This window comes from Onychostruthus taczanowskii, unplaced genomic scaffold (assembly GCF_017590055.1).
Source record: "Onychostruthus taczanowskii isolate IOZ18803 unplaced genomic scaffold, ASM1759005v1 scaffold42, whole genome shotgun sequence".
Classification (NCBI taxonomy): Eukaryota; Metazoa; Chordata; class Aves; order Passeriformes; family Passeridae; genus Onychostruthus; species Onychostruthus taczanowskii.
The window spans coordinates 586,551-730,729 of record NW_024501682.1 but is presented as its reverse complement, the minus strand read 5'-3'; the positions used below and the strand labels follow the sequence as shown (position 1 = coordinate 730,729).

The following is a 144,179-nucleotide window of genomic DNA, read 5'->3' as shown; positions in this document are numbered from 1 at the left end:
GGCCAAAATGCAACTCAGGAACAGATACATTTTCTTATGTATCACTAAAGCAGCTTCTCCTTTCTGAAGTTCAAGCAAATCTTTTTCCATCCCAATTTATTGCTGTGGTCCCTGTTTCCACAGTACATTCTACAGCCACTCGGAGCTCTGCAGAGTGCTGAAGTACTTGTTAGTGGCAAGTGACCTGCTACCAACATTGTCTCGTTACCTCCACTTTTTATGAACTGACACTTCCTCTCTTTTTAGCTGATATTAAAGAAAAATAATATGTTAGCAAAAATTGGACAGGTTTTTGGAAATTAAGTTTATTTCTATGTTCTGTGGATTAGAAACAAGGACATAGAATAAGTAAATAGTTCATTAAATGTTTATCAGGAGAATTAATTATTTAATTTGAAAATATTCTTAATAATATTAAAAAATACTTGCATTTGAACTTTAAAGCATAGAAATATTTCTGTAACCTAGAGGAACTTTAAAACCTTCATCATCATCGAAATAAGACAGATCTGTTAAAACATAGCTGGTTTCAGTAGTTGCAGACGCACTGCACTGCATTAACCTCAAATTTGCAGTTTAAGGTTAAGGTTTAGAGATAAAGGGGAAGGGGAAGATGGCAGCAGTCCATCCTTGTTTATCTTGTTTAATTTTTGTCCTAGCCCAGACCAATGACTTTTTCTCTCCAAACCACTGTTTCGAAAGGGGAACTCTCATGTTGCATAAGAACCCTCCATATCTGACTTTACCTTAAGTCATTTGGAGAAATACTGCACTTTCAGGATTTTAGCCACTGCCGGCAACAAACCCCATGCAAAGACATTTTTTTTTTCCCAGCTGCAGTCTCTTGCAGAGAGAGGCTACTCCTCATATGCTCGGGTGTGAAACTAAACTGCTGTTACCTGATTTTCTGCACCATTTCTCTAGCAGTGAGCTAAGCTTGGTACTTCACACTAACCTTTCCTGATGGAACAGCTGAGCCTGTGCTGGCTACCTTCTGTCTCAGAAAGATTAAGGTCTCAGCTTCAGCTGTGATCTGTTTAAACATGTTTTTCCATGTCTTTCACTAACTTGGATTTCCATGCACTCCAGGTGTAGGTCCCTCGGTAACAAGCTGTTAAGCACTGCAGAGCTATAGAGGAAAACGAAATAAAACCGTTACCCTCATTACAGCAGCTGCAGGAGGGGAAAAATATAACCACTCCAAAATCAAAACCCACACGCACTCCATTGCTCATCTTTGTCCATCCATACCATAATTTCATTTGCTTCCTACTAACCAGAGAGACCACTGTGGGAGAGGTGACTTGCCTTTTTGATACTATCAGAGATGAAAGAAGTTTTGTCAAAAATCTCATAGATCACATTTTCTATTATTAAAGAATAAATCTAAAGAACTCCAGTGTCTGCCCTACTGTTTTTCCATGCTACATTAATTATTGCATGCATATGCAATAATAGTAACTCAGATTACTCTCTGGGCAGAGGACAGCAATAAGAGCATCACAGAAAGCTACTGCTTGAGTAGCTTCAGTATCTCCCCAGCTTTCGGTAGAGAAACACTGTTTTGACATCACCTTGTTTTTGTAGATACTTTTAGGAAGGGCACACCAAGTGCAGTAGAGTTCAAACTCTGGGTTGAATGACACCATTTTTTCAGAGCAGCACACAGTGTTGCAAGGCAGTTGAGCTACACACACTCCCCTTAGCTGTGTGGCTAAACTTCTCAGCATTAAGGGAATGGGAAAAGGAATAAAAAACCCCATGTAAGTTTTCAATAAATGCTACTGAGGTTTTCAATCACACATAGAGTTTGGGTGATGCTCTGGGCTTTTCATATACAGCCTGTGATGTCACGCTGCGGCTGTGACGTCAGCACAGCTCTGACACAAGAGCTCTGCCCACGCAGCTTGACTCAATATTTAGTTCTGCAGTTTTCCTACTCCTTCAGAAAAAGATAACTGGGACATTATAGTGCCAAGTGTCATTCCACTTCCAAGCTCAAACATATGTACCAAACACCTCCTTTTTAGCAATAACTTGCCGACTAACTTGTCAGTGTCTCTACTGTGCTGCTGCTGCATGGAGGGAGGTTTTCAACAAAATGGAAACACAACTACCAAGGCTGGGTTATAATTCTTGTGATAATTAAACAATATTCTTTCCTTTTTTTCTCTTGGAACAGCCATGTGAAGAGAAAATCACTTCAAACTATCCAGACCTCTGCCAGTATGGATATTTAGGATGAATTACTTGAGCCTAGATTTTACCTAGTACTTAAGCCCAACTCTTCCTAACGCTTAGCTGGAAGCATGCAGAATCAGCCCCATCCATTTGGGTCAGAACCTTCTCACATGCCCACAAAAATACAATTGAAAATCGTCACCCGAATTTTGCCAATTCACATAATCCCTTTCTCAAGGAAAAATGTGCTTGTCTGCAACTGACTGGGGGAGAGCCCATGGCAGCACAGGATAAAACAATGGACTGAGTCTGCAGTCAGTGCTGCCTCATGAAAAAATCTTGAGGGTATAGCAATATGTGCAGCATTTATCTGTGGGAGTGTTGTTCACTCCTGAACTAGGGTATGAGCACCTAGCTCAGGTAAGCAGCAGTGACCCAGTTACCTGCAGACTCCCTGTGCTGTACTCTGCACCCTCAGCTGCAGGGATCACACGGTAACATCAAACCAAGCAGTGAAGCTTGAATCCAGGTCTGCAGCAGGCCAGCAGCATCCACTTACACTCAGCAGACACGCTCTGAAGCACAGAACACTGGCAGCAAGTGAATATCTCCCTCGGCTGAGGTCTTGCCTATACTGCAGAATGCAGTTGCCTATAGCACAGAATATGGGCAACTGGAACACATGTGGGCCAACCCACAGCAAACCTAATCCAATAAATGAAATCTAACAAATTCACCCAGTGAGTCCAGGGGAAGATGAGGACAGGCTTCAGCCCAGGCCAGCAACATGAGCACAAATGCAGGAAGCCCAGCAGGTTGCACATCCTGTTCCACAGCATCACCAGGGCTATTCTTAGCTGCAGGAGCTGGTGCAGGAGGAAAATGCTGGGAAGCCAACCAATGCTGTAACTAGAAACAGAGCTTGGGTGATGGGGGGTGGGGATTGCCATTTGGTCTCAGCAATACTTTAAGGTTTGTGTTGATAGTCAAAAAAACCCCAAAAACAAAAACAAAAAAAAAAAACAAAAAAAAAACAAAAAAAAAAAACCCAAAAAAAACCCAAACCAAACCACAAATATATATAAATGCTAGCCAAAGTGTCAGTGGCAAGACTTTCATGCCAGGACCGGGATGCTAGCACAGATCAGCCTGAGAAGATGCATGCTGAAAGTGCTTGTCTGCCTGGAGTCAGGTGCTCCCATCCCACCCTTCTCCTGTGGCACTAGTTCTTCCAATGGAAAAGCAGCAAGGAGTTGTTCTGGGAGCTGGATCTGGTGATCCTTGTGGTCAGGCAACTATCTGTGGTAGGAGGTCTAGGAATGACATGGAGGAAGGTATGTGTGGCAAAAGTAAACTACAGAGGCTTCCCTTCCTGCTAATTTAAAATTCCCACACCAGCATGTCTCAAAGGATGTTCATAGTAAGTTCAAATCACATAATTCCATGGAGAGGTAGAAGCAGCTCTGGAAAATGGCAAAACTCAAGCTCACATGCAGTATTTACAGCACATACCCTCCTGCACACATAACTAACAATGTGGAATCACTTTTCCCTCTTGAAGCAGAAAAAGGAGCTGCTGAAGCACTCCAAAATGAACTCACCACTACAAGCTTATTAACAGCTCAAAGCAGGCATGGGTCACCATCCTGCCCTCCTCAGTACTAGTGCTGGCATCTACAGTCAGTCCTTTTCTCCCAAAAAACTGTGCAAACTGTAGTTTTTCTGAATTGAAACAAATTAAACTGAAAAGCACCAAAGCATCTTCTGCTCTAAAGCAGATTTCTTCCAAAGACATTGGAAGAGCAGTATAGAGTCCTATTAGGAAGCCTGTCTTATTGACCCTGATGTCAGATATTTAACCATGGCAAATTAACAGGTCAAGATGATTTTTTTTTATTATTTTCAAAAGCTGTTTTCATTTGAGATAAAAAAATACCTTTTGCATAATTAACTCTTCACAATACTAGAACTGAGCAACTATTCTTTTAATTGCACCTGGAACCCAGACAGTTGGAAGCCAGGACTTTAAAACCCATTTACTAACCTCCACCTCCTCTATTTGTGCTCTTTTCATCTCTTTTTGATGTTCTGGGAGATAGTGAATGTGTAATTCTACTAGTTAGATTCCTTCCTGGGAGCTGATCTGAGAAAGAAATCCCAACTAAATGTATTTGATAGTCAAGAGCTCCATTTATTTTCTCAGCACTTTAATACTTAAAAACAACAACAAAAAAAACCCCAAACAAACAAAAACAAAACAAACAAACAATAAAAAAAGAAAGAAAAATAAATTGTTCTTTATTTTAAAAGAAGGCAAAAAGAAATATCATCAGTGAACAAGCTATGCCAATTATATTTTAACATTTTTCAGAAGCAGGATCCAGGACATGAAAAAAAAATAGAAGCCAAATTAATCCCATGTGCTTTATGGAGACATACAGATGAAAGATATTTTTCAGCTTTGTGGTTTTGCTTTTCAACTAGTTAGACAACACAGTGAGTGCAAAAAATATAAATGTGAGCCTGCTAAAACATGGTGCTGTACCTGACAGGCAGCTAACCACACAAAGCAAAGGTCAAAAGGAATAATCAGACCTTCTGTTATCAGCAAAGCTACGTTTGATTTGGAAAATTGTCAACTCTGGCTTTAGCTCAGGCAAATGGAGCATCCACCTCTTTCTGCCTAGCAGAGAAAGGAAAAGCCAAAGATACTGTGGACCTGAACCACTTAAATGCATACCTAAAAAGGGTGTAACTGATGCTATGCTATGGAGCTAAAATAGTCAGAGCATATTTATATGCTTTTAAATATAGTTAGCAGTATTTCCCATTCCCTCCACGTGGAACTTGGAACATCTAGTTACAAAATTCACCCCCTCCATCCCTCCCGGTCTCTCCATAGCTGAAGAGATTAGAAAGTGCAGTCAAAGCAGGGGGCAGGGGAAGGAGAATGGCAAGAATCTTTATCCCTCCTCCCCAAACTCCACCAGGCAGTGTTTAATAAATTCAGATGGCCCGATTTCAGAAGCTAACAATGTCAGTTTAGCTAAACTTGCTAACAAGTCTTAGGACACTCAGTGGGCTTTTTTCTCTTTCTTTTTAGAGAATAGGGAAAAGGAATAAATTCTGGAATTACACCAAACTGACAGTATTTCTCCAGCAAATTCAGAAACACCACAGCAGTCCTGATTTTAAACATCCACAAAATCTACGTACTTTTTTCTTTAAAACTAGACTATACTGGCAGAAGCTTTGGACTCACTCCCACAAGTAATACCTGGTGTGCAAGTAAGTACTCGTCAGCCTGATGAAAGTATTTAAGAATACAGAAATTTTCAGGACTGAGCCCTTGCCATGACTTTTGGGGAGTCACAAGCTGGGGCTGGTTCTCTTACATAACTCTGTGTATGTCCATACCGCACACTGCGATGTGGCAACTGCAGATATTAACAAAGCCCACGCTGGGTGTTGAAAGCAAATGAGTTACAATTATTAGGAGTTCCACAGAAACAATTTACTCTGCTAAAAAGGAAGACTGATGGTACTGTGGCTGGCCCGCTGAGTGTCTGAATTAGTTCTGCACCTCACCTTAGGTGCAGATATAATCTAGGAAGTGATTCTAAAATAGCATGTTCCTGGATGAGACGTAGTAAAATATTTCATCCAGTGATGTTTGGTGCATCTCTGACACATTTAATCAGAAGCCTAAGCAATCCAGACACTGAAATATAAACTTATGTTTCCTTAAAATCAGTGTTCCATAATTGTTTTTATTTTAAAAATTCAGGAATGTGATACACAATACAATTAGCTCCCCACCACTGCAGTGTTCACTTACATGAGATTCACTAGTTTCATGCTTTGTGGAAAAAAAAATAAAATAAAGAGACTGTGCAGTGCTTTTGAATACTGTCAGTATTCTTAAACTGCGATCCTCAGAACAAATCAAGTCTGTATAACCCCAGACAGATCAAGTTTAAAAAAAACCGAGCTATTTCACAAGCTAGTGGGCTACAGTCAGGTCTCCTACAGCCAGAACGGAGAAATTGTGTTCCTGCAACTGCACAGCCACCACGTTGACCTCACTCTATGCTTTCAGGGAGTTTATCATCAAGGGCTAAGGAGACTAAAGGGCCCTGGTAACACCAGCTGGTGCTGCACGTGCAACAGGGCACATGACAGAGGCCACGCAACTCCCTCTCCTGCCCCATCATCATCACCATCATCACTGTCACCTCTGCATCCTGTCCTGATACTTAAAATAACGAGGGGGAGAGCTTTTTGTCTTTTTAGTTAGCCATTGCCTGCAATGGACACAGAAATAGAAAAATATGACTTCTGGCACAAAAAAAAGAGATTAAGTAGTTTAAAATGGAATTAGTGACTACAACTCCCTCTATTCAGATGCATTTACTGAGACTATTAACTAATGACGGTAACTTTTATGCCTTACCAGTTGCCCTCTTTTTATAAGAGCAACAGGAAAGAAGTTAATCAGACTTCTCAGTGCTACCATGGTCAAATTTGTTGGTATTTTTTAAAATAAAGAATGGTAGTTCTATGGTGTGCTACTGATATACGGCAGAACTTCAGAAATTCATACTAACGATTGACACAAATTTTAAACTAGCGATGAAAAAAATTAGTGAAAGTTTACCATAGAAAGCAAAGATACACATTTTAAAAAATAGTACTTTGTTCATTTCAAAATTTACTTGGTTAATACTCTGTAGTATAGTAGCAGTGGTAGCATACTCAGCAAATGTAGTCTCATACAAGATCTCATTTAACAGTCAACTCTAGATCATATACAGGTAACAGAAAAAAGAGCTAAGATACTTCAGAAAAAACAAAAACATTCAGAAAAAACAAAAACATATATAAATACTATATTAACACATTTAAGTTAGTTTATGAGACTATACAACAAGCATAAACACGGAAAAAGGTGAGCAATGCTGGTGGCTGCGAAGCACCAACATCCCAAGCCAGCACAAAGCCGAGCCCACCCATCCACAGCCCACAGCTTCCTGCAGATGCATCTGAGCAGCCAAGAAGTAAAACCCCAGGCAGTGCTGTGCTGCAACCCAGCAATGCAGCCTGTGAAGGGGTTCCCTGGAAGCAGAGCCAGCACCTCCAGCTGTCCCGTGCTTTGGCACACAGCGCTTGGCCAGAGCGTGGCATGAGACGGAGGGCTGGTGTTGGCTCTGCAGACTGCACAGGTAATGCACAGCACTGGTAATCCACCCATGGATAATCGAGAGTTGACTGCAATGCTCTGCTGAGAGCTTGGGTAAGACCACTGACACGACTCGGCCAATCCTGGTCCGATGAGCAGCAGGACTATTTTTTGTACTATTTAGGAGCAATTCTGATGCAAGACATAAATTAAAAATGCTAACTAGGGAGGTGTTCTGTATCTGGAGGCAAAGCTACATTCCCTTCACTAACAAAACATTCTTTTAAAAAAAATCTATATTTAAATACTGTTGAAAACCTGAAAACCACAGCATCAAAGAATTTCATAAGGCCAAAACTATCCTCAGTTCCCTCTGGTTGTGCCTAGGTATTGCAATACATTTGTAGAAGTAGTAAATGCCAGGTAATCTAGTATCTTATCCTCTTTCCAGTGCCTTCCAGTAACAGATCTCAGAGCTCTTCACACAATAGTTAAGCCTCACAACACCCCTGTGAGGTAGGTATTATCCCCATTTGAAGACAGGGAATCTGAGGCAAAGTGTTTATCTTGCCCAGAGTCATAGAGCAAAGAATGGAAGATCTGAGTTGTTTTCCAGTTTTTCACACAGGAGCAATCACAAGACATTAGTTCCCATACATAACATGAGAGTGGATCAAAAGGGCCAGGGTTTTAGATTAGATTTCTTGTATGTTTTATCTTTCAACTCTCATCTCATCTCTGCCAAATTCAGAGTCCACAGAGCAGTCTCTCCTTTCCTAAGGTGGAAGTTGGCAGCACACTGTAACAGCTTCTTTAGAGCCAGTTGTCAATTAACTGAGTCAAGATTTCAAACCATAGATTCAGATACTAAGTGAAATTATGTGATACATAAGCATCTTGAAGTGTGAAATACAGTGATACTTGCACCACTTCCTCAAAAGTCAGTGGAGGGCTCCTGAGGACATGGTGGGAGACCAGGACTGAAGTCACTGCAAGTGTTTTACAGACACTCAGCTAGAAGCAAAATGCACCATTATTTTTGGGGAGCTGCTGTCTGTGCTTGAAAGCAGGAGTTAGACTGTCAGTGCTTGGCAGACCTTTGCCAAGAGAGCACTTATTGGCAGAACTAATTATTTTATCTTAGTAAACTCAGCATCAGCTAAATATTTATTCATAGCACTGTTGAGTCAAGGGTTCTTCAAATCTCAAATACTTTCATGACCAGACACAACTTAGAAGTAAGGGAAAACAGCAGAAAATCCATAAAACATAGAAGTCTGTGTTACTTTATCAACCAGTCTCATGTCTGGATCACAGAGCAGTATACAGTAGCTTGAACTGCCATTCTGACAGAAAAAAAAAAACCCTTTCACATCTGTTGTTTTCAATTACCTAGCTACCTTACCAGAAGAAGAGGGGACAATTTCTGACAATCACATGATGTTGTCTTTAAAATATGCTGTGCAATAAATTCACTAGAAAAGCCTTCACAATTTTTATTATTCCATAGCTTTAAGAAAAATATGTGAAACTGCAAAGTGGTTTCCAGTTTTTAGTAGTTATATCTTTAAAAATGTTCTATGAACTTTGGTTTTCTTAGGGCTTCTAAATAAACAATATATTAAGATATCTACAAATCAAATATTAAAGGAAAAAGTAGGTCCAAGACATCTGTAACACAAACTGAGTTCCTACATGCTTATCCCTCAAATACCTTTTCATTGGAAAAAAGTATCTTAATTTGAAGCACAGCAAAAAGTGTCTCTGCTGAAATGTTGAATCTGGTTTTCTGAAGTGTTACAGCATGGATGCACTTTCTGTCTGTCTCAGTCAAACAAAGTCAACACAAACGCATTGTATCATGACAGTGACATTATATTCTTTAAAACAAGCATTCTATATTTAGCAATATGACAAGAACAAGGACTTCAGCAATTACACTATTTGGCAAAATTGCATCTCAAACGTCTGTCTCTTCCTCTTGCAACACAGCTGTTGACAAAGTCTCCACAACTCAGGTAGCACCCTTCAGGGAGTTACAAAGATGACTCAAACTGCTCATTTTGATCGGTGTTCGAAGCCTCCAGCTTCACTGAAGGGATGCTCTCCGACTTAGTCCTCCTCGTTTTCGGAAATTCAATGACAACTTCTGAACAAGAAATACTAAGCGACGAGGATTTTTCTGTCTTCTTTGCAGTACTATCTTCTCCTGCTCCGCAACACTGCTTCAAAGCACACTGAGTCCTGCAAGGAAACTCGCATTTCCCTCTCCCCGACTCAGAGCCAACGCTGGCAAACTCAGGCTGAATGGTAGTTGCATGAATCCCTTCGTCATGAAAGATCTCTTTGATGCGCTTGGCCACCATCATGTACGTGGACGGGTCAGGGCACTTGATGTGAGCAGTGCCAATGATCCTACTCCCTGCTAGCTGCCAAATGTGTAATTCATGGATTGCTTCGACTCCTTCGAGGGTACGTAACTTTGAGTTCAAAGAATGGACGTCTATTTGTTTGGGAACAGTTTGTAGCAGGATGAGGGCTGACTCCCTAAGTAACGGGTAGGTTGTGTAAAGGAGTATACAGACCATAATCAGACAGAGGACAGGATCTAAATATAGCAACCAGCAAGGACCAGCCACCGTAATGCTCTCTTGCTCTGACTTGTTAGCTCTGCCAAGTACTCGGGATAAAGTAGCATTTTCCATGCAATGATTATTGACACATGGATTAAAGCAAGGCCCATCTTCAGGGCATGGATTCCACAAGCCATAAAAGAGCAAGGCATTCACTACCACAATTACTGAACCTAAGGCATCTCCAAAAACATGCAGAAAAACTCCACGCATGTTAAGTTGTGCACTAGAGTCTTCTTCAACTTCCTCTTCATCCAGAGGATAATGGCCAGCATTCCCATTCACTTGCACGTCACTCATGTCATCTTTCATATCACCTGACAAGAAAACAATAAAACAATTAGGCATGAGATATAATACAACATGGTACTGTAATTCCTTTTAAAATCATATCCAACTGGAAGCAGGGCACACTGAGTATGAAACTGAAAAGCAACTCAACCCACACACTTAGCAACATCTTCTCTGGCTGAGGAAAATTCAGTTTTCCCAATGACTGATCTAAATAATCTAGAAGGCAACTGTTTCTACACGGAGATTAAAGATGTAGAGTGGCAAAGAATGAAGATGACCACATTTTAATTACTGCACTGAAAAACTACTTTCACCTTTCCAGCCGTATAACCATTTGCCTATTCCCTGCTTGTTTCCTAAACAAAATGCAGAGCTACAGAGGATATGTAAAAAAGCTGGTTTAAGTAGCTTAGTTAGGTACACTTGTTCCTTCTTTTGAAACACTGATAGACTGATCACATTGCTAAAATCCATCTTTAACCACAGGATTGCATTGCTATTTCCTATTAAAATTTGAAGCTAGAAGCTCAAAAGCTGTATGATACAGCTGTGTAGTAGATTCTTTTCACGTTTACCAATGCCTTTTCAAGAGGTTTCTGAATTCAAGGAAAAGGAAGTTCTTCCAAGATAGTGCATGGAGCTAGCAGGACCATGAGATACAATCAGCTGAAATTTTACATCTAAAACACAGAATTTACCAGCAGAATTGACTATAGGACAGTGTAAATTATCATTGAAACTCTGAGGATATAAACTACTGTTATTTATATTTCAGAATAAATAAATAAATAGTAAAATTCTATTTTTTATGCAAGTGACATATAGCTGTTGAGTGACGCACAGCTTCTGATGTCCAAAGTCATATGTCATGGACTGTTCATAAATGAACATTTTAGTGCCCTCCTTTGTTACAACTGTGTGCAATGTTTATCACTCCAACACAGCTAACCAGCTACATGGGAATAAACACACACATCATTACAAAGAAGAATCCTTTCTGAAAGAAAACAATTTTCCAATGTTCAGATTGGAGAGAACTGTACATGATTAACCTCCTGCTTTTCTTCAGAAGTTCTTCTTTGGCTATTTCCAGTGGTAAAGAAAAGCAACAGGCACTGGGCCTTGGCCCGACAGACTGAAACAAGGAGCTCTTACTGCTTCTGAGGTTACTGAGTTCAGAGCTTTGTAAACATTAACACGTTAACAAGACGTGCAGCTTCTGCTGTTCTGCCCTTGTGGCTGCGATTCTGCAATTGTAGAGTGCCCTCAAGTCCTCTCCTCTCTGAAGAGGGAGTGGGCTCCTACCAAGGCTGAGTTCCAAGCCCCAGCTCATTACCTCATCCAGTACGCTTCTGCCCTGAAGCTCCAGCTACATTTTCCACACTACCCCTAGGAGTTATGGAACATGGAACCTGTAACTTTCCAGAGAAGTAAATACATTAGAGGGAAATATCTCAGGTTACAGAGTTCAGACCTCAAGGTCCACAATGAGAGCAAGGAAAGAGGAACGCTCTACTTTGTACAAGTACTTGGAATAACGGAGATCTGAAAAGCCAGTACAGCTATCTATACGAGTGGGTAACGGGACACATAGTTCCAGAAAACTCCTTAACTTTTTTTTAATGGCAAATGGTTAAAACATGTCCAATTGAAATGTGTTCATTGTAACAAAAAACTGATTATTTTGCATAAAGTGCATCCACAGAAATGCCTGTGCAGGTCTAGCCCCTAAGGCTATGCCTACTTTTTACTTCCACCTTAGGAAATCAGGACTACCCCATTCTGTGACTTCCAGTGAAGGCACAGGACGACCTTTGCCGTCATCTCTACATTTTATATCTTCTCCCAAGCCTCCAATCACCTCTGCCTGCAACTTTTTCATAGGCAAACTATGAGTAGGTCCATCCATTACATAATCATGACAGGGTAATGAAGGAAATATAAACTTATTTCAAAGTTTCACTGTGACCAAAATTATGTCCTATTACCACCTAAACACCCACAACAAATTATTTGTTATTGCCAGAAGCACATCCATGAGACATTACAGACAAGTTAGCTCACAACAATATGCATTTTAATCCATGCTATAACTTTTTTCTCTAACTAGTCCAAAACTTGGCTAAAAGCACAACTTTTCACCATTAAAGTATAATTCCCAAGCCAAGATATGTTTGAGACTAAGGGTTACGAGAATTTTACATTGTTTGAAACTAATTATTAGGATACCTTCGCTGGAACTAAACATTAAGAGCTTATTATGTGGTCAAGAAGATGGTGTAGTGTATTCAGAAGAACTTTCCTATCCTCTTGAAAAACCTGTCTTTCCAAAGCCAACATGAAGTCAGAGAAACAGAAACTAATTTTCTCAAATGTGTATTGGAACCTCTGATCACAGAAAACCTGAAACTGTAGCAAAGTTCACTCCGATCAATTAAAGCTCCCTTTAAGCTACAACAATGGTCTGCTGATGTCACCCTGAAACTGAAGGAGAGAAATTGGTTCCAAAGCCTGAAGTCCATTCCTGCTGGTGACAAGGATGCCCTAGGAACAGAGAAGTGGCAATCACACACACCTTTCACTCGCCAGCACGCAATACTTGGCTTCGACCAAGCAGCTTCAAAATCAACTATCCAGGCTTCTGGATCCACTAAAAAATAACCCTAGAAATTCCTACCCATGATACTGTTTAACCACAGCTGGAAAGGGAAGATTTTAAACGTATGCCTGTGTGCAGGTCAGTGGGAATACACATGCTTTAGAAAGCTAAACAAAAATTATTCCAAGACACCACATGTGCCCTGACACCAGCATGCTACACATTCCGGTTTCCACAGTTCTGACTGGCAATTTCCAATACTTCTTCCTATTAATACCGATGCTATGAAGAAGCACAACGTTATTGCAGTGGAATACACTTATGTATGTTTGGTATAGATGGAGAGTAGCTTCCCAGGTAGCCGGTAACTGACCCAAAGGAGCAATCCAGCTGCTGGGAGCGAGGCACTGAGCTCCATTTGATGTGTAGCCAGTTCGGATGGCATTAAGAGAGCGTCTTGTGACAGCTCGTCTCACTAGGCAAGAAACACTTGTCATGTGCCTTCCCTTGCAGAACCAACTTTTTTTCCCAGGGCAAACTGCTTTATCCTAAGACTCTTTTACACTCTGACCTGTCCGCAAGACAAACATACAGCTTAGAGCATCCGAAGGAAAGACGTGAGGAAGAGATGGGACAGCCATGTGCCCCAAGAGCTGCTAAGAAAGTTTCTCGCCTCTTTCCCAGGAGTGGGGACAGATGGTCCTCACAGAGTCCTGACAGACCAGGCACCAGGTGGGACCAGGACGGCCACCGCCCTACTCGGGGAAAGGACCCTTCCCGCTTTTCCACGCGTGGATGGGGCAGCGGCGCTTCCCCGCGGGGCTTACCCAGCTTCTCCTGGCTGACTCCGTTGGAGCTGCTGGAGTTCTCCACCAAGGTGCTGGTCTCGTCGCGGTTCAGTGCAGCCTCCCCGTCCCCGGGCGGCTGCTCGGGCTTGGGGCCGCCGCGGGGGTGCTGCTGCCGGCCGCCGTGCGAGTGCCCGTGGCCGTGGGCGTGCCCGTGGCCCCCGACGCCGTGGTGGTTGAAGAGGCAGAGCCCCAGCAGGTTGATGATGAGCCCCGCCACCCCCACGGCGATGACCACCAGCGGCTGCTGGATCTCGTGGGGCTCCGTGAAGCGCTCGATGGCCTCCAGCAGGATGGTGAAGCAGAGGGCGGTGAGGAACACGGCGTTGACGAGGGCGCCCATCACCTCGGCCCGCACCCACCCGAACGTGTTCTTCTTAGTGGCGCGGGTGCGCTGGGCGAAGCGCACGGCCACCAGCGCCACGACCAAGGCCATCACGTCGGAAAGCATGTGGAAGGAGTCGGAGAGCATGGCCAGCGACGACGTGACGCGGCTCACCGCCACCTCCACCACGAAGAACAGGAAGGTGAGCGCCAGCATGCACAGCAGCCGCGCCCGCCGGTTCTGCCAGCACCGCGGCCCGCCCGGACCGTGCGCCGCCATCCCCCCGCACATCGCGGCTGCCCCGGCGGGGGCGCGAGGAGCGCGGCGGGCGGTCGGAGCCCCGAGCGCTCGGGCGGCCGCTCCGCTCCGCTCCCCCCGCGCCGCCGCCGCCGCCGCTCCCTCCGCAGGCGCCGGGCGAGCAAACTTTGCACCCGAGCCCCCTCACTCTTTTCACACGGAACCCGAGCGCCGCCTCGGCCACGCCCCCGCCCGAGCCCCATTGGCCGGCGCGCCCCGCCCGCCCGGCCGTGCCCTCCCGCCCCCGCGCCCGGCTCCGCTCGCCATTGGCCCGCGCGCCCTCGCGACAGCGGGGCCCCGCCCCCTGCCCGGTAACGCCCAGCGAGCCGCGGCCTCCCCGTTCCGCCCGCCCGCGCCTGAAACGGGGAGAGGGCGGTGCCACGCGTGACGCTCCAGAGAACGACGGATCCCCATTGGCTCACGCCGCCGGCTTTCCCCTCCTGCCCCGCCCCCGCAGGCCCCGCCCGCGGCGAGCGGGACTCGTGCAAAAGGTGCGCTTCACACGGCCCCGGCCCGGCGCGCGCTCGGGGGCGGGGCTCCCTCTGCGGGCCGCGGGGGCGGAGCCTGGCGTGAGGGGCGCTGTGACGTCACGCGTCCTGAGCGGGGATTTCGGGTGGGATTTGCGCTTTTCCGGAGACTTTTTGCGGGATGGGGGTTCTCTGTTTAATTCTTTTCCTGCTCGTGCCACTGAGGGCAGGAAGATAAGTGCGGACGCGATCACTCATAACTGATGGGAGGCTAAAAAAATTGGAAAAGAAGAAAAGAAGTTTTGCTTGAAGTTTTGAAAGGCTGTATAGTGTAATATAATAACGTATTAATAAAGTAAATATAGAATAATTGCTATAATGTTAAATACTAATTATTACGTTTTATAATAATTGTTCTATAATAATATAGGGAGAAGTATGTAAATGCTAAAAGGCCAGTCCCCGGACGCTGTTTGGTTTGTTACACTCGTAGTTAGGAAAGGGAAAGCAAGTGTTTTGAGACATCCAAAAAAACCACAGAAGCGTAACCACAACATTAAAAAAGGGGAAAAAAGCCACCAAAGTTACAAAAAGGCAGAGCTGACCTCTTACTTTGCCCACTGTTTTCTAGGGAACCAACAAACACGGCGGCAAGAGAAAGAGTGTGAAAGACTATTCCATGAGGGGAACGTGCAGAGGAGACAGCAATTGTGGAGGTGTGGCTGAGTGTGTGGACCCATAGAGGCAGGAACAGAACTGGTGCCCTGAGGAGGAAGACCTAGCCAGAATACAAAATGTTGTTCCTATACTTGGAGATTTCAAAGGGATTGTGATTTAGGGTCCCTGCAAAGGTTCCTGACTTCATTTTGGTAGTAAAATGACAGAAGGTGCTCACGTGTCCACAAGGAAAGCATTATCAATGAGAATAACTGAGAGCAGTGATTCAGGACAGGCTTCCCCTGTGCTCAGCAGCATCCCCATGAGCCCGCACCTGGATACCACAGTTATCCATGTGTGCCATTCCCTAACCTTTGCGTAACCTTCCTCATATGGCAGAACTGCCTTGGGCACTGCTGTGCTGACCTGTGACCCTGAACCCTGTTTTCTATGAGAGTAAAAATCTGTTTCTTGTGTCAAAATCTAGGTGTGCTACGCGCTGGACGTAGCGGTCACAGCCCCCACAGAATTCTTTGATGACCATTGTAAAGGCAGTCAGCAATTAGATTGCAATAAAATTCTCCTCACCTGCCTGGCTTCCCGTATGCCCTTACGTCACTTGCTAAGAAGTAAATTACTGGGAAGGTGAAGGGCAATTACATGGAGATGGAACATGCCCATGTTGTGTCGTCCTCGCTCCCACACAAGGCCATTAGTTAACAAGGAAGAATTGCCCAAATTTAGGATATATGGGTCAAAGAAACTGGTACAGATCAAACCTCTTTTAATTCCTGCAGGTGAAGTGGGTCATCATTTTACAGGGATTGCTGTTAATTCAATGGAATTTAGCTAGGAAGGAAGGGAGGACAACAAGTTTGGTGTCTCTCATTGGCTCAGATCCAGGAATTAGTGAAATTGGGTTTTAGTTCCTTGCCACTGGGGTGTCATCATAGTTTTCTTGATTAAAAGTACTCAGTCCCCTCCTGAGAGAAATAAACAGAATATCATTATCAGTAGAACCCTGATGAATAAAACTTCATTATGAACTTGTCAAGACCGTTGCCTGATTTAAGGAGGGGAGTTAGGGCTTTTTGGACTCCTTTCTTGGTATGCAAACGATGTCCAGATCAATTTGTGATCCTTTTACCATCTCTTCACCATGAGGCCTCCTGATCTGCTCCACACCACTGGCCATGTACTGCAGCCTTCCTTTTACAGGATGGCATCTTGTTGATCCTTAGCCATATCCAGGGATAGCTTTTTGTCCTGCTATACCATGCTGAATGCTTAATTCTACTTGGGGCCAAAAGCCACAAGACATGGACCATATACCCCGGGAGAATGGGAGGGTGTGGTTTCTTCCCAGGCAGAGAAGAAAAATGGTTCCTGAGGCCTTCCACTGCTCCCTGATGAATAGGGCTGAGTACAGTTTTGACCCAGCCACTGTTGTCTTGATGGGCTTCAAACACAGTAACTTTGATGAATGATCCCCTGTGGCAGCCCAGTCCTGTTGCTGGATGTGCCAGACGTGGACTGGCAGCTGGACCACACAGGCATTCACACTGCTACCTCTTCCCCACACTCTTTCTTGTAAACCAGTGGGCTGTACGCTGCTGTTTCCAGGCTTTTCTATTGTATTACCGTACACCAGCAGCCAAAAGGAACAGGGGTAGTTCCTAAACTTAGGACTGTCCATCTGGCAGCGTCATCAATTTTGAGATTAATGGGAAAGTGACTGATACAGGTACCTAATGAAACCATAAATGGTGTTTTACCGGAGACACAATGTTCCTGCTTATGCTTTTAGGGAGAATACTTTGTCTTCAGTGTAGGGAGGGCTCTGGATTCTTTTATTTGTTTGGTTTTGGTTTTTTGGTTTTTTTTTAGGCTTCCAGGCATTGTTCATGACTCAAAGAATTCTTTCTCAGCTCAGCTTCCGGTCCACAGATGTGGAAGGATCCATCTAAAATCTGTTTACTTACCATAAAAGCTCTGTGTTCCAAGGGGAGAAGTAGCTGTGGATGTCTGACACACAGCTTCTTCCCCCCCAGAGCCAGGTGACAAGTCTGAACAGAGAGCTGCTGCTTGTCATCTGTCCTGCAGCAAAACGTTTTATACCGAGTCCTGCTGGGCTCTCCTGAGCCAGCCGAGCCCTGTGTGAGGAGCAGGACTTTGGCTGGGAGTTTTGCTGTTACTCAGCATGTTTGCTGAATAAATAAAGTCCCTGCTTTTTCCCCTTTGAATTTCTGCGCTGGGTTGCAAGTGGAGAGATCTCCACCACGGAGGGCTCTTCATCACTCTGTGCCTTGGAAAATGGAAAGGGTGAAACCCTGCCTAGAAGCCACCGATGCAGTCACATATTACAGAGCACACTGCCTCCTTTTAACCCCTAACTCTTCCCCTTTCTGTTCAGTCATCAGACCTGTCGGCTTTTAATGAGGGCTTTGTGGGACTGTGGCAAACATGTCTCCATCTGTCTGTTCCACTTCAAGGCTGTCAGCGTTCTTTTTAGGCTGCGTTTCTCACAGGCAGTGAGTGTCTATCTCTCTGCTAGCTGTCCTTACAAGGTTTCTTCAAATTAAATGCACTCGGCATCACCAAAGACAACAGAAGCCCTCATTGTCCGGTTACCTGCATAAAAAAGGTTATTCCTTGTAATGAAAAACAACACAAATGAAAAGTGAGTGTTGCTGTTCATGTAGCTCTAGGTTGGATTCGCTGTTATGCACTGATTCAGGAAAGCAGCTTTATTAAGGAAAGGACTTAGACATGTGTTTTCAGTTAATTAAAAGGTTTTGGTTGAACAGAGGCAAGTTAAGCAGTTAAGCGTGTGCTTACATGCTTTTGTTTGTGACCTGTGAAGAAAGACTATAGCAGTAATTGGCACTGAGATAGGAAATGAAGGACACCTTGCTCTACAAAGAGATTTCTTCTTCTACCTGATTACTGTGTCTGTGAAATCTGGGCTCTTTGGATGTCCGTGGCAGAACTCCAGGCAAGTTGAGGTGATCAGTATGTCATCCACTATACTTCTTCTGAACGTTGCAAAGCAGATTAAAACCCCTTTTTTTTCCCTTCTGAAACATTTTCTCCCTAATGAAAAAACAGCTGATATTTAAAATATGCCTCTCTTATGTCCAGTTTTGATCTTTCCTTTATTTTGCATTTTTACTTTCAAGTTGCTCACTTGATTCAATGACATTCAGTATGCTATAAATGTTCCAGAACTTCGGGCACATTTAACTGCATGGCCAATCTGTAATTGTTTCTAATGAGCAGGCGTGCCCTTTTTAGTGGACTGAAGAGCATTTCCTGGCTGCTTTGATTACCAATTTGTCTGCTTATGATACAAATAGTATTTTCCTAAAACCCACAAGTAGGCAGGCGAAATAGTTGCTCAAATCAGCTGTGAAATTAATACTGATATTAACTAACTTACTGATATTAGCTAACTAACAGCTCTATTAGTTAGAGCTAATGTCTTATTCAGCCAGTGCTTGAGTGGATCCAAATAGAAAAATCACCACTATATTAATCATTAAAGGAAAAAAAGGCAGGAGAACTTGTGGTGTTACTCACTTTTGCACAGTGTGGCTCTCTGGTGGAAAGAGTAACAATGACTCAAGAGGGATCGGAAAATTCTGTAAATATGGAATTCTGGAATTGAAATATATCTTTGCATCTGATTGGTTCGTAACATTTTTAATTATTACTGAAATAAATTACTATCCTTCTTATGGCATTTTTAATAAATCATTCTGTTAAGCTCTGCCTTTTGTTATCTTTAGAAAGAACATGAGAACAAGCCAATTCTCTTGGAGCCGTGGTAATGAGTATCAATGAATCAATGGGTAATTGCTGAGGACAGGGAGAGATATGTGCTAATCACAGTGGTGCCTGCTACACCTATTTACAGTATCAGGCCCTTTCAGAGAGCTCACAGTACTTTCTGGTGCCTGAGCTGGTTAATTTGGGGCAGGAATTTCCTTTGTCACGGTAGGATGCTGGGTTTCATTGGTGAAGGATCTCTAGATGGTCTCTTGTTGGAGACTCAGGTCCTTTGAGGTAAGTCACTGCAGGAACAGTTAATGCTGTAGGAACTCATAAACGTGCATGTACTGGCATTGGAAAAGGCAGTTCAAAACTAGTTCAACAAGTGCAGCTCTGAGTTGTGGGAGGCTGCAGAGCACCTCCATGTAGTGCTGCAAAGAAGCAATGCCCTTTGGTGGCACATTTTGCCCTGAGGAATGGAGCTATGTTGGTTTATCTCCCTGACTCCTGGGAGCTCAGTGACATCAAGGGCACACTGTGGAAAGACCTCAGCCCCAGCAGCTGAGCTAGGCTGTGTAAGAACATGGTCCCAGAAGAGGAAGATCCCCAGGCAGATTGGAAAGGAAGCCATCCCCCTGGCTGAGTATATGCAGAGTTTACAGGCTGCTTCCTGGAACAGCCATGAGCACAGGATGCGGCACATCCTATCATTGCTGCTGTGCGAGGCAGGCCTGCCTGCAGCATGGCAAAGAGCCTGGTGGCACAGGATGTGCAGGGCATGCTCAGGCTCGGGGCCCCTGTGCAGCACCCTCGACAGGCTCCTGCTCTGACCCAGTGCCGGCAGGTCTGATCTGGAGGGCAGCCTCGGGCTCGCCTTGCCCGGCAGCTCAGGTACTGCTGGTGTTTCCAGCCAGCTCACCTACCCACACACTGCTCCTGCTGCCACAGCACACACCAGGCAAGAGCTGCAGCCTTCTGTCCTACACAAAACGTGTAAAGTCATTCAAGTGGTTGAACTATAGCATACTCATCATTTTATCATTTATGTATTAGGTATTTACCGTGTCAGATTTAGGTGGATGAATTTGCCTTTATTACACAATAAATACTGATGCTTTGAATTGGAAAGTGCTGCAATCCCAACTCTGAGACCTGCTGGACACTGCTGCTTTTCCCAAACACCACATGGCCTTCACATAAGGATGAGACGTGAAGGCCCTCTTTCTTTTTAAGGATCAATTATATTTGATGTTTGTCAAATCATATCCCAAGGCAGTAAATATAGACATGTTAACTTTATGTTCTGTAACTGCATCTATTAATTTTCCAGACTGCCTTCTACAGGCCATTTTGTTCTCATCTTAAGCTGGTTCAACTAAAAGCTAGTGCCAAAAGGGGCCACTGCACATCCCTTTCAGAAGTTATATTCCTGCTCCCAACCAGGCCTCAGATCTTACGCAATTAGGGCATGTGATGCCATGAGGGGCATCAGTTTTGCCTTCCAGTGCAACCAAAAACCAAATTCCTTTTCATCTCCATTGCTCAGCAAGCTAATCCTATTTACCTAGGGCAGCAGGATTGCTAGAGCTGACACACAGGACCATGTGATTGGGGCAAGGAAAAGTGTGTGACCATATACTGGCATCCACTGATGCTGGTCATGAAACCACAGCCTCAACTGGACAAGAAGGGAGGGATTCATGTTTGGGAATTGGTAGCTGATGCACAAACATCTTGTGATCACAAGTCTCCCTTTAGAGTCAGCAGAGATCTAATCAGCTTTGTCAGTGGAGTCTGCAACATGGTTTATCTCCTCCTACAATGCTATGTACTTGGTCAGAAGAATGCCATCCTTAGAGTGCGCATTCTGCCCTGGATTATAAAGAAGGCCTGGTGTGAATTGCTTGGAGATTAGGTCAATGTTAATGAAGTGACTCCTGCCCCCACCATTAGTTTTGCCCACTGTAAAACAAGGATTTTCCTTATTCTTGCATTAAAGAACATGAGTTAAATAAGTTCTTTAATGACACAAACTGAGTAATGCCAGCAGGAAGAGTAGAATCCAGTGGCCTGCCTACCAATACCAATGGTTATACCAATATGCTAGAAATGTCATGTTCAAGACTGGGTCTCCAAATTAAAATGCACAGGCACAGTGGAGGTGTTTTGATTTAATCAGTCCTGGGCAGCTGACAGTTCCCTCAGAAGGAAACATAGGGGTGGATGCTTTTGGAAAGCAGGTCATTTATGTAGGTGATTAAACATGGAGGAGCCTCACTTGGGGCATGAGTTTTCAAAACACCTTCATCCAGATCTTACAAGCTAATTCTATAGGGTTTATTATCAGTGGCTATTTGCATAGCAAAATAGTGACTGTGAGCATTGCTTCTTGCAAGATTTATTTGTGTTAACCTGCTTTATACCTAGCCAGATGTTTCTGCTTTAATAATGTTTGGGGAAATAAGGGTTCAGATTGTCATGGGTGGATTAAATGATGTTTCTGCAGTAGCTGCAGAGCCAATGGAGGGAACCCATTTCCATCACTGCTAAGATGACAAAGCAGTTATTAAATCCAGCAGTTGCAGTGGCTGTCCCAGGAAGGACCTGTCAGTCAAGTTGCTAAGTAATCTGTTTGTGAAATACATGTTCCATCTCCCTTATTGACTAACAATGTATATTATCTGGTTAGTTAACTGTGGGCTAAAGGTCTTTTTTCCTGTCATTTGTCAAGCTCTTGTGTAAAAAGCTGCAGTTAAACTGTGTACAACCTTAGGATCCTGAAGAGTGCAAACTAAAGCTCTAGGAATATGCTTATTCAGTTTTTTATTAGCCACATAAAATAGACAAACTTTGTGCTTTTGCCAATTAAATAAACCAGGACCTATCTCTTTCTTGGAAATTCTGCTACAGAAAGATATTCTCCTTGTAAAAAGGGAAATGTACAAATAAGCAAAATATGTATTTGAGGAGCAGTAGCATAGCATGCCAGTGTTGTTAGAGCTCCAGCGCATGCATTTTATAGCACTGTAGTGATATAAAATCACCATAGGCATTATCAAACTAACTGTTAAAAATCAATAAATTAGGAGATCTTTTTCAAATTGATCTTTGAACTTCTGTATTGTTGATAATTATATCAAACACCTTTGTATGTAATCCTAAGTAGGAAAAATGTTTCATGGAGACTTGATTACAGCCTATAAACATACAAAAAGTCAGCCAATAGTGTTTGTGTGTTCGCATATTCCCAAGGAGCTGTAACAGGCTGGGCTGACACAGTCCTCCATGGGAGACAGCCATTCCAGTCGATTGCCCTCTAGGACACTGCGTGGGTGAACAAAGATTTGGGTGTGCACAAGTGGCTGCTCCTGAGATCTTCTGTATGGCAACATACAGGTATTGTGTAGGCTGGAAGTGTTACAGGAGGGAGAGGAGGAGCTGCTTGATCTCTGTCATTAAAATTTGCCATCGTCCTATATGATTGCTCTGGCCTGATCCAGCAGTCGGGGCAGCAAGAGCCCAGCACTTCCTACCAGGGTGTGTAGCATGAGTGAGCCTTCCCTCTGCTGAGGTGATTCATCCCAGCCCCAGATACCACAGCGTCCTCCTGACCTTCTCAGTCCTCCTGTCCTCCTTAGTCTCTCTCTGACCTGCTGTAAGTGTGTCACACAGCCTGCTTGTGCTGCTCGGGATGGTGACACAGATCCCAGCGTATGGATGTGGATCTCTGGCAGCCAAATCCCAGTGCTCAGCCTCCCCATGGCAGAGAACAACCAGTTACAGGAGCTGTGCTGTACCCTCTGACTGACAGGCCCCAGTGTAACCCCAGACTTGGAGGCAGCCCAGTTTCATGTTTCTGTCTTATCTGCTTCACGCAGCGAGGGCACCCTCTGTGTCTGCAGGATAGCACATCTGCCTGGGGACCCTCCCACCTGCAGCACTGCTGCAGCTCTCCCTCCTCACTCCTGCACGAGTGTTTATCTGGGACAGCTGGAGCCTTTCAAAGGGAATGGTCACCTCCAGCTGTTCCTTGCAAGGCTGCCTGCACAGCCTTTGGGTGTGCCTGAGGGCCATGATCTGCAAGGGCTCTACGCAGCCTTTTGAAGCCACCAAGGTGCAAACCAGCTAATGATTAAACCTGCTTTCTCAGTTTTACTGCTGGAGAAATGCTTCTGCGGCAAAGCACCGAGGAGAGTACAATACTCCTTTCACATCAAAAGAATATGCAGACACCCAAGGTAAATACTGGCCTGCACTGAGCACACTTATTTCTGTGTTGCTATCTATTTACCCTGATGATTTCGGTGAACTGAGTTCCTCAGCCCTCTAAAGAGTTCTCAGCACAGTGGTCAAGCAAACAATGTAATTTTCTGGGGTTTTTTTGTTTCAGTAAAAAAAAAAAAAAAAAAAAAAAAAAAAAAAAAAAAAAAAAAAAAAAAAGCAACAGTGTGACTGAAAAATACAAAGGAAATGGAGCAGACAGTCAAGAAAGAGCAAAGACAGCAAGAGGGAAAAGAAAATCAAAAGCAGGTAATTGGCAGAGTCAGAATTAGTTATTTCTATTAATTTCAAAGTTCTTGCTTCCTTCTGCCAGCCTCATTTGATTGCTGGGCAACAGGGGCAGTTTCTACAGGTTTCCCTTTAGTTAAAATGATTTGTTTATAAGACCTATTATTTATAATAAACATAAGGGTATCACTTTGTAAAAACATTCTTCTTCAGGAAGTAATAAAGCACTTGCTCAGTTTAAAGTGTGTCCTCCAGTGTTTTTGCTGGATGGGTGTTATACTCATGTGGTTTTACTCCACTGAATCATCCCCAGAGAGAGTAGAAATGAGGCATGGTGGGGAAAGAGATTTGGAAACAAATAAACACTCTAAATCAAAAGGGGAGGACTTTGTGCACAGCCCAGGCCACAACAGCATCAACAGCTCCCACAGGACCAGAATTCCTCCTGCATTTACCAGCCAAGGACAAAACCTCATAATCTTGTCCTCGTTTTTGCTGCGCAGCAACTTTCCTTGGTAGTTTGCAAGCCTCAGTTCATCAGAGTCTGATGCATGGCAGATGTCTCCCAGAGCTGTGGAGCCCCCACACTGTCATTCTTCTGATGTCACTCATGCCTCAGACTTAAAGGACTTACCAGCAGGGGATGGGGGAAATGCATTTGTCAACAGCTTTTACTACAATAGTTCTTAGTAGGATTTATGTTTTGTGAAAACTGACAGGTTTTCTTAGGAATTCTCCATCCTTTGCAGATGCTTTAAGGGAGATGAACAAAAATTTACAGAAATCCTTGAGGGCAGGCTCTGAAATTATTGCTCAAAGGCTGATCATTAGGAGCTGTGACTTTGACATAACTTTAAACCCTGACTCAGAGATTCTCACATCAGGAACTCCTGCTTAAATTGTGTACTGTCTTCTTGAAATCTATCCAGCAGTGATGGAAAGGTTTCAGGTTGTGGGGAAGCCATCTCATTCCTCAGTATCTCAGCCCTGCAGTCTGTCTACCCCCTGGCTGCTGGTGTCTTCTGGCAAGAGCAGACCAAATCACTCAGGTCCACACCCTGGAAATGTTTCAGAAGTAGATAAATAAAACATTAATGAGGATCAATATAAGAGAAAATCCAGAAAAAATACACTGCAAAGAGATGACTCTAATAAACAACTGAAGGGTTCAATGGACTTTTTTTTTTAATGATGTTAAGCCAAAATTTTTATAAAAAGTTTCTCTGTAACTCACAGAGGAAGATGTAATAGTGAAATGGGTACTAAATTAGAATTCCCAGTTATAACACATGGCTTGAAAAGGCAGTTACGTGGAAATCCTTTGCTTCCAATTATGCTGAATTAGGATTAATGTTTCTATCATTGCAGGGAAATTACAGTGGAACCCCAAGTACCTGCAAATAAACTACCATTGTTTTAACAACCACTCTCCATCCCATGCCAAGGGACAAGACTTTAAAAATGGAAAACATATCAAATATAGTCTTTTGATACTTCCTCCATAATTTAGGTAAAATTACCTAAAATCATCCTTCCTCTTTCTTGAAGTAGTAACCACTTAATGAATCTCATAAAACTCAGTAATCTATGTAAAATTACCTAAAATTATCCTTCCTCTATCTTGAAGAAGTAATCACTTCATGAAATGCATAAGCAAGAGCGACGCTACTCTGGGCAACCTAGGTGAGGAAGCAGAGCACTGAGTGCACATACAGACAGGCTCATCCTCTTAATTCAGGGTGAATTTCCTCTCATCAGTTACTGGGCTTAATTTAAGTAATAAAATCAGAAGGTTGGATGTTGCCACAAAGACATTTTCAGTTTACCTTGTAGCCTCTGTTGGTGTGTTGAGAGGGACCCAATGGCTGTGCAAAGACAACATATCAGCATGGGGTTGTTTGTTCTGGCTACATGCTTAAAACAGACCAAAAACTCACTACCAGGTAATGCAAGGCCTAAATTGGAATTTCCTTGGAATAACTCCCAAGCTGAGAAATGTCTACTACATGCATTTGTTAAATTTTTTATTTTATTATATATTTACATTATATACATGTATCTATTATATCTATTATATATTATATTTTGTGTTTTAATATTTGCATGTAAATGTTATATATTTATACACGAAGTATAATATTATGTATTATATATTATGTTCATGCTTATTTCATGCAGTTATTATTACTTGCCAAGGACAGGAAAGGACCCCACTTCGTGGGTGTGAATGCTGCCGGGGACATGAGGTATGAGGCTGGGTTTATGTCCCATTCCTCAGCACTGCTGGAGCTGGCACAGCACAGGAGGATTTACAGCACTGGAAGGAGTCCTCCTGGCATTAAAGTGAGCAGCTCCTATTCCAGGCTGAGCCACCAGGGAGAGAGCATGAGCCTGTAAATGGGGGAAGACCATTGTTCTGTGTTTGGTTACTAGCAAGGAGAGTAGGAGACAATTCTATGTTTGCATATACTGAAAACTGTCCTCTGTCATTTTTATTCAGTGCTTTCCTTGTCGATGCTTCTGATTTTCTTTAAGAGAACAATTGGTGATTCCACTGTAAGATCACTAAAAAATGTTAATTCACAGCCCGATATTGTGGGATACTGAATTAGGACTGAAGCTGGCAGCATATTTGGTAGTACATGTTTTTATAATAATAACAATAATAAATCCATGCAAAACATGCAGTTTTTCTCCAACTTTGTACCAGTTTTTTACATACAGGGCATCTTATCCACTACAAACTAGGAGGAATTAAATAGCATTATTTGGTATGTACAGGTCTCAAAGCACTTCACTGCAGCATAGTAATTTCTTCAATCCTACTTTCTAAAGGTGAGGGGTTTGAGGGTGGAGGGAGGTGGCTCCTTTTTGGTTGATTGGGTTTTTTGGTTTAGGTTTGGGTTGGTTTTGTTTATTTGGTTGGTTGGTTGGTTTGTGGGTTTTTGGTTGGGAGGTTTTGGGGTTTTTTTGAGAAAGTTGTGAATTTTCCCAAACTGAAGATGTGGAGAAACAGCTCGGTAAGAGATGCAGGAGCAGAACCTGCAGAAAGGCTTTAGAATAAATTTCCCTGACAGTGAGTCTTGCATGCAACTGAGGCAATGCAAATATGGCAGGCCACGTGCAAACGCTGCAAATCACGGCACTAATGCTGAGCTTGGAACTGACCTCGGCAGCAAGTGCTACTTCACTTCCAGGAAAGTGGAATATAAACAGAATATTAACAGAAAAAAACAAGATGTTTTTAGAAAAGCAAGTGACCAATAGAGCATCTGCAGCTTCATGGGCAGGAGCAGTGACTCTCTCGAGCGGTTTTCTGCCTCCTCTCCTCTCACAATCCCTGCCGGGCCCTCCCCGCCGCCGGGCTCCCCCCGGGACGCTGCGGGGTGTGGGGTCACCGGGAGCATCCGGGCCCGGGGAATGCCGAGCACTGGCGGGGCCGGGCAGGGGGACACCGGGGGCATCCCCTTTGGAGGGTGGGGGATGGATCCGGACCCCAGGGGCAGCATCAGCCCCGCTGATGGCATCGCGGTCCCCCCCTCCCCTGGAACCGGTGCTGCTCCTCACGGTGTCCTTCTGTGACTTCCGCGGCCGTCGTGAGGCTCCTGGGCAGGTTCGAGCTCCCCGAGGGCTTTGTGCTTGCGATGGAACATCCAGAGTGCACTCAGGACTTCTGGGATGTCCTGGAGGAGCCGGATTCCATTTTTGTTTTCAGTTGCAAAAGGATTTGGGCTGTTCTACTGCTTTTTTTCATCTTTGGCCTGTGATATTTTTCTTGGCCAACACAGGTGTAGGGGGTAAGGGGAGGGATTTCCCTGCTAAGGGTTTTCCCTACTCAGCTGTCCTCTTCCAGCACCACAAGCTTTCTTTCACAACCCGGAGTTTGTAAACAAGAGTCAGGCGCTGGTGAGAAGGCAGTGGGTGTGCCTTGTGCCCAGTGCAGCCCTCACACCCTCAGGGATGTCTAAACAAAGGAGGGTCTGAGAGAGAGCAGCATACACTTGATGACCTGCAGGAATGCCAAAGTACAGCCCTCCAGAGTGGATCTGCTTCCACTGCTACCATGGCCATTCGGGGCTGATCCAGTCCCTGGACATCCTGCTCTATGACATGGTCTGTGGGGACCTTGCTGTCACAGCAATGAGGGCATCATCCAGGGCTGGCTGTTCTTCACACCACAGGAGTCTCGGGGTGGGTACCTGGCTTCATGGCACAGAGCAAATTACAGTGTTGGGAGGGTGCAAGGTGGCACACAAGCATCCCACTCTTGCATCTCTGGAGAAGGTGGCACATATCCCTCCATCTTGCTCTTCTCTAAAATGTAGAACTGATTAGGATGCTTGGGTGCAGCTCTGAGCAGCCCCAGTGTGGCCTGAGCACTAAGGACAGTGGGAGAGAGTGAACAGGAGTTCTCTCCCCCTGACCAGCAGTTTCTGTCTTCTCCCCCTGTCCCCAGAGTGCCAGCACCTCACCATATCAAAACATCAAAACTCAACCTGTGAGTTTGAAGGATGCTGCTCCTCCTGGCTAGCTGATGACAGGAAAGGCGGCGGAAGATCCCCCCTTGAGCCCCGTTGAATCCCAGCTACCAGTGTCGGCGCAGTATGAAACACAGAGCAGCATACGGATCCCGGGGTAACTTTATTTGATGGTAAAACTTCCCCTCTTCTTCATCCCGGGACCTCAAACTGGGGGCAGACAGTAATTTATATACAGGGGCAGAGCCCAAAGGGAGGATGCAATCTTTAACAAATCAGGAGAATTGGGAGTAAAAAACAAGGCGGGAAATACAATGTATAAACCAATAAAGAATCCCAAGGGAGGAGAACAGTTTCAGTGAACTAATAGAGTCTGGCGAAATACAAAACTGTCAGGGAAGTTTTTTGAAAGAAGGCAGGTTCGGAGAAAGACTGGCATTTGATAAAAAAAGGAATTATGAAAGTTCTAATAAAAGGGCAGGGACAAAAAGGCAACATAAGGAAACTACAAAATTACAAATCAAACAATAAACCTGCTAATAAAACAAAAACACACCACAACAGAAGGAAGGGTGTTAGAAGAAAAGACTTTTTATGCAAACAAAACACTTAATTCAGGATCAAAATTAAACTCTATGCTTTTGGTCCCCTTCCTCCAAGGCAATCTCTTTGTGTCCTTGCTCACCAGCTTTTAGGAGCGGGTTAGGCAACCCAAAGAATGAAACAACAGCCCCTGTTTCAAACTGCAGCAGTCACTTCACTGACCCTGAACTGCCACCCAGGCCATGTATGAATGTGGAAAGCAAGTGGGTTGCAGGTACAGAGGTCTCACCCCCTGTGAAAGCTGAGAGGAAATCAGAAGTGGCAAAATGCCATTTCAGCTTGACCCCTGACCAAATTGTTCACCTTCCACCTGTAGGCCCCTACAAAATGGCCAGGCAGAGCTGGACTCTAGCAAGGTTCAGTTTGGAGTGCTTTGTGCCCCCTGGCATGAAGGTGATCAAATAAGCTATAGTGTGTGTTGATTGGAAAATGGATACTAAAGGAATAAAGGGATTGTGGGAGATAGGGAAGTCTCTTCTTGCCTCTCCTTTCTATCCCCAGGAACTCCTCATGAAGAGAAATGCCTACCCTGGGTTTACACCTGACACCACCCCACCCATCCACCCCTTCCTTCACCCGTGTCTGATTAATTCTGTGGACTTCATTGGCTAAACTAAGAGGAGTCCCAGTATCAATCAACACAGACCACAGAGAGATAGACCCTGTACAATGAAGAAAGACAATTACAAATCTTTCTTCAGGGATAGAATTTGAGAATTGCATCTTTCAGAAGTTTATAATTTACTCTAGTAAACCACAAAACACAGGCTATGAATCTTAAACAAACAAACAAACAAAACAAAAAACAAAAAAAAACCAAACAAAAAACAAAAAAACAAAAAAAAAAAAAACAAAAAAAAAAAAGAAAGAAAGCAGGAGGTGTCAGAGCACAGGGATCAATAAACCATGGCCTTGGACCACAGGGATACCCTGTAAGCTATAAACTCCTAACAATCTGTGGCAAATACTGAAGGCTAAACCATCAACCCTAAGCAATAACCACTAAAGCTGGGTGAAAACCTGGAAATGCTGCTGGTGGTGTTTTACAACTTTCTTTGGAGGTGGAGAACACAACAGAGAACAGTGTGTTCTGGCTGTCAGATCGTGGTTTTGACAAGTTTTATATGCTATTACACCTAGACTCTCTTAACATCCTGTGTAGGGGGTACTGGTTCTCTGGCACAGCATCAGCTCCACTGATGGCATCATGGTCCCCCCACATATTTTCCACATCCCTTTGTTGAAATGGGTGATAAGCAACAGCCAAAGGTCTGTCACAGCCAGAGAGATGCAGATTTACCACTGCAGAGAAGAACCTTCTGGGGTGCAGGGGCCACATTTGCCACAGGGACCAAAGACACAGGGACTCAGAAGTGGCATCTCCCACTTTTACGAAGAAGCTTGATGGTCCTCTATATTTATGTCTGATTTTTGTTAACTTTCTTAACTGCCCAGCTGGCCAGCACTTTCACACTGTTTAAGTGCTGTTCAACTGGCTGCAGAGGAGACAGGGCATAACTGAAAAGTTGAAAGTCAGGAGACTGGACTGTATTTTTCAAAGATGATGCAACTTCCCCTCCCGGCTATCTTTGATGTTCCTATGCCTATCAAACTTCTGCAATTTCAGAGGTGCTCACAACTAATCATATTATTAAATTTCTTGACATCTGTATTAAACAGTAATTAATTTTTCTCACAACATTCCACAGTGTACACCATTATCATCTTGTAAGGCTTGAGCTGTACCATATCCATGTGTACACACTTCCCTAAGACATTAGTATATCCATCAGCATGATGGCAATGTTTTGGAAGCACTCCATAAGTAGTCACCATTTCCATAGATGTTCTATTTGTGAATGTTCTATTTCCTGAATATGTTTGAAAATTGCATCCTGAGTGTGATTTCAATGCTACACACGTTCTATTGGAAAAACAATTGCTCCCTTGTAGGAAAAGTGAATTTCAGTATTCCAAAGCAAAAATCCTGAGGGAGAATGAAGACCATCTCCAGGATGCCTTTTACTATGTTTGACACGTACTGGTAGGAAGTTCTTATTTCAAAAACTTCAAGAAATACTGCATTTATCATATTAGGGCGATAATACTTCAAGAAGCTGTAAGTAACACAGTTAAACAGCTTAATGCTACAGTTGTAACCTAAGCTGTTCTCATTTATTACTGCCATTGTGATTGATACAGTTTGCACACTCTGTAGCTTTTCAGATTCATAACAGTGTACTTGTTAACCAGGACTTTGTTTCAGCTATTTTTATAATGCATGCATGAAAGATGCAAAATGGCAAATCGGAGATAATTATAATTAATTACTTCAGCAAGTACTAAAGCATCCATAGCCAAAGAAGTCAGCATCTTGCAGCAACGTGCTTAGAACAAAACAGGTAAAAATAAATGTAAATAAGGTATTAGATTTTGGATTAATAGATAATAGAGGAAGTTCTTAAAAATGACAAGGCAACAGTGCCATCTTGAGGTAACTAGAGAATTAAAGGAAGAGGAAAGCCACAGACAGTGCTCTCTCAAATAATTTTACTTTTAAATACAGAAATGTATGTTCCAAGAGGGAAAAAAAAAAATACTCTAAAGCCATTTTCTTACCTTGGTCGTTTTAAAAACAAAGCATTTGTAAATGCCAGCCCTTTCACAAGATGGTTAGAGGGATGGAGCATCACCCCTATGAGGAAAGGTTAAGACAATTGAGATTGTTCAGCCTCGAGAAGGCTTTGGGGAGACCTAACTGTGGCCTTCCCATACCTGGACAAAGTCTACAAGAAAGATGACAGTCTGTTTACAAGGGCATGTTGTGACAAGACAAGGGGGAATGCCTTTTAACCGAGAGTAGGTTTAGACTAGATTCTAGGAAGAAGTTCTTTGCTGTGGGGGTGGTGAGGCACCGGAACAGATTGCCCAGAGAAGTCATGGATGTTTCTTGGATGGTCCCTGGCAGTGTTCAAGGCCAGGCTGGATGGAGTCCTGAACAACCTGGTCTAGTGAAGTGCCCTTGTCCATGGCAGTGTAGTGGGAACCAGATGATCTGCAAGGTCCCTTCCAACCCACACCATTCTATGACTCTATGAATATGGTCTTTCATTAATCAGTATTCATTTTCTTGGTTGCTTGGTTGTCCTCCTTTCACGGATACCTGGATTTTATAGACAAAACATTCTTAAATCCTTTGTCTTTTTTCCAATTGTACCGACACCAGTGTATCTTACCCTTTAATGTTGCATGGGTTAAGCCATAAAGATCCATACGAAGGCCAGAACTGCATTACAGTGATTCAGGCACAGAAAAGAGAAAAACCTGAGTGTGCAAACATGATGACAAAGCAGGGATTTACCCTCCACATACACGTGAGAAGCTTCAGAAATATGAAAGAACGCAGAGGAAAGCTGCACTGATCCACACAGCACATTCCTACACCTACAGCTAGGGAATGACCACCAAAATGTTCGTAGTTTAGATCAGTAAACAAAACAGTCTTGTTTAATTCTTTTAAGCAAAGGTTGTGGTGAAAACAGCAACCACTCTAAGCAAATGTTAAGTTCTGCTGGGTTGTTAAGAATCTGCTAGAGCAGATCTGTTGTTGGGTTACACAAGTACTTCTTTATCTGCAAATCATAGAACAATTTGGGTTGGAAGAGACCCTTAAAATTACCTAGTATGTCAAATTAGATGGATGTTTCAAAGAAGATTCTCTCTTATGAAATAAAAAACATCTAAAATACCTCCTCAGGAACATTCATAGCCCAATAAGGAAATAAATGTTTTGAAAACAAGTGGCTTTCTAAGAATGTATGTTTGATGGCATTTCAATCCAGGGAGAAAAAAAAATCTTCATATAAAACATATGCCAGACAGTTTCAAAGGATATTTTAAAATTCATGAGTCGAGTGCATGAAACTTACATCACCTTAAAGTGATCAACTCCTACACCAGCAGAGAATTGTTAAGGGTAAGATGGAGATACTTCCTAAGCTTCAAGAAAATAAGGATTTATTATTTAAAATACAACTGCCCCCCCACAAAATCCAGATGCTGGATGGTGTCCCATCCTGGACAGCAACCTCAGGGGATCAGTTTATAACAGTTTCAAGGCAAGGCAAAGAAGGTGTTATTTCAAATGCCCTGCCCTGACACAGGCCTTGTAGGAGGATGGACAAGGCACTCAGCTGCTCAGGCAGAAAGGAAAATAAACTCAGAAGTTATGTTATTCTGACCCATCCCACACATTAGTCAAAACATAACATTAAAGTAACCTGCTTTGACAGAGCACTTACTTGGAAGAGATGCATAAAATCTTTGTGCTCTTTTGTTAAAAAATATTTACAAGTGCGGAAAAGAAGGCACTGTTTTCCCACAGAAATCAGATACGGAATATCAACACTTCCTTTATCAACAACTGTGCATTATATACAGCATTTTAACCTACAGGCTGTGAATTTCTGTACATTTTTCACCTGAAATTTTTTTCACATCAGATTTTTAAACATCACATATATATCCATTCTTTATATTTTCAGAAGAGTGAACTATGGTAAACAGGAGGACCAAAATATTTTTCTTTAATAATACAATTAATTCAGTTTGTTTTATTTGGTATCAAAAGTACCTCTTTTCATCATATAGTATCTTATGCGTTTATCATAAACTACCTGTCATAAATGAAGACTTTGTACAACTGTTAAAATAATTTTTCAGTAGGTTCTAGCTTAAGAGAGGGAGGCACAAATATCTGCCTATACATTTAATCTTCTTTTCAAAGATAAATACATCTGTTGCAGTTTCAACGCATGCCCAAGATTTGTCTGCTCTTTAGTTGATAGTTTTTTTCCAGTTCAGCCAGTGCTTGAGCCCGTAGATTTGCAGCATAGAGACGCCTTTTGAGATCAGAGGTTTTCCCTTTGGAAAGGAAATAGTTTTCCATATTATGAGGTACAGCTTTCTCTTCAATTCCATCAGAGTGTGAGTTCTTCTTTGTTGTAGAAAAGGGAAGCAGGAGTGCGTTATCTTAAGAAATCAAAAAGTACTGCATTAGTGCATCTTCCAGCATTTATTGCTTTTAACCCTGGTGCCCATTTTGTCATCTACCTATGGCTTTAAGTGATCTAATTAAATGCATCTCCATTAATAGCAACAACTATATTCTATTTTTTGAGGAAAAAAAAAAATCAAAACCAAGCCTTTTAAATGACCATGGTAAAAGGATATATGCCATAGTAGTTTTCAGGGTGCACCTCCCAATACCTAAGGAAAGATTAGTGGATTAAGAAAAGAAGACATGTTTCTTCTGAAGGACAGAAATTAAATAAACAGTAACATAAGCCAGTTCAAAAAGAAAATGCAGAATGAATTTTCAGCTACTGAAAGAAACTTGTCTTTGCTTCACAGCAGGGGCAGATTCAACCTGTTCGGTAGTCTTTGTGCTTTACCCACATTGTTCCAACTCTATCCTTGTATTAAGTCACTGGGGTACAAATTAGGCTCTGAAATTAGGCTTGTATAAACACAAGCAAGCAACCTTAGTACCACTATTGGAGAAACACTTGGTCCATTTGCATGAGAATAGGCATAATTTTAGAAACTGTCACAAGAGCACCATGGAATGAACTGGAAGAGCAGCAAATCACATGCTCTACAGATATTGCAAAATTTGCTCAGTTTTGTGATAGCTATGTTCACTTTGCTGCATTATCGAGCTCGAGGTATTAACCACGCAAGCAGGTTTTGCCTATCCTCAAAAACTAATATGCCTGGCAAGGTCAAAATATCATGTAAAGGGATGGGAAATGCAGAAGAGAACAGAAGTAAGAGCTGAAGCTCATTTGCCTTCAGTCATCCAGTTTTAGATGCAACATCAGAAAGCCAAAAGCAAGTTTGTTCTCAAATTCTTTAATGTGTTGATGGCAGACAAGATGTTGAGAGACCGGTGGAATTCTCAAAGTTGACAGAAATGTTAGATACAGCTCAAGGAGCACTCACTTTCTAGGGGCATTTTACTTGTGTCCTTTTCTGCTCTGATAGGCACTTCTTGAAAAAAAAAAAAAGCTACTTCAGTTTTATTTGCTTCGGAGGCAGTGACATGCTTATCTTGCTTTATCAGACCAAAACTAAATGAAGGGAGTGTTACTGCATGTTACTGTCTTTGTTCTAGAGTACTACTTCTGACCCAGCCCTTGACTATCCCTACCACTATTTAAAAAGGCATTTAAATACTTGAATATTATTTTCAATAAAAGATGGGAGCAATTAACAGATGATACCCTTATGATAGCAAAGAATGAACAACCAAGGGCAAAGTGAGTATAAAATACTACTATAAAACGGATTAGACTAGAGGTAGTCAGGAAGTGTTTTAGTACATTGGCAAATATGAGTTTTTCTTTCTATAATAGCAGTGTGTATTCTTCACAGTTTATATGATGCACCCACTAGTCACAGCTGGGTGGGTCCCTTGCAACAAATAATATATCCATGTTGAAGCTTTTGGACATTTAATGAAAACTTAATTTATTAGACATGTGCAATTTTATTTAAATTAACTAAATCAAAGGTCTGTTAAAAGACATCCATACATAAGTGCAACTCTGAGAAAGGTTTGGGTTACAAGGAGGCACTTCCCTTAGCTCACCACAAGAACCTGATTTCCCAGACAGCACAAAACTGCAGTGCAAACAGTGCTAACTCAGGCTTATGGTTGAGCATTGCTCATTAAGTCCTTTTGCAAAGCAGAAAATCAAAAGTCGCTTCTCAACCTTGCAGCCATAACTGGGCTTTGCCTTGCCCCAAGGGGACTGTGCCGAGCACGCTGAGCACCAGAGACTTTCTTCTGCTCACACCAGACTACATCGACCCGTGCAAGTGCCTTCTTGAGTATTTGCATACCTGGACCTTCCGCGCACGTTACCTCCTGCTGCTGCTTCTGGAGACTGCACCTCTTCAGCAGGCTTTCAGCTCTGGTTTGGGAAGAGAAGATTAAGCTTTTTGTTGCAAGACTGTAGAGCTTCTAATATAGACTATTACAGGTTAGTAAGATACCTAGCAAGTTTGTCCTCTGCCAGTCTCTCCCGAACACAGAGCTCCCGTTCTCTCTCTGGAAGCAGAAATATGGTAGTATGCAGCGTGAACATGTAAACGTTAGAGTGACTGTGCATGGTGGGCTTCTCTTACAGGGAAAGCCAGCAGTGATAGCCAGTCAGGTGCACCCACACTTCTGATTCTATGGCTCTAAACGCAGGGTAACTGCTGCGTAGATACACCTTTATCAATGCACTAATAAAGCACTGACAACTACTCTGAAATGCCAGGCACGTTTCTGTCCCAAACTGACACGTCTGCAACAACAAAGCGATAGCAACTTTCTATTCTGTACATTAACTCATGGCACACATGACACCAGGTTTAAATATTTATATATCAGATATTATAACTCAGCTATGATTTAACACCCTGCTTACAACAGCAGCAGCTGTTATTCAGGCTCAGATTAAAAAATACTTATGGTTAAAAACTGTACTGCAGAGCCTACTGCATATGCCAAGAGATATTTCATGTTGGCAGGAAATGCCAACACCTGAGGACCAGCCACCTATAGATTCACAGGTAAGCTATGTGTGGGGAGCAGCTTTTATAAAAGCAGTTGACAGTTTACTCAAAGATTTTTTTTTTCCAGCATGAGGCTCACCTTAGGTTACATGTTAGAATAGGCAATGTTTACTTATACAGTAGGTGAAAAAGCAACCTACACTGCACAGTGCAGACCAGACCCTATGTTTCTATACACTTTCCTAACTGCCACTTATGTTTAATAATCTTCACAAACCAGATTTCCATATCCAAACTTCCAGTTCTATCTTAGTAACTTAAAAAAGAAGCTAGTATAGTGAAGTAAGCCCTGAGCATTCTTGGTCTGGTCTTTAGACACAATTCTAGTGGTGAATGCAGGACTACAGTATCCTAGTAAATTAAAATGGGGGTTGTGAAAACTGTCTACTTTTTCTTCCTCCAACTGAATCAGAATCCCATTGCCACGCCCCTCCCAAAATGGAATAGCATACGCTCCAGACGTTGTTCTCTCTCTTTAATGGCTTGCTCTCGCTCCTGTAATTGTTGCTCCTTTCGTTTCAGCTCACTCGCTACAACATCTGAGAACTGCAGCCTTTCTGGCTCCCATGATCTCAAGGCTCTTCTATCAGAAATCTGTTTTTGTTCTTCTGTCACCACATCTTCTATCAAGGGGTGCCGCAGAATATCTTCAACAGAAGGTCGGCAGTAATCCTAAAGGAAATTAGGAAGTAGAAAGGCATCACCAACAGGTTCCAGCTGTAAGAAGAAACATTGAGGCCAGAGATTTCCAAGCAAGACCAGCTGAGGGGCTGCAAAGTGAAGGAGAGATTCCTGAATTAGGAAGCTGAAGCACAGCAGGATGATAAAAGCTAAGGGAGGAGGCTGTTAGCAGCCTTCAGATTCAGAGCTGCAAGACTGTCTCCCAGCCCAGGACCCTCTCCCTGCAGAGTCACAAGGGGGTGGGTGAGCCTGCAGAGGCAGCTGTCAGCAGATTCCTCAGCTAACACTCTGTGAAGGCTTGGGTGCTTGTTACAGCTTTGTTGCCCCTGCCATGTTCTTCTCAGCTCCCCCACACCAGCTGTGAGGAAACAAACTAAGCATTAGCCATATAAAGCAAACCCCAAAATGAAGAAAAAACAGCCCCTTCCAGCTCCTAAACACACTGGAACCATTTTAACCCTGAAGTTACAAGGCCTCAATAAGCACGCAATGGGGAAATCCCATGTAAGCCAATACTGAGGCCACCTTTTGGCATCCTGTGACCCTGGCATGACACTTGAGCTGCTGCCTTTGTTTGATGGACTCAGAGCAAACTCCTCCCTCCTTTCTCTATGAGGGACACTGCCAGTGACAAGGTGATAACAACCACTACTTCAGGTAGGTTTGTTTCATAATTGAGAAGAAAAACTAGTATTTCAGTACTAGTTCAAATTATAGGTGGAAAATTAGTAATTGCTTCTTACCTTTACATTCAGCATCTGCTTGAGAAGGTCATTCAGCTCATCTGAGTAACGATAAGGTATTCGCCTGACCCTCCCTTCTCTTATCTTTTCTGCCAGCTCCTTTTGGTTGAAAGCTGTAAATGGAGGCCTGAAGGAGAAAATTTTTCTTGGATTCTTTCACTAGTTTTACAGGACTATTTTCAGGAAAAAAAAAAGTATCAGACTATGAAAAAAAAACTGCAGTCAAGGTTTGTTTTGACTATCTAATGTCAAGACCAATAGAGAAATAAAAATCTAGGACTAGTCTCTGAAACCTTTAAGCTTTCATCTATATAAAATATAATCACATCTACATTAGCAGTTATGTTTCCACATTTGTTATCACGCTGCCATACTTACGAGAGAGCACATAATTCATACACAATACATCCTAGGGACCAGATGTCAGATTTCTCATTGTATGACATGTAGTTCATTTGTTCCTAAAGAAAGAGAATAATCTTAGGTTTATTAACATAGTTCCACTATTGCAGGATAATCAGCTATTATTCAAACCTGAAATATATGGGAGTAACTTCTAATATTCCATCTTAATATATCTACTCTTACTAGAAGGATTTTAACTATTTGTGGCAGTACTACGCTGCAGAAGACTGAAGTGTTCCACCAATCTTGAATTGATGCAACTCTATTTCAGCCAACATTAGTCTTTCCCATATAAAGTGCTCTGTATCAGGGAAATTCCTGCTCATTTCCACTACAACTCAAAATCCTACCATTAGGAGCTTTAATAAGCTCTTGACCTCAACAGTATGAAGCATAAAAGCTCTCTAACTTCCCTGTTCCTTTTCAGGAACAATATACACCAACACCTCTAGTGTCCCAAGAATATAACAAAACTTATACAGAGAAGAGCAACGGTTATCAAAAGGAAATTCAAAAGGAAATTGATTGTGTGGGGAAGAAAGGAGATGAAAATAACTGCAAAATAACCTTGTCTCCAGAACACACATACTTTATGAAAAAAGTCACCTGCATTTAAGACCAATAAGGCTTCACTAAAAGCTCCCAAACATTCATGGACTCTGAGACCAACACAGCACACCTTGGAGGGGCAAAAGGGAAGATAACGTATAGAAGGGAGGTCTTACTGGAGACATGTAGTATGGAGTGCCAACAAAAGTTGTGGCAAAGCTGGTGTCATGGTGCAATATCCTAGCCAGTCCAAAGTCTCCAAGCTTCACATTCTGTTTGCCATCTAGAAAGACATTTGCTGGTTTCAGGTCACGGTGCACAGTGACTGCACCATCACTCCGTCTGTGACACTCCTTCAAGGCCAACGTTAGCTGAGTCAACACTCTGAGAACAAAGCTTTCATCCAAGAAATGCCTGAAAAATGAACACATTGTTTAATTGATTTTCTGAACACTCATCAGTTTGTTTAGTCACTGCCAGTTTTAATTCCATAACTTAATAGTACTATTATAAAACACCACTCAAATAAGCACTGTCAGCAACAGGCATCTACATATTCTACATTTAAAACTGACTTTTTTAAAAAAATCACTGCAAATGTGTTAGATGACATTGAGGCTTTCACTGCAGAATCCCTGCAGTATTTCCTTCCTCCCCCATACCACCTAACAAACACATAGCATTTTCACTGCTTACAAATATCAATTTGATGTTTTTGTGATGAGCTCTGTCCCTTTGATCACTTAAGATAACAATATGTTGTCACTTGCTAATAATGAGCAACATACAATAACAGCCAAGTCAGGGCTGATTTTTTAATACAAAACTCCTTAAATGAAAGCACTGATGCTGGCAGGCAGCTGCAGAACTGTTTTAGCCTATCCTCACAAAGTAAGAGGTGGTGTCATATCCTTGTTTGACCTAAGAATGTGAAAACTGACACTATACTTAAGTAGGATGCCAAGTCTAAGATTAGACCAAGGTGAAGACTTATGAACTTGATATTTCTCCAAGCTTTACATAAAGGCAGATGAAACAGCTTTTCACACTGCATTCAAAATCACTCCTCCCTTCCACACACTTTGGCGTTCTCATAAATCCCAGGGTCCCAGGAGTTTTACTCATGGGGAAGACCATGATGCCTGTCAAAAAGAGCTGTAACCTCCTGGTTTATGTTCTTAATCCCATCCATAGCCAGAAAGCCCCCAACAGCTTCTGCCTCACAGGAGAGCTCTGGGTTTCCTACTACTTCAGCACCAACATCCAATCCGGTGATGCAGTCAATGGCACAGCTCCCATCGCTATTGTAACTTTCACACTTGAGAAGAGTTGTTGGGTCCAAAGGGTTAAACCCGAAACTGCTCAGAGGTTACAAAGTAAGTTTCCTTTCTCTCTGGACTGCCCAAGACCCGTGCAAGACATTCCAAACACGCCACATGCACATTCCACGTGCCTTTCTTTCGCGCACTTGGCGATCAGGCTGGCCAGGTCTCCCCCATCGCAGTATTCCATGACGATGTACAGCGTGGTGCTGCTCCTGTCGATGATGCGATCGTAGTAGCGCACGATGTTCGGGTGCCGCAGCTCCCTCAGCAAGTTCACCTCCGATACGAGCATCTGCTTCTCCGACTCCGTCATCGCGCCATAGTCCAGCTCCTTCCATACCAAGATCTGCGGAGGCAGAAACACCCTGGGGAGTGACCGGGACAGCGGCCAGGGCCGCGCGGCTGCCACAGCCGCTCGCTCGCGTGTCGCGGAGAGCCGCCAGCACCGGGCAGGGGCGCACGGCAGCAGCAAAGCCGCGCTGCCCCCGCCGCTTCCGCCACCTCCTCACCTTGCCGTCGGCCTTGCGGCGCACCTTGCGGCACTTCCCGTAGGAGCCGGCGCCGATGGTGAGCAGCACCTCGTAGTCGTCGGGGCGACCGGGCATGGCGGGGAGCGCACGGACCGCGCCGGGCCGCGCGGGCCCCTGCGCTCGCGCCGCGCCGTTCAAACGCACCGCCCCGCCCGCCTATTGGCCGCGCCGCCCGTGCGCTCCGCCTGCCCATTGGCTGCGCCGCCGTAAACAGCGCCCGCGAGGCCCGGCGGGTACGGCCGTTACCACCGGGGGCGGGGCCTGTGCCCATCGCGAGACCGGGGCGGGGCCGGACCGCCCCTCGCCCCGCCCCCCGGCTGAGGGAGGCGCCCTCCGCTGCTTTGCCGGCTGCTTCCCCGACTTTTCCTTTTTCCATTTCTCTTCCCTTTCCTTTCTTTTCCTTCTCTTCTTCCTGATTAGACAAATCACCGGGCCTGCAGGTATCAATAAGTACATATTCATAGCTCCTCAGGAAGGGTCGGGTTTTTTCTATTAAAAATAACAGTAAATCATCACCTTTCCTAAAATGCTTACATCTGTTGGATAGATAATGATAGATAATTTCACTATTCAGAAATGTTCAAAAAAACCCTTATCTGTTTAAAATATTGTAAATCTAGGCTGGATTTATTGCAGTCTAGAGCTTCTTGGTGAGGGGAAGAGGAGGGGCAGGCACTGATCTCTCTCTGTGGTGACAGTGACAGGACCCGGGGAATGGCCTGAAGCTGTGTCAGGGCAGGCTTAGGCTGGGTATCAGGACAAGGTTCCTCCCCCAGAGGGTTCCAGTTGGCCACTGCAACAGGCTCCCTAGAGAAGTGGTCACAGCACCAGCCTGGTGGAGCCCAGGAAGTGTTTGGGCAAAGCTCTCAGGCACATGGTGTGACTTTTGGGTTGTCCTGTGGCAGGACCAGGAGTTGGACTCGATGGTCCTTGTGGGTCCCTTCCAACTCACATTTTCTGTAAAAATCATCCTTTAAAACCAGTGCAGAAAACTTTTCATAAGTCTTCAAAAATTTGCTTGTGAATAACTACCAATGTCATGGCAGCTTTCCTGTCCCACCACATATGAACACCCATGCTACATCATACACAAACCACCTGCTGAAAACAAACCAAAGAATGTAATGGCTTAAAATGTAATATTTGGAAAATGCAAACTGTGGGTCCACATCCAAACCAGCAAATACCGTGGTTACATTAAATGGCACTGAGTAACGACACAACGGCATTGCAAACATTTTAAGAAGAATGTGGTGTATTTTCTAGCATCATTTATGATACGGAATGATGCCAAGGTGCAGTTCAGGATTCAATTTAATCTCTATCCATGTGGCAGTAGCTGTGAGGAACAGGAGCTCCTTCAGCAAAGCATTGCAGCATATTTGTAGTAATATAGAATCATCATGGCCTGGGCTGGAAGGGATCCTGAAGCTCATCTTGTTCCAACTGCCTGCCATTGGCAGGGACACCTTTCCTGAATCAGGTGTGAAAGGGAGCAGTTGTATGTCCTGACCTAGAAATTCAGCAACAGGACAGAGTAGTTCCTCATTTTGCATCTCCACATGCTCTCAATTATCTCCCAATTTTGTTTCAGCTTTGAAATAGGTTTGAGTAGGTGTCATGCTATGACTGAATATTTATGAAATATTCTTCTATTAGTCTTTGGAAAAATCAAAACCTTTACTTTTATCATCAGGAGGCATAAAAACTCCTGCTGTCCATTATAAAATTGTATAGACTTCTATCTGTAGAGAATGTATGGTCATTATAGGGAAAAATAATCAAATGAATTCTACTGTGTAAAGATATTTTGGTTTTGTAATTAATGAGTAACAGGGTGATCTAAAGGGTTTGTGTTTATTACTGATTTCAATTACCTTGAAAGAAAATCCTCACATGCACCATTAGCATAGTGAATAAATGATGGCATTGCACAATAAAAATGACGAGCAGTACAGTATGTATTGTTCAGGCTGTAAGCTTCATTACTGGTTTCAAATACCTCAATTTCCAACTTCTGTATGTTCAAATTAGCAAAAGGTCATTGTGCATTCCCACTGTTATCAATGGGAGCCTTTCTATTTATATTTCAAAAGAAATAGAGTAGGATTTCAATACTGTGTTTTGTCTAGGCACTATCTTAAAAGTTTCTTTAGAAATGTTGGTTTGAATCAGAGAAGTGTCAAAATGTCATGCTTCAAAAGCCAGCAGCAGAGTCATTTTACTTTTTATTACACTTATTAAGGGCTGGCTAATTTTGAGAAAAATGCATTTCTAAAAGTGGTTATTAAAATTTTTGACAGGCACTCCATTTTCTTTCTTTCTTATTTTCGCACTTATAAAAATTGTAAGAATTTTTTTCCTTTTACATATGGACAAGTAAGCCCAGACACTAATAATTCCAAAACTATGTATCAAGTTTGAAATGGGGGCCTCTTATGTCATGTATTGTATTTTCAATTCTGGTCTCTAGTTCAGGAGCAACTCTCACATTTCTAGTCCTGAAAATACATGTGCTGACTTCAGGCCCTCAAAAGCCACCAAATAGTTCTCAATAACATATTTATAATGTTTCTTCTAATATTATATTCTGCTTTTAAATTTTTTTTTAACATCAAATTTCACAAATGGTTTCCCAAAACTTAAAAGTACTCTTTGGTAGTTGCCCACCAAAGTTTTTCAGTTTTGATGACATGTGTCCTTTGTGCTGTAAGGAGTACATTTTCTCTTATTCCAGGACCTAGTTATCTGACAAAATATTAAGTGCTGAAGATAGATAGTATGGTAGGCAGTTTGATATTTCTCTAAAGATACTTTCTTTTTTGCATGTGGAAATAGGGAAAAATAAATGTGTAACACTTTGCTGTGAAAGTCCACAAGACAAACACAATATTATTATACAGATTGATAGCAAAAAAAGTGTGGTAAAGTACTGAAGGAAATTAAGTTATGTTTCTGGCAGGTTTTTGTTTTTTGTTTGTTTGTTTTGTTTTCCAATCAGAGAAGATTGCACAGGTTCAGAACGTGAAAATAAGCTCAATAGGAAAAGTACTGAAAATGAAACCATAAAAATTATTAATAATGAAAAATAAATGCACTTTATAAAAGCAATTAGAAAAACAACTGAGAAAAATGTTGGTTTTTCTCTTTTCAAAGAGGTGAAAGACATGTAAAGATAGTCCAGGATCTCAAAAATGTGCCAAAGTCTTCTAGCAAAAAAAGGAGGAGTTGAGTATTCAATATTAGACAGGTAAGAGGTCTTAGAAATATTTTTACATGACAACAAGAGAACTTCTTATAAATACTGGAGTGACTGAGACAATGAGTGTTTTATTTGAGTCCATTTTCTCCACAGAAGTAGTTTGGGGTTTTTAACATTCAATTGCATTTGTCCTTGCATATCTTTATGCACATTGAGTTTTTCCCCCTCACTTTCTCTCATTTGGTCCACGCCCAGACATTTTACATTTACCCTGTCTTACACAGGGTACATTGTTATACATTTACATCTGTTGTACACAGATGACATAATATTTTGGTAATGTTTTGGTTATGTTTACTGACTTTAATGACAAAAATCATACACAGGCTCACCAAAAACATGTAAAATACTGGGATATTAGAGAGAAACACATTAAAAAGTACCAGAGGGTAAAATTTCTCTCTATTGCTTTGTGAGGGAAACAAAGAACGTGTTCATTGAAGAAATTCTGTACAACACAGCCGTGGACAGGACAGCAAAGGAACAAATTGAGCAGCATTAATTCTAGTACTTAAGACCATGCTATTTTTCATCTTCTGTACTGCTTGGATTCAAAGGCAACTGGACTCCAAGAGCAATGTGTGCAGCAAGGCAAGCTCCAGTGAGGGATTTTGTTGCACCAGCTGTACCTTGAAGGTTTTGCATGACAAACCATTCACATGAGGAAAACGTAAACTCCCATGAAATAAATTCAGCAGCAGGTCAAATCTTTACACAAAGGACTGTAAAATCGACAGGCTAAGAGGATAGGAATCAGAGGAGGAGACTGAGGAGAAAAGACACATTTTTGCATTCAGAAAGTAGAGCATATGAATTCTACTATCTCCAGGTTTTTTATTATCCATTCCTTATGTTCTGTAAAGTAATATTTAAATCTGGTGCACAGCTGGGCATTTTGAAAGTATGTAATTACTCTCTTTCTTGTAATTAAACTAATAGCCCTATATGTTATATTTGTCTTCATATATATGCTAATTTTCAAAATAGTATTCATTAACCTTAAGAATAGAAAGTGCTTGAATTGATCTTTAAGACCACTGTTTAAGCTGATTAAAAGACTGATTATTTGACATGTATAGAACTTCAAGAGAGAAATTATGGAGTGTCTTTAAATCCTTAATAAGTCAAAATATAAAGTATTGGGATTGTCTCTAAGGAAGGATTCTAGTATGATAATCCATGATTTCTGTTGGCTTGCTTACTAAGTCAAGGAAAGCAGACAAGTTTAGGATCTGTGCCTCAGTTTATCCTCTTTTGAAAGGGAAACTTTCCAGATTAAAATTCATATCTAGGAACTCTCAAAATGCTCAAAAAATGCTTTAAGTGATACAGTAAGTAAATATTTTGCTGTAAGTAAGTAAAGCTGCTTAATTTTTTTAAAAGTAATAGTAGAGTTTCTTGTGGAACAGCTGGTCTCAAATGTTTTATATTAATTTATTTGTACTTACAGTACCTGCAGATATATTGGGATAAAGTTTTCAATATATTTCAAAAAAGTTTTTCAACCATCACCAGAATTCCATTCCATATCTGTGACCATTATTGTCACAGATATTTTCATTATGAGGTCAGTCACTATTTTTCTAACTCCCAATGACTACAAACCCATGATATAATCCCAGTGATGAGATTCCTCCCTGCCTTGATTCTCCTGTGGGAGAAAAATGCACAGAATTCACATCAAGGTCACATCATGAGCAATGATGGCAGAATCTCTTCCAGGTTCTGTCCCAGGTCATCCCACCTGCAAAATGTGGTGAAGCTCCAGCCTTCTCCGGGTGCAGCACCTTTCTGTACACTTGGAAGGGATGGTGCCAAGGTGGTGTGGTAGTGTACAGAGCCTCTGGGAACAGGTGGCACACATAGGAGCTGATGGCAAATGTAGTCAGCTACCTTTGCTGGGAGCTCTAACAAGCATCCTGGGGGCAAGAGGCCTTCATTCTTTATCACATGATGATAAAGTTGAAAATACTGATATAAAAAACTATTGGGGAAAAAAAAAAGTGGCTTGAGATTGTGAAATATTTGTTGAAAGTTTGAAATGTTGTGCTGATTATCCTGTCACCAAAATTCTGAGATAGATTGTAGCCAGGGAAATTTAGGAATTTGACAGCTTGGGAAAATCACTGACATTTTATGCACTATGCACAGTATTTTGCCTTTTACATTTTAACAAAAATGTGTGCTTAGCTAAGGACTATTCTCCCTGCTTCCACAAGTGGCAGAGCAGAGTCGGGGAGACTGTCATCAGGGTTTTGTTTCCAGTAAACAAAGACTGATATTCATCCTTCTGTTACTCTCTTCTGCCTCTCAGAATCCTCCTGTTAAAGTGTCTTTTCCACTATGCTGTTTCTGTTATTAAGCTTTCAAATAAATTGTTGTATGCATCAGTGGAAGGCTTTATAAATAAAGGAGAGAATTACAAGAGTAGGAGGAACAAAAAATGAAAGAAAGCTTTCTAGCATTTTTATGTTGACAACCTATGTTTTCAGGAAAGTACATTATAAATTAAGCACTTACACTGCATAAAATCCACAAAAACTCTGTGGGTTTTCTAAACCAAAATGTTGTTAAATCAAAACGTTTTGTGTGCCTCAGTAGTGTGCAGAAAACCATGCTGTGAAAGGCCAGTGTCCACAAAGGAGATAGAGAAGCCCTGCAAGAATCTGCCTTGCCTTGCTTTGCACTGGGGAAAGGGTAAGCCACAGTTGTAACAATCAGATCATGAGACCACTTCAGATGGCAAAGATTTATATCCATGGACTCAAAGTCACAGGGGAATCTGGGCTGCTTATTTCTTAAGTCTGATGTTCTGTTTTGCAGTCAGTGAGTTTTGAGGTGGGAGAAAAAAGAAGGATTTCTTACAGATTTTTTTTTTTCAAGTCTATAAGTAAGGACATTTCAATGTATGTGAATATAGTCATTCTTTTTCCAGTTGTGTTGAAGACCTTGAGATCTGTGACACAAGGGATTCTCTCTTAAACTCAGGGACTGACAAAATATAGGGACAGGACAAGGGGAAGTGGCTTTAAACTGAAAGAAGTCAGGTTTAGATTAGCTGTTGGGAAGAAATTCTGTACTGTGGCATTGGTGAGGCACTGGCACAGGTTGCCCAGAGAAGCTGTGGATGCCCCATCCCTGGAAGTGTTCAAGGCCAGGATGGATGGAGCTCTGAGCGACCTGATCTAGTGAAAGGTGTCCCTGCACATGGCAGGGGGGCTGGAACTGGATGGTCATTAAGCCCCCTTCCTACTCAAACCGTTCTGTGATTCTGACAGGATTGCTTGGACGAATCACACTGAGCTCACAAGCCACAAGTTCAGCATCCTCAGCACAGGGACATTTGGTCAGAGCTCTCGGTTACATTCCCTGCTCTCTCAGGTGAAATCCCCAAAGGGCCTTGGCACCTCTGATGAACAGAGCAAAAAGTATGTCCTCTGAATGAGTTGGGGGCAGTGGCACCAAGTGTGCATCCCTGTGTCTGCAGGCAAGAGAAACTGAAGTGCTTTAACAGTGCTGATACTCACAAGGCTTCTAGTCACCTGCAAGAGGAATGGGGCAGTCTGCCCCTCTCTGAGCCACCTTCAATCTGTGTGAACTCGGGAAACCTTCCTACCACAGTGGCACAATAGTTCTGATTCTATTTTGCTGGTCTCTTTGTCAAAACATATATTTTAAAATGTTTTTGTGCTTTCTGTGGGAATTGTTTGACAATGACAGCTGTCTAGGAAGTCTTAAAGTGGTGCATAGGATCTTGGAGCAAAGTTGGAGACTATGGCAAATGAGCCACATCAGTACATCAGTAAGTTCAGAGCCTTCATGGAAGAGCTGTGGCTTCTGAGAATGAAGGAGACTTTCTCTTCTGCACCTATATTTGCTGCTTTTTAAGCTGGCTTCACGGTTAACCAGGATTTCTCTATCTCAAAACCTTTTTCTTGACCTTTTCATACCTTTTTTTTTTTTTTATTTCCATTTAATTGCAGTGTCTCTGGGTTTCTAAGACTTTCTGATTTTTAAGGTACTAAAAGACTTTCTGGGTCAGAAGACCAGTCCCAACTTTATCACACCACAATACTGGATGTGGAAAAAATCCCTAAAACCATATGTGAAAAAAACAAAACAAAAAATCCCCACTCATCAGATAAAGCAAATGAAAAAATTTGATTCACAATCTGCTTCTGCAGAAGGCCTCATTCATCCTATATGTACAATTAATTATTCAAATAACTTGTTGAAAATTAATATAATTATTTCTAATTATTCTTGGTTTGAGCCCTAGAATTGTGTGATTACATCTAGATGCATGCATCATAAATGAAGAAGGTACAGCCTAGATGAGGAGGAAACATAATTTTATTTTTCAATTTGTTCATTTTTACTAGATAAAAATATTCACAAAGTTTAATTTTCATTATCCTAAACAGAGGTTCACTGAACTTATCTTTATTACATTTCTTTTGGTAAGTTAAGTGGTAGAACCTCAGCCGTTATGGAGGCAAAATTCACTGTTTTTTAATATTTAGGAAGGTTAAAAAGCATCTTAGAGTTGAGTGATTGATGTGCAAGTAATGTGATTGTATGTTTCCTTTCTACAAAATCAAGCTATAGTGTTAAGTTGAGTAGGTTATTCCTAGGAGAATATAATCATTGGAGAAGCAGCAGTTAATTCAAAGTTAGTTTGTTTTTAATTCATCTCAGTTTTTGCCTTTCTCTCATGACGCACATTTGAATTTCATGTTTCCTTCTACAGTAAATTCAGCTATGTTCTTATGATTGTCTAGCACAGGTGCTTTGTAGGTTTCAGTATGTATCAGATAAGCATCTGAACTTGATTTATTTTTACATCTTTATTAAAAGCCATGACAAAGCTACTACGTCTTATTCTGTGACAGCAGAGAGTAGAATAGGCTAGGATTGACTGCGGAAGTGAAATCACTCTGCAAGCAAAGTGCAAAATTAATTGTAAAGGTCTTTAGTTAAGACCACATTTATTAAAAAATGTGCATTGAGTTTACTGGTGTTGCATCTAAGAAGATTCTGTCTTCTTATATGAGGGAGTGCTACATCTAAACAAAGTGGGTTGGGTCCACCAGCAGCCTGCACAACTAGGTAAATTCCTACTGAAGCAAGTAGAAACTCCCTGCTGGTTTAACTCCAGGATGGAAGTGTCTGTTTTGGAGATGGATACCAGTCCTACATATGCTCTGATGCCAGAGGATCACCAAATGAACAGTGAGGAAGATTTCAACATGCTGGAAAATAGGGGCTTGACATCTGGTGGCTGAGGAAAGTTCTCAGCAGGTTTAATGCTCAGAGTAATGAAACCTGGAAAGCACTTTCTGCATGAGGCTTTGCCCTAATTCATGCTAAGCAAGAGGACAGAGCATCCATTTGTTAAATCTCTCATCCACTTCAAGTTACTGAAGAACCTCAGACACAAATTTTAAAGCCTGATGTAGAGATACCACATCAAGACCAAATCGCATCAATACCATTATTCTTTTTCCCATCTAAACAACAGCAAGTACTGCTAGACACAGCAAAAAGTGTCTCTGAAGTAAGGCAAACTACAGAAACACAATCTGTAATTTATGTATGGCCATTAAATAACAATGGAAGAGAGTTCCAGCTCCTTTTGGCACAATTTTCCAAAATCTTTGATACAAAGCAGTCCGGACTTAACGAGACACTGTTCTAGTCCTGATGTACCTGAAGATGAGAAATGTTCCCGAATAGCCACTTTGAAATAGGCTGCACAAGAAGGGATAGACAGAAAGACAGCAAGATCCTCTCCTCTTATTTTAAAGTCATCTAACAGTGTGGTTTCAGAAATTTTGAAGTCACCAATAACAAGAATAAGGATTATAAGAATATGTTAATACTTTCACCTCTTAGTCTTATTGGAGAGCAACTGGAAATTCCTCTCTTTAAGGGAAGTGCTCTGATGTTCTTTAATAGTCAAGTCTACCTTCTATATGTAATGAGGCATGAAGATTTGTCAGCAGAAATGGAAATAGCTGGCCACCACATGTTGTTTATGAAGACCGTGGTGTGTCTCTTTCCATGTGGTAATCTAACATTATATCTAACTTTCAAAGTTCCACATCCACTGCTGTTAAGGGAGGATGCTGGGAAGCAGGACATAAAATGTCTTACAACCTGTACTACCTACACACACCAGAAGAAAACATCAAATGAAACATACTTCTCACAGGATGACTGCCATCTCTCAGCCCAAGAACTGGTCGTATATTTTTAAAAAACCAACTGCCAACAGAGACACAGTGTGACCCCTATTCCTATTGTTTGGACAACGGCACAGTTTAGTCCTCATCAGTCCTACCTTTTACTTACTTAGTAGCAAAAGGAGAAGAGAAAATGGTGCATATCTATTGTAGAATACCTGTTTCAGGTGTGGTTTAAACTTTATGAGCAAGGAAGAGGTGGGCAGGGAGGTTTGTGGGGACACTGCCATCAATGGAGATAACAGAAGGGAAATAACTTGGCTGCATATAACTCTTTAAGGAACTCACTGCCTCATCACATCCCTTCTGTAAGGCAGGACCCATCTATGCCTCTAGAAAATTTACACTTGACAGATACGTATTAGCAAGTTTTGCTTTCATGCTCATATATGTTTAAATATTTTAGCTGTCCTGATTTGAAACCATCAACAAACACTGTGAGTAAACGTAAGTATTTAAAGAGCAAGGTGGCCACCTTACTTCTTTTTTCTCACAATTTTTAAGCTTTATTTCTGTAGGAGGCTTCCAGGAAGACACTTAATGACATCAATGCCTCTTGCCTAGGCAGCACCAGCTTCTGAGGGGAACTCATTATGGAAAAGACAGACACAATACATTCAGGTTAATAGGAAAAAGCAGGGAGCCAGCAATTGCAGATCTGGTACAACCAATATGGTTATGAAAGCTTGTCCTTTGCTTCACATTTTGTTCATATAGAAATACCTTGAGAAGGGAATTTCAAGACCAAAAGTATATATATATACATACATACATACATACATATATATATATACTTCTTTTTTCTTTTTTTGGTGCAACCAAAAGTTTGTCTTTAGTGGGAGTCATTTAGACTGTTTCACTGTTTCTTAAATCTAGCACAGCCCTTTACTGAAAGATTCTCCAACAGTCACAGTGTATTTACCTTTTCTAGCACAGCCTGATTTATCCCCTCAGAGCCCACACTGATGTGCTGACTAGACACACATTACCTTCACTGCAGAGAAGAGATGTGAGGCTGGGACTGGGAAACCAGGCTCAGAACGCTTCAGTGAGTGAGCTAAGGACACCTATGATCAGAGATGGGGGAGCTTTTGCGGGTCCTGTGTAGCCACAGGCACCAGGCAGGTTCAGCACTCAGGTCACAGCACTGTGGCTCTTGGTACCTATCACAACGTGCCAAACACGGAGACTCCGCTGCTGGTGGCAGCACAGGAAGTTCAAGGCTGATCTTCCAAGTGGAAGAGAAGAAACAGATCGTGATTTTATAGGTCACTGAAGCTGTTCCTGTCATGTTCAAAGGGGAGTTACTCTGGCACTCAGCAAATCCAGCAACAGAAAATGTCAAAAGCTACCTGGAAATATCAGGGACCAGAGGGAGAACCTGCTGCATGGAAGATCTCCGCTCAGGATTTTCCAAGGGCACTACCTGTCAGTTGGATTATTTGCCCTCAGTCCTGTGACAGCCCAGAGGGGGTAAAAAAGTCACTGCAATAGAGGGTATTTCTATATTTGTATCTGGCTGTCTTTTGTCAGGCTTTCCTGGAAAGCGTGGACTGCACTATCAGAAATCAAAGGCACCTCAGAGTGCTTAAGGAAAGTGCCCAACAGGAAGAGAACTCAGTTACAGGTTATGGCTATGCTTCACTTGTCTGTACACAGAATGGACCCTCAAGCAAAGCAAGGCACCTATAAAATGAGCAGAACTGCCTGAAAAGGCTAAATGCATCAGGAATTATTCTGAATTTTGAGTGAGGATGAGCTCCTATCACAGCAGCCTAAGCCAACACCAGTCCTTGTAATTCAGGGCTTAATGTTTGAGAGAGCATTATGTCAGAAAAATATCTGATTGTTACACCACATTCCAAACCCTCTGCTAAGGATGACTGGGAAACATGAAAAACAGTTCTGGTGTGGCTGACTGTGCCTTGAGCCAGCAGCACTCTGGAGTATGAACAACCACTTGCTGATGGTTTTGGTCTCCTGGTGCTTGCCAAGCCTTTTCCTAAAGGACACCGCAGATGATCTTTCTGAGTCAGAAAAACTGCACTGTAGGTCCCTTCTGCAGTTTGCAGTGATACATGACTGGCATTCCATCAGAAATTGACTTGATGGGATCTGTGGCTATTGTCACAGCTCAAGCTCTTTCCCAAAGAAAGAGTGGGGCACAGCAAAATGCTTTTGCAAGACACCTAAGACATTTCTATTTCCAGAGTAAAATTTTCTGAAAGCTTCTGCAAAGCACAGTTTAAAATTGACTTCAAAAAGAGGGAAAGAGAAGGGAGGATGGAAGGAAGGATGGAGGGAGGGAAAGAGGGAGAGCAAGGAAAGAAGAAAGAAAAGAAAGAAAAGAAAGAAAAGAAAGAAAGAGAGGAAGGGAGGAAGGGAGGAAGGAAGGAAGGAAGGAAGGAAGGAAGGACCTGTCCTTGGGGGAATTTCTTCCCATTTAAGTAGTCTTATTGCTGGAAAGATTGATTAGTATTTCTTTTATCAGGATTATTTCATGTCCTGGCAGAGTGCCTTTAAATGCTAGCAGTATTTCTTCATTGCCCTTGCTGTCTGCCACCTCCAAAATACTCATCAGCAAGTGCAGCTACCTATCAGCTGTTACACAACCATCTGTGCAGCTTTTGATTATGTTTTTTTTTTTCTTCCAGATTGCTACCATCCTTCTGGAAAGAGACAAAGGGACAAAATGTTACAGTGATGCTACACAATAGGGTGATATGTTGTGAGTAGCTACAGTGTATGTGAGACAGTTTAGGGTAATGGCTGCTGACAGCTCAGGCAGTCCACAGCCCCCAAGTCTGCAAAAGTAGGGTGATAACTATTACTGTGGTATGTGACAAACAATTGCTTAAATCCATGGAAAACTGCTCTTTCTGAATACAAAATCTGATTTCTATGGTACTTAATTGAGTTTTGGAGGGGCTGAAGCTCAGAATCTGAGACTATTTTGCTTCCATCTTGGTGATTTCAGTATCATCTTGAATTTACCTTGAAGCCTGGAAATGTGTAATAAAAATCCAGATTTGAATAAATTTTATGGACCACATTGATCTGTAATTGCCCTCTCTTTTTCTATTTAAAAACAGAAAGAAAACATTGCTTGTATTGTTGGGTAAAACTAGTTTCAAACATCCTGATTACTTCTGTCTTATCTTTCTGTTAGAAGCTTACCTCATCAATAAAAAGGATGAAGAGACATAACAGGCTCTGAGAATCAAAATTCTCATTTTGAGAGCAGTCACATGGACCACTGAAGAGTTAAAGCAGAAGAAATAGGGGAATTTTGTAAAAAATAGATGCAGAGTTTCAGTGAGAAAAAGATGCAACCCTGATGTGGGTTTGCAGTGTCAGCGAAAAATAACATAACATTTTTGTGGTCAAATGCATATTTAGCTAATTAGATAATTTGATTCACAGAATATTAGTTTGAATAAATACAGGGCTCTAGAGCTCTCTGGAGCTCATTCCCTTTTGTCCTCAGGGAAGTACCCACATGGTGTAATTCTAGTGAAGACAGCAGCTTTGCCTGGATCCCTGGGGCATGGTGCTCATCCCTCAGTAGACATTGAGTGCATGAAGACCCTTACTGGTTGCCATCCTGAGAATCTGCTAATTCAATTTCTCAGTGACTTCCAGCATTCTCTCTGATCCTGTAAGTCCTGAGAGTTCAGGGAGTTAATGTGTTCTCTGCAAGAGGTGATTATTGTATTAATTAGTCATGCTCCAAAGCTTTATATGGATAAGACTGAAGCACTTAAAAGTCAAAAGTTACAACGGCACCTCCTAGAATTATGTCAAAGTGACCCCATAAATAAAATCTTCACTGGGATTGCTCAGGAAAAGCAATTCTCCCTCTGGCCACAGGGAGCCACACGGCCACCGCTGTGAGCCTAGGGAAGATAGCAAGGGAGAGGCAAAAATCTGTCGAGTCTGTAAAGTCCCTGCCAGAGGAGTTTGCAACAGGGGTTGTTCTCTCCTTGAAATTACTCCACCAGTTACACCTGCTTTCTCACCAGCACCTGCTGGGACCTTGCACTGTTGTTAGCCTGGCTCACAGAATTTGTATGGATAGCAAAATACTGGTACACAGTAATTAGTGCAGACTGTTGTTGTAATTTCTAAGTTCCTTTTTGACTGCAATTTTAAGGTCATTTTGCAAGATGAAGAACGGCCATTATCTGTGAAGCCCTAAGTAAAAACAGCAGTTGCTTGACCCCAGAGAATAATCCAGATTTTGTGTGATCAGCCCAAGTATTCGACTCTTAAACATTTAATTCTCTCTGTACCAGTAGCATTCTCATCAGTAACATCACAGATCAGAAGGCCTGGTCATTATTTCACACTCCATACATCTAGGATAGTTCTGGAATTAATGTACAGGTCTGGTAGCACTCAGCTTCATTGTGCTTCCTAGACAAGAGCGTCACATTCAGCTCCCTCAGCTTCTTTCTCAAGATCTCTACCTGGCTCACAGAGACAGACTTGCACTGCACCTTCCCAGTGTCTTCCTCAATGTGTTTCCACAAAATTTCAGTGTGGTAAGCCTGGAGATTCAAGAAAAGCTCCTGTAGGTCTTTTACTGTGAGGGAAGGAAAAAAACTTAACCAGCAACTCGACAGAAAAGCATCCAGGGAATTATTCAGGTCCACTGAGGGATCAGTTTCCCTTGTTTTCAGCCTGTCCTTATCTTTTCCTTTCTCTAGACACAGTACATGCACTAGAAATGTAGAAACCAATTTCTTTGGGGATTTAAAGTCTAACTAGGTATCTAAATAGATAATCTTTCATGTATTCAGGTCCTTTACACTCATTGTCATGCAATCTGTTACCAGAGTGTGTAAACATGTGGAGATATTGCCTAAGAGTCCAAATATTGAGAGAGTTGGTTTGGACCAGAAGGTCTGCTGCGCTGATTCTCACTGTGACAGATTAGAGGAGCAGTACTGATAATGCCGTGGACCTGCCTGGTGTCACATGCCAAGTTAATTGTTGATCCAGAGACTGAGCTTGCTAATGCTGAATATCAGTCTGGTTTTCCATCTACTGTTCTTTGCTGCTCTCAAGTCAGAAGTTTAGCTGCTTGGAGGTGCAGATTTGGCCTGTAAAATCAAATTACATTGTCTCAGTCCAAACGTAGCCTCAACTCCAAATATCCCCAGCTTTGTCTGAAAGCTGATACATCTTAAATGAAGAGCTCCCTCTGTTTCATATATCTAGTGGAGATAAAGTATATAGAACAAGGGCTCTTCCTTGGAGGACTTTAAAAATGTTCTCTGACCAAATGATATTTGACATTTCCTTTGCCACTTTGCAAGGCTCCTCAGAGGGCTGAGCTACTCTTATTATTTCTGCCATGGAGGCAAAGCCACCATTTCACTGCCTTCAAGCTAAACAGTGTATGATGGGCAACAATTCAGAATTAATTTGACAGTAATGGAGTTGACAATTATTACTGTGAGGTATTTCTGCTATGAACATTGTCATCCTGTCCTCATTTCACGCATACCCCACATTCCCCCCCCCCAAAATCCCCATTTTCCCCCCAACCCCCCCCCCCCCCCCAAGTTTTGGTGTTACAAGGAATCTCTGAGCAGCAGACAACCCTGTACACAATGTACACACATACACCCTGCTGTCCAGGCACAGCAGCAACTTTGGACTTGGCTTCTTTGGATACAGTAGCTGTAGCTTGGAAGTACAAAACAGCCCCATCAGCAAGGGGTTTCAAAGTACATAACACACAGGTCTATGGGAAGGGGCATTTCCTTTTAAACAGGAGTCAGGCCTAGAATCATAAACTAATTTGGTCTGAATGAATTTTTGGAGCTCATGTGGCCCAACACCTTGCTAAAATCATAGAATATCTTAGGCAAAAATGCTTAGTATTTTCTTTCTGGCTGTCCTTCTAATGCAAATCGCCAAAAGAAACTGGCGATGGAAGGATGCATTCTGTGTACATGACTAGAAAAAACAGTGCAGGTTTAATTTTAAATATGTGCAGTTCCTTTCTTTCTAACACAGGTGTCTGTGCAGAATGAATAGCACTGAGATCAATGTACTTATAAAAACAGACACAACTGGCTACAATCACTACATAATATCAGAGTGGTTCCTCTCCCTATCAGCAATGATTTGATCTATTAATACCCACATAGTAATTTGGGTCTTGCAACTCTGAGAATGAGGGCAATAAAATAATGAGTGGCGTAGGGTGAAAAAAAACTGAGCAGCAGTCTCTTTATACTGCACTCAAAACCACTTCACATCCCTTGGACTTCTCTTTCCATTTCTCAAATGAAATGTGATTCCAACCTGCCTTGTGGGAGCTTGGCTCCTGCCATGCCGGATATCCCAGCTCAGCAGAGAGCTGCATTCCCCCCAGGCTGCAGCACTTATCCACAGGAAGCACGGCACAGAGCTGCTCCAGGCTCACTGCCAGTGACTCAGACATGGTCTCTCCTTGATCCCAACCTGCTGGACATAATGAGTTTGTACCCTGCTTGTGGAGAGCCAGGCTAAAGACAGGTGCTGGAGCTGGTCACTGAAGAAACCCAAAAACGGCAAAAATGCCAAAATGTGTGAGGACAGGCTTTAAAAGCAAGGACAGATTCCTATCCAGCTGATGAAAGAAATTTCCTTAACTTTTAATGTCTCAGCAGCTAAATTTGTAAAATCAGAACTTAATGTTCTACTAAGGTATTAACAAGAAGTCTCAGCTCCATTCAAGTCAATAGAAGCCTCATCTCTGACTTCACTCTGAATAGCTGGTGTAGTTTTATTTTAGTAATTAGCCCTGTATCACAGCAACTATCATAATAAGATATCATGTATAACAATCAGTTTTGTGATTTTTATCAGTGTGATACTTGGAAAACTTCAGGAAACGAGATGATTCCAGGAGAGTTCTGTAAATGTAATTTCTACAGGAATAACAACAACACCACTGCCTACTTGGTATAATTTAATAATGTTTGCCAGTTCCGGGTAGCAAATATCTCATTAGAATCAAACAGAACACAGTCAAGTAAGCCCTCTCTTTGCTTTAAACACAGACAACAGGAACATCAGTTATCCCACATGCTGCAGATAAAAATGGGGTGGATTGTTTTTACTGAAACCCTCCCTGTTGGTTTCCTGTGTCGCCATGGGCAAGGCAGACACAGGGGGGCTATGTGTCATTTCTGCTTCTGTGGAATGAAATGAGCTCTGCTACCAACTTCTCAGGAGACAGGTAATGATCAAGATTTTGATCTTTTGATAAGCTGCAGCATAGAAGAGCAAGATGCTTTTATTATTAATATTCTCATACATTTATCTTGTAGTAATTTATTGCACAAGCCAAGAATTATTCCTCAAAGAAGTGTAGAAGATAAATCCTCTCAAGCTGTTCTGTGAGTGACAGAACCAGGTAATTCTGGATTCCTACAGATTTGAGTTCTTTTCTCCTGAGCTCTGCTTCCTCCCCCCGTAATGGCAGCTCTGCTGCTTTTTCCCTGCAACATCCACTGGGTATGGAGAGCACATGCTGCAGTCACCACAGCCATCACAGACTGGCCAGCTGATCGGGTTAAATAAAATGTCTATATTCTGCCCGCTTTTTTTCTCACATAGGGGTCATTAACATGGGGAGTCTGCCCTTTGTGTAGCTATTATTTTTTTTCAGTAAAAAGCCCTCTTAGGATCACACTTGCAGGATTTAAATGAAGCCAAGGATGGCCAGTATGCCTGAAATCTGTGAGGCAGAGTAACAACAAATGAATCAACCACAAACATCTTCTCCTTTTAGGAAACTGGGGATGTTTCTCCCACCCTTCATGTGTGGGATGGAAATGCAATATCAAAACTCCCAGACAACACTCTGTTTTATGACAATAAAGTGCAATACAATCAGCTTGGGGCATTTTCATGTTTTAAAGATAATTTCCATGTGTTGTCACAATAGGGTTAAATCCTTTTTCATGTTCTAAATAAGCATTTAACAATCTTGTATCTTAATACAATCATTATAGATTTTCAAACCTCTTGGTTTGGGGATAGTTCTTATAGCATATTTTATTGAAAACTGCTAATATGATGGAGTAGAGACTGTAATTTTGTCTAAAATTTCGTAAGAGAAAATGTCATATATGGATAAACGAATTTCAAATGCCTTGAAAATATAAAGCTTTGAACCTAATCCTGAAGCTGTCCTTTTTAGAGTGGAATTTAGCATTTTGGCCTTAAGATCAGTATTCAATTAAGTCACCGGCTGATGAAAGATGTGTAGGTAATAGGAGAAGCAGCAGCCTGTTCTTTGGCTTGGCTAACTGGAGACAGTCCAAATAGTTATTTTAATACATCTCACTCTGTTAGGAGTATTACAGTATCATGCATTTTGCTTACAGCACTAGCACTAGCAAGGTCATTGGTAAGCTCAGTTTTTTATTTGAGTGTGGTTTTACCTAAGCTAACAGAAGCACCCAGGAAAGCTCACAGCTGTAAGGACACCAACTATATTGCAACTGCATGACTCAACGAAGATTGGATGAGGAGACTATATCTTTTCTTATTCAGTCCAGAAAATACAGGTTTTTTCCCAAAAGTCCTTCCCTAATGTCTTTAATGAAAAAACATACTACATAATTATGTGACTCCTAATTAACAAGAGGTGTCTCTGAATTCTTGTTTAAGATATGCTGGCCTGCACAGTTCTAAACTGACAGCTTTAACTCAGTATCTTCAGTAAGGGTGTGACCATGTGCTCTGTGCTTCTCAGTGGTTCAGATCACTGACTTTGCACAGTCCCTGTGATACCCATCAATCCTGTCTCCTGGTGGCTCACACAGACAGCTTAGTCAGCTCCATGAAAGGTTTCATTTTTTAAATGAAAAATTCAGATGAAGATTGCTGCTGTCTGTGATTCAACTGCCTGTGAAAAATAGCAGTGTCCTCTCATATTCATTGTTTGAATAGTGCCGGTGTACTGGAGTGATAATCAAAGTAAAATCAATTGTCATTTTTGCTGCAAATAAGGTCTCTGTGATTAGATTATGCCGGTGTACTGGAGTGATAATCAAAGTAAAATCAATTGTCATTTTGCTGCAAATAAGGTCTCAACTGAGGACGCAGTTTGTTGCATGGGACATCCAGAAGAAAGGAGAAGAAGACATGCCACAAGGTGCAGAATCCCAATTTAAAACTCATTTGAAATTGAGTAGTTAGTTCTGTGTTTCTGAGGTAAAAGTCATGTTGGTCACATCCAGTGGGAAATGCTGACCCATTACCTAACCTCTGTAGTTTCACTTTAGACAGAATCACAGAATCTGGTGTCTCTTTGATCCCACCACAACCTAATTTAGCATATTGTGCTGACAGAAGATAGCTAGCTTTGGTTTGGGTGGGCATAAGGTTTGTGTCAGCGCTATTCAGTGCAGAACACAAAAGCACAGGGAGGCAAAGTGGTAGGCCAGAGAAGAATGCTTTCCAATGCTTTTCCAAGGCCAGTCCAGTAGAGTGACCACAAGGCTTCATGTGTTGTTTAAAATACCGAAATGGCCTCCAACACTTCGGTGTCGAAATCAATAGCATTCTGATGAATTGGGACATTCATTTTCTTCCCCCTCCCCCCTTCCCATATTTTTAATCTCTTTCTCTCTGCTGGTATACTAAATTTGTTTTGAGGTTTCAGACAAATTTGGAACATTTTAGCTTTTAATTTTAATTAGTAGACACAAGAGGACCTGACCCCTTTTATAATAACTGGAAGGGTTGAATAATCAAAGCCTGAGTAGTCAAGGTCAAAATACATTTCTTAATGTACATCTTACAGTTCTCTAATACCAACTCTATATACCACAGATGTTAATCTACAAAATCTTCAGAACCCAAATATTTGGGTTCCTTCTATGAACAAATTAAACAAGACACAGTTTTTAAAATGAAAATTATTAATGTCACAGTTGCCTAACATTGCATGTAGTAGCAGTGCATCTGCCCATGTTTAGGTCTGTTCACATCAGCAATAATACTTAGGATAAAGCTGCTTCTGTCTTTAATACAGGATCTGTAATGTCACGGGAGGTTCAATGTCTGCACCACAAGCACAATTACATAATGATGCATCACCCACAGCATCTACTGCTGTGCATTTGTCAACAAGGACGAGAGACATATGCTTAGAGGGATCAATGTTCCTGTTAACACATTGCATCAGAGGGATGAGCAGAAACCCCCATGGAAATGGATCCCAGGAGCAGGTAGCCTGGGTTTCTTAGAGAACTTATGCTTCCTGAAAGTAAGAATGAAATCATCTCTGCTTGGTTATGCTAATCTGTTTTCAAAGCTTGACACAATTTGTCAGAACAGGTTATTTCACCATTATAAAAGTTCTGAACTCGGGGTGCTACTCCTCCAGCAATGGATTTAGGAGAGAAAAGGGAGAAATTGGCCTACACACAGGGCTACACAGCAGCTCCAGTTCATGGCAGTGCTTACAACACTACAACTGGTGCACTTGGAGACCTAGGCGGAAGCTAAATAAATGTGCTTGCACATGCCTGAGCCAATTAACTAAACCATGGCAAGCTTGTACGTAAGTGCACGTGTATGTAAGATCTTTTCCAGCCTTAATGATTCTATGATAATTACCTCTACAAAGCTGCTTCCTATGTCCAACATTCAAAATAACTGCTTCAGCCAAGTAATTCTTCAGCTTTCTGGAAAGAACAATCTAGAAGTAAGGTGTTTATATCAGAAAAGAATAAAAGGCAGGAAGAGACAAATTGTAATAAAAATACCGAGTCCCCTAACAAGGAATGGTTCAAAAGAGGGCAGGGTGGGGCATTTAATTGCTGCTAAATGTACCACCAACCCACATCAGGGTGAATGCTGAGTACGTGTCCCATAAGTTCATCTTCAGTGGTGAGCTCACCAGACCCTCATCCTAAAGTCTGTTTCTTTCACTGAACTTTTTTTCCCCCTCCTCTGTTTGGAAACCTCCCGGAGCAGTGCCATGAGATCTAATGAGCACTATTAGTAAGCCCTCTGCTGCTTGGTTCTTGGCCTGGTGTGTTCACACAGACTGAAATCAAAGCCTGGCCAAACCAATAAGCCACACTCTGGATGGAACATCTGAAGGCAGAACACCAGCCTAAACTTTTTAATGTAGTGGTCTCCACTGGCAGAGAAACTGAGAGGTGTAGGAGGCAAGCTCTGCGTTTGCCACAAATAAATCAGGAAATTATCATGAATTAAGACCGCCAGTGCTCCCAAACTTTGGGATGCCTGGGAGAGCCAGTACTGCAGACAGGGGAGACACTGCTATGAGGAGGTAGCTCCAGAGGCTGCTTTTCATGGACTGCATGCAGCACTAGGAACTGACTGCAGGTTGTGTTTTGAACAGTACTCAGCAATGTTGATGTGACTGGGTTTGAGAGATTGTGCTTGAGCAGTTCTCTTCCACAGGGTATTTCACCTCAGTGGGGCAATCATCTGGTCCAGCTGCAGCCTCAGGGATTTACTTTGTAATTCATTCCTCCAATAAAAATATAAGAATCCATGTTTTATAAAGCTGGAAGAAAACACTTTCTAGTACAATGCAAAAAGTAGTGCATCCCTCTCATCATGTCTACTCATCATTATAAATGCCACTTCTCTTTGATTTTGGCACATATGCACTTACTGCCTTTTCTTTCCACTTTTGTCTAAATGTTAAAGCAATTTTCAATTTTTAAATACCTTTCTAAGTCTTTCTTGTAGGTCTGTAACTCAGCTGAATAGAAGCACCTTCCAGCCTCTTTATTTTTGTATTTTAGGGTGCAGTCCTGAGAGATAAGAAAGTGAGCTTTCTCATCATTTAAGGCTTAAGTGTGAGCCATTACTCAGCTAAAAATCCAGATGGAATGTTGTCAGCAGAGTTCTTACCCAGCTCGGGGCAACAGGTGAGCAGGGAGAAAGTAAGGCTGAGAAGAGAGCAGCATCTCACTGGCTACTTAGCTGAAACATTTATTGTAAAATATCTCAATCACTGCTCAAGCAGAAGCTCATGATTCCACAGATCTTGGCCTAAGAAATTCCTATTTGGGCCAGCACAGCCCAGCAAGTTTTACTACGGTTTGGAAGGACAGAAGAAAGAGTCACACTTTATTTACTTTTCTGAAGCCAATCCCGGACACTTGCAAGAGCAGATGCAAAGCTGACAAAGTGCAAATGCTGTGCCTACCCACTTAACCTGAGTGGGTTGCGGGTTGCAGGTTCCAGGCTAGGCTGCATTTAGAGAGAGCCCAGTGGGAGAAACAAGCTGGCTTTCTATCCCCATCCTTTTCCGATTTAATAATCCTTTAAATGCCCCGTGTCCCCTTTCCCATCTCCCGAGATGTAGAAAGTTTTGACTTTCCCAATGATTTGGTTTTGTTTGCCTCCAGCTTTGCAACAATGCAGATGTCTTCCTGGCAAGAAGGAGACCCCATCTTTGATGTTTAACTACCAGCAGCCAGTGCACAAGGCAGGAAAGAGAGTAAGCAAACCCCAGTGCAGAGACTTTGCATACAGAGAACGTGTATTTTACATATGCATGTAAGTAAACTCCTACTCCTTATGGAAACCCCACCCCAAGAGTTCCTTTTTGCCATTTTTTTTCCTTTTAACAGTTTTAGCCTTCTTAGCCTTCAATAGCAGATGATGCAGCAGTTAGAATAAATAAGTACAATTAACCGCTAGCAAAATGTATTTTCTCTCCCTCCTGACTTGCAGACACCGAGGTGTTAAAAAAACAACTAACAACTTTTGTTATACTAAATTCTGAGGTAGGTGCCATGCTTGTACTTTACCTTGTCACTGTAACACATACTTTTATTACCAAGTAAGGGTTATTGCCCTAACCAGGAGACTTCCATGCAGTTCTCTAAGTAAGGAATGTTTTGTTCCTGCAGTTTTGATAATTTAGCTGCAGCTCTGGCCTGTCTTACTGTGCAGCTTATTCCTGATTCATCTTCTGAGCTTACAAAATACCAGTTAAAAATAGATTATTGTTCTCTCTAAATTCCCATAATCCTTGTGCTCATTAAAAAGAAAGTCATGTAACTGTTCTTAGTCAGGATTGCACTAATTAGTACAACTAGCACTTCTGACCTTATGATTTCTACCCTTAATACACCCAGGTTGGCTGTGCTGCCTGCATTAACATACCCAGGATATATAATATCTCCTTACACAACAAAGTGCTGCAGAGAAAAATGCAAACAAGAAAATAAAGGTCAGGAGCCTGTATGGAGTTTCTCCACATCCTTATCCTTTGGCTTCATTGAATATTTTGTATTTATTTCCATATAACAAGTTAGAAATCCACAAATAAAAATCAGGGGCCAACTTTTCATAGATCCTTTAGGAGATAGGGCAGCTCCCCAAAGTGTTCTTGATCAGTGGCTCTGGTTCAGGTTAGCAGTTTTTTGGTTTCTGTAACAGCTCCTAGGATCTCAAAAATTTTGGGGAGATACCAGCACAAGCTTATTAAACTTGATCTCATTTGACTGGTTTTTTTTTTTTTTATTTTTAAAAGAAAGACAGATTAATATGACGGAAGCAACTTCCCTGTTCTCACTTCACCTTCGGGAACAGCTTTATCTTTTTAGTCTTCACTATGCAATAAAATTAAATGTAGGTATTTTTGTGTAGGAAATTAAAAACTGTTGGCAGCAAATTTTTGTTCTGTAGCTGCTGACTTGTGTATTGTTTGATTTATATGTGTCACTGGAGTCAGGAATCCATTAATCAATCTAATTGATTGCTAATCCATTAATCAATCTAATCCTCTCACCATCAAGCTGTATGGATAAGTATTTAAATAAATTATACCAATAGGACAATCAATTCTCTGAATGTTGTAATAAAAAGCAGAAGGAACTTAACTATGCAGATGATGGATCTACCACAATGAGAACAGAAATTTAAATAGTTCAGAGAAATACTCAGTCGTGGTAGACTGACAGAGGATATAAAAGCAGGAAAGACAGAGGGAAAAAGCTACATCAGGGTTTGGTTTTTTTTTTTTTTTTAAATCTCTCATAACACAAGAGGAAAGGAAGAACCAATGCAAACCCAGAAGATTTGTAAAGAATGAAACTTTTTGTGAAAAAAAATGGACTTCTGAAAGAGTTTCCAAGTGGCCTGCAAGTTCATTAACCTTCCCAAGATCAGAAATCATCAGGTCAACAACATGAAAACTAAACCAACAAACCCTGACAGCAAGGAGGTAAACTGAAAGTAAAAAACAGGGATGTAAATTTCAGTGGGCCAGGACATAAGCCAACTTCTAGTGGAAGGATTAGGAAGAAAATTTCTGTATATAGCAAGGTTATTTGATGCTTGTCCACTCCAGGGATCCTTACAATTTTCTCTGAGGCACTTGTCCTGACTATTCTGGGAATGAGGATAATGGCTCAGACGTATCTGGGGCCTGATCCTCTATGCGGCTCTCTATGCTCTCTATGCATCTGTGCTTATATAAGAAAGAAGGAAGACATTTTAAAAGTTACTCCAGAGATGCAAATTATTAATCTGAAAAATTAGCATTGTGTTTATTGCTATTTCTTGCAGAATGGGGGTTTATAAGCCTGGAGCAGAAAACAGAAATGTTGCATTGAGAAGGTAAAAGCATAAAGCAAGAATTTGCCATCTAGCTGCTAATGAAATTCTAAGCTTCACAGATGTTTGGGCCAAAGCCCATGAATTATTTAGTCTTGTTACCTGCATAATGTAGGTCACAACCTCCCTCTGTAATTAGGCTAAACAGTACCTACTTCTATTTCAGCTCTGTAATAAAACATTTAAGGCAACAGTTCTGATTTCAGGACTTGAAGGATGGAGAGCTGAAAACATGCCCAAACTGGGGCTTTCCCTCCCTTCCACATTTTGAGCTCAGCTCATTATATTCTGCATGGAACTGCTGCCTCCTCAGTCTTTTTTTTTTTTTTTCCAGCCTGGAGTTCATGACTGACAGCGCTTGCTGAGTACTTGTACATAGCAAAGTGGTATTTTACTTAACCCTTGGATAAGCTAAGTAGACAAGACTTCCTTCTTTCTCTAAGATTTTCCAGATTAACTTTGTAACTTTAATTATCTCTGCCTGGGGTCTTTTAGGGGTTGTGTTGGTACAGCTTCACTTCATGTGTGTAAGGCTTATTCAATGATTAATGCTAAACATCAATCTTGACCTAGATCCTCCTCTCAGCACAACAGAGAGACTTGGGTAAGGGTCTCACAGGAGCATGTGTTAGAGCAGCTTGTTCTGAACTTTAGGGATTAGTTGTGGTACAAACATGGAACATCAAACTGCATCTTGTGAGTATTTCCCTAGGGGAAGGGCTGGAGTAAGAAAACCCTTCAGTTACTGCCTTAAGTGACAGTGGAATCAAGTCTTAATATTGGAATAAACAGAAGTGGGAGAAAATTTTTTTACAGAAATTAATCCAGTGCTACCTAAGCAACATTGCTTCAGCAAATATTACTGGAGGCCTGTGGGCAATTAACAGAGCTTAGTTTTAAGACTCTACCAAATATTAAATATTATTCACATCTGGTTTTTTTCATCAGCTTTGGATAAGGAGTCTCCTGAAAAAGCAACCCCACCCACTTTATAGGATATAAGGTTCAGCTCTGAAGGTTCTTAAAATTGCTTGTCGGCAAGGGCCTGTAAATTATTTGGCCATGGTGTAACAGAGCAGAGCATTGCACATAAAATGTTCCACTGGTTTTGCCAGCTGCAAGAAAGTATTTAGTCAGAGTAGTGGCAAAAAACCAAAACAAAACCAAATCAAACCCAAAACCAAAAAGCAAACCAAATCATCAGTTCTGTTCTAACAGATTCTAAGTTTGGTATTTTCAGTGCAGGAAAGTTACTGTCTTATCCAGTGAAGGGAGCTTTTTCTCATCTCTTTTTGTCAGGCATCTTTCAGGATGCCTGACATCTTGTGCACTTCCACACAGAGGTGCAGGACAGTCCCTATCCAATAGCTCTAGGTTTCTCCCCTTCAAATGCTTGCTGATGAGGAAGACCCAGTGTGTCTGCCTAAGAGAAATGCAGAGAGAAGGGAACACAAGAACAGTATCAGAAGCATCTTCAGTGTTGCCAAAAGCAGAGAAAAAGTAGAAAATCCAACAGCTTCACTTTGGGGGAAAACACTGCCAGGTTCTTCCCTTCTGTATTGCCTTGCCTTGCCACTACTATTTGAGTCAATATTCAATATTTGGTCTCACTAACGTTGCAGAGGGAAATCCTACTACCCTCTACTCCTATTTGGTCTATCTGCTCAAAGGGTCAAATCTTCCCTTTTATTTACTTCTATATATTTACAGCAGAAATGCCGATGCAGTCCTCAGTTGCCAGAATTTCTTAAACTCTTGTGTTTTCTGGAAGACATCTTTTCCTAGTGGCTAGATGACCTTCTTTTGCTCAGCATCAAACATACCCTGCATTAAGTGACTCAGACCATTCAGTAACTTGTCCTCATTAATAAAAAGTGGCTTACTTAATATAATTGATGAAAATATTGTACACAGTTGAACAGATCTGCAGAATTATAATAGCTAACTGCAAATGAAAAAATCTACTCTTCAAAAGTAATTCAGTATAAATTGACCTTTTCGTTTTTCTCCTTCAGGTTCTCAAGTGAGATTACAAAACACCAACTCTATTGTGGCATATAATAATGAGCCACATTTGCCATCTGATTTAGTCTTGCTTTTTATTGAGCAAGACCAGTACTGCTTTTTCCCAAAGCCACACAGAAGAGCTCTACTGAGGTTACCTTATTATTTACTCTTTGTATAGGCCCAGAGTTTGATCTTATTGATCCCTTTTACAACATCCACTTTTTTGGAACTTCCAGTTTCCCAAGGTAAACTTAAAAATCTGCGTGCCACCATCCCATGAGCTGCTTGCCACCTTTCATCCAGTACCTATCTGTTCTTACCAGTCTTTAATACTTACACAATAATGCCATTTACAACAAACTTGATGATTTATTTTTAAGCAAAAATATAGGCAGCCTTTATTCAGCTGCACCAGATCCCAGCACCAGCTGCTCTGAAATTCCTGATGCACCACTTCTCCAAGCCCATGGGGATGTCTTAGTCAAACCTGGTACAAAACCGGATTGACATTAGAAAGGACAATCGACCCAAGAGAGCCCAAGGACATATGGGAAGTTTAAGTTAACAGATTCTAGCTATAGAAAGGTACTGACCAGAAAACCTCGTTTTTTCTCCCCCAGGAGATACCTATTCTTTGCCTTTGAGATCAAAGTAACTGCAGCATGTAACACTTGACCACCTCACGTGCCTGGTTTTTTACCTGTAGCCTTACATTATTTTTCACAGGATGATTTTTTTTTTTTTTTGGTTAAATCAAGACAAAAATGGGTTTTTTTGTAAACCAGAGTAAGCACACCTTTTTTATTCACACACCTTTTTTATTTGAAGTTTCAGCTGAAAGTAGTTGTCCTTAAAAATCAAGAGCATCCTTTCAGAAAAGCTGACAGTTACGAGAACAGCAAAAATGACAACAGAGTCCTGAGAGATAAAAATTTATTTATCTGATCAGCATGTCATGATATGGTCACAACTCATACAGCTGACATTCTTATAGCCAAGAGGGACATTTTTTCTTTTTAAAAATACATTTTTCTTTCCAGCAGGAAGGATTTTTTTAAAAACAAACATTTCATACTAGGCAGGAATTAAAAACAATGGCTTTTTCAATATGACAACACAGCTGGTAAGCACTGGATACCCCACCAGTGTCTTAATATTTAGATTTTGAGTTTTCCCTCCCGCTCCCCGATTCTCCCACCCCACACAGAAAAACACCACACAGAAAAACAGGACAAAACCCAGATGGGAAACAAAGAGGTAGACGTCACTACAACTATGGCGCTGTTTTGGAAATTGTGCGAGATGTCTCACAATGCTCCAAGGAGTTCCTTTTCCCTTTGTTAGACACTGCAGAACTGGGCCCCAGCAGTGAACTCAAGAGGGGCAAGAGCCAAGAGCCATCGCCACCAAGAGGTGCCAGGGCTGCAGAATGGGTGGGGCTGTCCCACCTGGCATTGCTCTGACCAGCTGGAGTTGCTCAAAAACAGATCCCTCTTGAAAACTATGGATCTCAATGACAACAGCCTTTCTCCCAACAAGGCTGGAGTCACATCAATCTAGGAGGCAAACCAGGGTCAAGGGGGCTCAGGTTCTGCTCTTGGCACACCCTCAGCTCTCAGAAATTTTAAGAAGACTCATGGCTACAGTGACTTGCAGAAGAACTCTGCAGCTGGGCACTGGCACAGCTTCTAGCGGGTGCTGCAGCGAGTGAGGGCTGCAGAAGCTGCTGTCCCCTCTCTCCCCTACTGATCCACTCCTCCTCTTGCCACTCCTGGCACTGAAACATTTGTCTCTGTGTCCTTCCTAATAAATAGTGTTATCTATCACAAATTAACACTGCAGCTGTACAGTGAACCAAAGAGTTATTTTACTATTTGTTGTGTTTATGGTAAGCACAGTAAAGGTTGTGTATCCATTAGTTAAAAGCACAATAAATACAACCATCAAATAACATCTTCTCATCTATTAAGGATCAGAAGCATATTAAATAGTCTCTAAAAAAAAAAAAAAAAAAACCCCTCTTTTTTTGCCACAGAAAATAAAACCACAAAAAAACAAAAAAAAAAAAAAAAAACCCAAAAAAAAACCAACAACAACCAAAAAAAAAAAAAAAAAAAAAAAACCCAGTCCAGGGAAAATAAAGAGAAATGCTGCTTCTGGTATCTGTCTACATTTCTGAAAGACATCTTGGCTGCTGGAAAGATTTTATTAAAAAAATACCCAATTAAATAAATTCAGCAAAATAATTCCAAACATCACCAGCTCTTCACAAAACCACTGACAGTCACTCCAGGCTTCCACATCCACTTCATCACACGAAACAAAAATGTAGGTAAGAGAGAAGGGAAGGAGAAAACTGGAGGTGAAGATAACTGCTATTAAAAAAAACCCTGTTCATCATACAATATGAACATCATGGAGGAGTAATTTTAAGTAACTAACTCATTTTAATAGGACAGTTGTTCAGTGAGTAATTACTTCATTATCTCATGATAAAATAAAAGGTCTAACTTTAAAATGCATAGAATCCTAGAATGGCAACTTCTATCACAGCCAGGCAGTCTACAGCTCTTAGAGAAAAAGCAGAGCTGCTCAGAAGCATTTCTAATGTATGCAGACATTTTAAACCAGAGTATGGTTTCCATTTTGCTCTTCCCACTGTTGCTTTGTATTTTTTAAAAGAAGTGTAAAAACTATCAAATATGCAATTTTGCAAAATAACCCTTTATTTCATATGGCTCCATTATTTCCAAAAAATACAGAACCCCAGATGTATAATTGTTTTGTGTGATTGTATCAGATCACCACAACATCTTCAGGTGACTGTCAAGAGAAAGCATCCAACCCTGGGCTCGTGGTTTGGAAATCCCAGTTTTAGGTACCTTTGGTCCCAAAATTTATGTCAAGGCAAAGTGGAGCAGCTGAATCCTGTCACACACAGTGATCGGTATCTGTTATTATCTTATCTTGTACAAACAGGTGAGAAAAGTTAACAGCACTTGATGGCAGTGTCACACAAAGAAAAGTTACATCATCTGCAAACCAAGTGAACAAGGAACAGTACCACAGTGATCGCTTTATTTTTACTGCAAGAAGATGCACCTTATTTGTGACGCTGGGGGAGGAGGGAGAGGGAAGCTTTTAATTTTCCAGGAAATCAAGGTAAACTGAAATTTCAGTTTCCAACATCTGGTGACAGCAACTTTAAAGGGGAATAAAAAAAAAACAAGAAGAAAAAGAGACGCCACTGTTGCAAGATTCAACAGAACCACACGTGGAACCCAAGTGAGACTGAAATGATGGCGCACTCACCCAAGGGCACTGAAGAAACTGCTTGGCGTGGATGGACAGGTGCTCTTCACATCATGGGATTCACAGAGCAGCAAAGCTAAACCGTGAGGCCTGACACAACTTCAACTGTAACAACTTCTTTATGAACAATTAAACATAGAAACGTGGAGATGTTTCGTGGGCAACCCTGGCAGAGAACCATCTTTATTCTTATTATTCTTATTTGCAATGCACTCAAATTGCTCTGTTCTCACTTCTGTGCAGCAGCTTTCAATTACATTTCTTTTCTGTGAATTTTTCATTTTTCATCATTTTACCATTATTTTTCCCCCAACAGAAATTCAATGTGTATTAATTTGTGATCAACTGTATGGTTCATTCATGTTTCTATCAAAACACATTTTGAACTCTCCAGAGGAGGCAACCCATGGATGGTGCAGCAAAATGCCCATTACATCCAGAACTGCAGCCAACTGCCAGAAGGTAGAACCGAACTGCAGCAGACAGGAATTCCTGTTTTACAGACTCGCCTGCTAAGCTCCAGATAGTCTGGACCAGCATGGTATTTTTAGCACTGAATTTCCTACACATTGTATCCATTTTACATTTTTCCCGTCATAGCAAAACTTATTTTATCCAATTTATTATCTTTCATGAAGCAGCATCCAGGATCATGCTGGGAGGCTCCTTTGCAGTTGTTTTCCAAGAGTTTCATTCCAGTGTTACGCACAGCAACTTGGCCATACGGAGCTGTGGTGTCAGGCGCTCTTCACGTTTCCAAGTGCAGGCAGGAGAGAAGCCTGGGACCTGACACTATTTCCACACCCTACTGAAACAACAATCAGTGCCTGGAAACAAATGTCTTGTAAGAGTAAGAACTACAGAGGAACAAAGTGAAAATGAACAGGACCAGATCAATCAAATGCTTGTCTGAAACATTACTGTGCAGTGCTAATTTCTTGAGGCAGCACGTGAACACTTGTTATTGACTGCAACCCACTGGAAAAAATACTGCATTTGACAAAACAAGATGCTCTTACATGGAGTTCAAAAGGTCTATAAGGAACAATCTTCTGATGTGAGTAACTGCTGTGCTTTCTGCTTATATAAAGTTCCCTTTTTGCATCAGTCCAGTCTGTCCTAGCTCAAAATAAAATGAGCTGTACTCTGGGCATCCCTGTGATTCTGATCAAACTACATGGGGGAGGACAGCAAGTGAGTAGCTTGCCACCTGCCTTTTGGAGTTAAAAGAGTCAGTCCGATGGGCAACAGAAATAACCACTTACTCATAACAGTGCTGGGCTGCCCCAACACCCCTTGTCAAACGCAGATTAAATACATTCATTCCATCAGCTGAACTTTAGCAAGAACAACATGAAACAACAAATACTCCACGGACTCCCTCCCTATCATAGCATATCTACCTCATTTTAATGGTTACACCAGAATTCAGGTGCAGAGATGGTATTTATAAACAGCATCTTGCCTCAAATATGAAGATATTGGCAACCACTGTACTTTGCCTCCAGCCTCCTGTGGAGTCAGGGAGGGAACACTCACTTCAGGGGACCTTACTGTGGTGTCACCTTGCATCCATCCCCACTGGGCAACCACTGCTGCATGAGGAGGGGCAGGGATGGCATATTTGACAAAGTATTTTTCCACAAAGCCAGGGAAATTGGCACTGCCTGGTGTTTTGGTATGCTCTTTGCACCGCCCCCCCCCCCAACGGGAACACTGGCAAGGTTTTGTATTCTGCACACCACCTCCTGTGATTCATGTAGCAGCAGAGGGAGACAGAAGGGGAATCAATATTGCTAGCTCAGAGCCAAAACCACTGAGGGCTTACTTTGTTCTCAACAAAATTACTCTGTAGAAGGCAGTATGCCAACATCTGAAGTTCTGGCTACCCTGCCTGTATTTAGAGAGATTAGTTTTATTTTAGGAACTGTTCTCGCAAATCTGTGCATAATCACATAAACACAATGCCAACCAGACCTGCCAGAAGTAAGGCTGTACATCACAGACGTCCTTTCAAAGGGATCCTGCACTACACATCTGAAAGTGTCTTCTGTTCCCATCTGCCCTTCAGTTCAAACCATCCTTATTCTAGTAAGAATTTAGCAGTAAGATTTTAGTGGTGAGCTAATTAATACTGCCCTTCATGTAGTTATTCAGAATATTTACCATACTTATTTTTTCAGTAGTATCTTCCTACAGATTTATGATAGCAATTATACCTATTTTTTCTTTTTATGAAACTAGTTTTTCTTCTATTACTTCTTAGCAAAACATTAAGATGGTTGGCATTTAATTATTTAAACTCTCCCACAAGTATATTTAGCACTGTTGCAACTAGCAGGGAGAAAAAGGCCTCTATAAACCACTCCAAGGTCACCTTGGTTGGACTGCAGTATACAAAATACAAAGGTGGCTAAAAATCACCAGCAGCACCAGCAGACCTTCAGAAACAGCTAGAATTGCTCTGCCTTACAACGCATAACAAACAAAGCTTCCCTCTGTTCCCTAAGTTTTATGTCTTTCCTTCACTGACTTCTCACCTTTGAAAGTGCATTTTCAAAACTGATGATGAGGGTTTAGCTGCATTCTGAACAAAAAGGGAATTTAACCGAGTGACTTTGTATTTTCCAAGTTTCCTTTTAACACGAGACACTGGTAGCACATGGAACTTGGAGAGCTGATGGCAAGACCACAGAAGGGATGGGCTGATTCATCCCACGTGGACAGCTTTTAATCACACTGTGATGCTGCAATGCTTGTTTGAGGACCAGTGCCTCAGAGGACAGACCTGACACCAGATCTTACTTGGGTGTTGGGTTTAGATCAATGTGTCTGCTACAACAACTGCTGACTGCGTAGCCACAAAGACACCTCCACCAGCTCTGCTGAGGATCTCTGACTCCAGCACAATGAGCTGCAATAAAGTACACGTTGTGCAAATGAGGAATCTCTACCACACCAATGCTGTACACACTACTGAAGAGACAAGTTGCTGAATTTTCTGAGCTCTAACTACAATGCCAAGAAATACTTGTGGTGACAAAGCTTTCTTGTCACAGACATTCTTCTACGGTGGTTGTACGATTGCACCTTTTGTCCAAATGCTGAATTTGCTTAAGTGTGGGTGAGAGTATACATTTTTAAAAATACAGACAATTCTTAAAATAATATATCATCAGGTCACTATGTTACTGATCTTCACTTTTAGTGGAATTTAAAATTCCCCCAAAGAGAGGTAAAAGTCCATCCAGTATTTTCCTTTACTCTTGAATATTCACATTTGCACATAAAACATGATACTCATTTGCAAGAGCCTGGATTCCCATTGTGTCCTCAGGTCCCATTCCACTTTTAAAATAGGCAATGGTACAAATACTGAAAGAGGCAGTACCACATCCCTCCTGACAAAAATGCAAATGATTGTATGGCAACCAGCCACAGGTTACTGAGGGTCATCTCCCGAGAAATCGCTTTTGTCTGACCCTGGGGTGGCGGAAAAGCTCCTGCAAGAGAAAAGAAAACACATTTAATGCTTTGCACAGGGATGACAGCCTTAATGCACCACTTTATTGCTTCTTTACTGCTTGTCCCAGCAATGGTATCCACACACAATTAATTGGGTACTGCTCTATGCTCTAATGCTGTCAAAATTATGAAAGATCTCCAGAAGCCTTCAAGAAAATAAAAAACCCCAAACCAAAACACAACCCCTTAATTAATAAGAACAATTTTGATTTAATTATAAACTTTAAGCATGAACCTGAAAGCACCCCTTAGAAGCTGCTTTCACTGCACTCAACCTTTGCAGAGAGATACACTGTCAACTAAGTTTTGTGTGATTTTTCAAGTTTTATTGGTATCTCCATGATCGAACTGAATGGATACCATACTAACTTCTGCAGCTGTTTGGTGGTGATATTGTATACTGTGAAGAAGCAACACACATATGTTCTTGAGGTTCCTCTTGAAAATGTAAATACACACACAACACCCCTTCTTTAAAGAACAGTTTCCTCTGAGTGTACTGTTGGAACACTCAGTCATACTGACTAAGGAAACATTATAATTTGCCACAGAGCTTTCCAGAAATTCTTTACTGAATCCTTGCTTAGATGGGAAAGACTGGAAGAGATTCATCTGACAATAAAATTTGGTTTTTCCATACTTTGGCTTTTTCTGACTTGCAACACTAAATTAAATGTGCCTGAATACATCAGAGCTTAATGATCATAAGCAAACTATTTGCATATATTTACATCAGCATATTAAATCATCTGTGTTACACTGTACTGAGATGCACAAAGACTCGATTACACAAAGCTCTTTTACTGCTGTTAATCCTGAACAGGGGATATAAAACTTTGAATACACCAGAGAAGAAGATGTACTTGCTGCAGCATTATGGAGTCTCAACTTCTTTCCGAAGAAAATGAAATTAAAGATTCAAAGAGTACAGATGCAGCAATGTCAAATTTTAATCCTGTGAACCACACAATTTGGGCAATTAGATACCATCAGCATCTTATCTCTGTGCTTCACATTTGCAATCACTGGAGGAACTGCAATCAAGCATTTGAGACAAAGCTTTTCTTCCTGCATGAATGCTCTTAATTAAAAAAAAAGTAAACAAGGAAAAAGCCTAAAAACATCCTTGATGAGCTCCATCCACCTCTCCCTGACAGGTATTTCACACTTGGGCAGATTTGCCACCTCATTATTCCCCTGTAACTCACAGCTAAGCTTCTTTCTGTCCACTCTAGGCTAGATTTGTTCTTCCATGGCCCATTTGTTTTTCTGTACCAACACTGACCTCTGGTTTAAATACCTTTTCTTTTTCCCTGGTCGGTACAGAGAGCTGTCTCCTCCCTCTCTCCCTTCCAAGCCAGCTTTGACCCTTCCCATTCCCAGCTGAGACAAGCCAAGTGCTTTTAGTTGTTCTTCACAGAAACTAACCTTCCCTTAATCTCAGCTCTGATTATCTGTCCCTCTTCTCAGTTCAATTTGTATTCCTTGACAGAGATAATGGACTGTATGCAGGATTTCCAGATGAGGTTTTCAATCTGGTACAACAAAGAATGTTTCCATAGCATTAGGGAAGCCATTCCGTACTTTTTTTCATTATCTCACACCACTTGGCTTCTGAGCACAGGGAATCAGGAGCACAATGACTTCAGTACACCATCACTCTTCCAACTACTCCTAGTTTATTGTTGGGGTTTTTTCCTTAATTAGTCCCCAAGTGTTTTTGTCCTGCTAAATGTGATCTCACTTGTGTTACTGCAGGCTTCAAGGTTATCTTGCTGAAGAGTTCAGAGAAATCAAGAACTTGCCAATACAACTTTTCCACTAACTGCCTAAAACAGGAGTCTGTTACCTACAGCTATTAACTTGAAATGGTTCTAATTTTATAAATGAAATGTGTAAAATGCACCTGTAAAAAATTATGGGATTAATTTTGTTATGAATAAGGTGGTAATTCGTGCTGGACATGTAAGATTATTAATGTAATATAAAATGAAGCCTTAAGATCACACTGCAAAGGGGAGAAGGAGATTGCCACACAGGACAGCTCGCAGCCAAGGAGGAGGTGCATCATTAACATACAAAGAAAACCTAGCCCGCACGGGAGATGGGCACTCCCCGATGGCATGAACAAGGAAACGCCCAGCGATGATGGCCCATGTAGATGTCCACCTCAGATAGACAGGATCATCAAGGACATACATCTGAATGAAGGATTCTGGGAACTGGAGACAGATACACAGCAATTCCCGGACGAGGCTTTGTCCGGCACAGGACAGAGAATAGACACTGCATGAATATGAAGGACTCCAGGAGGGGACAAAGGGACTACACTGCGGGCAGGAAAAAGAGTATAAAAATCAAACTCTGCCAGGCCTCGGGGGTGACCAGGGGGATTCGGTGCGACAGAGGCTGGATCATCGTTCACCTGCTCCAATCCTGGGGTCAGCTCTCCTTTGTGACTGTTGGCAGTCGGGACTGTACACTGGTCCCGAATATATTTAATTTTTATTTTTAAGCTAATTGGCTGAATCAATTTTTACCTATAATCATCTCATGTCAAATTTTAGGCATATTTTTCTTTTGGTTTGGATTTCCAGAGGTCTAATATTACAGGTTTTCCCCAGGTGATTTAAGTTCTTGACACTTAAGAATACAGCAAAATGGAGAAAGGTGCACTGGGCTTTGTTTCTTTCTCTTCCCAAATAAAAATAAGCCAAGAAATGTATTCTTGGCTTAGTCAATGCAACCATTTGAAGTTTCATGGAGCATTAAATGTTACTACAGCTTTTTGAGGTAAGCTTTATTAAGAGAGAGAAGTTCCTAAGCAGTGTGTATTGTAAAATAATATAATTATGATAATGATAACATAATAATGATTAATAGGAACAGAAATAGTCCCAAGTCTTAAAACCACAGCCTCTTGTGAGCATGTGCCAGGTGAGTACAAAGCTGGCTCTTGAGCAGCCCCAGGGACTCCCCTCAGAGTCAACCTCAGGGCCTTTCCAAGGGGTTTCCAAAAACTGTAGCAGCCAGTTTTCAGTAGGCCAACTAAAGCAATGCAAGCAAGTTCTCAAAAAGTATAAATGGCAGTAACTTTAAATTATACTAATTTATGCCTAATAAGGTCCTATGTCACAGCATTTACATTTAAAACATGTCTTTATTAATTCATACTGATTGCACTGGCAAATTATTACCAATTATGCTATTTTGGAAATGCATTTTAATGAATAAATCTGATTATATTAATTATACTCTCAGAAATTCTGGACTAGTTAGATTTTCTGGGTATGACTTATATCAATAGCATAAAATAATGTCACAAAACCAAGAATTCTTTACAATCTATTTGCTACACTTGTATTTTAAAAGATATTCACAAAGTTATTTGTCTAATAAAGTCCAATATATGCATTTGGATGTGATTTATATAGCAGAGTCTGAACTCTGCCATCAATGGTGGCTGAGTGATAGCAACATTTCATAAAACAAAATACAACTCTGGGTTGTTAATTAAGAATTCTATTAATCTCTTTAAGCGCTTGGATTGATAAATTAAGTACTCAAAAGTAAATTAAAGCAGGCTTTGCCATAAATCATCTCACAGAAGAAGCATCATTTAACACAGTCACCCAGGGATACTAAACTCAGCTGATTTGAGACACTGAACACCTCCCATTAACAACTGCGATGCACGGGGCTGCAGATCACAGCTCAAGAGAATGTGTGCCATGTAATTCTCACAGGTCCTTCCAATCATACTTTCACTCATGGATCTTTGCCATGAAATCCCATAGCAGCACATTTCACAACTCAACTGCGTATTACTTTTTTGACAGCTTCCAAACGCTACCCTACTTCTAATGTTGCCCAGGTAATTTACCTTTCCTGGATAATTCCTTAATCATTACTTTTTACCACACAAAAAGCAGTAATAATAGCAATAATTGTATCTCCTGTACGCATGTGAAGGATGCTTACACATTCCTAAACCATTTTGAGATCATTGTAAACGAAGTCATTAGCAAAGCATGGTTCTCTTTGCTAAGTATCACCCTACCTGTTTCATAGAAATGTGTCAAGAGGTCCTCCTTTTCAATGAATCGTTGGTACAGCCAATTCGTGAGAGCTTCAGGCTCTGCAGGTACATCTTTCACTGGAAAAATCCTATCAAAGAAACAAACACAAATTAAGCCTAGAAAATGTATTCTGCAGGTGGAGAACAAAACTCTTCTGCTCCAGCCCACCACAAAACAGAGAGAACAAGACTCTTGTATAAATCTAACTGCATGATTTGAACTCTCTCCAACTCCCAGATCAGAGGCATTAAGGATACAAGAGTGGGAAACTCCAGGCTGCCATCCAGTACCACACAGAAGACACTGGCATCAGTCTCCCACAAATGCTGTACTACAGCTTTTGATAAAAAACATTAAGGCACTGGTTTGCTCTTTTTTTAATAGAATATCACCACACTACATTACTATTCCTTAAAAAGAATACAAACCAAGTGGAATGAAATAAATTAAAAAATGAGAAAGTTAATTCACAGCTTTGAAGAAACAATTCAGCAGGCAGAAGCCACATAATGACATCACTAAGTACCAATCGCTCTTCCACATCCCAGAAAACAAACCCTCTGTGCTTTTCAAAGGATGCTGGCAGCTTTCTCTGAAATTTACAAGGCACATTTTACACTGAAAACTGACCCTGTACTCAAATATTGCTGCTCTGTTTTAAAAACACCAATGGGAAAATTGCTAGTGTCTTGGTACTTCTATGCTGAATATTAGGTGGCTTAGAAAAACAGACACCTAGAGCAGAATTCACTGTGGCACACACACCCTGAAACTCCCAAATAACCCACCATACCTCACTGGATTATTTCAAAATAGAATTTCCAATCTTACAGTAACTGTGAAACCTCCTCAGCAGACCATCAGTGCCTTTTGATATATACAAGAACTTAAACATCCACTGTGTTGTACTGGCAGGCCAATGCAGAAGAAATTTGTCAATCAGGCTAACCTGAAAAACTCACACTCTGAAATGCAAAGCCTCTACTTTAGGTTCCTCTTTCCAGGTGAGCTCCTACTTAGCCTCTCATTTACACCATGCTTCTATTTTCATTAGTGAGTTTTCATTTAATTTTCAACACAGTCTTTCTTAACTGATCATACTGCAAAGAATTGGAAGTAACATCACAATCATCTGGGAACGTCAGAATAAGAAAATAAGGCACTTCTGAAGAATGCTTTTGTTGCCATTATGGTTTTTAACATCTTTGCCAGCGTTGTTCATTCATCATTTGTCCTTCCTCCTTTCAGTCTGATGCATGGAAAAATAAGCTGGAAGTGGGGTAGTCAAGCAGCAAAGCATTGCTCTAAGGAGTGAATTACAAATCACAGTGCCTTTGGCATACAGAGACAACTTCAATATAAGGAGATGAACGACTTTATTTAAACACTATGGTATCAGCGTGAACTCGGCTATCTCTGTAGCCTTTGAAGTAACTCTACCTACATCCTCCTCGCACTGTGGAGCTCTCTATGCTCCAGTACAGCCAGTCTTGGTAACCAGAAATTAGCAACTGTGATCTCAGATAAAACAGAGTTTGAAGGAAAGTCTTTGGCCGAAGACAAATGTTACGAAATGGTGCTTCAGTAATCAGCTCAGGTTTTCAGTCTGCATATTAGGAACAAAGACAAACAATAAAGAACTATTTTATCTTGAAGCCCAGATGCTGTATGGCAGGTTAAAATTAAACCACGTAGCAGCAAGTAAGAAACACACCCACAGAGCAAGGACCATTTTGTTGAGGGTAGGACACTAAGAAAGCCTTACACTGTGTCCCCAAACACAAATGGGCTGCCAAGCACTATTTTTACTCTCTTCTGCCAATCTGCTGTGAAGAGATAAAAGGCTCAGCAACTGAATATTGTGTTTCACAGAGTATTTTCGAAGGACAGATGCTTGCTTACACAGGTTTTAGGAGGGTTCACAACTAAGAGAACGTGTGTTGCCTCAGGCCGAAGTGTAGGTCTACCTGGCTTCACATGCACTCTCCACTGCAGACTGTAAGATATTCTTCACCTCTGCCTTCACTTCTCCCTGACCTAATGGGTAACAACTCTGTTTTGTCAAGAACATTCCTCCTAATCTGGAAACATCACAGGATCTTGCAAGATACCTGTTAAAAACAATTTTTGAGCTTGCACTTTAATGGAGCAGTGAAGTAGCACAGGTGATACCAGCACTGTGAGAGACTAATGGAACCACTGCACACCACTTCCCTGCTTGAATCCATCCAGGCTCTTGTGTGGATCAATAATGCTGCCAGAACGCTTGAATCTCTGGAGATAAACTCTGCTGCTTTGAAGTCTGAGAAGCAGCCACTGCTACACCCAGACTGAACAAATATTAACAGACTGAAAAACAACTGGTTTTCCAGTTAGCCAGTGTGGCTACACTGGCTGCCACAACTCAGCAATGGTAAGTGCTAGTGTATTTAGAAGCATTTTCAAATGTATTTTTAGATTATCCAGAGTTATTTTTACCAGCAGAACATTCTTACTAATGACTGATCTTAATTAGAGATTAAATATTTAAAAAAGAAATCCTCAAACTCTGGAAAGAAGCCCTTTCTGTACTCAATAAAGCAAAGCTAAACCCCCCTATATTTAAACTAAACATACTGCTAATGCCATGGTTCTCTGCCCATCAGATGGCTCAGCTGTCATCTGTGTTTTACAAGAACACTCTCTTGAAGGAGACCTGGGTTCAGGAAGGGGAGTGAGCAAGTCTACTGTTACAAACCCCCCCCCACAGGCAAGCCAAAACAACAGCAGAGAGCCACTGCTCTGATGGGAGCAGGCTCATCCCCAACCACTGGATGCTAGCATCTGCCAGGTCCAGGGTTAAAAGATGCCAAAAAAAGTTTCTTACTTTCAATGAGATATATAAACAGGTGTCCATGTGGTCAGGCATGAGCACCACCCTGGCTCTACCCCACCTTTGGGTATGCAGGCTCCATTAGAAGCAAACAATTTGCTCATTTCCTCAGGGGAATAAAATATCATTGCACAGAACTGCCAAAGCAATGAATAAGGTCAACATGTAACATCTGAAGCTCCTGGAGTCTCTGGGCACTTGGATCTTTCTACTTTTGGGCAAAGCTAACCTCACATTCACTAAAGTAAGAGCATTTTTATTCCTGGTGTGGCAAACAAGAAATTTAACATGACTGGATAAGAACTTGACCAGAAAATTTAAGCAGAATAGAAATACCTTTTTTTGCTTCTCATCACAAGAACAGCTGATTTTCTGTCCCCAGGAAAAGTGGAGAAGGGGCTAAAAGCAGTGGCAGCATAGGCTGCACTCTGGGAAGTGAAAAGTGGTAGTGGAAATAAAGACACATTTCGATGGGAATCTGCAAAGAATCTTTTTCCAGTAATGAAGCATCACCTTGCAGCTGGAGGTGCCTACTGGCAGTTGCGAGGCGGCAGCAGCTGCAGGGACACTCTAGGTACCTGACTGAGGGACAGCCACCTCTTAAACTGTTACACAGATTTGTGTCCATGTCCCAGACCAGATTATATTAGAATAAACGACAGCCCAAGAGAAAAGAAAGGATTTTAAAAACTAGGAGATCTAACTGCCAAAGACATACTCGCATATGCGAGAATTGTGGAGAATTAGGTACTGATAGGCTGTTTCTCAGAAGACACCAAAGAATTTTCAAAAATATGGCATATTTAGAAACATTTATCTCTTTTAAGTTGTTCTTACTGGAGAAACAACCTCTGATTCTGTATTTCAATTCTGAAATTCACAGCTACCACTTCAAGTACTAGCTGCCTTTTATCACTTCTCCTACCCTGAACTGAAGTTCTGTATTACTTGCTACTCCATATAAGTCATGATATTTGCTTTTTCAATGGCTCTAAATAAATCCAGGACAGTGGAGGCTGTAGATGTCAGGCATGACCAAAAGTAAGTTACTGGCATAAAAAAGTGCATTAAAATACACTGTCAAACGGGATGCCCTTCCGCAACATTCATTCAGCAACCACAATGCATTTCATCTTATTTATAGCTTGGAGCCTGGCTTATTTCAATAAATCTGTATCAATGCAGACACAAAACCAGCACTTCCTCAGCAGCTGAAAGCTTGTTTCAGCAGAGACACAGCACAAAAGCTGTGATAAAAGGTGACAGAGCTGGGAGCAGCCTGCGTGGCACTTCATGCACGGCCACCCCTGCGTCAGAGCTGACTCACGCTGGCTCTGACGTCAGGGCTGCTCTGCTGCACACAGCTACTGTCACACAGCCCAAAAGTGGCATGTGAGCATCCAAGGGCATCACCCTGCAAGGAAGCCAAGGCAAAAAACCCAGCCTCACACCACCCCTGACTGAGGGGACGCTAAGCATCAAGCCAGCTTCATGGTCAAGGTGTTTTATATTTGCAAGCCTCAGGTTTTGCCAACAGAACTGCAGCACTCAAGAAATTACTGCTGGAGAAACTTGGTGTTCAGCTAAGAAACCAAGCCAATCAGACTAAACAAGTGCCTGAAGTGAAAAGAAAAGAAATAAACCCCAAACTCAACTCATGGCACAGAAATGGTGGGAGCTGAGAACGGCAGCCAGTCCGTGGCCTTGCTACATGCACACCAAACCACTGAGCTTCTTTCTGCTGAGGGGAATTGTAGCAAGTCTGGATTTACAGGCAACACACACCACACAATGACCCAAGCATAAACCCAAACTACTTCAGAAGAGCAAACAAACCTTTCCAACAGACTCATTACAAGGCAGGTCTTATAGTGATGTCTCTGGTTTGACATGCTTTCCTTCAGATGGATTGACATCTCCCACAAAAATCCCAGTGCCATTTGGCCTGGAGGAAATTCGTAAGATATTTTCCTTGAGTATTATGTTTTAGATAGCAAACTGAGTTTTGCAGCACTTTCCAATACGTTATGAGAGAAGTCAGGGTCAAAAAGCTATTCAATAGACAGGTAAACTTTTCACACCTTGTGTTTTTAGATCCAAACATGGTAATTGTTCTTTTTTCTAGGGAGGTTTCTTTTGATATTCTGAGGAAAATCAGGCCACAGCTTAGCCTAATTATGAACTTCTGAAAATTGTGCCATGTGCAATTGTACTGAAAATTGAAGTTCAAAAAGCAAGGTTCAATTCATTATCAAAATTGAGCTTTAAAAAAAAAAAAAAAAAAAAAAAAAAAAAAAAAATTACTGGATTAAACCAAGCCTTTCCAGCTAGAAAAGCACCTAAAAAATATAACATAAGGTTCCTTGCTGTGCTATCTTCTGTTGCTCCCTGGGCAGGATGAAAAAGAAATAATGCTGCAGCAAAGGCCCAGGCTATGAGAAAAGGCAATGACCAGATTTTAAAATCTGTAAGGCAGAAAGAGACAGGTGGTGATCCAGGGGCACAGCAGAAGGGACTGACTGAGCCACCAGAACAAAAGCAGCTCTGCAGTCTCTTCTGCTCCAGTTTGAGTGGCACAAAAAATGTTCCTTTTTCCCCCCACTGCTGTCATACATCAATACCTTGCTCTGGACTACTCTAAAAAGGAATAAGCATGTTTAAATCCTGATTCTTCTTTCATACAGCACAGATGACATCTGGACAAAACTATTCTTCACTTTTTCCAAAGGAGTGCTTTTTTCCCCTGCCTATGAATCAGTTAAAAGAAACTACATGAGGAACTATTGTGGCTGTCTTCCCAGTCATTTCAAAATTACCCTTAACATTTATTTCAAATGTTATCTCCCAAGACATTCCAAATTACAAAAAATGAGCAAGACGTTATTGCATTAAATGCAGGAAAGTATAACACCAATGCAGACAGACTTGATGCACATTTAAAGAGAATTCAGAGGACATCCACGTGCCAACCTGCACCCACCTCACAGTGCAGGGGCCATGTGCCTCAAGAACTACCAGGACTGGAAGACAGAACAAGCTCCAGCCAAACCCAAGGCACTCTGGTCTCATTTCAGAGCCATCACACCTTGTGCTCAGCTGGGGAGAGATACTGCATGACTTTCCATTTGGGACACACATCAACTGCTTTTACAGGGTCAGCTATCACAAACAGAGGTTATTAAAAACACACATAAAGTAGTCCAACAGAGAGGCTTGCCCCTGTCTAACCCAGTGACTTAGACCCTCTGGAAGAAAATAACAAACTTACACCAAAAAGAAATAATTTATATTTGTCTTAGAATTTCAGTACTGCAAGAACTTTAAACACTCAAGTTCAAAAAAGGTTGCATCATATTTATGCTTGTGATCAAAAATAGGTCTGAATATACATTTAGAAGCAGGAAATTAATTCAACTTTTGTTAACTTACTATTTTTTCAAAGAAAGTATTTTTGGAAATACTTTTCAGAAGAATTCTAGATACATTCAACTTGCAATTGTCCCAGAGATCTGAGAGAGTACTAAGGTGACCTGAATAAAGCACAACAGATATAATGCTATCTTATATAAATTGGGGTATGAGTATGTTCACCTTCAGGGAAACCTGGAAGGCAGCTTTCTATAAAAAGTAAGGACAGATTTAAACACGGCTGTGGAAGGGAGCTCCAGCGAGCAGCCTGTACTCTGCATCACACAACACTGCCACAGCAGTGATGATGGAGAAGGTCATTCCCACTTAAACTGCCACCCAGGGGATCCACACAAGAATACTTGAAAGCTTTCTGTAAAAAAAAAGCTCTCTAAATCACCAAGTGGGAGTAAGACAAAATAATGTGGTTTTGGGATAAAATGCAACAACTTACTTAGTATAGGAAAAGTGCTAAAATACTCCTGGAGTAACTTGCAATTCACTGTAAACTAAAAGCCAAATTCAACTTCTCCCCATCAGTTTAGGTCTTGACACAAAGAACTGCTGAGGAGAAAAGTTTTAATAGTCTCCCATCCCAGCTCTCCACGAGAGTTGCAGCTTTTTCCAGTTGCTTTGCTCAACTACTTAAAAGTATTCTTTGAGTGAAAAAGCTGGCATTTCTTTGTCAGAAAGTTAAATATAATATTTTATTAGGAAATCTGTTTATTTGACAACAGTGATTTTTAATTAGTTGTCATTATTAAAAAACAAAATTTAAAAAATTCAAGATAAGTTAACACTAAAGTGAAAAAGATGACCCAGCCTTCAGATATATTCCCCACAACTCTACTCAATCACAGGACATTAGTCCAAAACTTAAATGTTTGTCCTAAGATACAAAACAGTCACAGAACTTTTTAAAAAAAGATGTATTGTGTTTAAATAATACGAGTTGCCCACCTGTGTGAGACACGAAAAACCCACTCCCACTGCTACTGATTTCCCTTATCCTGAAATGACACAACTGATTTGTGAATACTTGAGCTCAGTGTAGGAGGAGTAGGTTTATTTCCTACCTGTAATGTACATGTGTCACTGTTGGTTGTCGGTAGCCAAGAATCCAGGTTTGGATGTCTATAGGTTCAGCTTTGGGATATGCAATGGTTGTATCTATCACCCACTGGAGGCCTTTGGATTTGCTCTCTAGGAACAAAAAGAATATTCCATGTCACTTATTTGAGAGTTATGCAATTTTATATTACTTCATGAGGTATGATGCAGAAATAAGACCATCAAAAATAAAATCCAGATTTCATTACAGAGCATAGAAACACTCTTACAAACTTCAGCTGGACCTAGATTTTATTTAATGGTTATTTCTGCTGTTCTTAGATACCGTGGTACACAGAATAGAACAAGTTCACCCACAAGGTTTGAGTACAGTCAAAGGACATCTTGGCCCCAAGGTCAGGTGCTTCCCCCCATTCACCAAAATGCAAAATCCCAAAATAAACATCCAAGCTTCTTGGTCTGCACTTCAAGCACATTTGCACCTGGGCCTTTCTAAAAGATCACTGAAGGAGCAGCAACCATGTAGATCCCTCAAAGGTTCTTAAAAATGTGAGTTGCAAGATGAAGAGGAAAAGCATCACTTTCAGGGTGTACTGAGGGTAAGAAAGGAACAGAAGCTGACCAGTTTTCACAGTGGGGAAGACACTGCACCCACAAGGTTCCAGGAGAGGCTAACACCAGTACATGTTCATATGCTGCTCAGCTCACTTAGAAACTGAAAAAAGGATCAAAGGAGGTGAAAATATTTGCTATTAAGATGAGTAAAGAGAATCAAACTTGTGGGTCCCCTCCAACTCAGAATATTCCATGACTCTATAAAATCTGAATATAGGTTGCAACCAGCAACAGTGCAGGTCGTAAATCAACCCAGCCATGACCCCTCTCTGGCATGTATTCAATTCACAGGTTTGCTAAGAGGGGGAGCAGCAGATCTGCAGAGCAAACCAAGAAGGAAGGTCACATTGCCAAGATGGCACTTTGAATTTAGCCTGTGAATTTTCTCTCTGTTCTGGAGCTGTCTTGTGTTTGAGGTCACATTATGCCCAGGCCAGCAGAGTAATGCTCACTTACTGCTTGACACTCCAGTACAACACGCACACACCACATCAGGCAGTATCTCTAAGGATTTAAAGAGCTGACTATCAGAAACAGACACCCATGGTCAAGAGCAGGTAAGAACTATTAGCTTTTAGAACAAAGCACAATATTCTTCAAGCCTGCAGTTGAGAAAGCTACAAAAGAAACATAACAGAGGTTGACAAGAACATTGTCAGCACCAAGAACATGTACGGGGATTGACTGTTCACCATCCTTCCCAATTCAAGAACAGACACTCAAAATTCAGCCAAGAGGAAAAGTTTTCATAGTAAACAGAAAAATGATTCTCTGTGCAGAGGGGCGCAAAGAAAAATTTGGGGAATCTCTTGCTAAAGGGTGTCAAGGATGCCAGGAACTAGGATCATGAGAGAACTGAGTAAGTACATGGAGGGTTAACTAACCAGGCAGAAATCCCCACCTGGTTTGGGAAACCCACCACATAGGAAAGTGTCAGAAGCTTGGAGAATATGTGGGAGAAGTATGATGCTTGTTTGCTGTGTTCTCACTCTGTAATCCACCTGGAGTCATGGACAAGATGTTGGGCTAGATGTGTGGCCTTGCCCAGAGCGGCCACTTAAATTGCACAGGTCTACCACACACCTGAAGAAATCTGCAGCACTCTGTCTGAGCAGCACCCTGAAAGCCACAGTTACTGACTCCAGCTAGAATGCACATGCAAGGACTGGCTTGCGAGTTTCTACCTGCATTTAATTTCATTTAATTTGCATTTCATTTAATTAAGTGTGAAAAGAAAATTACACCAATGCTATCACATGTATCTATCAATTATTTTAACAAGCAGACTGTTTTCGTGATGTCTGCTCATCAGTGGAGTTGTACTGCTTCATTACAAATGCACTACTCAAACAGGGCTGGACAGCATTTCCTAAAATTTAGATTATGAGTTCTTAGCAGCATGCAACATGCTATTCCAGAACTTGACCCAGGGCAAGCTGCATAGGTCAAGCTGAAACATTCAATGTTGCCATCTGGAAACACAGTATTTAGAGCCCTGATAAACACATGAAATGAGAACTGGAGCCTGCAGGCTTGCCAGCATCATGACAGAGTGCTTGTCAAGTCTCTCTTAAGAAAAGCACTAACTACAGAGTACTTCATTTTAAAAGTAGCAATGAATCAGAGAAGAGCCAATATGAAATTAATATTAAATCAACAGAAGTATTAATTTAGAAATAGATTTTGAAACAAAGTCATTCAAGTTATTATTTTCCCAGATGTAAAGCAAGAATGGATAAAGGCAAGTAAATTGCCAAAGTTAAATTGCCTAAGTGAGTAAGCAACAAAGATCATTAATTGCAATGAAAAAGTGCCAGATGAATATGGGCACATTTTCTAATTATTTGCAGTAAAGTGTTTCAAAGTAATTTATTCAATATTTAGCTATATTTAAAGCTATTCTTTCAGTGGATAATGGTTTGCACTTCATTAAGGGAAGACTCCTGCAGTTCTCTGCTGTGCTGATTTCCTACCTTCTGCTTTTGTGGAGAGAGCTGGTGCAGCACTGGATTCTTCAGTCAAGCTCCAAACTCACCTCCAACCCTTTTCAGGGCAGGGTGAGGGAAAAAAACCAGACAGCCCACCAGAAACCCGAGGTCAGGAAAAAAAATTTCTGACAGCAACATCAGCCTCTACAAACCTCCTTTTAGAGCAAGCAGGTGTTAGTGCAGCTACCTCCACGTGTTCTCAAATCACAGTATTTGTGCATGCTCTGGTTTAAAATAAGCCTTACATAATCATCCAAGATATCTGACTGCCAAAAAAACCTACATCACCAAGGATTTTGGAAAATTAATTTTGAAATACGTCTTGTAATTTATTTTTTTGGGGGAGGGAGGAGGGTTATACTGTGTTGCAACGTGCTCATAAGCAAATTTATTTTAAAGCCTGGGAGCTCCAACAGATCCTGAAACTGGAAAAGAAACTGATAACTGCACAAAACACAAAGGAGTGGTACCTAAATATCTCCAAGGATGCTGCTTTCGGGTGTAAACAGACCTCTGACCAAGAATAAACCCAATTAACAGGAGCTCAAACCAAAGACTGCTGCATTAGTTATAACATGGCATGAATCTCAGGTCTGGCATTTGTATCTGAGAAATCAGGGAGCTGCACATACCTGTGCTAAAGAACTCCTCTCATCCAGCTTGGCTTGGCCAACTCAGCCACACCTTTCTGACAGCCAAACTCTTCCAACTTTCTGCCTACCATTAAAAGACACTCTTATCTTTCATTTCTAGTACTTGCTGAAAGATGGAGCAGCCTCACTGTCAGAGGCTTCAGCAGAAGGAGCTGCTGCAGAGACCATACTTAAGCTGATCTCTCCAAGCACTGTTTTTTCTGCTGTGGTGTCAGTCTGCTTGCCAGCACGGGTGGAAGATATGCTTGAAAATGTTAACAGACTGATTCTTCTACAATAGCACATAAACCTTCTGAACATGCCCACAGGCACCTGCCCTACACCACAGCACCCAAACCCCACAGCAGTGAGGCATCTTAGTGTGAATGGTACATACTTGCCTTATGAGTGCTAAGACAAAACTGAACAATCACATGGAACAGCAGCTTTCTGGCCTAGAAAAAAAAAATCTGAATTAAAATTTAAACTGCTTCCTAACTTGTTTTTGTTTGGGGTTTTGGGGTTTTTTCCAAATCATCAGCAGAGGCAAAACTTCACAAGTATTTTCTTCACTGTGGATTCAGTGGTATTAAGTTGCTCCCTATCTACTTAGAAGCAACTCATCATCAGAGTCTTCAAGGCACTCAGCTGTCCTCTGAAGTCCTTTCACAACTTGACTGTCTACAATCACAGATTTATGGGGGTTCAGAGCTTCTCTTCATTCCCCCTCTTTGTCCTCCCCGGGGTTGCTATCTCCTGGGGTCAACTGATGCTAAACACCAGATCAGACAATGTACAGAACTCCTCAAACTCACCAGCAGACTGCCAGTGTTTGCCACTAGGAAAAAGAATAAATCATAGATTTCAGCAGGAAAGCTTGCCTCCAGCTGAGCTCTGGATGGTGTCACACTGCCAGACTGATTCCGAGTGGAAAGAATGCACCAGCCAGGTGTGGACCTGAGGACTGCAGCTTTCACTTGGAAAAGAAAGTATTCTTTAGCATTCACCAGTATTCAGGTGTGGTTTCCTGAACACTTGCACCACTCTGAATGCAGCCAAGGAGGCTGTTGGCTCTCCCTGCACAGCAATCCATTCTTGTAACTGTCCCTCGCTCTCTACTTGTCCTTGTGTGATCAACTGGATCACTGACCCCACAATTAACTTTTTTCTCTGAAGATTAACTCTCAGACTGAACATATTACTCATCATTCCAAGATTTTGATACAACAAACCACCTGGAACACAACAAGAAGCCTTTTTTCCAGGGGGAAGAAAAAACAATAATCAAAAGCTTTCTCACACGTTATTCAAGTCACATTCCTCACGTAACAGTGAATGAAAAAGTTTGATTTTTTAAAAAAATCAATTATGAAGTTCAATTTACAACCCTGAAGAAGTGAAAATTTAATTTCTCTGAGAGAAACAACATCAGAACTGAATGTACTCCGCTGCATTTGAAAACAGTAAGGTAAGATTTCGGTATGGCTCTACCTAAGCTCATAGTAACCTCTTATCAGACAAAAAAATTGCTGCATGGTAAAATAAAACAGACTTTAAAAACAAGTCTGATCAAAAATAAGCTCTGGAATGTGCATCTTTGAAGAACAATAGCTCCAAACTCCTTTGAATTGTCAGCTTTTGGCATTTAGAACATTTTGATAGTTCTGAAACTCACAAAATCAATTCTTATCAACTGAAGAAACACTGTATTTGCAACCATGTCAAAGACTAAGTATTGTGCTAAAAAAATTCAAAAAGCTGTTAAAATACCCCTGTGAACACACACCTGGGTCACTACCGGGTTAGAGTGATGATGCCTGCTCATCAAGTGTTTTCATACTGCCCATTTTCTATTCTGCACTAAAACTTTCTTCTGGAATGAGGGTGCTGGCAGCAGTGCTAGCCCATCTGGAGGTTTTCATCAGACATCAGAAGTACCTTAAACTCTCTTTTCAGGGACACACATCACTTACATACATTCTCTGCATTATTTAACTTCAACAAGTAGTCATGCTATCAAATGATTGCACTACCTTTCCTATGTTTTCCCATCCTTTTATCAATTTAAGAATACAACTGCTTATTTTTGTTAAACTAAACAAGAGTTTCAAAAAGCAGCAAAAGCAACAAGCATTTCAGTAACTTAATTTAGTATTTACCAGCAATAAGTCAAAATTCACTCCAATGAAGGTAGGTACTTGGGTTTTTAAAGATCAAAGAAAACTGTTAAGAGGAAAAAATTAAGAAAATAGAGGCTGCTTGTCCTGGAAAAGCCCCTCATAAAGAACTGATCACTTTAAGTACAAGAATTATCAAACAGTATTAATTGTATAGCTCAGGAACATTTGTTCTTCCTGACACTTTACAGAGGAAGAATCACCTCCTAAACTGTGCAAAGTTCATTACTAGCATAAAAATAAATTGAAAATTTAAATTGATTGGATATTAAGATCATAATTAAGACTAATGTATTTTTGGGGAGGTTATTGAACCTTGCAATTCTCAACATAAACCCACTTCTACCAAAGAGATGCCATAAATCAGATTAGAGACCTTAGAGCAAGACAGATGATGCAGCACTGAGCTACAATTAGCCCAATTCTTGAACTACAACTTGAAGGCCACAGCTTCAGCGACATGTGACATACAAAAGGCAGCTGGGCTGAGGAGCTGGGGTGTGACACAATCAAACAACTCTGTCTGACTGGGTTTGTGTCAAACTGTGGTAACAGTATATTAAGGACAACCCATCTTTTATTATTATAGTTTCCTTTGTTGTCTTTTCTTCTTTCACCCAGATTTACACATCTCTCCAGCTGAGAAAGTAGGATGGTATCAAATTTACATCGGTACAAAAGCTACAAGGATCATTTAAAATTAATTAAATACTAATAAAATTACAGCAGTCAAGAACAGAACTGTGTATGATGACTCAACATTAAAACAGCTACCAAGGAAACTCAACAGGAAGGGGACATAATTTTTGATGAGGAAAACTCTTAAATCTATAAACCGATTGAACTAAGATCATATGAGAGAGGAAGGTGAATTGCCTTGAGTATCAAAAAAGCTTGGTGGAAACAAAAAGATGGGAGAATAGTAAATGATGGAGTAGAAAGCTTATTATAGTAAGCTGAACAATTTGGCAACCCAGGACTCCAGGAACATTGTTAAGACAGTATAGAGCACAAGAAGTGCTGAAGATGAAAAATGTGTCCAGCAAACCATGAAGTTCAAGTGTGATGCTTCTGATAAAGAAACCACTTCCCAAGCAAAGAAGAAGACTTATAATGTACAACAGGTTTACAGGCAGTCTCCATGCCAGCCACTGGCAAAACCATCACTCTAGGCACAACACCTGGCTCTAGCACCCACAGCTTAACAATGAATAGGAGGGAAGCTTGATTTCACTGACACAGGTTTTTAATGTGATTTAAAAAAGGGAAAAGATGGAAGAGATTAAAAGTAAATATATCCAGTAACTTTGTTAGACTTCTAACTTTCTAATATAACCACAGCAATTTATACAACTATATTTCATTCAACTCAACAAACGTTTTCTGACATGGCAAGAGACCAATAAAAGCATTCAGAAAGCAACAGATGAGAGGAGGAATCTTTTATACAAGACACAATCAAGAACTAATATTTCATATATCTCTAGAAGGGAAGTTTTACAATGCTGGAAACATTTTTGTGAGCTTAAGAGAGGATGTAAAATACCTCTGTGTCACTATGTACCAAATACTACTTTTTCCTAGCATATAAAATTTACTTTCACTTTTCTTTTTCATCCTTTCTAGTACATTTTCAAGTCCATTACTATGAAAGAGTGACAGCTAAACCCACGCATTTCATTCCTATTTTTGCCCAATTATCTTTCCTTGAGTAGGATGGACAATATGGTTCCATTTTATTTCTGAGAGAATTCCTTTATTTTAGTACCCAGTTAGGTCAACTACTATCAAATGCTCATTTCTCTAGAGTCTGAATGATGCCACTGAAAGAGGGGAAAAAAAAAGGAAGCCAAGCTTGATGTTCAGCTAAGCTGATAGCAACCTAAGAATTGGAAAATATAAAACTGGTATTTCACAAGCACTTTTGGCCTCCCTCCAGAACCAGACAGCTTATAATTAATTTGGGGAAATTCTTACTCTCCATACCTTTTTAAGACAGCAAGAAATAGAACAGGAACAGGCCAAACTTTTCTCCTCAGAAAAACCCAAATTTTTTAACAAGGACCAGGGTATTCAGTTTCTCTCTTTTAAACCTAAAATGTTTTATGACAACAAGAGCTTTCTTCAGCCTTTCTTTTCTGAATGTAGCTTGGCAGGAAACACTCTGGTGCATTCGACAGCCTGATTTTTCAGCTCATTTTAAATCCTACCTTCACTTCTCCAAGAACATCATCTCAATTTATTTCCTATGTTGACAAGAATAACTTCAAAACTGAAAATCTGGAAGCAATTTCTGTACAAGGGTTCTCGCTAACCCTGAGTTTTGAACTTCAGACAGAAAATAATCCGAAGTCTTTTGCAAATGTGGCTTCGTTAGTAAGGATCTTTGTTTCAAAATGCTAAATGATTATCAAAATTTGGCTGTGGAAAGACCAGCCCCACCCATCAATAAGAAACGACCACAACCCCCCAATCCACTGTTTCTATAATAAGTAATAGAAATCCACAAGGAATTTAAGAAAGATCTAACCCTACTCTTGAGCATGCCAAGAAGCTGATTTTAAAAACTGAGAGACTAAAGCACCAGGTCCCATTACAGGCATTATTTATACCCCAGCTATACCCTCCCCTATAGCCCAGGCATCCCAGAACAATAATGCTGCAGGAATATTCTTATTCTCTCCTAACTTTTCTGACATGACAGCCAAAACAATCCTTCAAATCTAGTGATCAGTGACAGCTCGCTCCAGCAACAATGGGGACAGGCAACACAAAGATCTGTACAGAACAGAAGAACCTGAACTCAGTGGAAAATAGTTCAAGAAGAGGAATAAAGTATACAGCAGTGGATGCAAAGAAACTTCTAAAGCCTGGAATAAAAATATGAACATAGCTAGCATATTCCAGAAATACTTTTACTACAGCTCCATGCTATCACAAACCAGTGCAAACCACCAATCTTACTCAAAGGAGTAGATCACCTTCTTGCTCACTCTGGGTGCCTATTCCAGTATTTGCTTCACCCACCATGTGAGCCAAGCCAAGCACTCATGCAGCCATACCACAAACTAAATCAAATTAAAACTAAGGTGGGTTTTTTTGTCTCAATATCAAAAATAAAGTTAGCAGAACTAAAACTAATTACGAAAACATTTATACAATGTATATGATATTTGAAGAGACCAATTATACAGTGTTTTATTTAAACTCAGATCTTTGACATTTAATTTGCTTTATACCCATGAAGTGATGTGATCTTTACCTTTTCTCACAGCATCTCCACCTGATGGAGTTCCATTCTCTTGTGGCGCTACAAGCGTTTTCAGGATTACTTGTGTTGCCCCAAGTCTTGGCAGGGTGACATGCTTAAGAAATGGCAAATTGTTTTTCTTGGCAAATGCCTGGCTTGTTTCTCTTCTTTTCCTAAGAAAGCCACCCTCTGGAAATAAAACAATCCATTTCCGATTGCGGCTCCTGTAATATTTTTCTAAATGATCTTTGAGTAACACAAGCTGCTGGTCACGGTGTGTTCTCCCCTGTAAGGATAAAACATCTAAATAAAATCATTGCTTTGAAGAGATAAAAATCAGACGTAATCATTATACTTCTAAGGTTTCTATCTTTTCAGAGATAAAAATAAGCCCCCGAGACAATAGAAAGCAATGTTCCCCTTGGAGTTCCAACTGGAGGTCTGTAGACCAGGCCTCAGCTGGGTTACCACAGCACAAACACAGGCCGCACTCAGATCTGCACTGCTCCAGTGACTCACTCCCTTCTCCTCTTTGGTGCATTAGGAAAACTTCCTCATTTCAGAACAGTAAGATACAGCCTTAATTACTGCACAAATATCTTCAGGAACAATCTTTCCTCTTCCCATCTCTGCATGCACCAAGCTATCCAAATTTTCAGAGGAATCTCTTTACATTAATTAGCATTTTTGAGTATTTCAAAGTGACCTTGTCAAATCACTCAAAAGACACAAGAGGGCAAAATTAAAGCTCTCCACAGCAGAGGTGATTTTAATTCTCCGAAATGTCAACAAAACTGCTAAAAACATTGCACAGTTTGGTGGTTAGGTGCTTTTTTTTTTTTGATCAGAGGAAGGAAGAGGGAACACGTGGGGCTGAATGAAAGACATTATTTTACTAAAAGGGAGTTTTGTGAAAGTGCTTCTCCTACATTTAAGTCTCCCCATTGCAATTACTTCCAACTTAGCATGAGAGGGAAGGAAAAGGCTCTGCCTGCTCATATTAATGCAATTATAAAGGAATATACAAGTCCTCAGTTAAGCCAGTCCTTTCTTATCAGACCACAGGACTCCAGGATAGCACAGTAGTTAAGAAAAGAGCAGTGAACAATAACCATCCAAATATTACTAGAGTTAGGCAAAGGACCATTACTCACTCATATGAAGTATTTTGCCACAGCAAAAGGCTAACAGCCTAGAAACATTAACTGGCTTATCTTCAGACTCACAATGACATCATTGTATCTGTGATGCTGTCTATGTCAGCCACTTTACAAAAATGAGGAAAAGCCTTAGTTTTTGCAGCTCAGAGATGGTTTGGTTTTGTGACTGGAATTGCAACCCCACATTCAGAAATTATAACTAACACGGTGACAGCCTTGTGTACCTCAAAATGTGCATATTGTAAATTCTACCTGCTGGAACAGATTTATATTTTACAAAGCATCCAACCCTGTCCCTTCCATCCATCCTCTCACAATGCACAGCTGTGTGCTTCTAGAGACCTTTGTTTTCTAACTATGCCTCCAGTGTTAGGGAATCTCACTTCAGCTGTGTACTGCTGTGAGCAGGTATTTCTTTATTTCATTCTGAGTAAATTAACTTCTTCTCTGCAATATGAAAATTCATTAATTCTCTCTGGCTCTCTACACATTTTATGTCCAGACAAAGGAATAAGGAGAGTAAAGAAACATGTATGATGGATATTGCAATTCATGTAACTGGAAACAGGTTCATGCTTTTCATCGGCCTCCTGAGTTTCTACTTTGAGAGTGCAGTTTCATCAACAGCCACCAAACAACAAAAAACCCTACCCAAGCTGTATGAAATAATCTGAAGGTCTCATTCATTAACATTTCAGATGTTGAGCTCAATAGACATTCTTTCCTAATGCTCAAATAATAATTAACCTCCAAGAACCAATTAATTACTATTTACACAGGTCTATCACCACCTTAAATTGATCCACTACTATGTCACCATCAAAATGGACAGTCCTGCCTTTCCTAATTTGAAACTCTGCAGCCAGAAGACTGACCTAACCAGACAGACTCCCTGCATGGCTTCAAGGCTACTAAAGAAAGATGAGAGGTGTGTTCAGAAGCAGAGATAAAAAGGACTGCCCATGTATTTTGCTTGTACACCCCTCTCATAATAGGCTCCCTTCACAACTGGATTCCATCATCATTTGTGTCTATGCAAACAATAAAAATAGCTTGGAAAATAAAGTACCTTCAGAACAAAGACCTTCTCAAATATACACTTTACAGTAAAGCTATGTCATCTTGCAAACCAACCAGGAGGTGATAAGTAAGTCCCATAACACCAAAATGTTCCAAATACAAGGATAAATCAAAGCACTATTATGAGTTGCCATTTACCTGTCTTATAAAGAAGTCTCCATGGATTAGAGACACAATGCCAAAGTTTGTATACTTAAAAATATGGTCCATCAGCCACATCATCTGACGGACAACCTGAAAAGTAAAAATAAATATTAAAAATTAGTGAATTATCAAGTGCAGAGAAGGATTAATTATGTATATACTGGTCACATTCTTGTCACTTTTACAATAGCAATAAAACTAGCAAATAAATAGAATAAGGTCCTTTATGCCCAAAATATAAAGCAGCACAGGTGCTATGCTTCTCCCTTGAGAGTAGGATTAAACAGCTGCCTTTTGGTTATGTAATATACAGTTCTACAGTATCAGACATGGCAGAGCAGCCACTTGTGTCCCTGAGAATTTAATCAAAGCCTGATGCTCATCCCAGTCAAGCAGCACAGTGGGAAGGCTAAAACAGTAAGATTGAGCAGATCAATTCACTTGGCCATCACTTCTTACAGGACATGAAGGCTGCTACTTTACCTGTTCAGTAAATCCTTTGAGATTTAACAGAGGAGAATTACTCCCAACAAAGTAAACAACAGAAGGGGAAAGCTTATTTTCTCACAAGGCCTTTTTCCCCTATCTCTCCTACATGCAGTTTTTGAGAGGGGTAGGAAGTGGTTCCCCAAAACTGGAAAATCCAGTTCTCTTACATGCTCCCAGTCATAGGTTAGGCTGCCTTTTCTCTTCCCTGTATTATGAGCCCACATCATGACTGGCACAAGTTCAGTGAACCTGAAGTCATATAAGACAGCACTCTTCCATTTACCACTATCAACAAAGAATATGAAGGACTGTGACGTTTCTCTGGCGCCCAGATGATCATCCAAGCACCTTCTGCTTTTTATCTTTCTCACGCACTTTGAGGCAAACACAGAAGAAAGCAGCCTAAGAAATAAAGATAACATGCTACTATCCCTTCCTGCCTGCCAGTGGTATTCCTTACTAGATGCTACACATCCAAAGGACCAAAGGCACACTATGTATTTGGGAGTGACAGAAGAAGAAGTAGTTCCCAGATCCAACGCCTTACTTGAGACTAATATTGGTGAAATCATTTATCCTACAGTGATCTCCAGGCCCGTGTTAAATTAAAGTGAGGTTCTTAAAGCCAAATTATTCTCTGCAGACATTAACATTCTTTCCATTTCAGTAAACTAAAAAGCTTTATGCAAAAAGAAAAAAAAAAAAAAAAAAAAAAAAACAAAACAAAAAAACAAAACAAAACAAAACACCAAAAAAACCCCCAAAAAACAAAAAACAAAACAAAACAAAAAAAAAGAAAACAAAAAAACAACAAAAAACAAAAGAGAAAAGGTGTGCCCTAAGGACAAGAGTCAAAAAACGCATCACTCAGAGGTGTTAACTGCTCATCAAGGCACAACAATACACTCCCGCCCATGCATCACCCAAAGGGGACAGGCTGGTGCAGGGAACCACATCCTTTGATAAAAACACCACCAAAATTTCACTAATGATGATTTAGCCTGCAGCAGTACTCAGGCCTGCCAGTGTTCATCTACTACTTTGGCATTTTGACAACTACTTTCTATTGTATCAAGCAGAAGTTAAACCAACATAATCTATTTCACTGGAGGAGATAAGCAAGCTTAATACTCTGCTGTGCTAGAAAGAAAACGTGTCTTTTGAGGAGTCAACACTGGTCCCAGATGTTCCATGGCAATCCTGGATGAGGAACTCTTGCCCACCAGTGCTACTGCTTCTCCCCTACCATACCACTTGACACTGTCTTTTTCTTTAGATAATGGTAGATTTATCCTGCAAGTTGATCACTGCTCTTCAAAAGTCCATCTCACCTTGTTTTAGGTGCCACAGGCTTCTAACTAGCATCCCTGAGCTTCCCCAGCCTTTCTGAGGAGTGATGAGATTTTGTCAAAGATAAGTGTGACATGCAAGTTTGAGACACACACAGTCTGCTGTGTGTGGGCTACAAAGAGACAAACTTCAGAGCCCAGTGATCATAAATCTGTCTGTAAGCCTAGGCAATGGTAAGAAGTACAAAGAGAAAGTATTTTTATGTATGAAATAATACATACATATACTAACATAACAAATCAAAAAGCAGTTCAAAGAATAGGACACAGTTGTCTTGTCTGCAGTCAAAAGGCAAATGAGATTAATGAATATTCATTTATTCTGCTAGCAAGGGCAGAATACAGGACACTGCAAAATTTTGTTGGTAACTCTTCTGTGTAGTGACTTGTCTATTTAGTATCCTCAGGAATAAAACAACACTTATGAGATGAGCCTCTTATCACTTGCATTTCAAGGAGGCTTAAACAAAGACATTCAGAAGTATTCTGAACACAAATTAATAGTTGTCGATGGCTTCAAAGAACTGTTGGATGCCACTTCAGTTCCTTTTTCCTGGTTAAGTAAGCTCAGAAGCTAGAAAAAGCTTTTTCCAACTATATTTAAAATAATCTAGATGCTTTCTATTCACAGGCCCACTTCAGTCTACACAGACTTCATAACAAAGCAACCTGGACAGACTGACTTTCATCTTTCATCATTCAAGCACCTGTAACTTAACAGTGAAACCTGAGAAAGCACTACCTGAAATCTGCACACAAACCACTACAAGCTGCATTTTTGTCCCCACTACACCCTTCCTGGCACTCCTTTCTGTTCCAAATCAGAAAAAACTCCCATATTTATCAGTCTTAATCTAGTCAGAAAGCAGTAATAGCTACTTCTTTTTGTTAAACACATAACCTTAAATATTTATGAGACCACAACTTACTGAATTTTTTTAACTCTTACTTTCACAAAGAAATTGGAACAATTTCTCAAACTTTAATAAAAGTATAATCAGGTTCACCTGAAATTTTGCTGTTTAGCTTATATTATGGTATAATGTATTAATCAAACAATGCCAATCCAGTCCTTCCACTAAAGTTCTAATTTTTAGCTAAAGTTCCACTTCTCTAATGAGAGATCATTCTTTTCTTATTCATGTAAGTGAATCTAAAAAACCAGAAATATCTCAGCAGATATATTTTATCTTACTGCTTTGTGAGATTAAATTGACTTAAAACAGATAGGCTACACTCTCATTGGTATCTAACGATTTATAAAATACTGGAAAAAATACCATCATGGCTCCTGACACCACCCTTGGGAAACACTGTCAAGTTACAAGACTGTCTCATGAGTTTACCTCACTGCACAGAAAAATCCAGAACTTTAAATTGAACACTTCTGATGTCTTACATGAACATTTTTTTTTAAAGCAGCATTAAACTCTAAGCACCTGCAGATTACATCTGGTTTTGGTCTGTACTGGCTGGTAAAAGCAAGCAAAGGAAGTTCTGGACTAGCACAAGCTTAACTCTCCTAAACAAAAAAATTCTTGAAAATTACAATCTTGCTGATAAATTAGTATCGAGCTTGTGAAGGACTCCATATTAAATTTAAACTGGATTTAAGGAAAGCTGACTAACTTAAGCATTTGCATACTGTACAACGATTATTTCTGGACAGGTAGGTTAATTTTTTTTTCCTCCAGTACTTTCACAGTCACACTAAGTAAAGACAATTCTCTTTAGAAATACAAAGCATGCTATTTAAAGGCACCTGATCCAGCAAGTTCTAGCAGAGGTAAACAATCCTGATCATTCTCATTATTTTCAGCCACTTGTACTACTCATGCTGTATTTTAAACATGTATTGAACCCATATTGTTTTATTTCTTTATTAGCTAAAAACACCAAAGCCATACTAAGCTCTGGACATGCACATTCCAAGAGCAATGACTGCAACTACTTAAGGGAAAAAATAGTGATTTTAGGGATTTTCTGCTTTTTTGAAAACATGCAAACCTAATAATTTCCATGGTGAAGATTATTTGTGATCTCAATTCCTTCCTTCATTTTTAGCATCTCCTACATTCACTGAAACTCACTCTGTCTTGACTGAAATGTTTAAGCTATGGGGTCAAATGGGATAAACATGACTTAGATTTATATCTATAAACTAGTGGTTAAGATCATATGCCATACATATCCACCCTCACAGTCATATCTTTACCACAAGACTGTCCTATGTACAATTTTGATGAGGGAAATTAAAGAGCTTATTCTGTCATTCTACTCATTTGGGTACAGCACAGAATATATACTGAATACATACCAAATTCCCTCAATTCCAAAAGAAATGAAAGCAATCAAAAGTACTTCTACAACAGCCTGCTCTAGACTAGTGTAGAAAGAAAGAAAAGTGTCTGCTCTATCTTGAGTAGCATTTTCATACTTTGTGAGGTGGGGTTGTTTAAAAGGTGTTTTTTTTTTTTGTTTTTTTTTTTTTTTTTAAATCAGCTTTGCTGTCATAAACAAGATCTGGAAAACTTTCTAAAAAATGATAAATCACTGATAAAGGTATCCATACCCATAACTGTATTAATTTGTACTAAGAAAAACAGTGCCACGTATAAATTGTGCAGATGCAACAAAAACCAGTTCTTGTTGCACTGTTTCTTCAGGGTATGGTGAAGGAAGCAACACTAAGACACTTCAAGAAAGAAGACAACACTAAGACAGATACAGCTGCTGCATTTTTTCAGCTTGACAGGTATGCCTCCTTCCCTTTGTAGCCTAATCATGCACACATGCTCTTCTTCCTGACTTGTACACGAATTTGATATCCTGTTTAGCTCCTATACTCTGGTTTCCACTCCTTACACATGAATCTTCTGAACAGCCATGCATGGAACAATTAACATTAATTAAACTTCTCACCAAGAAATTCTTAAGGGCTCATGAAATAAGAGCTCAAGCAATTTGGACCTTAGCTAGGTAGCTTAACTTTGGCAAGCCCTCACTCCTACCAAAATCCCATACACGGCTTGCTCTAACTTTGAGAAAAACTCCAGGCTGGAATAAAGTCATAACCAAGAAGGTAGACCTGTGTTGGTCTGAGCAAATTTGGCTTGAGTTGCACAAAGGCATGAGGCGAGAGGAAAAAGTCAAGTACACGATTTCTTGTGAGGAGATCTGCTTCCCTCTGCGCTAACCTTGACTGGATGCACAGTGACCCAGCTCACAACTCACCTTATTCAAAGACAACGTTCAGGGTCTATACCAGCTCCAAGCAACTGGCTGTCACAGTGGACCAAATCCAAACAAAAAAGCTCCCTACTGAGATGAGCTGGTGGGTTAACACCCCCAAGTGAGCCATTAGGGATGTGAACAGGGAACACAGCACACACAGCAGCCACCCCCTGCCCCGGATGTAGCCTACCGTGCCTTTGTCCTGAAGGCACATCATCAGAGTGCAGACGTCACCCGTTGCTTGGTGGTTCACCAGCACCATGGCTTCATCTTCTGACACTGCTTTAACATCATCACCCCATTCCACTACTATAAAAAAAACAAAACAAAAAAAAAAGAGGTAGATTTAACAATGAGAACATGGAAATTTTTCTATCAACAAAATGACCCCACACCCAGACTATAACCATAAAGAAACCTACATGCTACGTGTCAATTTGTATTGGCACACAGCATAAGGCAGGAATATTAGCAAGACTGTTTTTCTAAGCAGGGGGTATCCAGCTTAGTTTGAAACTGCATGCGCAGAATAAGAATAAAACAAAAATACTCTACCAGAACATGTGCACAGAGATTGATCTTTTTGTGTCATTACACAATTCTATATTTAGGGTCTGAAAATTACATAAGCTTTTTGACCCAGCTTTAGTATTCATCCATCTCACCTCATTAGATTAAAAAGAAAATTATATTGTCAACTGTGGGTTTTGCTGGCTGGGCTTGTTTTTTTTTAAATTTAACAAGATTTTTCATTTCTACACTCGCTAGTATTATTCTACTCCAGTAAAAGCGAAACAAAAAAATCTGTATTTGGATCATTAGGTTTAAAATGCTATGTTAAACAAACTCATTCATTCAAATCTACACAAGTTAGCTAAAGGCAAGGAAATGGGTTCAGAAAATGCTGCTCAGATGACAAAATCTATTAGTTAATACTTTATAGACCAGATGCTCCAGCAGCAAGAATGGTATCAGAAGGAAAATACAGTTGATTATGACCCAACACTTACACTATCAAAACCATGCTGGGATAAGGAAGAAGGGTTAAAATTGATGGTTCCATCAATGGAAAAAAGTAAGTGGAGAAAGAGAAGACTGCCTCCCAAAGAACACAGGATGGGAAACTAGGAAACGTGTGCTGTGAACTAAAGACCAGAATACGTCTAATGCTGCTACTGGGGCAAAGAGACAAGTGAGTAGAGTCTGTCTTTCCTCAGTGAGAGGGATGGACACTGCAGTGCAGGGTTAAGGGAAAGGATGGAGACAGGCAGAGGATCTCTATGAAGTTCCAAAGAAAAATAAGATGCGTTGCCCGTGCATGTAGGATGTAACTTATTCTGTTTGTTCTGCACCTTAAGTGATTCCTACTGGCTATTATTTTCAGTTGTGACAACAAACAGAATATTTCACCTGCACTACTGACTCTTTTGTACTCCTGAAAGTTCTTCAGGCAGTGAAAAACTCTTAGCACAGGCTAATTACTGTATTTTAATAGATGGTTTAACTGATGCTAAGGTAACAGGCTACACACTGAAGACAAGAAGCAATAATCCATGCATAGCTTCCCTGTCCTTGAAGAAATCAATTAGCATCACACTTTGGAAAACTGCCACTTTATTACTTTCTAACAGGTCCAAAATTAGTACTGAATTGAGACTTGAACACAAAAAACATAAAATATTGCATTTGGTCACAAGTAGATAAAATCAGACTAGAGATATGAGGGTGAAAAGGACTATTCATTCCATAATGTTCAATCTCCTTTCCTTTCCCTGGGAAAGCTAAGCACAGATCTTTTCTTATTTTTCTCACCATGAACTTGGAAGACCCCCTTTATCCCACCTCCTCACTTTGTGCAAATTCCCTGCAATGTTCTCTCTCACTCCATGAAAGTTGGGAAATGCTTGGCCATTGCAGTTGTAGTTGACGTGCACCTTCCTTATCAAGTATTTCACATATCTCACTATGGCAGTACCCCACAGAGCAAGAAATTGAGATGAAATGAGAATTGTTTTAAAGGGAAATGAATCAACCACATACTGACTTTGAAATTATTACTTCAGTGTTTCTATTAAGCAGCCAATATACAATAGTCTTACTGAACTGTGGCTTTCTAAAAGTAATAAAAACTAAGTACTAAATATATCAAGTATCTACAAAATCAAATTTCTCACAAGCAGCTAATTGTGTCCAAATAAAACTATTTTATTTCTAGATCACTCAGAGAAAATAAATGCATTTCTTTACTATAAATATTTCCCTGGAACACAGCAATTTAATACTAAAAATTTAAACTGTAGAATGATTTAAAATTAATCTCTTCAAAAATGATTCAGAGATCTAACTTCACAATGGATTAAAATGAAGGCATGACTGAAAAATACAAGTCATGAGAAGCAGCATACAATTGAAAACAACCAAAGAGGAGAACTTATGAAGCTCAATTAGCTATAAAAAAGTACACTTTTAACATACTAGGTGAAGACTCATGTCTGACTTTGAAACTTTCAGACAGATCCAGTCAAATAAACACAGGGGGAAAAATACTCTCATTACCTATTTTACCTACTGTTGTTAAATACAAGAGGGTATAAAACAAGCAGCTCACAATACATTAACAGATTTCAGCTGCAAAGTAAGAAAAAGATGAGCTCTGTGATTCCACTCCAAACACAAGGTGAAGAAAAACAAAGTTTGATTTAATTCTTCAAACTGATGCACTCCACTCATTACACCTATCAAGCAGCCAAGCCAACAGCTCAGCTCCTGCCACTCGGCTGACAGGTAGTGGGTTATTCAATCCCAGTGTACCAGCTGGCCTTCCTCTAGCTGCTTCTCCCTCTGTCACTCCTCCTCAGGCAATCAGGCTGTCTCTTGCGCTTAATAACGCTTTATGGTCAATTGATTGACCTGATTATCAAGGAGAACAGAATCACTTTGTCCAAGTCCTTCACATAGCATTTCTGGATTGAAAAGAGAACAGCAAACCACAGAAGTGTGCAGAAAAACCGCTGCCACCACTACAGTTTTATAGAGACGAAAAAACCAAACCCTTAAATCCCTAGAATTTTAAGCTCACTGTATCCCCACACAGTGAGAGGAATAAATGCTTGTCTTTAATTTTCTCCCCACACAAAGGAGAACCTTTTGCTTTAAGAAATACTTGCAGTATTACATTCCTCCAATGCAGTTGGAAACACTGAAATCAAAACCTCAGCTGCATGGCAGCAGAACCAACAACACTGCTTTGCTTCACGGTAAGAAGGAAAAAAACAGCTCAAAGACAAATATTTGTTACTTGGGGTCCTGAGATCCACCAAACTTTCCTCCACAGCTTCTTTCTATTGCCAGGGCACATTTTTTAAAGACAGCAGTTCTGTGTCTACAGCCTGACAATAGCTAGATTTCTGCAAATGCAGTTTAACATAGTAAAATAACATAAAGGGAGTAAAGAGCAGGAAATCATTTTAATGTGGCAAGACATTAGTGATTTTGCTTAAAGAGAGACTTCACTTGTGACTTCAGGTTGTGAGCCAAAGGCTTCACCAGAAAAGGATGAAGACAAATCTACTTGCAATTACACGAGCCCCAGGACAGAAATATTTATCCTTCTCTCATAAAAAGAAGTTCAAGATGTACTACATCAAGAAAATACTTCATTTAATGAGCTGCAGACTTAGCTTTTTATGAGCTAATCCTTACAGAGCTCCAAAAAGAGAACAAAAGTAATACAATTTTTTCCATCTTTTTACTGAACTACTACTACTACTAGCTATTGCAAGTTCTCAGAACACTTGGCTACTTTGTAATCACGTCCTTGATGTAGCTGTCTGCATTCAAGTGATGCTAAGAATAAATATTCAAGCACTTCAATTACAGTATGCCACTAGGCTGAGCAAAGGACAACTGACCTAACTAACCACTCACTGGATTTATTTTATAGTTTTTAATACACCTGGAAGAATGGCAGTCTACTGATTTGTGCAAGTGCCCAGACATTAACATGAACAACTTCATTCTGCATACTGTATTTTAAAACTTAAAAAATGCTCTGAAACTTTCAGCATCTCTTCTTTGTTATAGTCACTAGTTTCACTACAATGTGCCCTAAGAATTGGCATAGATCTCCTTGGCCTCATAACAACTTAAGTCCAAACTTATTATTTCAAAAGGCGCCGAGTTTTAAAGACTGACATTTTATGGCAAGGTCAGGGAAGTCACCTTAAGCATGCTTATCACAACTACTGAAACACAAATCGCCTAAAAGTTACAATATATGTAAACATGTAATTGATTTGGATATCCATTTTATTTGCTATTTAGACTTGAGTCCACACAATATTCACAACTTTCTCTAGAAACTGGGAGAAGTTAAAAACTTCCACTCCAGAACTTTCCACAGAATGGGTAAGGCTGGAAGGAACCACAGTGACTCATGCAGCACAACCTCCCTGCTCAAGCAGGTCATCCCAGAACACATGGCACAGGAGTTCATCCACACAGTTCTTGAATATCTCCAGTGAGGGAGACTCTCCACAACCTCTCTGGACAACCTGCTCCAGTGCTTGGTCACTGCACAGTAAAGAAGTTCTTCCTCATATTCAGGTGGGAATTCCTGTGCATCAGTTTCTGCTTGCTGCCTCTTATCCTATGCCCAGCACCACTGAGCAGAGCCTGGTCTGTCCTCTGACATCTCCCTACAGATACCTAAGAAGATTGAAGATGTCCCCTCTCAGTCACCTCTCTCATCTTTTCTTCCTAAGAGAGATGCTCCAGTCCCTGCACCATCTTTGTAGACCTACACTGGACCAGCTCCAGTAGCTCCATGTCTCTGTTGTACTGAGGAGCCCAGAAGTGGATGCAGCACTCCAGATGTGGCCTCACTAGAGCAGAACTGAGGAGCAGGATCACCACCCTCAACCTGCTGGCTCTTCCTTATGCACCCCAGGACACCACTGGCCTTCTCGGCACAAGGCACTGCTGGCTCAAGGACAGCTTGCTGTCCTTGAGGCACTCCAGGTCATTCTCGGCAGAGCTGCTTCCCAGCAGGCCAGCTCCCAGACTGTGCTGCTGGTGCACAGGGTTATTCCACCCCACGTACAGGACCCTGACTTTTTAGATCCATGCATTGTTTACTTTCCCTTCTGATCACTTCCGTCCATGTCACAAGACTTCATGAAAACTTGTTCCAAGAAGCTGCAGACTGACAACTCTTAGAACTGAACAGAACCACCTTTAGTCGATCACTTGGAAACCTTCAGCAACAAATAAACAGCATTACTGAGGAAAGGCCTTCCTCAAAAGCCACCTTACTATCTAGTAGGAAGAATGTTATTGTTAGGTATTGAGCAGTGACTAATGCCTGACAACCAGATTTCTATGTTTTAAACATTTCCCCTCTTAGTCAAGCATTTATGTCTGACAAGTTGCAATCCTGCTTTACTGTTATTCACAAACAACTCGTCAAAGCATGTTTCAACTGGAGTAACCATGTACAGTTGTTCAACTCATTTGTCTCTCCCTAACAGATGGGATTCTTTGATAGTTGGCATTACGAAATCCCAGAAGTGATGCCAAAGGTTAAATACTACTTAGACATTTTTTACCCTTCACAAAAAGGTTACGGTATTTATCTCTGAAAACTGGTTGTCTACAGTGAAAAAAAGGAAAACAAAAAATGGACTATGCTAATTACCGTACAGTTAGTCTTTTACACTTATTAAGCATGTATTTTAGGATCAGAATATATTTTAAAACACCTGGATAAAATCAGACATATACTACTTGAAAGAGAAAAATAGCTCTTCTTATCCCACCCATTCTGTCCAAAATTCCTACTGCCAAGGAAGACTTCATACCTTGTTTTTAGTAACACACAAGAGGTAGAGATGATGAATAAAAATACAGCACAGAAAAGGAAGAAAAGAACATACATACAATACCGTATCTCATGAAACATGGCTTAATATACTGTTCTTCTTCCCTTAAAGAATGTACCCTTCCTAACAGAAGTATTGTTGATTTCACAGCTACCACAATAACCACTTTAGGTTGTAAACAAGCAAGTTCAAACCAGATTTTACTAACAAAAAGAGCATCCTTTACAGGTAACTTGATTCAGATTTTTATGATGATAAACTGACTGCACTGACAATTTTTCCCTTTATTTCAACGAAGAAAAACACTTGAAATAGAAAATTCAGAGTAGGAACAGCAGCTGGGGAAGGGAAGGCTGCAAATAAAGGGAGGTTATTCCTATAATGTATGTTAATAAGCCAAGGCTCGGTTTAAGATGTCCCAGTCACCATCTTTGGTTTTTTGTGACCAACAATTTCACACACCTCTACGCTTCATTGTATGAAACAACACAGATTTCTTTTTGCTCTCAGTTCTTCTTGGCTTCTGTTCCCTCCTCCTGCAGTTTAAACTCAGATCTGCTTTGTGGACAAGAACACTTCAGTAGTCGCAATATTTATCCCCAAAGTCAACCCACCCTCTTACTTCCATTGACCAACGGTCAGAAATGCTAAAAACAGGAGACAATTACAACAAAGATGCCCTGGCTGTCCCTTTCCAACCAACCCAAGAACCAGGTTTTCCCTAAAGCACAGCAGTTCCTTTTGGAAATAGGCTCTAGCAATGACTGCTTTTGAAGACTGACTTAATTTTCCTGGAGTGCACATTCAAGACCTCATGGGTATGGTTTACTTGAGTTCTATAATTCACTGGCACAAGAGATGACGCTTGTGGCTGAAGAGAGGGCTCCTTTTACCCATCTGTGAATGAGAATCAATAATCAGCAAAACCTTAGCTCACCCTCAAGGAAGCAAACTTCTTCCACTGACTTAAGTACTGGCAATACCATTTCAAGAGCTTCAGCATTTGGCAGTTGTATTAGGCAAGCAGTTTATATGTTGAGAAAACATTTAAAGTTAATAGATCCTGTCAGAATACACAAGCTATGACCACAGCAGATATTTAAGGAAGGGTTTCAATATGTCTTAAGCATTACAAGAACATGTCTTGCACTGGACATACCCTCCACGTCTTCTGGAGGTCTCAGTTATTTCATGTTACTCCCACAACACTGCTTGACATGTAGAGGCACCCAAGTCCTACATCTCATAGCTTCAAACATCCAAATTGAAGCCCAGCTGTAGATGGTGTGCCTGGTCCCAAGGAGCAGTACAAATCAGTGTTTGTAGCCACACAGGTAAACAGGAAGTGTGAGATGTGAAGATTGATGTCAGCTTTCATGACTACAGTGGTAATGAACTGTAGCAGCTGAGAAGGAACTCCGCTGCCTGTTTTGCTGCTTCTATTCTTAGAAAAGCAACTGCAAGACTGAAGAAGGAGATGGGAGTGCTGAAATCCTTTTGAGGCACCTCGCGCTCATGAGTCAGAGCACTCGGAGAAGGAGCGAGCGGAACAGCACATTCCTCCCCAGTGACAGATAAAATACATTAACCACCCAGAAGAACATCAATGCATTCATGAACTAATATCCTAAAGCTTTAATACCTTACATACTGCATATTGTATAATGACCAGGAGAAAAAAAATAGTTTGTCTGAAGTCTAGAAAGAGATGTGAAACAGTGGGGTAGTCTAGCAAGTTCTCACCATTAAAGAATATGTCAAAATAAAAAATCAGCACAAGTAAAGGTTACTAAGGGATACTGCAATCAAATCATCAGGCCTAAAAGCTGAAAATTATCCTGACAAGTTTTAAAGTACGCACACAAAAAATTACCTAGTTAGAAGCACACTGTCACCAAGGTCCTAAAAAGGCAGGTGAACCTGAGCCAAGAGTAAATACAGTTCAGATTAACTGCCACCACTTCAGTTATGTGCAAAGCTGACATCCTGTACCATTTTCGTCATTCCCAGTTACTGTGTGGAAAGAAATAATGTCAACCTATGTTCAAAAAATGTTTGTTTCCAACATGACATAAAGACTACATTTACAGGACTATCTAAGATGACCATAAACCAAAAAAAATGATGTAAGCTAAAAATGAACTTTTGCCTTTTCCTGGTCAAAAGCCTCTAAACACTGGGGATGACTGAAAAGTTGTAATGCTGTAAGTGAAGGAAGCAAAGAGACGTATTTTCATAAAACAAATATCATAGAGATTCTGAATAGAAGGATCTCAGCCAAGTTGTTACGTAGTGCAAGCACAAGATTTGCAGCTTACTCAGACTGCAGAATGGAAGTAACCTCATTTGACAATCACTGATCACAAGACCTATCGTATGAAAAAAATGTCCCATAGAATTTTGGTCCAGAGATGTTTCATTCCTCCTTAAACAGGGAAGATGGATTTGAAAATTTTAAGAGACAGCCAAGACACACAATTTTTTTTTACCACTCTGCACTTTGTGATTCAAGTCCAAGGTCAGAGACAATGATGGAAACACCACAGACTACCTCCCATCACAGCGGTCAGCACTTACTTAACTAGACCTGTTGTCAGACAAGGCTGTGGGTTCTGTATTTTGGTCTCTTTATCCACAGGTATAATTTTTACAAGTGAAAAAGGATTCTCACCAATTAAGCACATGACTTTAAATACTGAACCCACATAATACTTTTCCATTGTTTTAAAATGCAAGAGTCAAAATTTCAGGGTTTCACCCGTAATACTGATGACTGCTTTTAATAAGAGGCAATCTGATGTTGGACTACCCTGAGTTGATATCTTAGAAGTCCTTTTTAGTGTACTGTATATGGAAACTACAGTAATTTAACTATGGTTACAATGCAAACCATATTCTAATTGCAAAGAAAACTCTATCTGTACGACGGCTTTATGAAAACCAGTCTGGCTTTTCTAGAATTAAAAAGAAAAGTTACTTTGGAAGCAGCAATTCTGGAATACAACACCACTACAACATTCCCAGCATGCTTTTTTGCAAAAGGTTAAGTACTACAGAGGAGCAAGAGAGAAGGAAAGAGTGTTGGTTTTCTCTGGTAAAAAAACATACCAGTGCTGCTGGGTAAGGAAAATATGCTACAAATACAAAGTTTCCTATTATTGTTACCCTTATCACCCTTTCAAGCAAATAGCAGCTGGCTGATGATCTGTATTTTTAAAATCTTGAACCCAGCAGGTTGCTACAGTACTTTAGCCATACTCATCTGCCCCATCACTACTGCTGTGCCACTAAGCAAGCAGGAACAGAGCTGACAAACAGGGTCTGACTCAGCAAACACAGACAGGAATATAAGTGCTATGGCACTTTTGTCTTTATTTTCCCTTTAAAAACTACTGTTATCTTATAAAAAATACCCATCTGCTGCATGAGTGGAGATCTTGTTCCCTGCTGGGTTCAAGTCAGAAAATACCATATGAGTTCATGCTCAGTATATAAAGTGGGGGGAAGAGGGAAGAAGTGGGATGTTTGGAGTGATGGTGCTTGTCTTCCCCAGCAAACACTTGTGTGATGGAGCCCTGCTTTCCCAGGAGCGGCTGAACACCTGCCTACCATGGGGAACTGGAGAAAGACTTACTTGCTTTGCTTTGCTTGTGTGCCCAGCTTTTGCTTTCCCCATTAATCTTGGCTTCAACCCATGGGTTTTCTCACTTTTACTTTCAATTCTCTGCAGATCCTGCTAGCAGGGGAGCTTTGCAGCAGCTGTGTGGGGCTTGAGGGGTGGCTAGGGCTAAACTACAACAAAGAGCCATTGAGACGATGAAGAGACCAGCGCATCTTTCATAGGAGGAGAGGCTGAGGGAGCTGGGACTGTTCAGCCTGAAGAACGAAAGGCTTTAGAGGGAAAATTGTACCCATGTGTCAGTACCTGATAGAGGCCCAGAGAGAGGTATAAAGATGACTTAGCCACACTCTTCCCTGCAGTGTCCAGTGACAGGCTGGAGGTAATAGGGACAAATAAAAAAAGAAAGGATACCCCACTTCAACACAAGGCAAAAAAACCCCCACAACAACCAAACCACCAAAGCATCTTTACTATAGTAGGTGTCCGGGTTGCGCGATGAGGTTGCGAAATGTCCATCCTTGGAGCTGTTCAAACCATGACAGGACACGAACCCGCGCAACCGACCTGGCTTTGAGTGGGGGGTTCAGCTATGTGAACCTCAAAAGTCCTTTCCAACCTAAACAATTCTGACAGCCTGAAACCAGGAGGAAAAAACACACTGTTTATAGAACTCTCTCTTATGTACAGCTGTATGTATACTATATGTACAGCTGTATGCATATGATATGTACAGCTACAACAAAACCTACAACTTCATCCTGCAGCATGAGAAGGAACAGCCTTTACAATCACAAAGCACATATTGCAAATAAAAACTGGCAACATTTTTCTGTCTTACTGCTGCAGAACTGCAGCAAAGACATAAATCTGAAAGATAGTTCAAATCTTAATATGAAAGAAGCAGAGTATGATTCATCTGGGATCATCAAACAGGAAAAAAAAGTGGGACCAACCCCAGGAGCTGGAGGCAACAATGCATTTTAGCCATTTAGAGTAAGCCGTTGTGTTCACCGCTAGGAAATCGTGATACCTTCATCTGATAATCTTCCTTTAGATATTTTTATCTCTAGTTATAGTATGGAAAAGTGAACTCTTCTATGGAGACTGTTTTGTCTGCATGACAAACATAACACACAAAAGCAGTGAGACTGAAATGGAACTACTTTAAGTTACTGGAACACCAAGATACTCAAATTACCATATAATATTCAGATATAGCTAGTGACACCTACTCAAACAAAAAACTTAAGAGTAATAACAAGTAAACAAAAAACCCCAACATGTAAAGTGGGAAGGCCCTAATTATTTCCCATATTATCTTTATACAAGATATTTATGTAAAGTAGTTACCTAAGTTGTATTTCTACTTGAGAAGCAGAAGAGAGTCACTGCAACATCATGGGACAATCTGTGCTGGTGGGAAAAAAAAACAACTAGAAGGGGCAAGGCAGCACAATCAGGGCTATCAGAAGATGGCATGATGGGGTAGCAAGCACCAGTTGAACCAGGATGAATCCTTTCAGAACTGTGGTTTGCTACGCTGGAAGACCTGCTGGGCAAGTCTGGTTGGCCCAACAAGAAAAGCATAAACAGGACAAGTCACCCAGGTTACCTTCAAAATTGCTGTGAATTTCTTTCTGAAACAAACTTGTTACGCATGTTGTGGTCTCTCTACACTTACCACAGCAAGTGTAGAGTTTTGTTCTTTTAAAGAACATGTTTAGAACACGCTAAAAACCTGCATCCTCCCCACTCCTTTTTGTAAGCTGCTGTACAAGAGAAAGTTAAACATCCTTGGTACAAAATTTTTGTTGCCATGTGTCACAGAGACTATATAGCCACTACTTAGGCAGGGACAGGATGACAGCTGCTTAATTTTTAGTGGGCTTGGATTTGTTTGGGGAAAGCAAATCAAAGAAAAAATTTTCTCCCAAAGAGAGCAGTCTGAAAGCACACCCCCTGTCACAGTTAAAGTACTGCATCCTAGCAATAATCTGAACTGCCTTTGCAGAAGCAACTGACTAGAGAGCAGAAATTACCCAGAAGCAGTACCAAAAACTACAATACCATTATTAGGGTTTCCTTTTGAGTCACTAGCAATGGTATGCATTACTAATTTGATCCTGTTGCTTGTCTTTCCAGATGTGAAACTCCCTGTGATGCCAGAAAGAGCCATTCATAATGTACTGCACTTGCCTCAACTGTTAAGGTGGCTCAGAAAGTACAGCTCACACATCAGACAGCCTTAAAAACCTAATAGGTACAGGAATAAAGCAGTCACACAAAACCCAGTCAGGGTCTGGGGGAGACAATGCCCAGAAAAGAGAGCCAAGGTTTTTGGCCCTAGAGCAAAGGGATACATCTCAGATTGTGTCATCAACACCAAAAAACAATATATCCAAACCAAATGTGTGAAAAATCCCATTAGGATAATGGTCTGTGCAGAACAAACAAGTTGTGAAATTGCAGCCCTGTTTCCTCCAGACAGAGAACTCTCTCTTTCGAAGTTGAGGAAAGGCTGAAACCTGCTTTGCAACCTCAGCTGTTCACTCTGATAATCCTGATGCAAACTGGCCAGCCCAGAACAAGCTGGCCAAAACTAATAATCAACAAGCCACTTGCAGGAACACAGCACTCCCACAGCTCCCATTCAACTACTCAGCTGCTTCTGCAGAGGTGCACACTGTTTGGGATCAAATTTTCTTCTCTGTATGACAGAAATAGGGTCTGCACTGTGTAGTCCAAAATAATGTAAATAATGGGGAAACTGGATGAAGACTTACTGAAAAAAAATGCACTTGCAAGGCAAAAGCAAGGCTTTAAATAAATAATTGGGAAAAATATGTAATGCTGTTCCAAGAAGAAAACAAAACATGAGCAAAGTCTGATGGCTAGAAAGAAATAAAGAGAAGAATCATCTATTATCCTAGGCAGGTAAATAGGTGGATGCAATCGCCATTAGATTTTTCTGCTTTTGAAGTGGACAGATTCAAGCCCTGGTTGCTTCTGGGAGCAATACATAAGACTTGAAGGTATTTATTACAGAAACTTTAAGTATATTCACTGCTAACTGCTGAGGTACTCAAAACCAAATCCTGATAAAGACTGCACAAAATTTTCATTGTTACATTGTTATTTTCATTGTAGCAAGCTCTACCACTACAAAGCTCTGCAAAAATTGCTGGTTTACTCTTTAGGGGGAAGGGAAAAAAAAGCGTTGAGGTATTTTGAAAGTCACAGTTCCAGCCATACTGAAAATTCTGCTCTCACTTAATCTAGATCCTCCAGCCAGCCCAGTTGAAAGTACGGCTTTAGAGAGCAAGAATAGGCAACAAGGTGACAGATAGCAATGAACCTGCCCAGGAAGAAATGGCCAGTTCCTCTCCTTTTCAGATTCGCAGATTGCAAGCTTCCAATATAATATCAAGAAAACCAGGGCGTCTTGAAGCTTTTAAGATGTTTTTCCCAAAAAACACAGCTGTAGAAATTACATGACATATGCAGCAATTTTCCAACAAATATCCCAAGGCCACGCTATACCAAGTCTTTCTGGGGACAGCAGAAGAACTCAGCCGAACCTAAATTATTACATCCTGCATGAGGGACTGGAGAGGGTGGCCAGCAATGAAAAGACACTTTTTTTAAGTCTAATTCACCTTTTTCACTGAAAGTTTTAAGTTAAGCTTTTAAGTATGATTTGGGACCACAAACTTTTCAGAGCACTACACAAGAGGCTCTTTGAGGTAAAAGACATGCAGAATGCAGGAAACTGTCACTGGGTTGCAAGAAAAGAGAAAGCAATTTCCCATAGGAAACTGATAACAAAAGATTCTAGTGCACTTACATAATAGTTAGTGAGGTAACTAATCAAGGGTTTTCTGGTACCCATGAAAATCTCTGAAGTGCCTTGAGGTTTATGAAATATGGGAACCAGAAAACTGCAATCAGACTGGAAGTGAGCAAACATTGCTTTTTCTTTATACAAGATGTGCAACTTGCCTGAAACTCTAAGTGAGAGCTTGCATTAATCTCTCCCTACACAGAAACCCTAATTAATAGCATGGTGAAGAGGCCTGATCAGCCCCAAGCATTCAACTGCTTAGCTCTGAACTTTACCACTGGGACCAGGTGCAGGCAAGGGTCACAGAAGAGGGTACACAGCAAGAAAAGCTGCCAGAGTGACAACAGTTAAGGACTAAGACCATGTTTTTCAAAACATAAGCTAAAAAATAAATCGAATTACTGTACTAAGCAAGGAATCCATTTTCTTAGTGTTCAAATCAACTGGGCTCAGGAAAACATGGTATTTTATGTAAGTCATATTGACTAAATACAATAAATAAGCCATATTGATTAAACACAAAAAAAAAAAAAAAAAAAAAAATTATAAAAAAAAAAAAAAAAAAAAAAAAAAAAAAAAAAAAAAAAAAAAAACCACACACCAAAACCAGAGACTAATCTGCTTTTCCTCCTCAGGGAGGCAAACTGCAAGATTTTAATCACTGGCTGAAGGTTCAAGTCAAGAAAACAATACTATTAGTGGAAGTCAAGATTCTAACTGTGGTAAGACCATCCCTATATCCCATCATTACCTTCTGTTTACCTAAACCAAGTTGACACCTTGCAGTTACCTCTTCATATTCGTCAGTTCTTGCCTAAGTTACCACCACAAGACATGATGATGTCTTGTTATACAGCTGGTGTTTTTCAGCCCAGGTCATTGTCCAGTAGAAATAATCACAACACAAAAGTAGTGCCAGGAACACCCTTTACTTTTAGATTACCTTGGTTAAATAGCCTACATGGGAAAGGTGAAAGGCCTTTCTGTGCATTTATTTGTTGTCTCCTTACAGTGACCTCAGAACTGAGGAGGGTGTCTCCACCTGAAGGACACTGACCATTTAAATCTTTTCAACTTAGTCAAGTCTGTACAGAAAAAATGCACATGAATGATCACAAGAACACTGAGAATGCAGATGTAGCATAATCTGAAAATCAATATCCTCAAGCCATAAAACTGGCTGCTAATCAAGAGCTGCAGCATTACTCTCTTCTCCTCCCGCACACCTCTGTGCCATCCTCCAGCTCCAGCAGGATAGTGCGGCCTTACACCACAGAACACACTCAGGCAATGGACATGCTCAACCTGCAGCGTGGAGGGGGACGCTTGAAAATGAAAGGCCTGTGAAGAATCAAAAAATAACTGGATACAGATACAAGAAAAAAGGATAAACTTTTTAAGAGATGTGTTAAATGTTTCCATCATTACGTTTCAAGGACTTTAAAAAACTTCTCATCCATGATAAAAGTAACAGTCTTTACAACAAGGAAGTTGTAACATGAATTGTGAAAACACTGTCCCACTTGTTAGATGTGAGGTTAGTTTTTTCCAAATAATGGATTTTATAAAGGCTGGGGGAAATGATGTCCAGCTACCACAAATTTAATGAAATAATTTAATCATAAACCAGTTAGAAGCTAATGATGCAAATAAATATAATAGCAAATTCCTATATTTAGTTTTATGTTTCTGTTTATGCAAATTCCATTATTAAAACAAGAGGCCACAGTAAGTTTGAAAAGCATGCTGGAATGTGTATGATACCAATTCTAGCTGGAATCTTAAGTATTACTTTTGTTGGTATGACACAAAAAATGATTCAAGAGAACAAAACCTCTTATTAAATTTGCCCCAGGTTATCCTATACCAGTTCAGCAACTTACAAGAATTGTGTGGCCAGGTTTCAGGTTGACAGTAAGCAGAAGCCCATCACAACATCAGAAGCAATACCTTTAATGGCATAGTCAGGCTATCACAAATTAAGAAATTAGCAGGGAAAAACAGCCTCTTTCGTTGTATTATTCTAGCTGATGTACCTCAAAGCAGCAGCAGAAAGTTTACTGTTCCTAGTTCTTCAAAAAGTTTAGCTCTCTGGCATCTGTTACTATTACAAAACAAATAATCCTCTTACACCTGCTGACAACTGCAAGAAGTACATTGGATTTGTGGCCAACAGACACTACTTGGAACTTCAGCAGTACTTTTTACTAACATAAAATGGTCACTCTGTAGAAACAAATTCATTCAAACATTCTGAGTGGATGACTCCAATACCTATCCTTCATCCTCGGTGCACAGATCAGTACTGTGCACCAGAATGCACCTTTCAGTGAAATACTCAGGCTCAAATTGTGAAATATGCTCCTGCAATGACAGGAATTGAGGCTTCTCTTTTCCTCTCTCTTTTCACTCCTCACATTAAAGAAAAATTCCACAGCTCAAATAAAAAAAAAGTTTCAATAGATTTACAACAAATGGTGAAAATGACAGCAGAAAAATGTAGGGGAACAAAAAAAGAAAAATAACAGATTTCAGAGTAGTTCAGTTAAAAACTACTTTAGTGCAGAGCAGCCTCTCTGTAGAGCACCCATAAAGCAGTTGAACAACAGAGCTGTGAAAGAGACTGTGGAAATAAGCTTTTCCATTTCACATATAGATGGGCGCCACAAATGAAAGAAGATCTGATGACTCTCAAACTTCTGCTTTACAATTAAATGATTAATGTGAATATTTCTAAGTCTGTGGGTAGCAATGGGCACTGTAAGCATTTTAAATGCACCTTCTTATGATATGTGGCTACTAGTGCCTTGGCTTATTCTACTCCTGAAACTCCGGCCAGAAGTCTTACAAATGACTTTTTCTTCAAACAAACAAACAAACAAATTTAAAAATTAGTCAGGCTACCGAAGTGTAGCACTCCCACAGAGTAAGAACTTTGGTCAGTACCATTCAAACATTGAATTCTACCTACCCAACCAAAGCCTCCGTACTTTGCTCAAAGAAAATGCCTCAGATCAAACCCAGTGAGTGACCAGACAGCCAGATTTACTACACAGTTCTTGCAAAGTATCAGGAAAGGGTGGTAACAGGACTAGAAAAGAAGGGAGGAGACCACTTGCTAGGGTTCCTTTCCACAGCAGCTACCCAAAATAACCCTTTGCCTTCCTACAGTGACGTACAGTGACATCACTTGTGGTTACATGAACTCAGCACTGCATTTTAGCTTTTGAAGTTCAGTAGGATATTAAAACAGAAAAGGTGAGCAATAAAGAAAAAAGAAAGGTATGTTTCAGTATTTCCTCCCTTTGAAACAGAAGTGCTCCTCCAGCCTGCAAATATCTCGTCAAACTTGAGAAGCTCAAGACAGGTATCAAATGACCTTGAGTGTTTTGAGATTTGTTAACCAAGACAACAGAATTACCTGGGCAAAGACCTTGCTGTTGTCCCATTCCCTTCCTCTGTTACTACACTAGAAGATCAAAGTATTAGGTTTAATAATACAAACGGAAGAGTTCCAAAGACAAAAAATATTAATCTGTTCATTTTCACGTCACCTACTCCATGCAAGAGGTTTAACAGACATTTATATTAACCATGCCTGCATCTGGAAACATTTTTACAAATGTAAACTGAACCTCACAGGTCGTTCATTCTCTATTAATGTATACACAGGCTATGGTTCTATTTATTTGCAAGTAATGCTGTTGACAGGAGCAACAACAACTGAATTTCATGCCAGAGATAACCACAGGCAATAAAAATGAGTAAGAAAGAAGAATGCATTTGGAAAGCAAACTGGCAGCTACTGGAGTTGGAGATTTGCCAAGCCATCTATATATATTTATGCATATCAAAATAGGACAGGTCCAGGTACAAAACTCAAGAGGCCACGCTTCTAATGTGATATCTTCAAGAGTGGTGCAACAGAACCCTTATTGACAGACTCTCATGCTGCTTACAATCCACACCATTGCTCTCTCCCTGGTTTTCCCAAATACACTCAAATATGCCTAGACCTTCATGTTTCTACATGTCCCTGGGTCAGATTCACAACCGATTTCTTCTTTGACTCTGACCTGCCTACAGGAATCTGAGCATCACTGCTCTTCCTTGAGAGCTTGATGTGGTTTTAGGAGGAACATTAACACTATTCTAGACAAAATCAGGATGGAGTTTCAGTCAGGTTGATGTCCTTCCAGTCCTCTTTTTAGGAGGCTACATGAACTTTTGTTTAATACAGAGTAGAAGGTATTAAAAGCTTAATATTTTAAGTTCTTTTACCAGTTAGGCTTTTTCCTAATATTAAGCATGAAGAGTTTTCTGCATATGCCTTTTGGATCTAAAAGACTCTGATAAGCAAGGTGTACTAAACCCCACAGGAAAGGATGCTGCTTCCAGCACCATCTGCCACTGCCAGGTTAATGTGTTGCTCCAGAAGCAGAACTAACAAATGCTGATTTCCCAAAAACCCACTGTCTAACCTCCTTCCCCCCAACAGGATAGACAAGATATGCTGGCACTGTGGCAAGCCCTGAATCACTGATGCACTGTTTGAGCAAGCAGCAGATGTCAAACAAGACATACAATGGCTGAGTCTGCCTGCAGCACCCTGAGCTGAGGCACAAACTTGGGTCTCTCTCCTCCGCTGTCAATTTTCACAAAACTCATGAGAACACAACTATGCCTGAAATCTGAACCATCTGGTCAACTGCAGACAGATTTGCAAGGAGGCAAATCAGAAGTGTGGGAGAGGTGAGAGAAAGAATAGCTGTTAAACAAGGAGCTTAATCTCATCAGGATACTATACTTAAACATGGTCACACTCATCTACATGGGTAATAAACACCCAAGTCATAAAATTACATTAAAATGGTGTTCAATGGCCCACCTTAAACACCACACTCAAACATAACTGATGCTTAAATTAACAAAAAGTATGTGTTCCTAATATTGATGGGGTTTTTTCTCCCCCAGTTCTGACAAGTAAACACAGACACTATGAACTTTCACAGAAACTCCACATGCTTGTAAGTATGGGATGCTAGAATACTTCTTAAAGTAAATTTTAAGAGAAGTCAGAGAAAGTCCTCCCTTTTGCCACCAAAAAAGCCCCAAATCCACAAGCATTCATGCCACTGTCCTAAAGACTCAGTTTTCCTGAACCTATGTCCTCCCAAACAGCAGCAGTTCTGCTCCTTGCTCTTAGAACACCATTTCTATTTATAGTTCCACACAAGTGAGAAGCAGTAATAAAGCTATTAATCTTTCCTCTCCTCTTTCACTTAAATTACGAAACTGAGGTGAGTCTCTAAGCTATGAACTATTAAATTCCTTAAAAAAGGACAATTCCTTACCCTTTAGAAGTGTAACATTTAAACAAGAAGTTTTACGGTTATGTTGTATGAATCAAAAGAACTAACACCGTTGGCATTATCTAGTAAAGCATTTGTGAAAAGGTATAATGGAAGTATTTAAGGAAAAAATTAAACATAATCTCCAGGTACTGCTGTCTTATTAAATCTCGTAGACTTTTAATGTTCTACCTTTTAATGGGGACACTAAAAAATCCCTTCTCCTTTACACAGAGTCAAGGAGATTGAATCTTTTCCATTCTGCCCAGGAAACAGAATCACTGAGTTGTCCAATTTGATTCTACTTTGAGTTCAGCTGTGAGTGAAATGGTTCTGGTTTGATTTCAGCCTGCACTAAGAAGGCTGGTGACCCTCTTAGAGAGGTCTTAATTCTTCAATAGCTTTAGAACAACTGAGACAAAACTACTGAAATGTGAAGGTGAACCACTGGTATTTTTTTAGTATTGTTCTCCATTCTGTTCTTTACTTATTTTATAACAGAAGGTACAGTAGTTCACTGGGACAAAACTTTCCCTAAGCTCTCCACCATGATACTCATCTACTTCCTAAACTGCTACTTCACTTAAATGTTTATTACTTTATATTGTTCAACACCAAACAACTTCTGCATTGTGTTGGCTATTCATGCAGCTTAAGTACTTTTGTAATTTTCTACAATTGTCTCTGTAGCTGACAAATTCAACTAGTACACATACAAAACTTTAAAGAAACGCCATTGCTGAGCTTGCACCAGAACCACTCATCTCCTTATTTCTTTATGAACTAGTTTTCAGTTTATCCTAGTCCTTCGTTCTCACCCTAAGCTTAGTTTTTTTCTTCTAAAAGAATTTGGCAGAAAGCACTCTTCCAGTCTAAACATCAACCAGTTAAGAAAATAGTAACAAAAGATGAAGAAGTCTACTTCAGTGACATTCACATAGTAAAGGCTTATCCTGCATGGGACTGCTCTCTTGAATTGAGGCTGTAAGCAGCAATTTAAAAAATACACTAAAGCTGGTGCTGCCACCAAAAGTTGCATTTCCTTCCTCTTCCTCTTTGCTGTTTGTACCTACCTTCTCTCACCACATCCACAAAAGGAACTGGGTTAGGCACTGTGTCTTCTATGCCACCCAGCAAAAAGAGGGGTGGATGGGTAGTTTTAGCACGAGCCAGAGCCGGCTGCGATCCAGATCACCACACATCATGAAATATTGGGCCAATGGAACTGAAGCAGTGGTAGGATGAGTCTAAAAGGCTGGGACTGGCTTTCTTCTGTGGCACTCCCTGCTTGAAATGCTTTGTGGGGGGAGAGGAAAAACACAGAACAGCCTCATACACAGAATGCCTCACTGGTATCATGGAACATTTTTGGGAATGCAAACACATTAGTCTTATTTATTTCAGTAAGTGCACACACAAGTGGCTGGACTAATATCTGAGCCGCGCTGGCTGCAAGAGCAGGGCAATTCCGTGCCTACGCAATCACGCGTTTGACGTGTCATCCTCAGCATCAGAGTTTACATCCCACTCCAACAAACACCAGCAGATTACGTATCTTGGAGCTGTACTTTAGCTCAGTTCACCCTGCAGAGTTACACCACTATGATTATATCCCATAAAGGATTTACTAACTATCCAGTCTAATTAGGGTTGCACAACTCTTCCATTTTACAGCACCTTAAAACGTTGCCAAACTAACCTTTGGCAAGACTTTTCTGTCCCTCTCACACAGATGACAGAAAAAGGCAAAGTGATGTATTCAGTTAATCTGAGCCTCATTCTGAAAAAGTAATTTCCCGGAACAAAACTTCTGAGAAAAAGTTTTCTTCTCCACATTAAAAATTCAATTTCTTTTTCTACAGCTTTCTTGAAAATCTCCAAAACTTCCATGCTTCAGTTACATTAAATGAGAGATAAAATTGCATTTTTGACATAAAGGCATCATTTCTGACATGTTTCAATACACATGATGACACTGTTCAAGTGCAAAAAAAAATTCACTGCACAGAATTTGTGGACAAAGTATTTAACTCTCTAAGATCATGCTTGTCCAAATCAGAGCTGGACAAAAGCTTTCCTGTAATTATTTCACATGGTTCTTAAAAGCCTACAATCAAGGAAAAGAACAGGAAAAGGTAAAGAGAACAGAGACACATCTCTCAGGTATTCTTAGTCATATCCCTTCAGTAATGAAGGGAGAAGTAAGAAGACTAATGTGAATAGATATGCTAAAAACAAAGGCACAGATGAACTAAGGGAATAAAAAACACATGCTAAAAATAGCAAACTCAACTATAAGGAGGAATGGAACCCAGAATTCCTAAAACTTCACTTTCCTTTGGCTGTGAGCTTATGAGCTAATTTAGAAGCATTCCACCGCCATTGCTGGACTTCAAATTATAGAATCATACCTTTCTGTGTATGTATTCATCAATAATTTCATTTTTACTATGCTTCGGTAGGCTTGCAATAGTTTTTGTATTATCCAGAGTAGGTGAAACAGGTACAGAGACTAACCTGCTCTAAAAAAGGGGGAGGGAAAGGGAAAAACAAACAAAAATTGAAAAAAGGACTTAAATAGCAACAAACAACAAAAACAATAATGTGTGCTTTTACTCTAAGCTTTGTGCCAGGAGGCAGCAGCTTTCTGAAAAAAAAAAAAAATCAACTCAGAGAATATTTCATTATCTAATCTGTTGGAATGACCCTTTACAATGAAATGATACAACAGAAAAATGAATTATAAGCTTTACTGCTTCTGACACATTAGATTACATTTGCTGGCATTAGATGAACTACAAAGAAGCATGGTAACTGTAACCCATGTCCCCAAAAGGAGATACGGGGATTTCCTGATGTGATTTCCACATGCCAGTAGAAAAGGACAAGGGTCTTTGTCCAGCACTCTTTACAGTCACATCACATGCACAAAGAAGTTGACACCAAGTTCACTGCACACCTTCCCTCCTCTTGCGCAAAGCTGCCTTTGAGATGGCCTTTGCTCTGAGGCCACGGTGGAAACAGCTCCAATGTCCCCAACTCATCCAACTCTGACCTTTTCTTATCAAGACAGCTCAAAAGGTAAATACAAACTTCCTCTTACAAGCAGCGAAATGAATGCAAAAATTCCTGCTTGATCTCAGCATAACCGACACATCAAGGAAAGCTTCATTTAAGTCAGAAATTGCCTAGAAACTCAATGCACGCCCCCAGCATAAACCAGAAGTTTATTTGCAGTACACTGCTATCCGAATCTCCTGAGTCAAATCAGGTACTTTTGCACATTCTAAGAAAATGTTATCAAGAACCATGTTATCATGTTACCATTTTCCTTCTCCATTTCACATACTGCCTGGCCTCAAAACCAGAAGTTGTTTCCCCCTGCCTCTCTCTGCCCAGTCCTCAGAGTAGTGACCAGACCCAAAAGCAAAATACTCCAGTGAAATATCACGCCGAAGGAACTGAGGAGAGCAGGACCAACGGCAGGGTTAGATCGGTCTCCTGAAATAACACTGCCTGCCTTGTATGGGACAAAAAATTTACTTTATCTCATCTGCGGTCCTTCAGCTTCTGCTGCACTTCCTGCCCGCCGAGAGGGGCCAACCTGTCACGAGAAGCAGCGCAGACAGCACATGTTGTCTGCACCAAGGAAGTGTTGTCACAGCAACTCCACCTGTATCTTTTACAGTTCTGGAAGACAAAAATATTTGCATTCTTAGAAGGAATTAAGGCTGTTGACTGATAAAACGGAAACAAGATTTTGCATTAGAAGGAAAAAAAAAGGAATGAATTCTGAAAAAATTATTGAGTGGTCTCATTCTAATCAAATGTAATAAATCAGCCGATAAAAGCTGTATCACTTGGGAGGAGAAGAGATGGGGACAATTAAAAATCAAAATCTCAATCTCAGCTTTTCTTTACTTGGCTGAACAGAGAAGGAAAGAGAAATTCTTCTCACTTGACAAAACCTGACAATCCTTATAGACACTCTTTAAAATTAGTCACCATCCTGGCTGACACAGAACAGCAACACCATAGAATTGGTCCACTTTTAATGAAGTACTGCATCATTATACCAGCAAGCATAGTCACAGCACTAAGAGTTTTTAGTGTGTGGTAGCAGGTGTATTACTCTTCACCTGCACACAGCCCGCTGACCTATCCAATACTGCTCTGTGTGTCACTGAGAGGCTGAAATGCAAGGTTTTGTCAAGGAGTCCTCCTTGTGCTGGAGTATGAAATACTCCAGGCACAGATCTGAAGAATCCCCATGCCCAGGTGCACACAAGCCTGCAGAGCCCAGAGCTTCTCTCCCCTGGTGCTGACAGAAGAGCTGGTGACTGCTGCAGCCAGAGGACACTCACCCTCTGCCAGCTCCTCCCCATCCACAGCCAGAGGCGCAGACCGGGCACCAGCACTGCTCCCCATGCTGAGATGAGCTTAGTGGAGCACAGTGGAGCAGAACCTCAGCACCCCCAGGGTCAGGACTGCACTGCCAGCTGACTGCTCTGCTGTCCTAGAGACTCCTCATTGCAATACTGCAACAACACCATCACGGGCTCCTACCCACTCCTGCATTTGGACTGCAGCAGAGGCAGCAAAACAGTTTGCCTGTGTGTAATTAATTAAGCAACCTCATCTCTAGCAGTCCTGTTTTTGGTGATTTGATTAAGTACATGGATATTACACTTAGTCTGCAATACTTCACCAAAGAAGACGAAATCTCTAAGATGACTACTTTAAAACTGGTTTTGTAGGTGAGCAAAAGATCATCAGAAATTCACCACCACAGACATGCTACATCTCCCTCCCATCTACCACACCACTTAGTGCTATCTGGTGTACTCATATATTAAATGACAAATTATAGTAGAGGGGAAAAAGGTACTTGCCAACAAAGGTTCAAGCACTCTTGAGTTTGCTTTTTTTAGAACGCTTCTTCCAACAATGCTTCTAATATTTAGAAGTATTATTCAAAGGTGCCTTTCAGATCACACTAATATGCAGATTCCAAGTGCCCTGGCTGAACAGCTCCTCCAAGAGCAATGCATTTATTTTAAAAAGCCTTTAAAAAGGAGATTTAGAAGAGTTATAAGAAGGCCTTTCTGAAATCATATAAAAATAAAATAACATTGCTAGACTGTCTGTACACTCTTCATAAAAAAATATCCAGTTTTCATTTTTGTAAGAAACTCTTTGGAGCTCAAGAGAACAACAGAGATATTTATCATATTCTGCCCTTTAAAAATCAAAGTAAACCAATTATGCACAAGTTCTCTCTCATACTTGCATCTTAAGAAGAAAAAGATTAGGGAGAGGACAGTGACCTTTACAATTTCTCTTTCCAGTCCCTTATTTAATTTGCTTGTCCAGTCATATACTATTTCTTTACATAATATCAAGTGCATCTGCAAACAGAAACACCTACATTCATCAAAAAGCACAGATTAGAGCTACTGATACAGACACAGATCAGATAATTTCTGTAATAAATCCTCTATGTTCCTAACAAAAACCCTCAGGTTTAGACAGGGGCAAGGAAGAGAAGGGCAGACATCATTCAGGAGTTCTTCCTTAGCTCTTCCAGCTATATTCAGTAAATTATACCAACAATTATGCAACAAAGCAAAGCCCAGAAGGATAACCTAGCACTCACCATATTCTCTTCATTTGGTGTCAAGCTTTCTCCTACACATTACACACAAATTATGGGAGAAAAAAAAGTCTGCCCTGAATCTATTTTGCAGGCTGACTTTAAGTCCTTAATTACAAATTATTTATGTCACTTCTTACCCAAGAGATGACCCAGTCTTGGAAAGGGAAAAAATAAATAAACAAAAGAACTGAAGCATACTTGCAACACAACTGAAGCAGACCACTCTCTCCAATTAAAAGACAAACTTATTTATCTGGTTACCCTCTTAAAGACAAACAAACCAACAAAAAAACCTTCAACAACTACTCTGCTACTCAAAAGAAAAAACTTTAATCTTTTCAATGAACCCATGCATACCTACTGTCTTACATTTACTTTTGCAAAGATAGGACATACTGAAGCCTACCTTTGACTTAGTTTTTTGGAATTTAGAACAGAAGAATTCTGGAGCAATGTCTCTTTCAGACGTACCACTGCAAGTCTTGGACACCAACTCTAATAAAGCAGTATTTCAGTTCTGAGTTAGTTATGTCATACTGTATAAATAAGAGGGGACCTAGTGGCAGATTTGTATAAATCTATTAATCTGAAAAAAGACACACAGATTACTCTGTATGAATGTGTTGAAGCCAGAATTATACACTTTCCAGGTTTGTTCTGCAAGTGGTAGAGAGCACTGATGAGGTTAAAGAAAGGATAAGGAAATAAGCTGTTCTTGCTAATTCATATAATTTCAGTATAAAACACACTAATGCCTTTATGTCAAATAAAATGCATTTAAACTAAACTTTCATACAAGCATTTACTCAAAATCCTCCCCAAAAGCCATGCTTCACAGTGAAAAGCAAAAGAAGGGCCTCCTTACCCATACACCACCCCTTAAAACACTTCTGCATAGCAGTTTGTAAATACTTCAAACAAATATACTAAGACATTTCAAGACTGTAAAACAAATGATTTAAAATTGTCAAGTACATCAGCAATACCAACCAACAGATGCTTCAGGAAGATTCTAGGATATGCAGATCATGCTAAGACCACCTTCCAAGCAATAGGCAAAAGAAACCACACAGTTCTGCAGTCAGCAGTAAAACTACCCTGAGGAAATGGCTTTCAAAAATTGTCATAGGACAATGAATTTTAACCAGCACATTCAGTACACACAGTGAATCCTCGGGGTCATGAGCTGTATGACTTTAACATCACCATTATGGCCATAAACTTACAAAGACACCTTGAAAGTCAGTCCTTCCTTCTGGAAGGACTTCATGCTTTACAACATAAAGCAGACTTTTACAAGTGTACCTGCCACTGCAAACACTATGTGGACTTCTTTTAATGAGCAAACATATAAAAAGGTCTTTAAACAGCATCTCTGGATAAGCTTGAGCTGTACCAGGCAAAGCAGTTTTGAAGCAGTGCAACGCTGCGACAGCTCTAGCCCGACAAATCAGAGTCTAGCTTGCTGCTGCTGCTGCCACCATGTCCTTAAAAAGAAGGGAAAGCTCACCTAGAGGATCCACAGAAACTCTGTGCATCTCGGAAGGGCACACGACAGGGTACCAAAAGCCACACTGGCACAGAGGCGTCAGCTCTCGTTGCCTAACAAGACTCCGTCTGGGTCAACACTGACTTTCTGACTAATCAGGAGTCTGACCAGACTCCAGAGCTGTCTGCTGCCATTCCTTGTTTTTCTTGTTTACACAAGACCTGCAGATGCAGCCTGGGCAGAAGAGAAGGAAAGAATTTTAGGAGGGCTGCTCATACTTTGCACTCAATAGATTCATTTCTTCCCTTTCCAAAGCTCACACAAAGAGCTGACGGCTGATTTTTTGCATGAAGTGCAGTAGCCAGGATGAAAATCAGTGCATTCGAGGACAAGACCAGAGCCTTCCTTAATATTTCAGTTCAGTCCATCACCTTGATGAGCCTATGAATACTAAACGAGCAAAAACAAGTTCAGTAATAACCACAAAGCAAGCATGCAGAGAGAAAAACCCTACAGATACCGTAATTAGCTCTGCTAACAGTAAATGAAGAGTCATACGGTTGAGAAATATTCCATATCACTACTTGAATGAAAGAGGTTCCCTCTGCTTTGAGACAGCAGAAAAGACAAGTCCCTGTTGCAAGGAATAGAAGACCTACTCTTCTGACATAAGCTCTGTGTCAAACTTCTTAGCCTTGTCTCCTGATATTTTTAAGGGGAGATGGTTTAGAAATGCACACACTTAATACAAGAAAAGTTTAGTTCGGCTAGCTACTCGCACAGTACAAATCAAGTCTCTTTTGAGGAGACATATCTTTTTTGTGAAACACTAAAATAACATGATCAAGATACTAAGGAGAAGTCATATTTCCCGTTTTACTAGCACAAAATACTGACGGCAAACCACTTAAAACATACAAAGTTTCTAGGTATGACTTAAAAATGTTTCAGTACCCAGCATCTCAACCCAGAAATACATCTGTGTAAGACAACTTACAGAAGAACATCCTGCATATCTATTACATTCAGTAGTAGATTTCCTTATACATCTACCCTTATGAAAACAGTCTTGTAACATATTAGTATGTTTTAAATTAATAAGGCGTTCTTACCTGTGTATCCTGCCCACCAGCCCCAGGAAGCCACCATTGCTAAAAGCCATTTAAATAACACTCCTTCGATATACCAGAAGCTTTTGCTGTCCAATATTCGGAGAGGCTGCAGCACAATTAAATACAAGACGTAGGACGGAATAGCAACCAGGTTATTGGCGACCATAAAAGCGAACCTGAGGAGTGCTTTCAGGCAGGTATAGCCCACCCTCTGGGCCTGCTCTAGAGTCATGGCCATGCTCTTCACAGCGGAGGGCGCGGGACCGTCCTGCGGGCAGAGGGAGAACGAGGTGGCACAGGGAGCGCTCCCCGAGCGGGGACAGCAAAAACCAAAACCAAGGTGGCACAGGGAGCGCTCCCCAAGGGGGCGAGGCGCGGATGTCCGCCGGCGCGGCCCCAGCCCCAGCCCCAGCCCGCTCCCGCCGTGAGTCACGGGGCAGGCAGCGACCCCCGCCCCGGGGGCACGAAGGCTCCGGCGCGACCCTCCGGCCGGCGCCGCCTCCGTTCCCGGGCTCCGGGGGACCCCAGCCCGCACTCGCGGCGGGGCACACACGCGTGCTCCCGGTCGCCCTCCATCTCCCCCTCCCCGAAAAGGCGGCGGGAGCTACGGCGGCTGCCGGCGGCCTCTCCCCCGCCCCGGCGCGGCTGACAGGGGCCCGGGCCGGCGGCTCATGGACCCGGAGGTGGCTGGCCCGGCCGCGGCAGCGCTGCTCGCCCTGCGGCTCCCTGCGGAGAGAGAGAGGGGGGCGGGCGGCGTGAGCGCGGGGGAGGCGGGAGCGCCGGGCCGGGCGGGCAGGCGCAGACCGCGGGTTCACCTCGGTTCTCCCGCGCCCGCGGCCGGGCCTGGCACGCTTCGCTTTCCCTTCCCCTCCCCTCGCTTACCCTTCCCCTCCCTGCCGGCTCGGCTCGGTGCTCCGCGGGCGGGACCGCGCCGAGCCCCGGACCCGCAAGGGCAGGCGGTGCCGCGGGCGGGGGGAGGACCCTGCACCTGCCGGGGGCGGGGGCTCGTACCTCGGCACCGCCGCCGCCTCCGAGCCCCCGACGCGGGTTCATGCCGGGCGCTGGGGCCGCGCTCCCCGCCCCGGCCGCGTCCGCCGTGACCGCCCGGGAGCGGGGCTGGCGCTGCAGCGAGCGCCGCCCCCGCCGGGCAGCGCGCAGCCCCCCGCGCCCTCCCGCTCTCGCGGACAGACAGACAGACAGGCAGACACGCAGAGACACTGGGACGGATGCCGCAGCGCATCCCGGGCCCGCCCGCGGACAGCCGCGCTCCGCGGAGGGGGCACAGGCAGGGGCTGCTCCTGCGCCCGTCCCGGAGCCGGGCGGGGCCACATCGGGACGGGCCGGGGAATGGCCTGAAGTTGTGTCAGGGCAGGTTTAAGATGGATGTTAGGACATGGTGGTTTGGGCCCTGGAGGTGGCTCCCCCGGGCAGTGGTCACACCACGAAGCCTGGCAGAGCTCAAGAAGACTTTGGACAACACTCCCAGGCACACGGTGTGACTCCTGGGGGTGTCCTGTGCAGGGCAGGGAGTTGAATTGGATAAGCAATCCTGTGCATCCCGTGTAACTGTGGTTCTGTGTCCAGGGAGCAGCATGGCTCGGCCCCACGACTCCCCCTCGCCCTTGTTTTTTGGTTAAAGTTGGGCAATCGGGGAAGGTAGAAGAGGACGCTGTCACAGGTTCCCTCAGCACCACCAGAAGGACCCTTTGGGCCCCGAGAGCAACAGTGCATTTTGTCTTCTCCTTGTAGTCAGTCCCTTGTGCATGCTTTTTACAAATCAACTTCTCCAGTCTTCCTTCTCTCTACCCTTCCCAACAGGGCCACAAACGTCATCTACCTCCAAACCAACTCTGTGATGGTCTCCAACCTACAAATACACCTGATGCCAGCACAGAAGTAGCTGAGGGCAGAGACTTGACAGCCCCATCCAGAGAACCTGCACCTTTACAAAATCACTCCAGGGTGAAGATTTTTTGCCTTCTGTGTAACTGCATCATCCCTTGTGGTGATACAGGGCTGTTGCCTCTTGTCTGTTCGCTGTGCCTGTCAGACGCAGGTCTGCTCCTGTCCTCTCTATAACCCCTGAAGAGGCCATGGAAGAGTGCTGCCAGACTTCCATCAAGTCTCTCTGGCCTGACCAGGCTGTTCCCTCTGTTTTCTTGAACTGTCAAAACACTTACACTGAGCAGAATGGCTTTGCAAGGGATTTTAACTCTGCTTGTGTTCTTAAGGAGGAGTAGCAGCTGAAACCACCTTAACAAGGAGGTGTGCTAGAAGGTCTTTTGTGCTGAAAAAAGGGGAAAAAAAAGTTCAAATTGTAATATGTGGACTGAAAAACATATCGGTTTCACATACTAACCATGCCATGTGTAAAGCTAGTCTACCGTTTCCTAGACAATGAGGCTTCAGAGATGACTGTACCATCAACAAAATTAAATCCCAACCTCTATTCCAGGAAGCAAACAAAGTTGTTATTGCAGATAAATTTAATTTGAGAACTTAAAAATGCAAACAACTAAATAATACCATCGTATTCTATTTGAGCAAAACAAAACAACACTAAACTTCTGACCTTTTTGACACAAAGCACACATCTTGCATAAGTGTTTCCAAGTCTGAGTGGTTTTTTGCCTGTGTTATTTTTATTCCTAGGTTAAACCTGACAGTTGTGCTCAGTAATCATGATGCAGTCAGCTTGAGCTGTTCTGAAGTGCTACCACCATCAGTAGAACTTGAGTTTTATGTTGGTTTGGAGTTTTTTTTCCATATATGTCATACAAACAACTCTGGGTATACACTTGAAGTTATTTTCAGCAAAATTTTGCTCCAAAATTCTCAAGTAGAAAAAGAACAATTTTTAGGCCATTGTTAAGCATACATTTTCGTTTTTTACATCCAACAGCAAAATGAAGCTTGGTTTATGTATAATTCCAAGATTAAAAATATTTATTATACTTTTTCTAAAAATGTATTATCTTAATTTTATTCACACTGCACAATTTGGAACACTATTCTGAAACCTGGTGCGTCCAATGAGGGACTGCAGAAATGATGTTAGACAAGTAATGAATCAGGCAATTTATCCTGCAGAAAGGAATTGCACATGGGGAAGCAGCCATACAAAGCATTCATTCTTTGTCAGTGACTGCCTTAGAGCTTAGGAAGCTGTGGTTTAGCATTCTGCTGAATGAGCTCGTAGCAAAGACCCACCCCTATTCCTCATTTCCTGGTCTTCCCGTGGACAAACCAGGTCCTAGGAAGTGTGCACAATGAAATAACCCCACTGCTCTTGAGAAGCCAGCTGTGCCACCCAGTCTGAGCCTCTGAAGAATCCTTTCTAGTACAAAGTTACATGTGTGCCATTACTGCAAACAGAAAGAAGGAGACAACTAAAAGCAGCAACTTTTTATTAGGTCAATAACTCTGAAGCCCAGAAGTATCACAAGTGATTTTTGGTTTCGATTTTAAGAAAAATAAATTCCATTTTCTGGAAGCCATTTGTCAATCTCTGAGCTTCATGAGCTTTCATTATATATACTTTGTCTTTTTACTACTATAAATGCAAAAAAAGGGCCAAGTATTAATATAAGCAGCTCTCACTTCATGGCCTTTTTAATAATTTCTCTAAAGTTTACATGTTTTTTGACTGAATATCCCCCCTATAACTTCCTCTTTTCAGCTTCACAGAAATACAGACAGGGCTGTCACTATTGATCATTGTAAAAATACATTTTAATGTACTTATTAACTGGTAGCTACGGGTATGAACATTAGTAAAATTAGGTCATTAACCAATGTCAATGATTGCTGGAGCAGATAAATAAATATTGGAGTTGTCTCCCACTTACCATCATAAAAACCCACAGACCAAAAACACAGAAGAAGGTTGGACTTATTCCTGCCAGTAGGAAGAGAAAACGTGTTAGAGGTGTGAGTGTGACACAGTAATAAGCAAACATCTGTTATATTTGTCTGCTTTAACAAGTTATCCTGAGGAGTACACAGGTTACTGCATAGGCTGGACCTGAACACTGGCTCTGGCTGCACGATTCCAGTCAGGTGTCAGTCACAAACCCCTCGAAAGCCTTTTGAAGAAGGTGACGTTTCTCATGTCTGGGTGCACTTCCAGAAGTGATTGAGCTGCTGTCATTGTCATGCTCTGCCCTTCAGTGGCACATCCTTGCATCCCAGCTTGGCTGTAGCCCTAGAGCTGCCTGCGAGCGGAGCTGCGAGGAGGAAGTGGCAGCGTGGACATCCAAGCAGTCCAGGAGTCACAGCCATAATGGAATCCAGGCTTGGAGCTGCAGAGGCCAGCTAGCTGAAGGATTGGTTTCTGAAGTTAGCAAACAGCAAATTTTGGAATGCTTTTGAACCTCAGTCTGGGCCAAAGATTGGCAAATCAAAAGCTGTTCATTTGTCACAACCAGATTCAATCAGCTCTCCCTGCTTGCTTTCCTTGCAGCAAACTGAACCTGCAGATGCCATATGGTTGGAGAAAAAAGGGTTAGGAGGGTGCACTCATGTGCTGACAACAATAAAAACAAAATAGCCTTTTACAAATCATAATCTCTGTCATACAGAGAGCAAGGACAAGAAAACAAATTTTCTGAGAAGTCTCAGAAATTCTAGAGCAGAAAACAACTACTGCTTCCAGCCTCTCAAAAGAAACAACTGGCTACTTTTAAAAATAAAATTTATATAACATTTTATTTTAAAAAAAAGAGCAGGATAGAAACATGGAAGACTAAACTGCCATGAGGAACTACAGAAGTGGAAACATGCAGAGCACGGGCTGCTGAAAGATGCATAATATAAAATGGGGAATATACTCAGGGGAACATAAATACAGAAAGCATCTCAAGTGAAGTAGTTAGCATTAGATTTGGAAAAGTCACAGTTTAAAGAAGCATCAAGAACCTATGTTTTCTATAATCTGCAATGAACAAAGGGGGAAAAAAGATAAACCCACACCAAAACACAACAGGGAGGAAGGTTTAGGATATGGAAAAAAAAAAATTACATTTAAACTTCAATTCTGAGCTGCTTTGCAGTATCAAATACCCCAGTGTGAAGCATTTTTGCATTACTGTCTTCAAAACATTTAACATTTTCCTTACAACAGTTAAACCTTCCAAAATACTCTGTAACAGTATCTTCTACTGCAACCTCTGTAAGAAAGGCAAAATCACTTCCATTCTCCAAGTAGATTCTTAAATTTAAAGGACAGTATCAGTTACTCCATCTCCACCAGCTGCACCTCAGGAGGAACCGTGCTTGTCCAAGTCCCTTGAACTTCAGTGGCAAGCTGATCCCATGCTCTTTCCTGTAGTTATCCAACAGCAGACATGCTTTTTAAAAGATCTATTTTCAGTAATCTTTCAGGCACATGAGTTCCTTTTGAAGGCTTGCCTTCATTTATCACACACAAAACATAAAACCCAGGCCACTTGCCTTTTGTAATTTCTTTCCAGTAAATGTTATCAGTCTGTTCGACCTTTTGGTCAAAGATGCTTTTGTTTGCACTTTAATTATTTTAAGGACACTTCAGGGTAACATGAAGCAGCAGTTCAAAAGGAAGTAAATTGTGGCATTGACTTTAACACTTGTCACATTCCTGAATTTATGTAAAAAGGCTTTAACTGAATCTCAGCCCCCTGACAAGTTTCCTTCCCTTGCTTGCATCTCCAGATCTCTTCGCAAAGATGAGCCAGCTGCAGCCTTACCAGTTCCCTTGGCTCTAACATACAGAGTTCTCATTTTTACTAGTTTTCTCTAATATTTAAACCCTTGGATGAAAGGCTAAGTTTTTTCACATTAAAAAAAATATAGGCCTCAGAGGAAACATCACAGGCATGACCAAAACTTTCAGGCTCGTGATAAATGCACATTTTTCTTCTCCCTTCTACTAGCTTCAGTTGACATCAGATCTTAGACAGTGCTCGTTTAACAAGACTGCAGGATGCCAAGTTAAGATCTTGAGTTGTTTTAGGGCCATTAGTATAAGAATGACTAAACAAAATGTATTTTTTTTTCTGAGTGAATAAAAAGTAGCATTGAAATAGTAGCATTTGTCCTAAAATGGGTTTTGGTTGTTGTTTGTTTGGCTGTTTGTTTTTTTTTTTTTTTTTTTTTAAACCAGGAATCATTAAATATGATGCAAGTTGGATTGTTACATAGCTCTTTAAGTTAATATTTCATTCCAAAATTTTTGTAAGCCTAAATGAGAACAAGTAAACATTTTATAACCAGGCATTATTGCATTTGTAATTTTGCCCAAGGGAATTTTATACAGTTAGACACAGACAGAAGAAGAAACTCTGGCTCCAGTGAGGCAACTCCAGTGCAATGCTTGAAGTCCTGTCCAACATAAAGTAAGAAATAAAGTTTGACACACAGTTTCCGTGGTGTTCTCAGAGCAAACCAAGCCAAGGAGGCCATGCGACATGGAAGACAGAGATACACAAAATCAGGATATAAAAATATCAGTGTACAAAAATACTGGGGAAGAGAGAAGACTGCTTATGTCTAATGCTGGGGCTGGCTGTGGTCCCATCACTCCATCTACTAAGTCCTGCATCAGACTGGGTCTTTATATAGTGAGATTGTCGAGAACGTATACTGCGTCCTCCCTGCTCTGCATTTCAGATGGAGCTCATCTGGTGGATTGCTGCTGTTCTATTTAATTGGCCAGCATAGTTGGGATTCTCTATGGGAAGGTATTTTTGGCCCATTTAATACCTAATTTTTATTTATCATGTGCTTTCCAATTATTTGCTGAGTCCAAGGTGGTGTCAAAATAGATTTACTGGCTATGGACACATAAAGTGATAGCTCATAAACTTTTTCAGGTGTAGATTATGTTCTAATATTTAGAAGTACTCTGTTATTTAGAATTTGTCAAGGTTTGTTTTTAACTGGTTTTGAATGCATTTATTTCCTTTGTGTGTGATAACCAGCATCTGTACAACTTCCACCACGAATAATCTAAAGACACTCTAAGCATAAGCTGCAGAGGGGGAAAAAGCCATATGATGCTTCAGTGAAGGCTATCTTTATCTCCCAAAAGAATTTGGGTACATTAGTATCTGAATGTCCTTATTCTTTCTACAGCATAACAGGAGCAAATCAAGGAATTTTGGAGCTGGTCAAGAACAGTGCAGTCATCTTGTTCATGACCTTCACCATTTGTAAGACAGGCAGAACCCAGAATATATCCCATTTGAACAACTTCCCAGCTAGTCAAGACTAACAGAAGGTGAGGCAGATGTAGCCATTGCTCCCTTTCTTCTACCAGCTCTATGCAAATTTCATAATTTTCCACTTAGGCAGAGCTTGTTAACCTTCACACAATGCCACTCTTGGATTTTCCATTTCAATCTGTTTTACATAAGACATACACATCATATTTATAATTGTTTGGGTTACTCTTGGTCCAGCATATGAGGAATATAAGGCCTCCTGTTGCAGCTACGTGTTCTGTAACTCATATGCAGACCTGGTACGGTTACTCAACGTATTTCACTGTTGGCCAAATCAATAAAATCTTAAAAACCAGAGAGGTTGTTCCTGCTATTACAATGCCTTTTAATACCATAATAAAGTCTCCATACCAACACCTGTAATTGTGAGCTGAATAATTCAGGTGTTTTGAGGTGTCTGCTTTCGCATTAAAGCAAAACTGAAGACTTTGACAGAGGCCTCTCATTAAAGATGGGTAACAGATACAGCACAATGCAACCAGGTGGTCAGTGAGCAACACTTCCCTTTGCTGCTGTATGGAATGTGCTTCTGCCATACTCCGTGTGTCAGCCAATGGGCAGCTTATGGAGAGCACAACAAAGCTGGGTCCTCATCTCACTTCCATGGGTGTTTTCTTCACCCCATTGATACTACTGTGACCGAGGTAAGTTTGAGCTGAGGGTTTGCTTTTGATTTTTGTGGCATCTTGCTTTTTGTTGGTTTGTTGGCATTTTTGAAAGAAAGGAGCTCTAGAGTTACTCCAACAAATTAATCTTTAACCTCTTTGTTTGCTTGGTTATGAAATCTTTTATCCATAACATTGATTTAATTCAATCCCATCTACAGAATCTTACTACTTCAGGCAATGATAACATGCTGATTATATGTAAGCTTGCACTTTGCAAGATTTTTTTTGTAAGCCCATTAAGTTTGCATAAGGAAGCATGGTACAAACACAGAGATGAAGCCAACCCATCTTTAGGCAGATGGGACTCCTAACATTTTCTAGTTATCACACTGTTTTGTGATTAACCATTTAAAAAAATATATATATATATATAGAAAAACCAGGAATTTGACGGCCCTGAATTAATCTCTAATATTTTTTTTTCTCCATCTGCACTGGCAAACTAAGCACTACACTGTATGGTCCTGATCATAAGGTTCATACGTTTCATAAAGATCAGATGAAGCTCTTATTTTCACTCAAGTTCACTTCAAGTCAGCATTTACCAGACTGACCTACTTGGGTTTTGGTAAACTCTTAACGCCAAGTCAGTGTTTGTAGACCAAACCATAAATACAAGATAACTAAATAAATACTTATCACTGTTATTAAATGTGATTATCACACTTCAATCCCTAGTGAACAGCTTGTTACAAAATAAAAGAGTTATTCACACTACTTTATCCTTCTTATGTTTGTTGAATTCTATATCGTTACAATCTAAAATTAATATTGATGTTTCAGGAAAGTGGCGATTTTCAAGTTGTAAAAGAAGGTAAAGAGTCCAATGTAACAATGACAGCTGCCTTTGTGGGGGAGTGTTTGTCCATGTGCTGAATTCCAGCGATTTCAAACTGGTCAAAGTGCAAAGATCCATCCTATTTGAGCTGACTGAAGACCTGGGGACAAACTAATCAGGTCTGATCCAAGGTCCACTGTACATTTCCAGGTAGCCAGTATTGTAAAATAAATACCATCACTGAAATCTGATCAGGACAGATCTGTTAAAATACTCATCTTCCCTCCCCCAGTTAAGCACAGCATGCAGCCTCCTTGTCTTATGATGCCATATGCAGCTTTGCAACTGTTTTGCTGAGCTTCCTCAAGGCTATGTTTAACTTGGTCACCCAAAGGTCATGAACACATCCATGTTGCAAGCTGCTTATACAATTTTTGCACAAGCTCAAGGAAATCCAAAAGGAGAAGTCACACCATAATTTGCATTCAAGCTACCCACATCCTCTGCAGCCTTGCTACCTGCCTGAAAAACACAGCTGCAGTCTTTCTGCTGAATGTAGAATACCGATGTCCACTGTTAACAGCAACTAATCATTTCTTTGGGAAAACTTCAGTTAAAGATACTGTTGGCACTGGTTAATGACTAATCATTAATTAAGGTAGACAACACTATCAGTTAGGCATTAAAAGGTATCCTGTTTTGGGTTTTTTTTCCTACAGGGAAAGATCATAGAATCAGAGAATGGCTTTGATTGGAAGGGACCTTAAAGACCATTTAGTCCAACCCCTCTGCTTTGTGCAGAGACACCTTCCACTAGACCACGTTGCTCAAAGCCCCATCCAACCTGGCCTTGAACACTTCCAGGGATGGGACATCCACAGCTTCTCTGGGAAACCTGTGCCAGTGCCTCACCACCCTCACAGTAAAGAATCTCCTCCTAGTACCTAATCTGAACCTACTCTCTTTAGTTTGAATACATTCCCCCTTGTTCTATCACTACGTGCCCTTGTAAAAAGTCCCTCTCCATCTTTCTCGTAGGCTCCCTTCAGGTAGTGCAAGGCCACAATTAGGTCTTAACTGAAGCCTTCTTTTTCTATAGATGCAGGAGAAAGTAGAATTCCAAAAAACCCTTATACACCTTATCTGTAGTTTCATATTAAGTTTATCATCCTAAGCCAGGGCAGGCCCTATGTGCTCGGAAGGAGAGGAAGGGAGGGGGTACCACACCCTGTCCTATGATTGGCATCAACAATAAAGCCCATTCCTGTCCTCCCCACAGCCAATCCAAACCACTTTATCCTGATTTACACCAGCCAACAGCACAGACTCAGGCAACACTCATCAGTCAAAGAGGAGTTTTCATCTAGATGATAGTAATGCTGTTATGTACTTTTTACCAGAGATATCCAAGACTAGTTTCCTTAAGTCTGTGCCACAGCACTAAAATATTTGTAAGGGACAATCACTTCCTATTTTCATGCCACACAGTCAAGTGCTGCCCAAAGGCTCCATAGGTTGGCATGTGCAGTAAGAGCTGGAAATTCGTCTTCCTGAAATACCACAATTGTTTATCATTAGTGCTATTGATGCATTTCAACTTAATAAAATGTTGTAAAACCCATTACACCATTGTTAACTGTGGCTAAGAAAAGCAATCCTAATGGCATGGATGAATCCACAAGGGATTACATAGTTTGATTTGTTCAGCCTAAGTCTTGTAACAAAAAGGAACAAAGAAACTAAAGTAAGGTTTCAAAATCATACGGTTTCCTAATGATAGATATAACTGTAATACTATTTTTATAATATTTAGGGAAAAAAAATTTGAAGAAATTAAAAGCATAACAGAAACTCCCTTTGTCAAACAGAAGTGATGCAAGTGGGAAATAAAAACGCTTTCAATCATCTGCTCAACTCTTACCCCTTTTTCTCCATATAGAAGTATCAGTAGTCTGAGTTCCACTGAGCTCCTCTGGAGCCCTACACCCCCTTGTCAATCCAATGTGGCCCAGGCTGAGGCTGATCAACCTACCAGTGTTCTCTGTCTCATCTCACGCTGTCTCAAATGCAAGTTTCTCTCAAGTCCCAGTATCATCTCCCTGCTGGAGGCTCTAAGCAGGACACTCACCATGTTGTTCAGGTGGGGATCCATCCCCAGATTTGGGGGTTAAAAAATGGCATTAAATGCAGTTGTGAGATTGATAAATGAAGTCTCATTATTGGTAGAACTCAGGTCTTTCCACTTACTTCCACTTAAAATTGTCAAGACTGAGACATCAGTGGAAGCCACTATAAGTTTTGGAAGGGGGGAGGAAGGAGAAGACAGAACAGGCTGATGTGTTGAGGTTCTGAAAAATTATCAAACAAGATGTGCCTTGTGTTAATGCTGAATGATGCATCACAGCAAATTCAGTATCATAGAACCATAACTGCTCATCACACTCAGCTGTGAGAATGGGGTACTGAGTTAATTGAGGTCAAGAATTAATTGCATGTCTTTCAGATAACACTTCTAGATGGCAGCATCTGTCTAAAGAGAAGACATTAATTCAAACCTTTCACAGAGAAGCAGAAAGTCCCACTCAGAGCAAGAACGTGAAAAAGTAAGTAAAATGTTATCTTGTCATAAAATGGGTCATGATTGGCAAACTGTAAGTATGGATCAAAGCAGTAATATGCTGCAGAAAGAGCTCAATACAGCACAGTGTAAGCTTGAGTACTTAACCTACTATTTAATGTTCTCTGTACTTGTGTATGCCAAGGAATTTGCCTCCCAAACCCAGCCTTGCATCCTCTTTTCCACTGTTAATACTTAGTGATGACTGAGTTCAATTCTTACCAAGGCAAAGCTACCAAAGATGAACAGAAAAATAAACAACAGTTGAAGAACAAATTATGTTGCATTTGCGACAGCTTGTTAGTAAGGGTTCTCAGGCTTGACTGGTGAAGAAACAGGACATACCATGGGGTGGTACTTGAATTCCAGACTATCTTGGTGCCTGAGATTACCAGCTGACAATCTAGCAGGGAGCAGCCCCGGCCAGGGCAATGTCTCAGACATCTCCAGGAGTATCTACCATGCCCAGTGATAAGCTCTTTATTTTCCTGAAGGCAGGGAGGAATGGAAGCAGAGGCTTGACACCTCCTTGCTCCACACCAGCTATTGCTGTCTCCAGTTGGGGTGGAGGCCAGTAATTTGGACTATGTAAATTATATTGCACATTCCACTCCCTACAACACACACTCTTATTGTGGTAACTTCTGTCTCCAAGTGGAGGTAGTATAGGAGTTGTTACATTCCTTAAATATTGATCATCTCTCCCCTAAGGATGTGGTACACATTAAAAAACAAACAAACAACACCCCCAGCCAACCAACCCCAAACCTAAACCAACATCAGTCGTTAGATGAGTGCACAAAAACATTCCCTGGGCTCCTTCTCCTAGACAACAGCAGCAGTATCTAGGACTTCGAGCAAACATTAATTACATGTGTCCAAATCTACAGCAGAAAGGCTCACATTCCAGGTGAGGAATCTCTGCCATTCATTGTGCTGCCAGACACCTTCACATTTGCTCCTGACCATTAAGTTTTCCTTGTGAAAGGTGAGCAAGGAAGGGAGCAGCTCTGACACGTGGTCAGGCAGAGGCTGCCACTGACTGTAAAGCAGCCAGGGTGATGTGTACTGCTGGCCCACCACACACATGCACAGCATTGCCCTCTCATTCTGCTCCTCCTCCTCTCTGACAGAAACTCAAAGCATCACAACTTTTGCAAAGGTAACTTCAGGGAGTTACAGAAAGAATCACTGGGTGCATTTGGAAGGACTGGGTGCAAGCACTGCTGTGCAGGATGACCTGTTAGAAGCTGTGGATTGTCTTGAGGATGGATGAAAAACCGTAAGCTAGCAGCTGAGTGAAGACACAACTGACTAGAATCCACTTGTGAATTTGCAAAATCAAGGCAATAGATTGTAGGGAAAAAAGTTGATCAAGCTTGCTCCAATACACTGTGCAATACACTCTGCAGAAGCCTTAATCACTGCAGAATGCCAGGAAGATTTGCAAACCACTGCTGTAACCAACACACCTAGGAGCAGTCACTCTTCACCAGTATTTGGCAGAGGCCTTAGAAAACACTACTTGACTTGATGTTCAAAACAAAAAGATAAAAACATTGACTTGCAATTTTAGTCTTGCAATGCTTCAGCTCAGAGATCAGCAATTGCCAAAACCCTACAGTCTCTGGCCACCATCTTTAAAAACAGAGGAAAAATGAAATGTCCTTACAGAATAAATGGATTAACATTCTGTTCCAGTAGAAAAGCAATGAATATCACAGAAAAACTCTCTGTACCCTTGTTCACAGAAGCTCTTCACTCTGTGAACTGTGTTGGTGAGATCCTACCCAGCCTGTAACAGCTGATCAAGTTCACATTGAATTTCAGCTGAACTGTTATAAAAATCCTGCAGGGTTTCCACAAAAGGTCATCACAATGTATGCAAATGCAGGATGAAAGGATATAAAAGAACATACAAGATAAACAATTGAATTCCTGATTAAAAATAGTTCAGCTGAACCTAGGTATTATATAAACACCAAAGATGACTTTTTATAATCTGATCATGCTAGTCAGTGACTTCATTATGCAGGGAAACATGAGCTGGAATACTCAGATTTTTCAGTGCATTCTACAGTTTCACATACAGAGCCATTTGCATGCATTCAGTTCCAGACAAAGTCCACTGCTAAGTACAGCTGTTGTCTGCATTCAGAGTTCAACAAGGCTGCCTACATAAACATTAAAAAATTGAATTTTGGACCTGTGATACAATGCATGTGAAACCTAGCTCTTGCTACCATCTAGATTAAAAAGAAAGCTCATGGACCAGATTCTCGTTTTAGCAATTTGGAAGCACTAATTCTGTTACATTACACCTAATCATCAAGAACATTTAAATTAATCTTTAATCAGTAGAGCTTCATTACTTAACATGTGCTATTTGAGTGCATTGATTAAATGCACTGTTAGTATTTCTCTCTCCTCAAACTCAAATACCTTGAGATCTTTTTCAGATTCTCTTTTAGAATTCATCTTTAATTTTTGCTGTTACAGAAGTTTAAGTTTGTCCAGTTTCTTTTTAACTTCCACCCTGATTCAGACTAACAGTTGCACAAATACTAACACATGCACAAATACTTTAAAGGCTTATATTCCTGAAGATGCAAAGCTTTCGTGCATCTCCAAAATACTTTAGTAAGTGAAATGTCCATGCAACTGCAGCTCTTTTTACTCCTAGCCAGCCAAAATGATTAAAGAAACTAATTAAATAATTAATCACAAGTAGCATTCTTTGTAATGACTGGATTCTTTTGCCATTACCTGGGTAACACAGATAAATATTTTACTGTATCAGGTTGTATGTCTTGCCAGGCTTGTAATTGAAGTGGCCTGGAAGTTTAATATTTTAGAGAGGCACAAATGAGTCATGGTCTCACCTGCCTGTGCTGAGCATGAATTATGCACCTCATTTTAACAGCAGTCCAACACAGAGCTATGGCAGAGATCCTGTGGCCTGTGTCAGCCCTACTACAGCATTACAGGGATTTGTCCTACATTAAAGGAAACTTTTGTCTACATTCTGTTTAGAAATTCAAGTCCTGTGAATAGCTTGTGAATCCGTGTAGACTGTTGAGTAATCAAATCACTGGTGAACTAATTATATCTCAGGCAGCACAGCTGTAGATTGCTGCTCTCTTGCTGGGCAAAGTCCTTTCCACCTCTGCCCTTCAGCTGTCAGCTTTTCATTATCAGCACCACAGCTGGAACTAAGCATGGGTACAAATGAATCACTGCTCCAACAGCTGAACTGCTGGGAGTGACCCAGGCTCCACTCCAGCTTCTTTACAACTTACAGGTCAAAGTCTTCCAGAAGGAAACATAAAGGACAAAATGAGTTACGTTTTTGTTCACATGTGATCTCAGTATTTCCATACTCCAGTGTACTAAGTAAATAACATTATTACTTATTATCATTTCTGTGAGCACAACAAGAAAGCTGGGGTTTTTTATCTCTTCTAAAGGGAGGAGATGAGGAAATAAAACAGGTGATAATTACAGTGATAAAATATTTAGTTGCTAATTTGCAATCAACTTTTCTCAACTGCAAAGTCACACAGGTGCTGCCCAAGTCCCACCCACAGGACAGAGTGGCAGCCACTTGGCTTGTAAAATTACTGTTAAGTTCCTGTGCTGATAATCCTTTACTCCTTGAATGGCAAAATGTCAGGCACAGCCCAGCAACACTGGGCATCTAAAGGTCAAAACAAAACTAATTGAATTGCCTAATAATACTGTTGGAAGGACAGATTTTACTGAGCATTTGGCTCTTTTTAAAATAATTTCTTAAAGTCACACTTCCTGGAGTCATATACTAAAAATAAAAATGAGGAATGAGATTAGGCTAAACGTGATTTATGGCTATCATGATTGCAGAGAAGCAGCTGAAAGTAAAAGCTCAAGAGATTAAAAGTGGCGTTTTTCAAATTTATTCAGATTGAATAGCAGAGTATTTGAGGTGGTCAATGCCAACTTCTCCCTGGGCTGCCTTGGAGCTGCTGGAAGTGGTCAAAGATTTGCAGCAGGAAGAGGATGTCAAGCTCCCAGCAGTTTTTCATAGCAGAGAATATTGTAATCTCTGCCAGGAGGAGATAAGTGGTCACACACAGGTGAGAACTCACAAGTCAGAAAAACCACATCACAGGTAAGCAGGGGCTGACTTGGCAGTGGATGTACAAAACCAGCACAGCCTGTAGGTGCTGTTATTAGCCATGACTGCAAGGGCAGTACCCAGAGAGCACAAAGAGCAGCAGAAAGGCACCTCTCAGGTGATTAGACAAGCATAACAGAGGGCTCTCCCATCTGTCTTCTCACAGCAAGAGCTCACTGTATTTGTACTACAGAGCAGGCTTCACTGAAAACAAATTTTAAGTTCCATATCCCTCTGGGTAAGCTGTTTTATGGTGAGGTAGTGTTGACACACAAATATATTCCGTGAATCATCAACATTCCCATCTGCCATTTAGTACACTCACATCACTAAAGGGCAGACCTGAACATTAGCACCTGATCTGCAACCCTGGTTTTTGTTGAAAAAAGGTTTGATTAAAAAAAAAAATTGATTCATCACCATGGCATTTAAAAATATTTTTTCTCAAAGGCATTAATTACCTTTTAAGTTTTGCACTGGTTTTGTTATCTTGCCAAATTGAACTACTGGAGGCATTGCAACACAGTTAAGAG

At 41.1% G+C, this 144,179-nt stretch overlaps 4 protein-coding genes across 9 annotated transcripts; all 4 read right to left on the bottom strand.

Moving 5' to 3' along the window:
• Positions 1-7,576: 7,576 nt before the first annotated feature.
• SLC30A1 (solute carrier family 30 member 1) lies at positions 7,577-14,472 on the bottom strand. Its single transcript, XM_041413530.1, has 2 exons — positions 13,714-14,472; positions 7,577-10,310 (listed from the first exon to the last, which is right to left on the bottom strand). Exons 1-2 carry the CDS (start codon positions 14,345-14,347, stop codon positions 9,397-9,399), a joined length of 1,548 nt encoding a protein of 515 aa, XP_041269464.1. The 5' UTR covers positions 14,348-14,472; the 3' UTR covers positions 7,577-9,396.
• An 18,772-nt stretch (positions 14,473-33,244) lies between these two features.
• NEK2 (NIMA related kinase 2) lies at positions 33,245-40,897 on the bottom strand. Of its 4 annotated transcripts, XM_041413569.1 has the most exons (10): positions 40,677-40,897; positions 40,296-40,513; positions 39,019-39,256; positions 38,267-38,349; positions 37,889-38,015; positions 36,917-37,136; positions 35,898-35,952; positions 35,745-35,815; positions 34,842-34,889; positions 33,245-33,869 (listed from the first exon to the last, which is right to left on the bottom strand). In XM_041413569.1, exons 1-10 carry the CDS (start codon positions 40,770-40,772, stop codon positions 33,646-33,648), a joined length of 1,380 nt encoding a protein of 459 aa, XP_041269503.1. In that variant the 5' UTR covers positions 40,773-40,897; the 3' UTR covers positions 33,245-33,645. The 4 variants fall into 4 exon arrangements, with proteins under 4 accessions (XP_041269503.1, XP_041269501.1, XP_041269500.1 ...); XM_041413567.1 differs by lacking the exon at positions 34,842-34,889 and having other exon boundaries at positions 40,701-40,897; XM_041413566.1 differs by lacking the exon at positions 34,842-34,889 and having other exon boundaries at positions 33,249-33,869.
• A 28,647-nt stretch (positions 40,898-69,544) lies between these two features.
• Positions 69,545-128,816, bottom strand: LPGAT1 (lysophosphatidylglycerol acyltransferase 1). 3 transcript variants are annotated; one of them, XM_041413542.1, is made up of 8 exons: positions 128,172-128,299; positions 127,081-127,293; positions 101,412-101,530; positions 96,144-96,239; positions 93,778-94,051; positions 85,109-85,235; positions 77,734-77,840; positions 69,545-73,651 (listed from the first exon to the last, which is right to left on the bottom strand). In XM_041413542.1, the coding sequence occupies exons 2-8, from the start codon at positions 127,106-127,108 to the stop codon at positions 73,500-73,502; spliced, it is 903 nt and encodes a 300-aa protein (XP_041269476.1). In that variant the 5' UTR covers positions 127,109-127,293; positions 128,172-128,299; the 3' UTR covers positions 69,545-73,499. The 3 variants fall into 3 exon arrangements, with proteins under 3 accessions (XP_041269476.1, XP_041269475.1, XP_041269477.1); XM_041413541.1 differs by lacking the exon at positions 127,081-127,293 and having other exon boundaries at positions 128,172-128,816; XM_041413543.1 differs by lacking the exons at positions 127,081-127,293; positions 128,172-128,299 and adding an exon at positions 108,260-108,279.
• Positions 128,817-128,833: 17 nt separating this feature from the next.
• LOC121340654 lies at positions 128,834-139,028 on the bottom strand. The gene is made up of 3 exons (XM_041413551.1): positions 139,005-139,028; positions 129,054-129,973; positions 128,834-128,897 (listed from the first exon to the last, which is right to left on the bottom strand). Exons 1-2 carry the CDS (start codon positions 139,026-139,028, stop codon positions 129,221-129,223), a joined length of 777 nt encoding a protein of 258 aa, XP_041269485.1. The 3' UTR covers positions 128,834-128,897; positions 129,054-129,220.
• Between the last annotated feature and the right edge of the window lie 5,151 nt (positions 139,029-144,179).

Excerpts from the sequence above, each read along its gene's own strand:
- SLC30A1 (XM_041413530.1), bottom strand. The coding sequence starts at position 14,347 with ATGTGCGGGGGGATGGCGGCGCACGGTCCGGGCGGGCCGCGGTGCTGG. Across the intron at positions 10,311-13,713 it reads AGTCAGCCAGGAGAAGCTGG|GTGATATGAAAGATGACATG; the intron begins GTAAGCCCCGCG and ends TTTTCTTGTCAG.
- NEK2 (XM_041413569.1), bottom strand. The coding sequence starts at position 40,772 with ATGCCCGGTCGCCCCGACGACTACGAGGTGCTGCTCACCATCGGCGCC. Across the intron at positions 35,953-36,916 it reads GAGAGAACAACGTCTGGAGC|AGAGAGAACGGGAGCTCTGT; the intron begins GTATGCTATTCC and ends TTCTGCTTCCAG. Across the intron at positions 35,816-35,897 it reads GCAGAGGACAAACTTGCTAG|AGCTGAAAGCCTGCTGAAGA; the intron begins GTATCTTACTAA and ends TTCCCAAACCAG.
- LPGAT1 (XM_041413541.1), bottom strand. The coding sequence starts at position 128,409 with ATGGCCATGACTCTAGAGCAGGCCCAGAGGGTGGGCTATACCTGCCTG. Across the intron at positions 101,531-128,171 it reads CTGGTGGGCAGGATACACAG|TAGTGGAATGGGGTGATGAT; the intron begins GTAAGAACGCCT and ends TTTTTTTTATAG. Across the intron at positions 96,240-101,411 it reads GCCTTCAGGACAAAGGCACG|GTTGTCCGTCAGATGATGTG; the intron begins GTAGGCTACATC and ends TTTACTTTTCAG.
- LOC121340654 (XM_041413551.1), bottom strand. The coding sequence starts at position 139,028 with ATGGATCCCCACCTGAACAACATG. Across the intron at positions 129,974-139,004 it reads ATCCCCACCTGAACAACATG|AGAGAAGGAAGACTGGAGAA; the intron begins GTGAGTGTCCTG and ends TGGGAAGGGTAG.